Raw genomic sequence first — 111,432 nt, forward strand, 5'->3', positions numbered from 1 at the left:
AAATGATTAATCGGACATATCAACCTAAAAGAAATCAGCCACGTCCGCATATATATCGGACAGTATAAACTTTTTAAAACTGAAACTTTCAAATATGTGCATGATTGTACATTTAAACCGTGTAGAGTAAGTTCCAGTTCAGATCAAAACTGAGGTTGGGGTCAATTCTCAACAGGATCAATTTTCAACGTGTCGAGGTCATCAGAGTTTAGCAAAATCTTTCTCATACCGTTGAAAAATGACCCCGGGTATAAATTTCACGATTTTGGTCTCAATTTTCAACTTTGAAAAATGACCCCGCGTCAATATTTAACGTTGAAAAATGACCCCCGGGTCAATTTTCAACCCGGGTCAATATTCTTCGTTACACCGGAAAGGCCCGAGAAGATACGATTGCTACAAAACAGTACCAATGTTTCTTGAAAATTTTCACCTCGAAATTGAAATTACAGTAGTTAAGGCACAGTCAATGAGCTATGCCATGCCTCTAGCTTCACAGTTCTAAATTGAGACCCCACTCCAGCACAATTCCAGTACACCACTGTGCCTTCCTATTTAATTAATCGATTCAGAAATATAAACCAATGTTTTAGAAATCTGCTTCTGTGTTTTATGATGGCTACAGCGCTAGCTCACCAATCTTTTTGAAAGATACTGTTGAATCATTTAAATTCGTCGGGGTCAATTTGCGTGGATTGTGGGATTTTTGCTTATTCGTGGGGATGTCATTTCGGATTTGTCGGTTTTTAGTATCAGTAAGATAACAAACTCTTTCAAAATTTGTTTTTCGTCGATGATGTAAATTCGCGGGGGGGGGGGGGGGGGGGTACCCACGAATACCACGAAAATTGAGCCACCACGAATTTTAATGATTCAACATGCAGTAAGCTTGTCTCCGACAACGACATGTTTTAACAAACACTTAGCGCCAATGACGGTGAAACAATTTGAATTATTATACTTTCATGTTAAATACTGAAATATGATTGGTTTAGACGCATTTGATAATTCGTTGTATTACCCTCAGTTACAAACACACTTGGCACCGGGTAGCACAACGCGTCGAACACACGTCATTTCTATATAAAAGCAGTACATTTTTTTCGAAAATTAAGACATTCAGTATAATAAAAAAAAATAGTGCCCGTTTCGGAAGGTAACAGCTGAAATTGACACCCCTCGAAAATCATTGTCAATTTCAACTGTTAACCTCCCAAACAGGCATTATTTATATAATCATATGTGGTGACAGTAAGCGCATCACTTGACCATCCATTTTCCAAGACTTGCTCTCTTTTACGTACAGTGTACATGTAAAAAATATCAAATTCTTTTTTATGGCTTGTAGATAATAGGTAGATATATGAAGTATTGCAGAAAAGGATAAATTCCGCGTCGATGTAAATTTTCTGCAGTGATGTCTACTTTCATGTTTATTTACATGTTTGGGAGTTTCTCCCTTATTTCATAAGAAACCAAACTGCAAGCAATTAACGGAAACATACAGATTGAAACAAACATTGCCTGATGTTGGATGTTTGTTAGTGTGGTGTGACAGTCGTATTATAGCATTGTCATATAATTTGAAATGGACAATTTAAAAGAATCAAGGTGCATGTATATGGTTAGTTTAGGGTCAAGGGCAGTGTGTCAATGAGATCAAAGGTCAGTTTTTATATATAACTTTTAAATATTGTCTTTTTCTTAAAAAGGAAGTTCAGTGATGAATAAAAGTGTCAAATGATCGGCATCTCAAATCCATTTACTACAAAATAGGGATGTCTGCAATGACTTGCAAATATTATTTTCAATCGCCGTATGAGCTTATTTACCGAATATTCTTTTCTATAATACTTCTCACGCATACATGCAGAGCTCTTTATTCAAGTTGCACTGGCTTTAACAATGGTACAAGTTAATTCAAACAAAGTGAAACTGAAAAGTCCAAACAATTTTAATGTTCTTAATATAAAAAAAATAAAAACTATATCCCCTCCTGAGTCGATTTAGTTTTTGGTTCATTCGTGTGATAATTGCTGTTAAGGTGGGATTAAGGTACATAATAATTAAAATACTTTAACCGCTTTAGAAGTTTCAAATTTTACAATATTCAACCATAAAATAAGTTTCAACAATTTTTGGAAAGGTAAAAAATTTAAAATCCCCATCGGGATTCGAACTCATGTCTTTCAGTTTTCTAGTTAAACCTCTTGCACACTGCTCTACGCTGTTCGATGACAATGGAAGTGTCTCATAATTAAAAGTCTTACTCAGCTTATTTGGTAAAGACTGATTGGTCTGTATAAAACAACCTAATCTTGAACAGGCAAAGCAGTACAGGTGCAAGTCTGGCCTGCAAATAACCAAACCCGCTGATCTCGGTAATAATGCAAGAAAGCACTGTTATTCTTCAGTATTGCACTCAATCAGATTAAGAATATTGCCTCAGTTTTACGGAATAAATAAAATTCAATTGTTTTCGCTAAAGTTCATATTAGATCTCCAATAATTCGTGATGGGATGAAATAAGATCTATTATTGCAAGTATTATCCTTTTTTGGGTTGGGGAATGAAGACACGGGGTCAGATAAAAAACAAACCCTCTCATCACATATAGCGTATCTATACTTTATTTACATAATACAGCTTTCATCTTGTAGCGGTTATTCTGGTGGTTGCACGGTGCATTACATGGACGATATCGACTGGATATCGAATACACATACAACACATGTTAACTTGTTTTTACAGCATGATTGAAAGTTTCTTTCGATTTCAAATAGACTTCATGTTAAGGGCAAATAAATTGACTGTCAAATATTCTCTGCATTTATAAACTATGTACATGTATATCTATTTTACGATGTTGGAAAAAGAGGGAGATAACTAGAATTTTACTGAATTCATTCTCATTCAAACTTGCACAGTCATAGCCTTTCAGCTTTACATGTAAACCAACAAACATGACTATCTTGCTTTTACAACCACAAAAAATACATCATAGAACAGCATCATGTAAATTAAAACATTTACATCTTCTATGCATATAATAACTTCATTAATCATCAATTCATAAAATTATAACAAAATGTTACAACTTAGGCAACAAAATTGGTGTTTAGTGTTACAGACACCATCACATCAGGTCAAATGCTGGCTCTCATATTCATTAATTTTTTTTTTTTTTTACAAAAAAATGAGGATAAGTGTTTATGAAAATGAAAAATGAATTGTTCTCCTTTTTAATTCAAAATGCCAGCCTGCCACATTTTATTTCGAAACTTTTGGCCTGAAAAACTTAGGCAATTGTTTTGGACTAATCAAAAACTAAAATATTGAATCATGATTAATTGATGTATGAATTACTGGTATGCATCTTCCAGCCGGCATCAACTGTCATAATATTATATAAATAGTGCCTGTTTGGGAGGATAACAGTTGAAATTGACACCCCAAGAAAACCATTGTCAACCGACGCGAAGCGGAGGTTGACAATGGTTTTCGAGGGGTGTCAATTTCAACTGTTATCCTCCCAAACAGGCACTATTTATTTTGTTATACTGAATGTCTATTTTAAAATTTTAAAGAAAATTTTACTGCTTTTATATAGGAATAACGTGAATTCTACAGCGAACCGTACGCGCATAATTTTCGCGCATGTAACATTTTTTAATGTTACCCGTTGCCAAGTGCGTTGCTAACGCTGAGGGTAATAGTAAATATTATTAACTGCGTCTTAACCAATCAGATTTCAGTATTTAACATGAAAGTATAACAAAATTATATAATACATGATTATATGTACATGTATAAAATCAAAATGATTAGATCAGCTAGTTACAAAAAATATTCACTCCATCATAAACAAATACTAAGTTCAATCACACGTATACTGGGTGTATCAAATTATCGATACTAAAGATAGAATAACACAAACCAATCTCATAAAGCATTTGGTGTACAGTTTTGCAATTTTAAGGATTGCACAGAATTGATATAAGAGAAGTAAAACTGCATGAAATAAATAAGATACCATTACTTGATTAAACTATTGTAATGCAGTTGAACTGATGATAAAAATGAATTCATCTATCCAACAAGAATTTAACAGTACACCGATTCAAAAATTGCACAAGATTGAAATGAAAGGACACAAACAACACACTTCTTCACACAAACTTAGCACTGTTTGTCACTCTTTGGATTAAAAATCACAATAATGTTCATGAATACTGCACTTAAAATGTAATTCTGTTTTTAAAAATTAACAAACTGGATATTTCTATCTTTAAAATACACTAACAAAACATTTAAATCCCATGCATCACAGTTGTTTGTATGAATGCTTGTTTGTATCATTAACTGAATGATCTCCCCTTGATTTCCTGTATGTGTTGCCTGAGATATTTAGAGTAATCCATCAACACACCGGTCAGGCCCTGGTCTATAACAGCCTGGGGTATCCAGCCCTGTACATAGGACACACAGATACATGATCAGACTGAGCTTTATAAATCACACAAAAACACATTTTTTTTACACCTGTAAATTCTATCCTTTGTAAACTAAATTAAAAGCAATTAAAAATTGTTTTTGCAACTCATATAACTTTCAACATTATCAAACAATAACATGGCTGAATAAAGTTATTATTTAAGATCAATGGATAATTGTGGTTATTAGTCTCACCTTTAAATTAGTATTAAGGAACCACTGTAGTTTACATCTGTTAGGCTGTCCAGTGACCCGATTAAACACCAGTCCACAGGGACCACTTTCACCCCTAAACATAAGGGAAATATTTTAGCATGGTAAATAAAATTCCAAAATCTTTACCTGGAATCTTATGTTTTGTTTTTAATTTGTTTTCTTAAACTGAAAATTGCTAGACATGTATTTTAAATGTTCACAATCCATACCTGACATATTTTTTCTGTGGAGGCATGTCAGGAAATGTGGCCTTGTTCACAGCAATAAAAAAGGTCTGGTCCCGCTCCCCCCAGTGACGAAGGTTTATGAAGTCTCTGGCGGACACCAGGCCCCCTGCTGCCTCTGCAGCTATATTGTATGAAATATCTGTCTTCTCATCAACAACCAGTAAAGTCTGCATTGACATAAAACAAAAATAATGTGTTAGTAAATAAACTAACATCTAAGCATTTAGCTAGAATTTGCATTTTCCCTGTTTTAATATAAGGCACAGAATAATTATGAAAATCCTTTCAATTTAACTACAAATTTTCCTAGAAGAATTATTTTGAGTGTGTTAACTTGTTTGAAAATTCAAAAGTCAGGTTGAGGGATGTTTTATTCTGTCTACTGAATACAAGAGCTGTATGCCCAGTAAATGTCAATTCTAGATTTGAGAGATGACTGTGAACATTTGTGTGCTTGGTTCAGATCCATACTTTTGACTCCAGCAGGGTTGGATTCCAGCTGGGCGAGTCGTTCACATTATCAATGGTGTCCTTCCAAAGCTCATGTGGACTTATATCCAATGTACACTGTGAAAAAAAATCAAATGATTGATACATCTCTTCTTTTTTTAATTAATGGACTTAATGTGTATTTGTCATACTTCTACTGTCATCTTAAAGGCATTCTTTTTCAAGAAGAGTTACCTCCAGTTTAAAAATCTTCCTCTTGAGTTTTTTGATGTATGCGCTTTGGACCATGTCTCCTTGACTCTCCCTCTCCGTGATCCAGCCCCCCTCCCGGACCAGTTCAAACAGCATATCCATCGTCTCATTGGCTATCTTCAGGTACTCATGGTCCTAAAATAGCATGACAACAGAATGAAAATATCTCATTTTAAGCATTTAACATTTTGTTAAAAATACATTTGATATTGGACAAAAATTACATTTCTCTGTATTTCCCATTGAATAAAATACAATTATATCAGAGAAGAATAATATTCCCCTGCATTGCCCTATTCTGTTCTTAAAATTATACAAATTGTTGTACTTAATATTTTACTCTGTTCAGGAAGCAAAGGAGCTCAACAAATTACCATTACATGTAAATACAACATTAAATTGTTGTAATGATCCTTCTAATCATATTAAGCATTGTTTATAAAAGACGGCCCCTATAAATTAATATTTAATTTGACTTTTTTTTGTCTGTATGCAAAACTCCTCTTTTCCAGCAGTTAAATAAAATCTAAAAATAGTCATGACCATCAGGCCCTTTTAATTCAATAATAGACAAGTTCAGAATGTGCTTTAATGATGATGTATATTTTTGTACTTGTACCTGGTATGTTTAAATCTGGGTGCATTAAAAGTCTCATTTCGCTCAGTCAAATATGACCAATACACATTCGATACAAACATTTTCTAACACTAGTCCACAATCAATCCATTCTGATGAATAAAGTAACAGCTGTTGCTAATGTGTATTTTGCTGAGTCAGCGTATCTCTCTGAACGAGTAATGGGGTCAAATCAGAACCAAAATATGATGTAAATCAATTCTGAAATGTATGTCTTACTGGGATCTTCATTTCTGATGACAATGCAATAAAATTGAGTGACTGGCTTCAGACTTAGTAATTCAGATTCAAAAGAAACATTGCTTTATGGTATGAGCGGGGGAAGTGCTGAGGTGTTATAAACAGTTAATGACCACTGAAGTAGTTCAGGAGCAGTGACAGGCTGACTGTGCTGTACAGTTCCATGTGCAGTTTGGGTCGATTGTTTACAAACTGATGCAGGGAATAAGTTGCTGGGTGGCTTGGAGGGTGGGGCTGGTAGAGAACCATTGAGCTATCTACCTGACTGCCCAGCAAACTGTTTACGGAGGATTGACTTGCCTTTCGGCTGTGAGATCGACTGGGCGGGAGACTGCGATAACGATCCTCACCCTCATCATCGGAACCTGCAAAATATTACCTTTAACATTGAATTACATGTATTTGTCATGTTTTTAAAAGCAATTATTGTTTTTTATTCCTTTTTGCTGAATAGATTAATGTCATCCCTAAATAAATAAAGTTAGAGCAAAGTAATCTAAATTAGTTTCTTTTGAATCAGAAAGTAATTTTAATGTTCAAAATTCAAACATCAGATCCAGTAAACAAAGTCTGGATTCTTATTCAAATCAAAAATTGAAGAAAGTTTCTAAAAGTCTTAACCAAATAAATCAAAGCAGTGATTTATATAACTGATTGTACAAATAATCTATACAGCACAGAATAGGGCTATTGGTTTCAAATGAAAATATTTGGACATTTTGTCATTACTAGCTGAATTAACAAGGTCATGTTACACTCTGAAATTCAGGCTGTGCTTTAGTAATTCATAGAAATCCTTCACCACACTATGCATGTAACACCATCATGGATAGGACTGCAGCTATGATTGTACTTGTATGTATCAATAATTCATATATATTGTCTTTCTCTGCCAGTAATTAAGTATATTGGTTGGCAATGTGAAGAAACCTCAAACATTTGGGTCACTATAAAAAGACCATAAATATGAAATAATCCGGGGGGGGGGGGGGGGTAAGGAGTTTAACAGTGTTACACAAGCAAAGTTGTATAGATATCTTTAGATGCAATCTTCACAAAATCAAATGTGTTAAATGTCTAGAAGATATTTAATTTGCAAATGTATACTGTTTTCCAGTTAATGAAAATAATAAGCAATGCTTGGCAACCTCGTTCAAATCTAAACAAGTCATTTGATTCGTAAACTTGATCTAGAATAAACAAAACCTTAATAGGAGAGCAAAATAAACATTATACTGAAGGCTATTACTTCAGTAAAAATCTTGACACTTTGCGAATTCTTTAAAGTTTCCTAATCAGATATTATAACTAAATTCATATTAGTACAAAGGCAACTTTGATTTTTCACTTTCAAATCATAATTTTATACGTCAGATCAAACGATGAACTCCGCGGATGGTTCTTATTTTACCTGCATGCTCTAACCATGATAGCCTCTGTTTGATCCGACCGACAAAGGACAGATGAGCGACTTTACTCCGGGCACTTTTCGCCGACATTCCTGATAAACTTTTTAACTTTTTATAATAATATTCGGAACGTAAACTATTCACTCAAAACTCAGTGTCTGCGCTGTCGTGGGTAAAGTTGATGAGATTCCGTCACTCGATCGAACACACACCACGTCGTACGATATCGTTTTCAGTCATTTAAACCTCGACATCCCAAATTCACGGTCTACGACCATCGTGAGCGAAAGATTATTAAAAGAAAACTCAAAACCCGTGAACGGAGGCGGCTATTGATTATCGATCTCCAGTCACGCTTCACTGACGTTACTGATTACAAAATAGAGAATTGTCAACAATACAACTAAATGCGACAATCTTATTTTTTATTTATACTGTATAGATTATAAATCTTTCTGCTATTATTCGGAGTATAAAACCCGTAAAGTCGTGTAATTTAACGTGTGTTCATTTTGCGCAATACAAGTCCATTTTCGTATTCTGGAATAATTTGTTTTATTTGTAAACGTTCAACGGAAATCCGATCAAAAACAGATGCACGGCAAAATTATAGAAGATCTGCCCGGTTTGACATTGCTGGTTTTAATTCAAGGACTAGTATCAGTTTTCAACCTGCCTCAGCCTTTTATAATGTAAAACGCACCACACATACCCATATCAAATAAAGGAATGGAATATCAAATATAATCATACAAGATTGTGGAATATAATTCTTGCATATCAAATAAAAGAAAAGTTGCATTTGTGAGGTTAAAAAAAAAAGAACTGCAGATATGTGTATCAATGTTATCTATTTAGAATTTGACTCAACATGATGGATATACTTGTCCTTCGTAATCTGGTTTACGTCAAGAAATATTGTATAACGGATTATTACACATTCTTTACACATGTATATGGAACACATACACACACGAACACTCTGTCTTGTTTAACACGGAAACTGTATCTAGACTTAAAAGTAAAACTAAACCAATGGGATTTATTTGTTATTGACTTTTTAATATTTTGGTTCTCTAAAAGCAATATTTGTAATGGAATTGTGAAATTTTAAATGGAGGCATTATAACTTTATAAATTCGAACTACGTCGCAATAAACCACCCATAAATTATGAATATTAAAGGATATTCGGCAATTTAATCGAAATATATAATTAGATGTACAACTACTTGTACATGAATGTAAAGCTATTGCAAAACTTTCTCTCTTGCAGTTTTCTTTCCGGTTAACTTCACTCATTTGAAAGTATCTTTCGATTCGCTTTGATCATTTGTTGATTTCCTATATTCAGGTCAGATCGAATTAATGTTTGTTCAATCAAAACAAAAAACTTAACCCACTCGGAGAAAAACAGACGATAGTCTCCATAGGTACCAGTGAATGGCCCCTGTTTTGAAACACTAATGTACATTGTATATCTACTATCGTTGTACTGAGTATGCTGGTAGAATTCATAACCGTGTTTCTGTACGTATTTGTAAGTCTACACGGATCCATCCTAGCTATTGACCCCTATACCTCTGACACAGCTATTTAATTATAGAATAGAATTGTCTGGTAATGGACATGTTACAGTCTGAAGACAGGTAAATACGAGGGAATTCTCCTTACAAGATATAACACAACACACACCCCCCCCCCCCCCCCCCCCCACCACTCATGATCCTGCTGCATGATACATGTAAATTGGTTCAATAAGAGTTTGTTCAAAATCATATCCCAGACTGATTTCCGTATTTTGACTAGACTAATACAGAAAGGTTATACATGTAATAAACATATTTATTATTATTTATTAAATATTTTTAATTAAGTGCCTAGTTTATTAATATTAAGATAAGCTTGCTCTTAAATCGTATAAAATACATAATACTTCTAAAGAATCGCGTTCGTCCGTTCCTGTTAATGCTTTGCGTGCAAGTCCCTAGAATCTCTACTATAAGTATCTCCATACAGTGAACAAGTATGGACACATATCCAAGATAAATCCGGCAGTGCAGACATTGAAGACATTGATTGTATATTACAATGTAATACATAATAACTCTCCATAAAACAGTTTAAGTACCCCTAATCCATTAAACAGTTTCTAATGACGTAACAGGTTTACCAAGAAGACGAGTTACATCATTCCTTTTACAGTGACCAGACGAATTAATTAATTTAATGGCTCTTTGAAATAAGTACCCATGTTCTTCCTTGATTACATTCAGTTTTTACCATGTTTACATTATAAAATAACATCGAATAAACAATTCGGCTGACGCCACTCCTTCATTCATTCACGTCGATCTATCACTGAACAACACTTTTTCATCTTGTCTCTAAATCTTGTCCCTCTTCCTGCTTTTAATTTGATTTTTTAAATGATCAAACGATTTAGTGTTTTGACCTGTGACAATTTCTGACTTTTTATACAGGTATGTTCATCAACATAAATACTCGGATGTGAACAGGCAGAAGTCAAAAATAATGTCTCCAGGCACTTTCTTAAGAAGTGTTGATGTTTATAAGCATGTATAATTATATACTCTATTTTGAAGGAATTTCCAAACATGTGAAAATTGTGTCTAATGTAGTAAATAATAAATTTTTTAAAACAATTCTCTTAATGTCAGTTTTCTAAATATAGTAATATGCAGTGTAAAGATGTGCACACATCTTTGATATGGAATAAAGTGTAGAAGAAAATACTGGACCCAGGTGATGTTTATAAAGTTGGTGTAACTGAAAGAAAAATTTCCTGAAATGTACAAAGACTGTGGGAATGCACAGTACTACTACTGTTATAAGGAGGCTGTTAAGGGCACTACAAACCTGCAGGCGAGTAGTATCGGTCTTTGTCGTCGTCATGGACGACACGATTCCCTCCTTCCTCAGCACGTCCCAATAAGCCTGACCTCTCATTAGCTTCACCGTGTGTACCTATAAAGAAAAACCAGCTGTATTGTGAAAAGGTCAGAGTCCAAAGAAAAATTATAAAGCTCTTTTGAATATTTTCCAAAAGCAAAGCACTTTAATTCATATCACTGTAAATAGCAATACTTATCTCAAAATTTATATATAACTACATGTATGTAAGTACTTGTAATAATGAAATTGACAATCATGGTCATGTGAGCACAATTATCATTTTGACATTGATCTCTGTTGTTACACTTGTTAAACTAACAACAACATCAAAGAGAGTACTATGTATTTCATCAAATCACAAGTTTTTGTGTACCTAGTACATGTACACAGAACTTATAATGTATTCAAAACCACAGATTGGTCACAGTATGTTACTTATTGAGTTTTGTCCACAGACACATGTATACATACTAGTATATTAGTAAATAAGTAAGACTTAAATTAGTTTTTCTTGCTGACTGTGTACTTTTAGCTTGATTAAGTTTTGCTCACTAGTCTCTATTTAAGAGTAGGAAGATAGATTTATATTCAGTATGAATGCAGTTTGTCGATTTGTCAAGGTACCCTAATAAATCTGTATTGCAAAGAAAGTAAAAGAAATTTATTTCCAGTATAATTATATAAAAGTAAATACATGTGTCAGTCCATTAGGTTTTTCCTCACAGTTGTTTCCATAGTTGTGTATACTACTAAACAATGAGATGTTTACACAAGTTAGTGCCTATATAGTTATCTATTTGGCTGTGTACCTTTAAGTGAATGAATTAATATTCAGAACACTCATCAGTGCAGATATAGTTGATATAAGTAACTTGTGTGTGTACCTCTAAGTAAAATCTTTTTCTCTGTTGGCAGGACCTTGAAGTCCAGAAACCAGGTCTCTATCCAGGTCAGGATAAACGAGGTCAGCAACAGAATGTAACTGAGCGGATTCTCCGCCTTCCCGTCATGGCTGAACTGTAACACAGTGACTCTATTATTCAGCAGGAAGCTCTCCAAGATTTTTTTCTCTACATAATGTTTATGACTTAAAAATTGTTGGGGAATATGTCTTTTTCTTTGAAATTTCTTTGTTTCTATTTTTTCTTCCTTAATCACAAACGCATGTAATAAAATGATTCACATTAACATTTACCAGTAATTATATGAAGTTTAAAATTTACAAGTCTTTTCAAATGATGTCCTGGTACTCCATTCATTGCCCCAACTGAATAACCTTTAATATGGAGGTTGTTTTAAAAGAATTTATTTTTTACTTCCTCCTTCTTGGAACAATAGCTCATTTAATACAAGGAATTTGCTTCTCAATGAAAGGGTGTATTTCAAACTTATAATGCACTATGAAACATGGCACATCAAACAAAATCTAATGATGCAATTCATCTTGCAATGCCGGTATTAACTTACCTCAAATAAAAATACTTTTGTAATCAAGAATATACAAGTTAAAGATGTGGATATCTGTAAATAGAAATATTTGAACAATTATTAGGCATGACCCTCACATTACAGTGATAACATATGATTCAAAAGATAAGTAATGAAATATAGGTCAGGAATTATCAATGACCTGATAAGTAAATATGCTAGATAGTTTAAGCCTTCATCTCATTTACACAGTAAATCTTACATTTTCAATGTCATTGAGTACTACTCAGAGTACTCAGAATTGAGGGCGAAAGGTACTGAGAGATAGAGGTTGAGAGCAAGAATAAGTGGATTTTACCATAATTGAAATGATGGGTGACAGAGAGGCAATATTCTAGTTTTACATACTTTTATTCATTATATATGTATAAGTATGAGGGACAGTCCTCACACACACAAACACACAATAGTCTGGGATGATATTTACATGTAACACTTACAGCAATTAGCCACCAGTGATTGAGGCGGAACAAAGCATAGCCCAGCTCTATCAGGATAAATCGAAGTGCTGCCACCATCTACAATTCAGTAAACCGTCCAATCAAAAAGCATGCAACAAAACATTGGTTTGTAGTCTAGATGAGATACACATGTATTTTTATGCTTCTCTAAATGTGGTGAAAAGGTAATAACTATAGAACATGTTATAGTATTATATATTAATATCACATATTTTCATTTAAAAGTATGCTTCCTTATATGAACTTATCAAAGAGCGAAAATGTTCAATTCTGTGTGAACTTTTTAAATGATGTCACAATGATTATCGCTGAGCTTATTGCTTGACGGTTGTTTATTTTTACAATTCTGAACAGTTTGACTCTTTCAATCGTAAATTTAAATAATAAGCAGCAATATTAAAAAGTTCACCGAGATATGAACTTGATTGGTACATGACCAAATCTTCTGAGAAGCCCTTCAGGCTTCACAGGATTTGATCATGTGACCAACTAAGTTCATATCCCGATGAACTGTTGAACTTGCTGATTATTTCTTAATTGAAAATTATGAGATTTTATTTATGAGGAAGTTTACATTGAAGAGATACAATAATAAATACAATGTATGCATGGATCTAACCAAATTAATGATTTACAGAGTGTATCATGCATGTAATACAATACACAAATAAAAATAAATGTATAGTATTTGCACTATTTATCTTCATATAATTTAATCACCATAATCTAATCTACATGTATGATTATATTTGACTTTTAGACAGCTGCTGTAATAACTTACCACTGTATCAAACAAAGAGGTTTGAAATTGATAATTTGCAACTTGTTGTTCAAAGGCCTCCCAAACAGTCTCTGAGCCAGTCAGCTGAAACAAACATAAACAACAAACATTTTCATTAAAATTCATGTTTTTTCATTTCATCCCCAAAACTTCTTTATCCATTTAAAGTTATTAAGTAAAATATAAAGAACAGTGCACTTACTGATAAGTATAATTTGACCTTCACCTGCTTATAACCTTGACTCTCACCTGAGTATAAATAACCCACAGTATAAAACAGAAACAAAGATCAAACAATGCTATCAGACAAAACGTCCTGCGAACAGATGAAACGGTGGAGCATGGTGAGTAACGATGAGTTGAGATTCTTTCTGGTCCGTAGACATATGTATAACTTTCATTTTCCATTCTGAAAAAACCAACATGATCATTAATGGTCAAATTTATCAGATTTGACAAGTGATTATACATTAACATTATACACTTTTCAACAACTGTACCGGTATATAAAGTTTTCTAGTACATGTGTAACATATTTTGAGTTTTATAAGCTCTGGAGGGAAAAATATTCCCTGAATAACATTTTTTATGATTAATTTCATGTCAATGATCATTGATGATTCCATATCATTATCAAATAAAATTTGAAACTGCTATCAAATGACTTAAGAATATTTAAGGTCATATTATAGCATTAAGTACATGTGATGGGCACTCTACAGTAAACACACGTGTATTACATTTGGCTATGTATTCTACATAGCAATAGTCTGAATAGAATGTAGCTTTCACTAAATCAAGTACCAGTATTATATATCACCTTATGTGTCATGCACATATATGGTGTGTATGAATACATAGATTCTTCAATGTTCTACATCAAATCCGCATTTTCAGTATGAAACCCTATGTAAACTTCTGATTTTTCTTATAAACTAACTTTTAAATTGACCACCCTTGTAAATAAGAGTGTTTAAAATTCAGATCCTATTTCCAAACCTTTTGAAGGAAGAAGGTAATGGAACTAATGTATTTTCTTGCCTCATCACTTAAACCTTGGTATAAATTGCATATCAGATAAAATACAATGTAGCTTTTAAAGTTTTTACACACCGTTTATCATAATTATTAAATGAATATGTACATCCATGTATTACAATTTACAAGTAAGTTGTGATAAAATACATGGAAATGGAAAGTAACAATAAGTAATTTTCATACCTGAATTCACAAAAGAATAGCTATACGGAGAAAATAAGGGTATCTGGTTTGCATACCTAGGCTACTAAGGATAGATACAATGGTTTCACTGATATTCATGGGCATCATTTTTGTAGATTTAGTGAAAATATAACTTTCAAGGATGCATAATTGCTAGCTAAAACTCCTATTAATACAATAATATAACAAACTGCACTTTAATGACAAATAAATTTTGTAGACGAATTCAACAACAAAATCCATGAAAAACTGGAATTCAACATATACCCTGTAATTATGAAGCCATGATATATGGAGAATAGGTGTAACTTATTCTCGTACCTGGGCTCGACAGCTTGGTTGTGGATGCTGCCGTACAGAGCAGTCCCGGCCTGCCTGGCTTTGTCCTGTCTTGAGCTACTCACATCTCTCATGTCACTGGTACTCTGTGTATTGATGTCAGAATCAAAAATTCACGTACATGTATATATCCTTGCAATAAATATTATAAAAAACTTTAGAATTCATGATAGATTTTTTAGAGGGATGGAAGATAGACATGGCAAACACAATACATTACGATTCAAACCAATCTATGTCCTGGCTGGCTGACAATGCACATGGTACATAGAAGGGAATAGAATCCCAACAAGGTCTCAACCATTTATTATAATACAGATCTAGTGTACTGCACTGTGGTTAGAACTTAAATTTACCTACTCTACTTAGAAAGCTATCTGAAGCTGGCGACGGAATTGATCTGACCATCAGACCCCCCCCCCCCCCCCCCATCCCCAACCTTTTAAATGATCTACACCAAGATCACCATCCTTTGTTCTTTCTCCTGGCAGGAGACATTTTTCAAAATATTACTTACACTGGCTTTGTTAATGTAATAGTCGACTACATATCAAAATACCGAATCTAAGGTCTATTGAAAACTTTTTCTTCTGTGTCCTTATCTTTTTTCAAACAATTTAATTTTTCCTTGCCTTTCATAACATTTTTAACATACTTTAAAAGCTTAAGCATACTTCCTTTTAACGCTAACAGAACTTTGCATTTGCTGGTTTTCGTTTTCTCATCATCTCTCTTTTATATTGTGATGAAACATGTTTTTCTTCTTACCTTTTAACTTTATAAAGTTGTGTAACATTGCACATTGACGACTTGAGTCACCTACCGCATTTATTGACATGATTGGCATGATCTCTGGGCTCAGATGTCAGTCCAAAGATTATGTTTACATCGCGCCATCTTGGACAAAAAATATCATGTGATTTTGTCGGAATTAGTCAACCGTACTTCAGACATTTCGTAGTCAAAACAATGTCTCTTTTTCAAATTATTTCTCAACAAAAAAATATAGGTCAACATGCAGCATAACCATGATATCCTACCTTTTTTTATTTATTAAACAATGAACTATACCCATGATAATCTATGCATATCAGAACGCTTTCATAATATAAATACCACAAATCAGAGGATAATATATTCCCTAAAATTAAATAATCTAAAGCACATTCTTTTCATACATTCTTTTTTAGCTTTGCAGCAAATTAGCATACGAGCATGTAATAATTAAGGTAATACAAAACAGATAGGTCAAGCTTTTCCTACCTATAGTTCATTTTTTTTCTGAAATTTTCAGTTATATTTTGTTCTTTGGCATATGATACCTGTTTTTATTTAAAATATGAAAGAAATCTGACCTCACAATTCTCCCCCACCCCCTCAAACCTATTTTTTCAATCTTCATGTATACGTGTACCGTACTTTCAGTTGAGTGTAAAATGAAATGGTCATTGTTATATAAACTTCACTGGCGTCGGAAGCAAATTGAAAGTGGGGGGGGGGGGGGCTAGACTGATCCTCAGAAATATTGAGGAAAAAGTAATTCCCGAAATCTTGAAAATCCTAATCCGTGGGGGGGGGGGGGGGGGGGGGATACCTATACTTTTTTTCCAAAATCACGAAATTCCTAAGCCCCCCCCCCCCCCCTAGCACCCCCGGTTCCGTCGCCTATGAACTTTGCACTGCCAATAACTATCTTTTTTATATATGTACATGTACATGTACTACACTACAAACGTTTGTGCTTCTATTTACACAAACGACCCTTAAAAATACACAAAACTATAGCCTACAACGTATTTAAATTGTTAACTTAAAGTAAATTCTGAATTGATACTATGTATGGTGGCATACTTTTTGAATAAAATTGAAAATACGATTGTCATGACTCAGTTGTTGAAATATATCAAAATAACGAAAATTTGACCGTGGGATTTAGATTAATTAAATAAGTTGCATGTCGAAATAAATTAAATAATTGGCATTTAGTACGCAAAGGCGTTATTATATATTTTTTGAAATTTTTTAATAATTCTTTTTGATTACAATTTTCTTGCATATCAACATATATAGTAAAATTATTTACTGGTGCATTGTGAATACCAATATCACACATGTAAAACAATAACACGAGCTTTGTTTACATAAAGAATCACTCTGTATCTTGCTTGTTTGTAACATACAGAATTTCAAACTCTGTATCTTGCTTGTAATTCAATATTTGTCTTACACGTTTATGAGGAAAATATATCATTAAAGTGTTTGCAATTTACAAAAAAAAAACAAAAAAACAGTCGATAATACAAATTAGTCCTGTGCATTTATATACATTTTCATTACTATTGTTGTAATTTTTTTTCTTGTAACCATTTAATTAAATTTAATTAGCACGTTACATTTCACGTTTCAATTATAATACTCACATGTTCACGCTTGTTTAAATATGTATATAGATTCTTGTAAGTGTTTTTAATTATTTCATATTTGTTGTATAATTAATTACGTGTTTGATTTTGTTCCATATACTCTCTGAAAAGAGAAATGAAATCAGTATTGAATAATGCATGTTAACGTTTACATGATTTGTAGGAAAAAAAACTTTAAATGTTGTAATACTGTGCATATCTAGAATAAGAATTAAGCTAGCGCTGAATAAGAAAATTATGTAAATACAATTAAGTATTCTATACTTAAATCTTCCGCAATTCTGTATGTATTCGTGAATAATTCAAAATGATTATCACTCTGATCTGTTTTCACTTTATATTTCATTAATTGAAAACTTACATAACTTCATTTTCAAATGTTTTTGTAAGATTTCGAAGAAATATATAACTTTGGTTCAACTGAGAGATTGTAAAAATTGTCCACATGCAGTTTAGAAAATATTAAACGAACCAAATTTTAACGAACAGAAATAATACTCATAGCCATATATACAATGAGTATGTATCACATTGTTTTGGTCTTCAAATTTCTTGTCGAACGTGAAATAAAAGTTTTAAAGAACATAGGGGGCCTAATGTTTTTAAAGAAAATACCTTATAAACCTAAAAAAATAGAATAAAATAAAATCTGTACTCGTGACAGAAACACATGATTTGGTTGGCTGTACTAGCTTGTCATACTTTCATTATTTAAACCAATCCCGATTTTCCTAAATTATTTTGCATTGGTATAGAAATCACGCAACATTCATGAGGTTTACAGAACCCGTATACTGTAAACTAACTTTCATTCGCGTACACTGAGGACATTTTCGCGAGGTTCGCAAGGGCATCGTCGTCGCGAATATTTCACGCCGCTAACCAATCGTTGTCGTATGGTTGTTATAACAAAACGGCTCTTGATAACGCTTTGACGCGAACATTATTCGTCGCGAACCTGCATGTTTATCGGAAGTAAATCGTGAAATAAAGTCATCGCGAATAGAAGCTGTTTACAGTATTCTTTACTGACTCAAACAACCATGTGGCTTATAGGTACTCGTGCACTAGATGCAAGGTGCAAGCAAATATCGGGAGTTTTATAAGTTGAATTATAATATATTTAAAATTATTATCTTTCAAATTGTGTCATATCTTATAAACTAAGTCACCGAAAAAGTGAGGACAGCATAAATAGCATTAAATTTCCCCTACATGACTATATTCTATCTTTGCATAAATATGATACAGATTATAGCAGTAAAGTTATAATCTTATCTTGACAAATTTTCCGGTTTGCACATTTTTTTCTTTAGGTATCAGATTTTCAAATGTGTGCAAAAAGGCAACAAACCGTTTTGAAACTGACAAAGAAATAAGGGTATTAAAAGCTAGGCAATATAAGGAAATAAGCTCAATTAATATGACTTTTGATATAGAATAATTTTATCTAAAGCAATTTACTCATAATAAATGATATTATATCCTTCGAGTAGGCCATGCAGCTTATTATCTGATAAGGTCTTATACCGAATTCATGATTTTATGCATGTAGATACAAAGGCACTTTACATGAATTCCTCACTCCACCCAACTGTAAAATGGGTACCTGGCTATAGACAGTGAAAGATATTGTTAGAATGTGAGTGTTTGAGCGCTTTAACGGCTGCCGCACTGAGAAGGCTCTGGAATGCTATAAGGTCTGCTGGGGTAATAATTGTAAAAGAGCGCTTTGAGAATGCTTCAGCATTATAAAAGCGCTATATAAAAATCGCAATTTTTTATTTTTTTATTAAATATGTTTAATCACATATCTGATTATAATCATCCCTCATCGGGGTCCTAACGAGTGTAAGAGAAGTGAAGAGGTTTTAATCAAACTGGATTTCTGTATAATATGGGTATATATTTAATTTAAAATTCCGGACATTGACTTGTTAACCGGATTTTGGTTTGGTTTTAAAATTGTAAGGAATTGTTGTTATCCGGTTTGCGTTTTTCAAATGGAAAGTATGGTGACTTGAGACCTGTGTAAAGAATTTAGTCATACTTTTGGTAAATAATTTCATTTATGTATACATATTTGTGTCTTCTTGAATTAATTTTGTTTACTTTAATTGGGTTCTTGTAATATTTTTTTAAAATTACTTTGTTTCAGTCTGTGGACGATGATGCCGCAATGCCTAAACGTCTTTATTTTGCTAGTACTGATCAAGGCTAGTGTATGTTTAAAAAACTGCACATCAGAACAATATTGGAACAAATCAGCCGAAGAATGCCAGGCCTGCTCGCATTGTCAGCTTCCACAAATCACCAGAATACCTTGTAACCGAGAATCAGATGTAGTCTGTATGCAGTTGAAGAAACTTAATTTTGTAAGTAGATGTACTATCTTCTAAGCTACTTAAAACAAAATTATCATAAGAGATACACTGTGTTCAATGATGTGACATGTTTAGGGCAAAGCCACATTTTCACTGTCAGTTTGCAATAGATTAATTTGAAACGTGCACAGTTGGATCCGCCTATCTATGTATTCGTAACGCTAAATGTTGCACGCTCAATATACATTATTGCGTCATATTAGCAGACACCACCCAACAATTTCCATAAAAGTAGCGAACATCTGAAAATGTAGAAATTAAGTAAAAAAATCGACCAGTTGCCGAAGAATTACATATTTTATCAATTTTTTAAAACAAATAGAACCATTTTAACAAGGGCTTGGACTTTGGTAGCTGTGTCAACAGCAATATGATGTAGGCCTGTCTATTTCACTGCTGGCCACTCAGCCATGGCTCTTTGAAATCAACAAGATTTGTCTGGCTGTTGAGATAAGACTATGAAATTGGTACATATTTCGCTTGGAACCACGTCACTTTTAATTTGTTTTGATGCAAGGGATGATAGGAACAATGACAGATTTGAATTTTGGTCTCTTCAACAGTCTGTCATTTTGTCTATCTGTAAGGCTGTAACACTTTACAATGTAGTTCCTTGATGAAATTTCTAATTTCCATAAGCTATAAATGAAATTTTTCTCAAGGACTTTAAACAACTCCCATGGAACCCCTATGGAATAAAGTTCTAAGTCCTTAGTAAAGACAAATGAAAAATGTAAGAAATATTAAAAGAAGGAGAAAGATGAACCTTTTAAAAATGAGACGGTTTGGCTTAGTTTAGATAATTACAGTATATATAATTAGATTATTACATGTATCTACCAGTGTTCTACTTAACATGTCTAATTTTTCCAAATTCAATAGCAAAACTTAAAGTCCCAAGCTTCAAAAACAGTGCGAGAGCCCTGATAATCACTGGTATAATGAAATGTGGTTGAATGAAAGCATTTTTATAAAGAATAAGTTTCCTTTTCTTGCATTTTATTTTCCTTATTTATTTAATTGACTAAGATTTTCATTATAGTGTTATATACTGATAATATACAGATAAAATATTGCTTTTTGCAGAGCTTTTTAGTGGATTCATCTCCAGTTGTGACACCTCGACAGCCGTTTCACAAGAGAGATTATTTGTCAGTAGAAGCTTCCAATGACACGTGGCGATTGCTGGCCTATGCCCTGATTGGTGTACTCTGTGTCCTGGTGGTGACTGTGGTGGTCAGTCTCCTTGTGTCTTGGCATTGCATCAGGAAGAGAAAGGCAGCTATGAACAGATACTATGGTATGGTCAAAGTTTAAACCTATATAAGCAAGGGTGGGTTTCTTTTCAAGTCATTAGGACAGTAAAACTTGTTGAATTCAGCTGTTGTTTATTCCAGCATGTTGTTCAATCCAACAAAATTATTCAGTTTTTCTAGCATTATTTTTATTGTGGTTTTCAAGCATTATTTTCATTTTTAACACCAGTGTGCAAACAAAGTAATGATACATGTATATTAACATGACCAAGACCCAACTGTATAATGTTTATACCTCTAATGTCTGATGATGTGTGCTTATCTTTAATTTCAGTGGAGGGAGAGGGAGAGTATGTGGTAATTAGTCGCCTCCCAGATCTCATCAACCACCCCCCACTCACAGAAAATCTCCCAGGATCCCCTCCCCACAGTCCTCAAAGGCGCTCTTCTAGACGCTCTCGTTTTTATCGCAGTCGACGGATTTATCGCCCGCAGCGACGTCTCATGAACGAATATGTGGATGATGTGTTTGAATCTGAGGACTCAGGAGGATCGCGTTCTCTAAGAATCCCCCTCCATACAATTCCAGAAGATAGCTGAAAGTATAGTTCTTTTGTCAAGAGTTTTTTTTTAGAAATCTGTTTTATAAATACTTTATTAAATCAAGTAAGAAAGGTTATTTCCCTTTCATCACTTTTTCACCTCAGTAAACAGATTTGGTAAAAATTTAGCATCGCTTACAATTCATGATTTTCATTTTTAAAGTTAGATTTATGACTTTAAAAAACACTGAAAAACACTAAGGTTTTATGTTGACTTGTCTTTGCAAATGTTAAATAAGACGCCAAAACATGAGTGCTAATGTAACAACTTCTGACGATATGATATACTAATACCAGGTACTGTTTAATAGTATCAATAATCTTTTTAAAGTGTACTTTGCTATATCCATGATCTCAAATGATTTAAACCTGTAAAATTAGAGTTGTATGACCTGTTAGAATTATGCATAAAAATGTGAAAAGGTAAAATTATGGTACATGTATATGTTCATGTACATATCCATGTTATATATGGTGAAATTATTTTTGTACAGTGCTTTATATTGCTAAAATTCCAGGAAGTGAAAAATGATTACCCAGTAATCAATTATGGTGAGAACATGTACATGTACTTATGTACATGATGTGCAAGTCTAATGATTTCAAATCCAAATAGTGCTGGGTTTTTTTTCAACCAAGTAATGTTACACTACTGTCATTTCAAGAGGTATTTGACATGTAATTTAATTACATACTGTTGTTGTGGTGTTGGATTTCCCCTCCAAAATAATTATCTATGGAAAACTGGCGATAGAGATAAATTGGCTCAAGAGTTGAAGAGCCCCCTGGTAAAATTATGCAAGAGTAAGAGTTAAAAAACGACAACTAATTTTTAAAGAAAATAAATGTTTAAAATTTCCATTGGAGGAAAATATCACACCAAACTAATTAAACTAATCCTTTTGCAATTTTTTAAAAAATATTTTTGATGCTGATAGACCCATAAAGAAGTAAGCTTTGATCAAATCAAATGACTTCATACCAAGTTGACTTTCATCCAAAAGAGTTCCAGCATAACTGATAATGACCCCAATTTTTACAGCTTTTTTTTTTAGGCTAAATGAAGAAGATAGCTAGCAATTTAATTAAGTCTCATTTGCCCTTGATATTGAGTCTTAAAGGGAAAACGGATTATGGAAAAATCCTACTCTACAACACAAGTAGTTGATTATTACTGCTAGTATAAGCTGTCAATTTGTTCACTGTGAACCTGTATGTCAAACATGATTGTCAAAGAAACTACAATCATTTTAAAAAAAACACCTTTTATGATAATTTTTATGACATGGTGCATACTTAAGTCATGCAGTCAATACCCACTACTACATTGTATGTGCTGGTTAATCTAGTCAGTGACTTAAGCAAATGTCTGCTGAAATCATTATTGTTGTACCAAAGTGTGTTCATATTCTATAACTTTTATGTTGCAATATTTTGTTATGGCAGTGTCTTGAACTTGTGTGTTCTGCATAATGGAGCAAGCTTAACCTTATGCGTTTATGTGCTTTAGCTTTAATTTGGACTTTAAATGATCTCCGAGATAACCTAGATTTTAGTTTGGCTTTGCTTTTTGTTGGTGCCTTGTACCGATGTTATGCATGTATTATATACATTTCATTTTCCTCGTTATTATGGTCTTAAAACCTTTAGCTTGTTGTTTTGGTTTTTTTTAGTTTCATTTGTACATCTGATGGTTGTTTTACAAGAACTGGTTTTATTCAGATATTGCGGTTGTGTATTCATTATTACTTTTCTTCAAGCAAATATGGCATAATTTTCTGTATTTACCTTTTCCAATGCTCGTTCATGTATCTGAATTATATAAAAGTTTTCACTTTAAATTGTTTCCTTCCAAAATGGTTTGCATTTACTGTGTCAAATTTTTTTTCTCGGTTGAAAGCTTTGTTTAAATCTTCTGTCATGTTGTAAATTTTGTATTTACTGCCACCCGGTAAATTCAAAATTTACAACATGACACTTCAAAGGAGTTTCTATTTGTTCTCTCTGGCTAGACGATATCAGGTTTTATTAATTTTTTTTTATACTGCATTCAAGTAGCAATGCAGTGAACAACCATTTGTAGTGGTGAATATTTGCATACGTCGCGCTATTTTTTACATTCATTTTAAAATTTTGTGTTGTTTCTAGCTGTTGAATTTTATTGTTCAATAAAAAGTTTAAAATACTGTCTTATGCGAGTACATGTATCCAGTCTATTTTTTCAGTTGTTATCAGCTAACTTCTATGTGTGTTTATGCAATTTACCTTTTCTACCGATAAAACCATTTAGATGGAGCTATAGGTCATTGTTATAGAATATGTACGTGTAAGCTGTGGACATCTCGTCCTTCACAAAGTCTGTAGGTGTACACTGTAGACGCCTCAGTAACATCTGAAGGTTGGTGGGGGTTATAGGAAAAGGGATAATCTGACATTGTCAAGTAATTTTGCATTGAAATGATCGAACATTTTTACTGAAACCAGGATACTTGTTTGGCCAACCAGTGCACTCCCACCAGATCCGTTCTTGCTGACTTGTTTACCCTTACGAATTTTGTCGTATTTCGTACGGATGTTCATGCCGAAGAACGGCGTACGTTTTCCCTACCTAAATATAAGGAAAAGCGTTCTTCCCCATTTCAGCATTCAAGGGATTACAGTTTGTTCATGACTTTATTGAATGGATGACTGGTATACAACGTGACCATATATAGCATTTCTATAGGTTAAATAGTGTTCGAATGACACGTTGAAAAGAAAATAATCTTGAAAGAAATTGTTCTGCGAATAAATACTTAATTTTACGGTCTTGTTAGAAAAAATTCTCGCGAAGTGTAAAATAAGTCAGGTACTCGGCCCGGGACAGGTAGAATTGGAAAAAATATTTGGGTAATATTGAAATTTTAAAGCTATATATTGAATACATTTAAACATATTCCGATGTCAAATCAAAGCATCCCGGACAGACGAAAAGATTGCTAAACTGCCGAATGAGAAACCGGTATATTTTTAAATAATTGGGTACGGATTCAAACCTTGGTATGATCTGATATGATTTTTTTTTTTTTGTTCATAGTGGTACTAAAGAGATACAAAAAATCTGTGAATATCAAGCACTCATCTAAGCAATGTGCACGTGAGACTTCGCATGATGTTTCTGTAATGAATTGAGTTAGATATCAACCGTGCTGAAAACCGCCTCTATACAGCAGGCACATAGCATTGTTTTTGAAAGTTTTCGGGGGTGTGGGATGAGGCATCCAAAAAATCTTGACAAGCAAAAATAAAATTCCCAAAAATCCTAATTCTAATCTGTGGGGATGGGGGAGAGATGCGTAGTATTCCTTTAGCTTCAATTTAACTGTTGATTTCCTTATTTTCACTTTTTTATAACATGCGGCCCTGCATCCCCCTTCACTACGTGCCTGTACAGTACAGCGAGTTGTTATTCTGCAATCTTGGGGTGATGAGAGAGCTCGCTTTAAAAATTTACCCACGTTCTCGATGTACGCGGGGGAAAATGCAGCATTTCCATGAAATTCCTTTTCAATTTTGATGCATTAAACCAACAAAAATTAAAGGGATCATCTGTAAAGCCTATTTGAGACTGCCATATTGTAAAAGAATCTATTGAATGGATGTTAAAACAACAATGACAAGTTCTGATTGCAGATGAAAATGGGTTAACTTTAAAAAAATCTAATTAGTAGATGCCACTCAAAAGAATACTTCATTTAACACTTGATTTTTTTTATTTTATATAATTGCACTTTAGTTGTTTGTTTACATTAGGCATGAGAAGGCATGATTTCCTTTATTTTGATGTGATCTTCTTCAAGCACCGTGCCTCGATGTCTCCTTAACTTACAACCAGCGCATCTCCTACCATTGAAATACATCTACTTTCATGTCCTCTAGCCTTGCATTATCAAGATGACATATGGAGTGGTACGTTTGATAGGATGATGCTCTCCAGACAGTTTACAACTGCTGAGACGTCAGTGTCATTATAGGACCGCGCATTAATACCAATATTCCCCTCTATTGCAGTTCGTTGACAAATGAAAATATAATAATATCGTATTGCGATAGCTTTCTTGGAACGTGGAACTTCAGTCAAAATGTTTAAGCGCGTGATTTTTAAATTAAAATATAAATTTAACACGTATAAGGATTGCAATAGTGCTAACGAGTATTGTATTGTTTATGAGTCAACAACTTGACAGCTCATAGACATACAAGACAATTGATACATATTAATATTAACAGGTCAGTTGAAAAGAAAGCAAGATTACACATGAGGTTTTCTGTTGACAAAAGCATTCTTAACTATTCTACCTAAATTACACTATTCTGTTACATTCGGTGATGACAATAATTGAATTTATTTGTAGATGCTAAAATAGGTCAACCAGTAACAATCCTTGCAGCACATAATTGAACTTTTTCCAATCTCTCCATATCAAACATATTACAACCGTCCCATATTACAGAAGCATATTCAAGAACTAATCTAATAAATGTGATATATATTTTTGATAAATTATTTCTACCTAGAGTAAACGTTGGGTTTTTTTTTAAGTCCTTATTGTTTGTATGCACTGTTTACAACATTATTGATATATATTAGACCAACTAAAATCATAAGAAAAAGTAAACCATGCAAGATGTCTATGGGTTGAAACATAGTCCAGTTGATATCCGTGAAAAAATAACCTTGGAAATTCTTCTACATGTTTCTTTGCAAAAAAAAAAAAAACCAACCCCCCCTCCCCAAAAAAACCCAAAAAACAACAGCTTTTAGACTGATTTAACTTCAAAAACACTTGTCAGACCAGTCGCTGAGAATTTTCATATCATGGTTCAAGACAATTTCAATGTTTTAGTGTATAAACCATGTTCTATATATGTGTATTTGATCCATATGAATGTAATTTAATTAAAAAACCTTTTCAAAGTTATTATTTACATTGTGCATTCCTAAAATAAGATCATTTTAATTTCTACTGAAAATGTTGCGATAATATTTATTTGCATGTGATTACAATTTAAAAGATCGCAGTGTATCACATTACGGAAGCATCTAAAAACAGCCTGTTATCTTTTGTGGAAAAGCAAAATAATGAAAATATCAAAATAATTAAATATATTCTAGCTATATCATTTTCAATGGCATATTATTACTTATTAGGTTTGTTACTGACTGTTTAAAGAAATTTGTGGGGTCGGTAAAGTCCATAGAAGGCGAGGCGGAGCCGAGCCTTCTATGGACTTTACCGACCCCACAAATTTCTTTAAACAGTCAGTAACATGCGCGGATCCAGAAAATTTTTCCAGGGGGGGTCCGAAGGATAATTGTGTTTGCGAGGCATATTTTCGCGATAATTTTACTATGTAAATTTAATAAATTTTCATTTTCCAGGGGGGGTCGGGACCCCCCCCCCCGACCCCCCCTCTAGATCCGCGCATGAGTAACAAACCTAATAAGTGTTTTGTTTTGTCGAGGACCTAAAGTTTGATATGTAAACAAACATTTGTGTAGAAAATCAGTTCAAATAACGTTACGTCCGCCATGTTGCGCTATAAATTTTGACGCTTGCCTTTTAAAGAAATTTGTAAGGCAGCCACGTGACGCGTTTCATCCAATGACGTCGCGACATTCTAGTCCGAGGCAAAACAAATAGCATTTTTGGTGCAAGGAAGAGAATTCAAATTATTTGTTTCTCTTCCTCACTAGTTACCAGTAATATCATTTTGAATTGATTCGTGTACATGCCAGCGTGGTTTTTATTATCAATATATATTTATTATTAATCATGCTTCTTGAATTTTACATGTAAGTCACATTTTTATTCTTTATTTATTTAAATTCACTAGAAGAACAAAGTCAATGCTGGACAATCTTCTTTCTCGTTTATTTATTTGTCGATACATCTTTCAGGACAAATATTGTTTTTCTCAGCTTGATGCGTGCACGGACGATAGATGCATGCATGTATGTCTAACGGTCATCGGAGGTGTTCTCTACAGAAACAGACAGGTATAGTTACCCACTTCTCTAAGTTGAATGAGAGGTGAGCCGAGGTCATCAGCTTTCTTCCCTTTGCTCCCTTTACGAAAATTGCCGGGGGAGGGGTATTGGACCACCCCATCACCCGTACAACAGTGGCGTCGGAAGCAAATTGAAAGTGTGAGGGGGGGAGGAGGGGTAGACTAATCCTCAGAAATCTTGACAAGCAAAAAAAACCCTTATTTCCCAAAAACATGAAAATCCTAATCCGTTGGGGGGGGGGGGGGGGCTATATATGCCTAATGGTTAGGTCTAACTTTGCAAAAAAAAGTGGGGGGTGGGGGACTGGGGGTTAACCCCCTCTAGCCCCCCCCCCCCCCCCCCCCCCCCCGGTTCGGATCGACGCCTATGACCAATACTTTAAATTGCCTCCGTAGCCACAGAAATGCATATTCATAAATGTCACGTGTGTACAATTAAGAGCCACTTAAATTATCACTTATTACAATTATCTAATTACATTTACACATGAGGAAAAGCTCTCTTGTCAGCTTTAGACACTACCATAGAACTTACAGTTTCCGAATCTCTATAACGCTCTGTATAACATAACAAAATGCTGACACATCTATTACCCGGAGCCCCAATCGGCAATTTTATCGATATCTTCCACAAAGCGCTCAGAAAGTGCCCGCTTCATAGTCGTCTAAATGCTGCATTCCAAATCCCGCGCGACTTCCGGCGTTTCTTATTTTAACATCCGCATACGATGTCGTTTCCTGATGACTGTAAGGCCGTACAAACATGGAAAGAAAGCGACTGAAACTGTGGGACTACGTCGCGCTTGCTGTTGTTGTTTTTGCCTTTAGTCTACAAGTGTTGGGCTATTTCTTGCCCACGTGGTGGTCCTATAATGACCCCGCGGCCAGGCATACGGTGGTGGTGTCGATGCTGGGTTCGTCGGAGAACGAAAATGGAGCTGAAAATATCAAAACAGTGATTGAGATTGAAGGCGGAAGGGGTGAGTTATCCGGTTTATGATGGGCTAAACAATATGTCGTACAGTGGTGGTGTTAATTATTCTTTATTTTGATCATATCATAGCATGGTGCTGGCAACTGTTTTTATTTTTCATATCAAAGCTTTCCATCCTGATATTGATCTCTGTTATTTTCGGGCGTGTATCTCCGTTGACCCTTATCGAAAAAGGGTAGTTTCCTCATTATCGAACACTGAATGAGTCAGTGTCAATATGTCAGTCACACTTGGGAGCCTGACTCAGTCTATGCGTCTGAGGATCTATGAAACAAGGGGTGGAGGTATCAATCATTCACGTTTTACTTTCAACAATATGTAATGTACCGTTATAACCCCCCTTGTTGATTTGAAATAACATGATCACTAATGACTTTCTTCCTTGTATATATTTGCGACTGGTTGATAATAATCGAGACTTAAAGGCAATCCTATTAAATACGATAGTATACAACCTACAATTGTTCTTAAGCGAGACAAGGAAATTTTTGTACTACAGGTAATCAAACACTTAGTAAAACTTCAGCACGAAGAGAGACCAAAGTATTCAATTACATACACGCATAAACAGGCGCGTGCATACATATCATTGTCATCTTACATGTACATACTTGCCATAGTTTTTTTTATGATGTACTGTTCATGTACAGTGTATATGCTAAATATTCACGCGAATCATTGGGTTTATGAAGTTTATCTTTTACATATATGAATATACTGCTACTTGTATACTTAAAACACGTTGCATCATAAACATACTTATATTATGTGTCTATCACGTTCAAGTAATTTTTTCGATTCATATGTATCTGTTTACGGAGGTTAATTTGCAGTCTCTGTTTTCCGATGGTGTACTAGTATGTAAGTTAAAAAACACTACATGTATATACCAACTCAAAATCAGTATATTTACACTTTTCCTGTGTTTTTGCCTGTGATAACACTAAAAGCCAAATTGAGGCGCCAGAGGGGTTTGCTTATTTATATATAATTTTCATTTCAATAGAAGTATGATTACATTACAAAAACAGCAAAATTTCCTTTACCACTCCAATTTTTAAGACATGAATATTGGTTTTAGAACCATTTTAACAAGACCTTGGACTTTCAGTAGGATCTAACGATCTATTTCTTGCGTCAAAACAATTTAAGGTTTCAAGCGAAATATACACCAATTGCGTAGTCTTCGCTCAAAACCCAGACAAATCGTGTTGATTTCAAAGAGTCATGGCTGAGTGGCCTACAGTGAAATAGACAAGCCTACATCACATTGCCGTTTGACTCAACTACCAAAAGTCCAAACTCTTGTTAAAATGGTTCTATATGGTCATGACATGAACAAGCTATTAAACGATCTTGTGAAAAACTGGCACAAGTGTTTTGTGATTTGATAGTCCTCTTACAAACTGATACACTATTAGTTCTCAACGAAAACTGTTTGTGGAACTATATCGTTATTGGTTGTTTCAAATCTGCCTATACAACATTCACTTTATATCATCATATAATTGTTAGTGACAATTAATGCTATCCTCTACTTTGAACGACTGTTGCGTTCTGACTAATTTATAAGTGCAATGTATGCAAGTAATGCCGGAAATTGTGGCCTGTTAGTTTTGCAGCATTTCATGTAACAGGGTTATCGTGACGCCACACAATTTTACATGGTAAAAAAAAAGTTGTCCTTGAAAAGTCTCCAATCCCATCAAATTAATCATATTTATAAGTACATGTATTTGATTTCTTTTACATACGTTTCGTAATGGAATGAAAATTGGAAATACTAATATGATATATTTCATGCATGTGTAGATCCTTTATTAGATATCATAATATGGTGTATCAAATACACCTTACTGCATGTATTTGATACACAATATCTTGTATTTATATTTTGAGTATGTAAAAAAAAAAATCAATGTGTATTAGTTAAGATGTTGTTTGGTTGTTTATCATGTTTATAAATACTTGTTTTAAAAGAGTCGCAGTATAGAGTTTTATGGAAGGGAAGGGGTGTTGTTATCTTTAGATACGTCATGGCAGAGATAAGAAAACTGCTTCATTGTTCTTTGTGCCCGCAATGTACATGTATTGGCTCAGAAATGTTGAGAAGGATCAAGATACCAGAAAGATAACTCAAAAATCGAGATCAGTAAGATATTTTTTTAGAAAGGCGGCAACTTTTTGTTATAACGCGCTATACAGAAAAGCTTTTATATACTGCAGAACGTATGTTTCAGACATCAACATGCATACTTCTTTTATAGTGATGATGAAGAAATATGCTGTGTATGTGTATATACAATCCGAGTACCGTACTTTGAGGACATATTATATCGCGTGATGTCAGTGTAATGTCGAGTGCCCTGTCTCACTTTTCATTAATTACACTGAATATATTTTGCTTTACCCTATTTACAGTTAATTTTGAGAAGGAATTTCAAAAATCTTTATGATGTTTGTTAACGCTCCAAACTGTCGGCTTCTACACATAAAAACACATGCAGAAACCCCCGTAATACTGTAATACAGCGAGCTGAATCTAGGAAATCTGGCTAATCAAATGCTTCAATCTCTCTAGCTCTTCATATATTTTTTTAAACGATCTCAAACTTATCTTGCTTCGGTAAACACATTTATTTTGTGTTCAATTTTATTAAAAAAAATACATCTTTGTGAAAGTAAACTTACATTAAGCATACAGCATCTTAAAAATTATTAGGGAATAAAAATTTTGTGAACTCCTATTTGTAATTATAAAATTAATACATATATATAATTACATAAAAATATTTAATTGTAATACCGGTAGAATGTCATTACAATTTAATATGGACGAGTTGTTCACAACTCTTGTGCATGGAATGCATGTATTTTAATTTCGACGTACGTCTTATAGCAGAGTTATTAATTTACATGTACATGTATGTAATACAGATGACAAGAATACAAAATGGAAAAAAAATATAGACAAAAATGGACGGTCAGTCCTCACAAATCTACATTAACCACATAACTATATACCCATGTTAACATATTAGATTCTACATTTAGCGGAAAATGACATAAACATTATTGAAAAATGATAATATTCATTAAAAAAACGTACATGTATTGACACAACATTATATGTTTATGTCTTGAATGAGACGGTTACTATTTTAAGAATGGGGGGAAGTATTATTTCGAGGGACCAGGCGATAATTATATATCAATGACAATGACAAATTATACATACATGTATAATACAATGCATGCGTTCAAGAGTGATCAATTTTGCACAGGTTAATCAACAATTTTTATTAGTATTATTAAATAGATGTTTAAAATTGTAAACATTATATTGTGTAGAAATATGAAGGTATTATAAACTCCTTTATCTTTAATTGTTATATCTGTTCAATAATAATGAAATAAATAATGAGAATCATCTCCTGTCAGAAAGACACAACTGAAGATAATAATTATGTCACTGTTTTACAATACCAATGTAAAATATAGAGTACAAATAAAAATATAATACAAATAAAAAATTATAGAATACAAATGAAAAATATATAATACAAATAGAAAAGTATACAATACAAATGTAAAATATAGAATACAAATCAAAAAAAAATATACACCCTGTAATACAAATAGAACATTATACAATACGAGTAAAAAAATTCAAATGAAAATTATATGATACAAATACATGTAATATTTTATACAAAATTTATGTGATAGATCATACATTTATTTCTTTCAAACTGTATCAAACATCATCATTTAAAGATTTCTTTAACTGTAGCTGATTGAGGTAGCCTTAAACACTTCGATATTTCCAAACATTGTTGTCAATTTGAACTGATGATTGACTCTCTACAATATATTGTTTGCAGAGTGGCTGTTTATATCCCGTGCCTTTGGAGCGTTCGGAATTTTGCTGAATTTCCTTTCCCTAATTTTCCACCTTCTGTACATGTGCATACGATATGACTGCAACAGATCAGCATCGATTTACCTTCTGGGAGCCTCAAGTAAGTAATGGAGTAGTGTACCTTTGATTCAGATACTGTGAAAAACAGACGGCAGCTATAAATATTTCTTCAAATGACAAACTAATATATAAAAATAATGAAATAATATTCAGTATTCAAACTTTTACTATTTATTGAGTATAAAGGTACAGTATCAAAGAGGGTTTGAGTTTGCTTTCTGTTTCTTTACGCTCTGTTAGTCTAATCAAGATTCACTGCATTCAGTCACCACCGCCCAGGTCATGGTTAAACTGTCATGAATGCCTCGCAATACGATTTAATTTCACGAAGATGTATATATCTGACTCTGGTATCATACCATAGGTGAACGAAGTTTATCGAGATCTCCGTTCAGACAGTTTTACCAGACACATAAATAACACTCTATTTATGTTATTAATGTCTCTGGTTTTACACACAACTTTAAAATATATTCAATGTTTTTATTTATAGGTCTGTTTATTCTCGGTGGATCCATAGTCTTTGTTGCACTTCATAAAGAATTGGCCACCAATCTAAAACCAGATTTGCAGAGTTTGGGATTTCCTTGGATAATTTGTATTTTTGCGGGAATCGTCACGATAGCAGCGTCCATAGTAACAGCGGTAGCAACTATTAAAAAAGCCAATCAATGGGACTTTGAGGATGACGATGATATTGACTTTTCTGATGTTCAAATGAGAAGGAGATAGATATACTAAAACATCAGCGTTTTATTCTCGATAACTTTGATGGTTACAAATCCTGTGTGCAATACTTTAAAAACTATCTGGTCAACGATCTGTGTTTCTTTCTATATATGCCTACTAATGCACCAATCCAAAAAAGACAAAAGAAATGGTTCATATGAACGTAAATTTTGAATTGTGATTAATGAATAGATTGACTGGAGTGCATCAAACAAATCAGGGAAATACTCAGAAAGTGCTGAAATTTTGAAATTTACGATGATGTACTTCCCCTAACTAATTTTGTTTTTCAATGATTCATTGAGAGAGAGAGAGAGAGAGAGAGAGAGAGAGAGAGAGAGAGAGAGAGAGAAATTATCACCGGCGAGATTAATATATGCACACAAATATGTGCGTACTGACAGAAGATGGGTACAGATTGGTACTGTACCTCACCTGACAGAACATGCAAAGGATGCATTGCTTTATCTGTTTACATGTAACATACTATTTGCTTTGTTTCAGGCTGCATAACTGCAAATATTTCTTAATGTTAAGTGTATTGCTCTTTTGTACTTTGCTTTTACATGTATATGTTTATATCATATATTAGGTAGTTTTACACACATATTTTTTATTGGAATGATTAAAACCAAGGCTTAGTTTGTTAATTTGAGTATTTTCTACCTAAAAAAAACTAAAACTTAATACCAGATACCGAAACATTGGTGTATGTTTACCATGCAGATGTAATAACTTAAACGAATAAACCAATACTTATACAGGTACATGTATATTATTCTTGTACACATAAACAGTTTTATTTGTACAGACACGCCGCCATTTTACCAGAACAGGTGTATTATATTTTTTTACAGGATACATGTACATCATTTCTTGTGAAGGTATTGAATGTACAGATACAGCATTATTTGTACAATTACAGCATTAATTGTACAGCAGATCTTGACGTGTAGAGATATGTCCATTGTTCAGATTCAACGTTTTATGCTTGCATACAGATAATTATATAGTCTACTAGTAATTACGAAAAAAAAACCAAAATCATATGTAGAGATACATCACAATTTCATTTTGTTTGTAGCGAGATAAATCTAAAAAGGACGAAAAACAATTGTCAGGCCGTTGTACACGTGGCGCCAGTGTGTCCTGTTGTGTTTTATATTTAGACGATTTTAATTTTTAACCAATTTCCGCATACATTTGTTGCTTTTTAGGCTAAAAGTTATTCTTAAAAATATTCGAAAACACCCACCAAACACAATTTCCATGATGTGTTTAATGTTTCCATTTGACATATCCTTATTACACGGAAAATTAAAAATATAGGTTAGCTTTGCATAATGATTCAAATAGTGCACAGCTTTTTAATGACTTGCCCGTTCACCATTACATGTAAAGGTATCAAGGTATTGCCCTTATTCATAGACCAATCAATCAATGACGTTATTCCTATAAATAGATTGATTATAAATCCGACTGAATTTCTGACAAATTAAAATCCATTTTCAAAAATGTCCATTACATACAGAATTTTGGAATTTCAATTCAATGTAACTGTATCTTTCTTTCGTACAAGTGTACGTTTGTCACAAAAACAATTACTTTCAAAATATATTGGGGTTAATGAAATTCTAGTATTATTTATTCATTAAAAATAACAAATTCCCTATTTACAGGTTTTTAAGATATGTAATGTATAACGACCACATTTTGCACCTAACAATTGAAAGGTCCGATATTCTTGAACAGGATATCATTTTGATGATGTTATCAAATAAAAATTCTCAACCGAAGGAATTTTCAAAATTTTGATTGATGTCCCATTAATTGCATATTGAATTTCGCATTGAAGTCTACATAAAAATTTTCATCTTTTCAAAATGGAAATCTAATTTTAAATTTATTATTCAGAAAACTGCACACAACTGATAAATTATATACTGTATGATAATATTAATACACCCATATATGGCCAGAAATTAATCCTGACTTTTATCCCACTCCATTTGTAACCAGTAACATTGGTTACAATGCTAAATGTTAAAGCTTCTATTGGCATTTCTGACAGCAGTTACTGATGACAACAGTGACAATGTTTATTCTTTTATGATTGAATTAAGGAATAAGGAATCATTCTTTGATTATTATGAGGTGATAATTTCGTTCGGGGCGGGGTCAAATCCAATAAAGCCGGAAGGGCTTTATGATATATTTGACCACGCTCCGACCAAAATTATCAACTCATAATATTCAAAAAATGATTTCTGATTACTTATTTATATATATTATTTCCAATTTGTACACTTTAAAACAATGTTATTTTTAAACCACTAATTTTTTTATGTAGCACATGCTATGTATTACTACGCGGCGCAGCCAATGCCGCTTTTCGGTTATGCTATAAGACACGCCAATTTTGTGTCGCTCATGTTTGAAGTTATTGGGGTTTAGGGTTCAAAATTGATTTGAATGTTATCACAGACAAAGACAGCTGAAAATGTAAATGTTACAAATCAATGCATCTGTGACTGGTTACATTGGTTACGGTAGCTACTGGTAACATTGATGCCTGTAAAAAATGAATGTGGGAATGAGAAAGGAGGCCTGTGCCAAAATTATGAAATTTGAGACTCTTGGTCATGAATTCTCGCAGTGTAAGTGCGGTAAGTGCGGAATTAAACTTACATATATCTGTGAAATGCACTATTCTTTAAAATTAATGCTCTCAATTTTTTACACATGCACATACATGTATATAATACATGTTCAAAATACAAAAGCCAAAATGGACGCATGGATAGGATAAGGGAACTTTTTTCCTCTGTAGATTGTACACAGATCAACGGTTTTGATGCTTGGGTCTGGAGGGGGCTCCATTAATTAAATGGACATGGTCACAATTTTGGTCAAAAATTACTTTTCCGATTTTAATGGTTACAACGCTTTGGTAAGGCAGTTCTAATAGACAACCAAAACTTGACTGTCACTCGTTGAGTTATAAGCAAGTTACAGAGCTTACAATTCTCTGCCCTATAAAGAAAGCTTTTGTTTACATTTTGAATGTTGAAGTAAAAAATTTCAGTTTTAGACCTAAAATGAATGTGTTGAACTTTATGAATTGCTTATTTTTGCTTTAGATGAATAAGAAGATTTACAGCTAGTTTTGAAAAGATTATATTGAACCTATGTAAACAAAAACAGGGCACGAGCCTTGTTTACATGACAAAGAATTGCGAGCCTTGTATCCCGCTTACTACCCCACGATTGACTCTCAAACTTTGGTTGATCACCAGAAATGCATTCCTAATGCATTGCAGATAATAAACAGAAAATAGAATTTGACCAAAATCGTGACCATGCCCCGTTAAGTAGCCAAATGCCTTTATACTTTAAATAAAAAAATCACTTTTTCCAATATACCTAATTGTATTGATTGGTGTACAGCCTCGCTATGCCATCTACCTATATGTACCCTTTCCCCCGAAAACGTCTTGAATGAATCGTCACTCCACGGCCGGGCGATATTAAAAGTTCGATGTCCGGCAAAAGACTCTCAACTGTTGTTATTGATTAAAACTTTTAAATTAATGTGGTGAGTGTTAATTTACATTGTAGTTTGAGTACAAGGTACATGATATCTATTACAATACCGGTATATATATTAACAGTATATATTTCGTTTATTTATTTATAGTTAGAATCATTTCCATTTGCAAGTGTGAAAAACGCACGTTTTATTTGTTTGTTTTCGTTTGTACAGCTTAATGTCATGTACGTGCCTATGATCACAATATGAATCAAGTATATGCTATAGTGTTTGATGAATTGATCGAACTATGTATATCAGTTCAAAAATACGTAATCATGTGAAAAAAATTGGAATTGTCTATTTTGTGGGGTTCTGTAATTTGGCAAAGATTAACAGTTCAGCCACGTAGCAAGGGGGGGGGGGGGGGGGGCAGGCCACTTTGTCTCAATTGAATTATCATGCATGGAGTTGCCCCCCACCCCCCACTTTTTGGGGTAGTATGTAAAAAAATTGGTATGAAAATAAGGAAATTATAGGAGTGAAATTGAAGTTATAGATATACTACGCCAGTTCCCCCCCCCCCCCCACCACGGATTAGGATTTTAAAGAAAAATCAAAATTCCCTTTCTTTTTTTATTTATTTATTTATTTATTTATTTGCTTTGGTTGTCTTTTTTTGTTTCAGATCGAGTAGAAATGGCAGTCTTAGAGTGGTAGAAGATTTAGTTGTTGGTATAAAATGATTACCTAACCATAGATTATTTTTGATTGTGCATGTTCTCTGTATATTTGTTTTGAACAGTTTTCGATGACGGTTGTGTAATATTGCATTTATTTTAATTTTATGGAGAACTCGTATATTGTTCAAACTTGTTTATGATTCTTTCGTATATGTTTTATACAAAAAGATGTGTTCAATAAAGTGGTATGGTTACTGTGATTTCAATTTTATGGAGGAAACATCATAATCATTGTTTTAAAATTATGAAACTTTGTCCAATATAGATATTAAAAATATGATATTCCCAATCGGTTTCCAACTCATCATTTAAAGATAAAAAATCTACAGTGTAAACATTTTTAAGGTGGTGTAAAACACCTCCGTATTGTGACGTACTCCATATCAAAATGAAATAAATTATAATTGTATCTTGTTACTTAACAGCGTATAGCGCAATCGGGTTTAAGGGTAACTGTAAATCTGTTATATAGCCTAGTCATGAGTTAGACTCAAGTTGGTCTCAATATATTAATAATATAGTAAACAGTGCGAAAACAAAAAATTAGGACTTTTGAAAAAACTAAAGTTTACTCTAGGCAGAACTAATTTATTAAAAATATATATCACGTTTGTTAGACCAGTTCTCGAATATGCTTCTGCAGTATGGGACGGTTGTAATATGTTTGACATGGAGAGATTAGGAAAAGTTCAATAAGTGCTGCAAGGATTGTTACTGGTTTACCCAGTTTAGCATCTACAGAATCTCTCTACACAGAAACTGTAATAAGGCTAAATTAATAACCATGTTTGAAATTCATACAAATCAGGTACCTGAGTACCTGAGCATCATCATTCCTCCTGTAACAAAAAATGTCTCAATATATTACAGAAGAAATAGCGAAAATTATAGCGTTCCAATCCGCAGATTAGAACTTTACAAACAATCTTTTGTACCTGACACCATTCGGAAATGGAAATCTCTCAAATTAGAAGCTAGGGAGGCAACGTCTCTCAACATATTCAAGTAAAACATTACTGAAAGTATTCCTCAACCTCCAAAATATTTTTCAGTTGGTAAACGCTCTATTAATATTTTACATACAAAGTTGAGACACAACTGTATTTTGAATTATGATCTGTATAGAAAAAAACATTTATTTATTGAATCACCCAATTGTATTTGTGGTCAAAAGTAGGATGTTTATCACTTTTTCTTTGTATGCAAGAATTATGTAAATGCAAGAAACTATTTAATCTTTTTGAATTACTTTTTTAATAGGCTTGAAGAAACAATTTTAATTAACTCACATTTGCTTCTTTGGGGTAGTGACAATTTGTCTTACAATACAAACTGCTTTATTTTTTCAGCAGTTCAAAAGTTCATGTCTGGAAGATTTAATAATTTTCAGTTTCTTTTTGCTATTGCTTTTTACACTGTATATTAACGTTATCTACTATATATTCGCCATTACTTTGTAAATGCATGTCTATGCATTTAATCATTATAAAGTCAATAACTATAAGTTACATGTAATACAATGACAACTGTATATATTATATACAATATCATTAGGAGAGGAAGTTGTAAGTTGTAAGAATTTTCTGTAATTTACACAATAATTAAAATATGTTGAAATCAAATCAAGAGTTAGAATTCCGCTGGGGCTGTCATAATTTTTACCTCTTGAGAAATTTTTAAAACATATTTTGGTTAAATATTGTAAATATTTTATAAAACGGTGAAAGTATTTTGATGATTATTTACTTTTATCAAAACTGATAAATTTCGACAGTTGTCCATACACCTAAACACATACATGAAAAAAAATTCCACGCATCCCCCCTCTCTCATCTGGATATTCCTGGATCCGCCCTTCGTTGTAAAATACATTTTATTTCATATTTTGGCGTGCGGGTGAGAGTCAGGGCGGAGGTCATATAAAAAGAGGGGAAATAGAGAATGACGGAAACATGGTAAAAGCGAGAAGCACTCCGAGTGTGCTGAAAAACGAAACTACCGGATGTTTACGTCGAAAACATAATGAAAGAAAAGCCATGGCGCAAAGAGAAGCCCTGCGAAAACGCATCGTGGAGCATTTACGGCATTCTAACGACGGAACAAGTAGCTTAAAGGAAATAGTTCAGAATCTTGGAGCAGATAAAAAATGCATTAACCAAATTCTTTATGCACTTAAAAGAGCAAACGCCGTGTCACAAGTTTCTTATGTTCCTCCTGTTTGGAAGTTGAGGGATTATGGATTGGCAATAAGAGCGCCAGTATGGTCGCAAAACAGCAAGTTAAAATACCGTCCCACATCTCCAAAAAAGAATATTTCAAGGAATAAGGTAATATTTTGCATCTACATTTATTTATAGATCTTGTTCAATTGATTATTGGTGATTTTGGAAAATCCTACTTTCACTTTCTCAGTCATAATATAAAAGCGTAAGAGTCAGCAATTGAAATCAAACTTGACCATTGCAGGTGAGAGTTAATTGAACATTGTAATATGTTAACTCAGAAAAATATAAATGTTGTAGATAAGATGCATATCTAGTAACTTTGTTGCCCCCAAAAATGGCTATTGGCAGGGCCTGGGGCAGATTGTACAGGGGAAAAGGCACATTTACATTTACAAGACTAGTATAAAAAGAGTTTGCTAAACCAGAATATCAATTCATTCTAAAAATTATACAGTATTCGATATTGAAGATATACTTATTGATAATTTATTATTTCTACACAGACTGTTGATCAACGTCATGTACAATCAATTTTGGAGTATCTCAAATCTAAGAGGATGCCTGTGAAAACAATAGACATTGCCAAAGGACTGGGATTTAAATCTTCTTCAGAAATCAATCCTGTACTTTACAGAATGGAGAAGAATGGGATTGTGAGAAGGTGTGAAGGAGAGAAGGTGATGTGGACCCTAAATTCTGATGGGGAATCACAGCAGGCAGCGTTATTAAATGATCCTGGAATTGTTGGATTTGGGACAAGAATTAAGAGTGAACCGCAGCAAACTATGGGAGGGTTTTCAGTGCAAGAAGTAGATTTTGTGCAGCCAATGAGTTTACACTCTGGAAACGTTAAATGCGAAAGTAATGATGTCAGTGATGATGACCCTTTCATGGGAAATGTGAGTTGTTCACAGTTGTCTGAGGTAGGATACGAGTCTTCACAATCAGAACCTAGTCTGGGTTTTGATCAAATAAATGATGCCAGAAGGGTCCTGAGGAACCAAGGCTTCACAAGTGTTGATGATGGAAGTGACTGGCCAAGTACAGAGAATGAGATGGATGTGAACACAGGGACTATGTCACCTCTCTGTCAGTCCACACCTATTCTTCCGAGTCCGAACGACGACTCAGCTACTCAGTATGAGGATGAAACTTGTGCTGCATCCACAAACTCTTGTGATATGGAAGATTCTTCTACACAGAAGATTGACAGTGTTTTAAAAGGATTATCTCTGTGCAACCAAAATGGAGGGGTGTCCTTTATTATTTCTAGAAAAGCTCAGATGGATAAATCAGATACTGAGGAATGTCTTCAGAAATGTCAGGAACTAAACTATGTATCTGCAACTAAATCGGGATCAGATGTCGTTTATTCTCTGACAGAAGCAGGTGAAAAGTATATCAAAAGCAAAGTGACCAAAAGTAAACCAAAGATGGAACAGACAGTTCCACAGATACGTGCTCCCCAAAGAGTCACGAACACAGAATTCAGAGGCCCTCCCCCTGCACCAGCTAGTCTAGTCCAAAACCCAGAGAGTCAGTTTTATAACCAACATTCTTCAAGATTACCCAGTAACCAGACCTCTGAAACAGGAAGGATGAGTGAAGAACCCATGGACCCTTCTGCACCCCAACCATTAATGAGTATACTGACTGGTCCAAGTATAGTAAATTCCCAATCTCTGGGAGGCTTTTCATCAAATCCTTCATCATACTCCAGTACAACTCCGTTTCAAAATGCTGGCAACTCAAATTCCTTTTTTCAACCCCGTCTTTCTTTCTTTGGAAGAGGTTTTAGTAGTGCAGGAAACTTAAAGAATTTCAGTACAATCCCATTTCCTGGATTCAATACAAGACCACTAGCACCTGTAGAAATAATAAGTAAACAGTTAAACAAGACAGAGATATCTTCAACAACGAAACCAGAGCTTATTTCAACAAGTCATGTCAGCAAGGGACTCCAGAAACTATTATCACTATCTGCAACAACCACAAATCCACTGCAGCAATTCAACCAGTCTACTAGTTCCTCTTATGTCAGTTCTAGTGGTGATTTGAACAGTGGACCACATTCACTTGGAATGTCAGCAAGAACCTGTGGTTATTCAGAGGCAATGGATAGACAGCCAAAGTCTTTGCCAATGATGAGATCTACAAACCCTTTCTTACCTAGTTCCTTGGACTTGAACTCGGAGAGTTTCGCTGCATTGAACAAAAATCCTGTTAGTGCACTCATGGAGTATGCTCAATCTCGACACCAAGAAGCAGAAATCAGGGTGATTTCACAAAGTGGACCCTCACATAAGCCAAAGTATGATAATTTAACACAAAAACATTTTTTCTACAAATTTTTATTGTTTAGTGAAAATTGACCGCAAAATGTTTGTAATTTATTCTTTGATGTTGTGTAATGCTAAAATGAATGGCATGATGTTTTACCCTTTATCACAAGCTGTTGTTTTGGTTGTTTGATAGATTTGTGATGGGAGTGTTCATTGGAGGTAAACAGATTGCAGAGGTGACCTGCTCCAACAAAAAAGATGGCAGAAAGGAAGCAGCAGACAAGGCATTGAGGGCTCTAATTGCATCAGGGGACTACAAGGGCTCAAACAGTGCAACTGTAAGTAACAGGCATCAGTTAAAAGTTTCAGCTCAGCTTCTGAACTAAATTTGATAAATCAAATATAAAACATCAAATCTTGTAAACATATGATGTGTTGTGTTTATTTGTTCTGTGTGTTACTTTTTCAGATTTTTGTCCATTTATAAATCATTAGTGATTCACTGTTTAAGATTCATTTGATTTTTGCTGTGTATCTAATACATAACTGTGCTCTCCAAATTTTGCTTTTTAGTATGTATTACAAGTACCGGTACTTAATATCAGATTGTGACCAAATTTATTTCTGCATTTAGGCATCAAAGCCCCAGGTTCCCCTTGACAAGATGACACACTTTGACAAGGTCGCCGCCCTGGTACACAGGTCTTTCAATGAGTTGTCGGCCAGTATCAGCGAGAACTTCTCCGGAAGGAAGGTGATAGCAGGGCTTGTGATGAAAATGGCTGAGCATGATATTGGAACTGTTATCTCCATTGGAACAGGTAATATTAACTCAATACATGTTCTTGTCACTGTTTTAACTTTTTTGACAGAATTACCTGAAAGGTTGAAGGTGTTATTAATATATAAAATCAATTATTATATAAATTTTTTTTTATATCTGACAAACAAATATAATATTATATTGTAATGTAGAATTGTTAGTTTGATGGTAAGTATTTTATGTACCGTACTGTATACAGGGAAATATTCGCCCCCGTTTTATTTTTGCCCATTTCGCCCTCATTGCCAGTGGGTGACTGGACAAATTTTAATGTCCCAAATTATCTCTTTTTAACACAACTTTGTTTGGGCGAATTTAAGGTGGGGTAAACCGTTTTTAAGTACGGAAGGGTGAAAATAACACTGGATGAAAATAACCCAGTATACAGTATATGTATTGAAAATGAAATAACAATCGTATTTCATGTAATTTTGTTATAAGATTGTTATTTTGATTGTAGGAAATAGATGTATTACTGGGCCCCAACTCAGTTTGGAGGGAAACACAGTGAATGATTCCCATGCTGAAATCATCACTAGGCGGGGCTTCATAAGGTACTAGTGTCCAAAGTTATTAAATAATTTTTATAAGTATCCTAACTGTGGTTTCATCAATATTCATAGCCATCAGTTTCCATGGATTTAATGAATATTGGTGAAACCAAAGTAATTTACTAATTCATACCTGTCACATTAATAACTTTTATTTATACATGATATAGTAATATGCTGAATTTAATAGTTATTGTATTCCAAAATGTCAGTGTATATGACTATATGTTGAAATTCCCCTTGTCAATGCAGACCCAGAAAAATTTAGTATAGAATATAATATGAATTACCGGTACATGAAATTATTTTTATAAGCAACTTGATTTGAGTTTGGTTCAGGGAGCCTTTCTATCAGTCCAGGGTGTTTTATGATATATTTATACTGTATTGTAGGTTTATGTACAAGCAGTTGCAGGCCTATAGGCCCGGTGCACCTCATCGACTCTTTGAACCATCTCCATCAGGAAAACTTCGCCTGAAAGATAACATTACATTTCATCTGTACATTTCCACTGCCCCATGTGGGGATGGGGCCTTATTTTCTCCAAGGTAAAGTTTGCAATCAGTCATTATTTTAAAGGGGCATGGTCACGATTTTGGTCAAAAATTATTTTCCCGATCTTAATGTTTATAATGCTTCACTAAGGCATTTTTAATAGTCATTTAAAATTTGAGTGCTATTCGATGAGTTATAAGTGAGTTACTGAGCTTGCATTTCTTTTCTATGTATACAAAGATTTTGTTTCCATTTTGAATGTTGAAGTGAAAATTCTAGTTTTAGACCTAAAATGAATGTGTTATTAACGTTAGGAACTAGTACTGTTTATTTATGCTTAAAATGGATAAGTAGACTGACAAATTAACTTAAAAAGGATTTTTACTGATATATTGATCCTATGTAAAACAAAAACAGGACACGAGCCTTGTTTACATGACAAGGAATTGTGAACCCTGAATCTTGCTTATAACTCTACAACTGGCTCTCAAGTTTCACTTGATAACTAGAAATGCATTCCTATTATTGAAAAAGTATTGAAATATATGTGTTCTCCATGCAAACGTATACATGTATGCTAACAGTATTTTGTATTGTTCAATTCAATAAAATTATAACAATTTCAGGGATGAAGCGTCTAATAATGCTGCTCTAAACAGCATAGATGATAGAACTCACAATCCCACCTTCACCAGTGCTGCTCAGGGTCTCGTCAGAACCAAAATGGAAGGAGGTATGATCTACTGACGCACAGTAAAGCTCATATGACCTTTTAGCTTTACCCTTTTACATATCAGTAAATATGATCTTACAAATGTATGTTTATATGTGCTTAAAAAGGCAACAAATTCTATTGTTCCAGTAAGATAGCATATTAAGTTGTACAATAGATGAAATTTATATGTATTTATTTTTCATCTTTACTGTTGCATTAAAAGGTGAGGGAACAATTCCTGTGGAGGAGGACTTCACTGTCCAGACTTTCGACGGAATACAGCGCGGAGAGAGACTGCGAACCATGTCCTGTACGGACAAACTCTGTCGCTGGAATGTGGTAGGGATGCAGGGGGCCCTTCTCAGTCACCTAATGGACCCTGTGTATCTGGATTCATTGACCTTAGGTACATCAGAGTAAACAAATTATATTTTGAACAGGCATGATCGCTGTAAAAACTCAAGATGTTTTTATTACAAACTTTCTACATAATATAGTAAAACATGCATGTACGAAAGTGCCAGGATGAACAAGTTATTATTATATAAATAGTGCCTGTTTGGGAGGGTAACAGTTGAAATTGACACCCTAAGGAAACCATTGTCAACCGACGCGAAGCGGAGGTTGACATTGGTTTTCAAGGGGTGTCAATTTCAGCTGTTATCCTCACAAACAGGCACTATTTATTTTATTATACTGAATGTCTTTATGTTAATTTTAGAGAATTTTTATATTACTTTTATATAGAAATGACTTGAATTCTACGGCGAACCGTACGCGCATAATTTACGCGCATGTAACAATTCGTTGTGTTACCCGTTGCTAAGTGTGTTGCCAAAGCTGAGGGTAATAGAACGGATTATCAACTGCGTCTAAACCAATCAGATTTCAGTATTTAACATGAAAGTATAATAAAAGTGTATAGTATATTTTTACAAGATTAAGAGGAATAAAACTGACTTCATTGTAAAGCAGGAATTCATGATAAATGTCTTTGCTTTAATCCTGTTTAACGTATGTTGGTGAATTTTTTTATAGAACTGTAAAATATACATTGCATGTGGAGATATTTTCTTGATTTGCCAATTTTCATTAGGATTGTTGTATGATCATGGCCACCTAGCCCGAGCCATGTGTTGCCGACTAGCTCGTGGTGACCCTGATATTAACAGCCTGCTCTCCAAACCCTTCTATCTGAACCATCCGTGGCTTGGAAGGGTTACAGTTTGTGATGTCCCCAGGGAAACACAGAAAACGAAGGCCCTCAGTGTCAATTGGTGCTTTGGAGATGCAGAACCTGAGGTCACAGATGGAACCCTTGGACTGTGTTGTACAAGGTACAGAATGATTTTCGACCAGAGGCTTGTCCAGCAGAGCGGGTGCTTTTGATTTCTTGCCAAAATTTCTTATCCATCCGAATCAATTGATCAAAACTTGCAAGCCCCCATTCTGCTGAATAGACGTCTCTTCTTTAGTTGCTCTTTTTCATTTTTTGTCAGTTAACTTTTACTCAGAATTGCTTCTACATTAAATTTTCTACCTGTTTTGAAACAGGACAATTTCTCTCATTTCTTAATGCAAATTATCCACTTAAAGCTGCTTGGTCCGATTTTATATCAAATTTTGTGCACGTTTTTAAACGATTGTTATGCTAAGTATATATATAATGATAGACATTGCAGTAGTTTTTCCACTCAAATAAACCAAATTTCAATGAAAAAAAATTATGTTTAACAAAACAAACGACATAAAAGGGTATTGCGTTAATTTGCCTCATGTTAAAATCCACCCCTGACGTCAAGACGGGTATGGTTGTATTACGACTTTGACATCGCTATAGATAAAGTTTATAATGTTCGTGCAAATTACAAATAAACCTGTGTAGTGTGTACGTTTTGTTTGCTTATATTTCTGAGGTTTGCTTTGTTTACAATTGATGCATAGCATGCGGGTTGTATAACTCCAATCATTTGGGGGACGAAACCAAACGGTTCCCTTTTCTAAACATCCCATGATGCATTTCGGTTTGTTTTTTCGTTTGCCCAAAAAGAAATTATTTTTATTTACTTTGAATATTTGTAACTTTGAAAGGAGACTGATTCTGCTGGTGTAAATAGGAGAAAGTTTATAAACTTTCTAAGACAAATGGTTTGTATGGAATATTATTTGATACTAAAATAACAAAAAACCAGACCAAGCAGCTTTAAAAGCACACCAATTAACTTAGCAAAAACAAATTTATAACAGTTATCACTTTTCTTTACAGCATTGAGAAGACCTTATTTTCTAGATGTTCCAAGAGAAATCTGTATGACAACTTCAAGCAGGTGTGTGCAGATTTAGGAAAACAGGATTTGTTGAACTTCCCAACATATGGAAAGGCCAAAACGGCTGCAGCAGATTTTCAAACTGCTAAAAAAGCACTTATAAAGAAATTCAAAGACAATGGTTATGGTATCTGGGTCTCTAAGCCTCCAGAGGAGGAGATGTTCTCGTGAGGCTTGTGAAGGGTTTGGCAATTCATGGTGCTTGTACAACTATAGGGGCATTACAGTAGATGTTTAGAAATGTAGTCATCATGTGTTCAATGCATACTGAGTATGTGCCATCTTATTTTGGTCACCATGTGAAAATAACAAAGAACTTGTACTTGGAGAGTATGATGGGATTAGGGACAAAGGTTTGGTCCTAAACTTGCAGTGGAATTGTTGCACTGGAATGATGTAATGTTTTTTGGTGACCTATTTTTGAAAAGAACTTTTTTATGTTCAATCAATGTTTATAGATTTTTATACTCAACATGTTGTTTTGCCATTTTTTTGTTTCATTTCCAGAGAACAGAAAGTATCTGAAAGTTATTTGTTGTGTAAATGATATAGATTGTTGCAGAATTTTAATGATTGAACTTTAAGCTTTTTTGATTTAAGAACATGGATATTAAATACTGAACACTGTACATGTTTTGTTATGTGTTACGTGGTGTATTGATTGTGAAGTCATCTTCTGAATCATGATTCTAAGGACACGATTTCAAATGGATGGTTTTAAACTCTCGCTATAAAATAAAGATATTCTAATACCTGGAATGTAAAACCCTGTTCTTGGTTTTTGAGTCTGGCCTGTGGAATTTACAAAATTTTATTTTGACAAGTGTGTGTCAAGAAGGAGACATACTGAATCAAGATTTAGTAGACTGGTATTCATAGCTTAATTAATAAAACTCTAATTGTTGCCTTTAAGCTTTTTTCCCGCAAGGAAGTTGCGATTGGGAACATGTCCCTTTTTAATGCTTAAAATACGAACTAGTCAAAAACTTGACCAACTCTATCCTCGTTATAATATGACCCTTTTACTGACGTTTAAGCCTATTTAACCTTAGTCCATCGAAATATCTACACGATATGAGATAGAAAGAAGATGGGTGGATAAGGCGTGTAAAATGCCCATACACGGTCGGACAAGCTACTGAAAAATTAAAATATCAATAAATCTGATATTTTTTTTTTAAATAATTTAAAACAATATACATTTTACATATTGATTTTTAACCTATAAACTATTTCAATACTTGGAATATGTTGACTCAGACAGGCGTATACGTATCAAAACCTGCAAATACTGTCATGTTTTAGAACTTCAAGGCATTTTCTTTTATGGAGTGGGTCTAAGCTCCATATTTTTCTCATAGTCTAAATAAAGTCTATAGGAAAACAAACCGATTTCAATAAACAAAAACGTGGAGAGATGACCCACGATACATTAAAAATATCATTTTGTTAAACAGCCTACTTTGTTGTGTCTGAAATGACTCAGTGGATAGAGTACCTGACTTGAGCTAACTTTAATTATCTAGGGTTTTAATGTGATGGGTTCGATACCGCAAAAATTTCTGGCAATATTTTTTTCTTATCTTTTGTTAAATATATATTAAAAACTGAATATAGTTAGAAATTGTGATTTTGCAAACTTGTATAATAATATATTTGAATAGATGTAATGGGGGAAAAAATAAATTCAAAATTGTATTTCACTACTAAACCGAATGGGCATTTGCGCCATCTTATTCCCCCATCTTCAAATTTTATGTAATTTTTTTTTTGTCTGTTTAAAATGGTTTACTTATGCATTTTGAATGATTAAAACAGAGTTTGAATATTAGAAATCAAGTTACAAGAGAGATACAGAGAGTTAAATGCCTGTACATGTCAGGAAACTCGAGTCTTGTATTTGTTTACAAATACAAATGTAAAGTAAAGAAATTACAATTTCTTTGTCAAAATTACTTGTGGCAAAGAAGATATTTGAATCATTTTGTTCATAAATAATATTTAAAAAGGCAACATTTCATACCTTATAATCAAACTTATACCAATAGTCCAAACTAAACAAAAACAAGACGAGCCTAGTTTACAAAACAAAGAATTCTTGCTTGTAACTCAATATTTGACTTTCAAATTTTGACGAAGCATTAAAAATACCAATATTTCCCATTCTAGATATTAAAAATGGAAAAATAAAATTGGAAATTTTTTAGCTGTAATCGTGTGTAGATCCTTTTAATTGATTTGTTCGTAACCCATCTTTTTCAAATACGCATATATCTATTTTCGCACTGTCGGATCATACATGTACTTGTACATTGTGTTTTTAAATGAGGAATGTGACGTATTTTCGTTCAAAATTAATAATCTTCAAGTTCAACTGTTTTCAAAAGTACAAATCTTCAATTTAGAAGAGTTGTTCCTCTTGTAAAATCCAAATTTCATCACCAGAAAGTCGATCAGGGGTCCTGTGTCCACGGGACGAATCAGTTGACCCCTGACGTTGTGAAGATGACACAGTTTAGATATTAAAAAAGTACACAAACCTCATTTCTATTGTCAACTGCTGTTTTCTGATAAATAAATGAAAATTTGTAGAAAATTGGGATCTCAAAATATTGCTCAGATACATTTGGTCTATAAACTGACCTAACCAATTACTATAATCAATTAATATCGGGAAAATTATATTCTGATAAGTATGAACATACATGTATAAGTATATGTATCACGGTCAAATTTATGCAGTTCATATATACATATAAGACACGTAAAAAGGAATTGAGTACAGCGAATCATTTTTAATGGTACAATATTTTTTAAAAATGGTAGAATTCTTCAAATTACATGTATCTTATTGCATCTTTAGAATCAACGTTTATGGTTTATGATCAACATATCAAAATGTCTAGGAATTAGTAGAATTTATTCAAAATAATTTCGATTTACACCGGCAATCGATTTTTCATTTTCAGTTATTGATTGTTCGTGCACTTTTTCAATTACAAAAGATTGATTTTAGTTCCACAGACGACATTAATTATTATTGTGTGCAGTGCATTTTCCCGGCTCCAAGCAAGTAGTGTCATTTTGCATCTTTCGATGACTCACAGATTTTTGACTAAGCGGAGTGAATTGTTGAGCCGGTCTGGGAGCGCTTCCGCTGAGATGCAGACATTTAGCATCGATTTTTTCCGCAGCAATCAGAAGACGGGGCCCCGAAACAGCATAGGAGAGAATGATGAGTAGAAAAACACACATGAACTCCATGTTTTGACTAGCTGTAAGATTCAAAGCCTCATTCAAATCGCACGTTGTTAGCTGATTGATTTTACCTGAGCAGGTAAGAATGTTTGTAAAACCTTTATTGCATGTTATGTACAGGTAGAAATGAAGGTGACATCTGAGGTGAAGTAAGCTGGTGATGGATGGCTGTTATCGGTCACCCATCAGCATCTATCCGTCTTGCCCCATCAATTCTCATTGCTGACCAGTCTAGGTCCATCAAATCAATCAACAAGCATCTAACGAGCAGCGGGTACGTGCATATATTTACCCTTGAGCATGGATCACCTTGTGCAACTGATCATGTATTTGAGTGTACTGTTATGAGTGAATAATGTTAATTGCATCGCTAAGTTTTGGGTAAACACAGATGTTCTTTTCTTTAAACGTTACGGCTGTCTTCGACATGCCGGCAAGAACGTGTTTACAACAAATCTGTAATAATCATAATGCACAACATTTTTTACGTGTCTATTTGATGCTAATCTGTCTCGGCGGTTTTAAATTATGTAATTATAAATGATGTAAGAAATAAGCAGTGCATTGCATTTTGTCTCAATCTTACTTTATCTTGTTAAAATTTGAAGTTGGTGATCAAATCAGGCTGATATTGTGGATGTATATAGATATGCACGCAATGAAATCTTTCAATTAATTTATTACACGATTACATCTTAATTACCTAGCTATAGTAACCAGTATCATATGCAAAGATGTGTGTATCAAATAGATATACTTCAACTTGTTATAAAGCTATATATAGTATCTCTTAATTCTATAGACCAATAGTAAACTAATACATATGTAACTATATTATCCATGTACTCATTACTCAAGCCAATCGGTGCCGACAAATTAATACTACAATTGTATACATCTTTATATTCTTCCTTTTTTTAAATCTTTTTTCCTCTGTGTGAAGGTTGATGTTACAACCAACTATTACTTGCTTCAACCAACAGAAAAAGATGAAGTATATGTTTAATAAGTGTACATCAAGGGCCCGCTGGCTACACAGGGCAATACTAGCCTGTATATAAAGGACAAGGGCACAAAAGATTGCTTCATCAATGTCCGGACATGTTAATTATAAAAAAAAATGCACATTTCTTTCAAACAATGTGCAAGATTTTCTTTTTGTAGCAACCGGCAACCATATTATGGTACTATTATATAATATAAGATGGACGCCAGCTAGGTTCCTTTGCAATATTTCGTTGTTCATAATGAGCCTTATCTTTCCCCTTCTATAGTTAATGACGTTTGCAATGTTAACAAGCAAAGCATGTGTGTAGAAGTGCATTTGAATTTTATTGTTTTGGCCCTGCAGAAGCCACAAAAAGGAATTCTGGCTATCCCAACAATTGGTGTTGTCTTCTGCAACCGGTTGACGCTATCTGAGACATCTTTACAACCGTAATAAATGTTCAGAACTGCACGAATCATTTAACGAGAGAACGAATTCACATTTGATACAGATTTCATACCTCGTTTCAAGGTGTTTTAATAAAAATGTATATTCCAGTTTGGTTTAAGTTTTGGTTGAGCAACAGAACGGCGACTATTGCTTGATTGCACGACATTTATATCAAATATTAATATACTAGTATTACTGAATTTTAGCTGCAAAAGTAAAGCCAGTTATATATCTTTCTATTCTTTCCACTGTTTGTTTAAATTAATAGATCATTAGAAACAAAGGCCCTCACTTTTATTAGAAATCATCTGACTCCCAAGTCAAGATTGATTTTACTGATTTTAGTTTGGTTATCGCGTGTTCATGTTTGGCGACAAAGGTGTGGTTTTTACCCCTAATCTTTATTCCATTTGCCATTTGTGAGAACCTTTTTTGTTCTCAAGAAAGCCACATTTCTAATAACAAGGGGCGATCTAATCTTATGTAAACTATGATAACCCGTAAGTTCATTTTAGGCTATTATTAATGCGGGGAAAGGCCTTTTGTGTACGTATTCTTTGCTATACGTTTATTGTATTATGTTAACATGTATTTTGCCTTAGCTTAAACTAAAAAGAGTGTTGTTTGGACATCATCTTGATGTTCTTTCGTCAGCAATGTCCAATAAGTGTGAATTATTTGCGTCATCCAGATCAGATTTAATCCCATGTTCTAATTTCTCTGCTAGAAGTGATGATTTGTAAAATTCTATTAGTCTAAAATTAAGATATAGTTCTCATTAAGAAACCTAATTGTACCTACAATGCATCTTTATAATGCATAAATGATTTTCTATCCTCAGTCCGCTAAATTTCATGCATGGATGTTTCACTAGAATCATCTTTATGTAATTTGTTCTACCCACAGGCACTTAAGGTATTGATACCACCCCCCCCCCCATCTTTTTCTGTTGAAAAGTAAAAAAAAAAACCCGAAGCCAACTTTTAACACATGTTTTGTTTGTGTTTTATATGCATAATTCTTTAACGATAATGCAACTTATTCGACTTTAATTTTTAAAATGGCGTTTTTCGACCGACACCTCTATTTTTATACATTTTTTATATCTTAATACTAGTAGCTTATATAGTCGAAATGGTTTCATTTTCTATGAAATAATATGCAAATTAGAATGTTTTCATAGAGGGAAAGTGATTTTTATTATTTAAAATAGAAACGGCGGAGGGGGAGGGGGTGTTCCATACCTTAGGTACCTGTCTTTCGTGTGTTGCATGTGTTTGGAAACTAAAAGCAAATTTATGATGGTGTCTAATTGTTTCACGTTAGAATTTTATATGCAATTTTGGTTTGAATACATGTGCACTCGCGCACCAAAAGTATGTCATTTTCCCCCCATATGTTTAATTGGAAACAAGACTTATTTTTTAAAGGTTTTCTACTGAAATTTTTGACATACGTTTAAATATTTTTTGACAACTCATTTCTAAAATTTGATATTTCAAACACAATAAAGATATTCTTTGAGAGCTCTACTGTATATCTTTTGCAATATACGAGCGCCGAAAAATCTTACTTTGGATTGTTGGTATCAAACCTCAGGAACAGAACGTTGGAAAAATATTTGAATATGACGCAAAAAAGCTAGAGAAATTATGAATTTATCAATCAAGTTTTTTTGGTTTTTGAAGGGGTTACTTTTAACAATTTTTTAAAAATGTTGGTTTTCAATGAATTATATAGTGAAAAGAAAAAAAATTGATATACTTTTGGCACCTGAGTGTATTTCAACCTTAGAAAACCCATACATTTCAGATGCCTTTTTGTAAATGCTTTCTGTGTTACATGCATGAGGCATAGTTGGGTACGTCTTTGGATTTTCTCAACAATGACACTGATCATGAAATATGCATGATTTTTGGCTGTTCCACAGCACGTGATAAATGATATCTATTAGATTAAAAACTTTGTGAATGACTAAGAATCTCAGGTCTCCCAAAATCGTAATATAACGTTTAGTTCACATTTTGGCGAAAGAGATTGTGCTCTGTAAATAAACTAAAATCAGTGCATAGAAAAGATTGTGATAAGTAAAAACAACACGAAAAACGTGTGGTGAAACAATGTATTTAGTTACATGATAAGGTGTGCTTCTGTTGGGTTCAAATGCAGAAAAGCTCGTACATTCTTTAAGCAAGTATGTGTGGATGTCTTCTGATGTATTCAAGTTTCTTCCAATTCAAACCTTTGAACTTTGTTGAAGAATTATGAAAAAACCGACATATTAAATTAATTGACAATGGTACATTATTTTATTTTTTAAGTTTCAGCAGTGAGTTTTTTTACAGTTCACAAACATCCTTGGTAAATGAAATCCATGCTGCAAATAGAATGCAAAGATTCTTTTATTGTCTTTCAGTCTACAACAATTGCTGCGTAGACAATTCTTGTTGTGAAACTGAGAGGTGGGCATCATGGCAGACAAAAAGAAAGACAAAAAAGAAAAATCCCCGGAAGATGATTACGATTTCTTCGCCCCTCACCCCCACCCAACCAAAGTCCGTGTCAGACAGTCGTTCTTTGACCACGTCCCTGATGCTTACGATGGGAAGTCCATAGCTTTCAATGAAAGCCCGAAACGGGGTCAAAAGAAAACCGCGGAAGAGTCCAAACCGGAATCTCCAAAACCGGAAGAGGAAACACCAGCGGAATCCCCGGACAAGACGCCGGTACAGGAAACTATAGCTAACCCAATTACAATGGACATCGTGGCAGCAGATCCATGGGACACGAAAAACTCTGTAAGTTTATAATTGTTACGTTTATTTCATTTTTAGCAATTGTCCTTAAACTGTTATAAATAAAACAATTAAGTTGCAAACAAATAGAGCCTTAAATCACGAACGATTTCTGGATTATCTTTAATAATAATTCTGGTTTTCGTAAGCTATTTTCATCTCATATCATTCGTACCGAATTATTTAGAGTTAACTGGGGTAAAACTTTTTAAAGAAAGGTCAACTAATGTATGTTTTTTATGCCGATTAAGAGTCTATTTAGAGATCAAGTTAAAATCTTTAAATAAATTGGATTTGAAATTTGTCTAGATTTGTTGATATTAATAATACTTGTCCGGTCTCTTGTGTATAAGATTTGATAACTGGAATGTAAAGTGGGGTTTTTCGGCTCACATACGGCAATAATATATATAGCAGAGCTCTAAAATATTATAATATTGAGTTTGAAATAGGCTACTTAATTTTACCAGTCTGATTAAAACCATCCCCTTCTCCTTACACTCGTCAAGGTCCCTGACAAATGTAAGGAGAAAAGGGGTGGTTTTAATCAGACTGCAAATTTTACGAATGGCTTGTTAAAAACCATTCGTATGGTTGTCAATAAGTGCAAATTGAAGCTTTACTAAATCACAGTTTATAATATATCTTAAAAATTTTATGGTAGATTTGTTGGATAACTCAGTGACCATAAAAACTCTCTAAAATATGTCTTGTTTTCAATGAAATATATAGGGAAAAAAGAATAGACATGCGCAAATAATAGTAGCGGGAAACAAACCAACTTGCTTATGAAAGTTTTTCTTTCTTTCTTTTTTTATCAAATAACCGTCCCTCACCCCCCCCCCCCTCCACTTTTGGGTTTATGTAAGGAGGTGTTCCTCCTACCCCTCATACAGGAAAATATTATATTTATGTAGAGCTACAGTATTTACAAATAATGGTAAATCAAATAGTAGAAATGTTTCAGGATCACTTTCAGTGATCAACATGGCGATGTCTTGACTTTGTCATGTTGTTTGTCTTCGGATAAAATATAGTCTATAGTACATGTAACGGTAAATTAAGTCGTCGCATTCTTCCTTTGCATGTCGGACACGTCTCCTATCGGGAGAAGGTAGAGATGTAGCATTGGGGGGGGGGGGGGCAGGGGCCCCCTTCTTTATTTTGCAGTGCTCAAACATTTTTTTTAAATTTACATATAGAAAATTATAGAGACATATAAGAAATTGAAGCGAAAATAATGAAATTAACATTGAAATTGAACGTTTGGGTACATGAGTCGCTCCCCCTTCAATTTCAAAAGCGACGCTACGTGCCTGATGGGAATGCCAAATGGGGACCGATATAATTATTGAATTTAACTACAGGAAAACTTTTATTTCTTTGGAAATAAAACTAAGGAATTAAATGAGGAGTTATCTCCCTTTTGTCGACATTTACTTCCCCTGCATGCGTAGTAATTTGGTGTTCCCAAAAAAAGGATAAACTAAATCAACAGGAAAAATAGATAAATAAAATGCGCTCTTAATACCATCTACTGACACTTTACATCCTTTATATAAATTGTTAATTACGAACTATAGCGTTATGCAATTTTTTTTTTTACACTTTTCTGAGTTCTAACGGGTTAAGCGTAGACTTTTCCGCCTTTTTACTACTTGTAATGCAATGGTGGTCCAAAGGTAAAAAGAAAAGTTGTTATACAACGAAACATAACCCTTGCAGCTAAGAAACAGATTGTGCGCTCTAAAATGCCGGTAAGGTTATAACGACTCTTAATTAAAGACAATGATTCTTTTTTAACGAAAAGAACGAAACTGCTTTAAAAAAATATTGCTCTGAAGCTAAAGCACTGGAGAGAGTTTTATCACTTTCAATCAAATCATTTAACTACACAAGAAACTTCTTCTAAAATTGATAATTATATGGTATAATTATATGGTAATACTATTAGTTTAGATTTTTCAAATTTTAGTCTCCACTTGGTTGCATAATAGAATATTGGTCTAATGGAAAACTATAGTAGGCCTACTGCTGTATGCCTCTACTATCGACGTTAGCCTGATTGGTGTCTGTTATTTTTATCGAGCGCGTTTTCCGGATTTATTTTATCTGTGCCGTCTCCGGGCCTAACATGACGAATTTTATCGACCGAGCATCCATTATTTTCTTATGGATAGTGCCGGCAATAGTTTGAAGAGGCAGTAACGTCATTAATATATTAAGATTTTTAATTAACGAATTCAGTGTGGCTGTGCGTGCACGACTGCTACTTGTGTCATCCTCTAACGCGCGAATCTACCTCACTCACTCTTGCACTCACCGCCAAGGCTTTACTCGTTTAGCTACGGGCAGTAGTTTGCAGCTTCTGGATTATTTAATATAGGTTTTAGTGTGCTCTTTCATGACTTTGGTTTATTTGCAAATCGTTAAAGATGAGTAGTCGTACACCAGTTAAAAAAGTCCCCATTCATCTTCAGGTAAGGTTGCATCAACATTTTCATGTTAAAGGTATCTATCTATAGCATATGTCGATTATGGTGTGATGAATATGATCTATAAATTATAATGCATTATGATCATGAAGGCTCTGGCGATCTGAAATTGAGACTTTTTTAAAATTTCATACACTGATAACAGTGTTCTTTTAGTTTTAACAGGCATTATTGATAATAATACTGAAATTCTCTCCCTTCTCTGAAACTCTTTTTCAGCTGCAGTGAAACTTTTCAGAATTCTGTTTATGTAATATATGGTCTCCACCCAAAACCTGTCATGTGTATTGCAATGCACTCACTTGTGTGATGTGAAGTGCTGCAGGTTTATCTCCAAGTATCTTTTCATTCTCTTTGCTTGTGACATCTGGTATCATGCAACAGATGGATGTATTAGAAAATGTAAATCTTTCTTAATTACAAAATGCCAGAACTGAGAAAAAGTGCTGCAGTATGAAAGCGATGAACCAAGATAGAAACAGGCTGCCTGCAAATGTCAGGATATAAACAAGAGATGCTTGAATGCAGTGTGTCATCGGGATGATGAAGTCGAGAATTTTCCTAACAGGATCTTTAGGATACTTTTGTTCACATTTCACATTGTGCATGCAGCTACAAGAATGGCAGTCACAGTGTCTGAGTCAGAGAAAGAATTAAACAAACAGATAAAACAAATAAGAAACCTGTAGCAAGTTATGCATACCAACACATGCATATTGTGATTGTGCCACATACAATGAAGCAAGTGGCTGGTGAGGGCTTGCATGTTGGCAGTGGTTATCAGATTAGGTACTGTACCCAATTATTCGCACATTTTTACGACCAGTGTAAATAGTATTGATTCGGAAAACATGTCAGTCATTTACTTGATCTGACCTACTGGTTTAGAGCTAACCTAACTATTGTAATGTACCCTGTCGCCACAAAATCAATAGCAACTTCAAATGATTTTAGCAATATATCATGCTGATGTAAATATACCAACATGAATGGTTTTATAATGAGAGTAACAGTTGTAATTTATTTCTAAATGGATCAAACAAGCACACTAATTCAAAATACATGTAGATAAAAAAGTAAAGAAAAGAATCTGCAATGCATGCCCCCACCCTTTAAGTAAATGAATCATGCTTGCTTCTAATTGTTATTATGACAATGTCGTGTTTATTAGATAAGATTTCTGTAAAATGTAGCAATGTATAATCATAATCTGTAATCTATATAAGGATTTAAGACAACTTCTGTGAAGCTGATTCAAAATATATATTTTAACAGGTGTTCAAGCTACGGTAGCTTCAGCATGCAGACTGTTGCCAGCATTTGGTTTAAAACTTGTCTAAAGTTATGTCACCTGTTTAAAAGACTTGTAAACAAGTTTAGAGTATTAAATAGCATATCCTTTTCTAATTTCCTCCTTTATTTAAATATATGAAACGCGGACAGGTTCATAAACACCTGTTGCCTTTTCTTTATCTTCTGGTTGCTTCCTTCTAATCATCTACATTCCAGAAGTTCAACGGCAGATTTAAAATAACTTTTTTTCAACATACTTTGTTCCTAAAATATATATATCCATTCTGACAGAAAGCCAGATCTCTCTCTCTCTCTCTCTCTCTCTCTCTCTCTCTCTCTCTCTCTCCTCCTCCTCCCCTCCCCCCCCCCCCCCCCAAAAAAAAAAGGAGAAGAAAATTTACCAACAGAAATTATATTTACATTTATGTAAATGCCACAAAGAACTGGTTTGCCAGCAAAGATCTGGCATCTCTCTCACAGCGGGATATTCACATACATGACCCCCTTTTCCTTGTGCCAATTTCTCTAACCCCTGTGGTCAGGGGCAAATATGTTGTCTTCTGTAGTTTTAGCTGAGAAGTTTTAAAGAAGCCATGGTTTTGGTAAGAAGGTAATTCATTGATTTTGCTCTGCCTCCCTTTTGCTTACTGCTGCAAAATTATTGTATTGATTGGTTGTCTGGTCAGGTTTAATGGCCCTCTAGGTTACTGTAAGATTTTGTGGTGAATGATCATATACCGGTATTTGTACATTTGATGCACAATCTGCTTATCAAGCTTTTGACCAGCAATCTTGTGCAAGACAAAAATTCTGTAGAAGGGGTTGAATTAATATAGATAATTTTTCCAATTTGTAGACTACCTAGTAGTAATAAAAGTAAAAAAGTTACTTTGGAAGCTCAAAATATGCAGTTGACTCTGTGCTACATTTTTGTAACTTACTAATTGATTTGAATATATATCTTTCTGTTTGCAATGACTTTACTTAGTTGTGCATTCATATATATCTGTAGGTTCATCATAGACAATCCTAGAGGTGTATGATTCAAGCTGTGATAAATTCTTAATCATTTAAGGTTTTGAGGTGAATTCTTTTGCAGGTGATTGCACTCAGAAACCATCTTTTGTTTCCTTCCAATCAGAATTATACTTTGATAAATTTGGTTCTTGAAACATGCTGTAGATTATTTTTTTAAACTAATAATTCTGCCTAGATTTGTGTAGATGTCTGTGTACTATACAGGTCTAGATCAGATTATGTTGTTTATTTAAATGAAGATATTGTTGAGCATGTCCTTCTTTATGAAGGCTTACATGATGGTCTTATATTTTCTCCATAAGTGCTCAGACCTTTTTACTAGAAAGAAATTTTGCAGAGAAATACATAAAAGCCTGTTCTTGCAGAAGAATAATACACATCAAGTTATCAATGCATGTTTTAAATGATAAATCATTAAATCAATGTCTTGCATACACCATTAAACCAAATCTTACCTAAAGTACATTACAAGTCTAAAGCAATCCATCACATCCATCTTGCTCAGTTAATGGGAAAATGTTAGTCACAACATTAAGTAAAATCAGGATTAAATTACCCCAATAATGCATTCATTATGATTTTAATCTGGTTAACATGACAAATTGAAGCATGATCAATACGGCTAATCTAGTTTACAAGGCGTACACAAATGCCTGCATTTTGAAAAGATTATGCATTGATGTCGGAGGTTCATGAAAGCTAAAATCGTTAAGTCAGCTAGCCTTTAATCAGATTGCGGTTGATGCAGTTAATAAGTAATAGCAGTAATATAGTATATATCCCAAGGGAAAATTTCTCTGATGGGTAAGGAAGGGGTAATTTAATTTTTGTAAGCAACAGCATGAAAGCATTTCAAAAGGAATCATATTTCATGGCAGTGAATTGGAGAGTTGTTTTCTATTCATGCAGTTTCATTGTCATATTGTTTGAATAACTTGCATGGGTTATGAATATCTGGAGCAAGTACACCTATTGTTTGCTCATGCAGATTTTATAATATATGTAACTGCATTTTCTTTGCAAAATTGTTTTGGGTTTCATTCATTGGATAATTGATATATTGTGCTTTATTAAACTCAGTCATAATTGTTTGAGGTGTGACACTGTCTGGTAATACTGGTATCAGGTTTTACATCTTTAACAGCAAAATTGGGTGATTTAAATAGACATTTAATTCATTCACCTCTGCTGGGCCCCACTGTATATGGAATAGAAACCCAAGAACTTTAAAAACCGTCCTTATCAAAAGTTTGCAATGATTTGTACCTTTTGTGGCCCAAATCATCAAAGCGTGGTTGTTGATTAAGATTCCGGGATCAGTATCTAGCAGTGTGACCTGGCACAAAGGGTTAGTTCACAGGTGAAACATGGAGAGTGCTGCAGAAAAACAGGTAAGGGAGAATGATTAGTACCGGTAGTTTATAGGTGTAACTAACATGGAGAATTCTATACACAAACATGTGGAGGAAAAGGTATGGAGAGCTTTACAGATAGTTTTAGGTATTGATAGGCCCTGTACATACAAAATAAATAGATTTCCTTGGGAAAAGCACTGCTAGGTAAATGAGTGTGGCCTGGGGGATTTGGTTATGTAGCTATCTTTGGCCGTGTTTTGTTGGCTTGTTAGAGGTGTTGTGTCGTTTTTATGGGGTAATGGCTGGTGTCAATATTGAAAGCTCTCATAAATGTTTTTGTAAACGTTCATGTCTGGCTGGTGGAATTATCAAAACAGAGGGCTTTATTAAAAGGACAGCCACCCAAAGTCACTGATTATTCTCACTGATTAAAGAGTCTGTAGTGTATTTATTTAGAAAATAAACACTTGTTCTACCGTTAAGGAATCTCAGAACTGTATGCATACTCATATAGAGGAGATCTTGATTTTCATTGCATGCACCTATGACTCAGTTGAGTAGTTTTGCACTAGACAGCAACTGTGAAGAAATAAGTTGGCAATGAATGAGCTGATGTGAGTGAGCAGTGAGGTGAAGCATGGAGTAAGAGGTGCATGACATTGACAGCTTTATAAACAGGTCTTGGCTACAGAGTGAGCCATCAAGGGCCGAGCTAAGTAACAGGATAACCCTGTGGAGAAATGTTTGATTGACAAGGTTAACCAGGATTAGAGGGTTAGATCAGTGTAGTAGCAAGGACTGTCATTTCTGACTGTGGTGGTACAACAGTGTTGCATGGTCACACACTGTGTCAAGATGTCGGAATGTGTATAATGTGTGTAAACACATTTCCATCATTAATGAACTAAGATTGGGTTTCGTGATATGAAATTTCTTTTAGGTTGATGTGTTTCCCCTGTTTTTATGTAAAGCTATGTTCTGTTATGACTGGGGCAATTTAGGGTCATTATCCCTGTTAGCTGCACATCACAGCTGGAAATGTTTTTATTCCTGTGAATAATATTTAACAGTTGATGGATAACTCAAAGTTTTACAACTTCCAGTTTATGGAGGAAAGTATACACCACACAACACAAAGTAAACTACTTTAATTCTCTTAAGAACACGAGATTTACATTTCCTGGATTTGCATTAGACATGTTTTGAGGGTTTCCAAAAAGCTTTCACAACAGATGGCTCATGTCAGAGCTGACTATAGAAAAGAAAGAAGGAGTTTATTGATTTTGTCTGCAGCGGGAGACACTTAATCATAATAAACATGGCGACTAGTCTGCAGGGAGAATTATGGTTACACACAGAATAGGGAGAGATCTGCAGTGATGCATTTTACTAGTACCCAGTCTGAATAATAATATCTGCTTATTGATGAACTAATGTATAAATAGCTCTGTAGTTTAGTATTGATGCATCAGTCAATGACATTATTGACTTAACCATAATAAAGAATTTGAACAAAGGGAGAAAACTCATAGAAATTGATGCAATTTTGGTGCATGTATTTTGATATATTTACATCTACCAAGTATTATTCCCTCTATTTCTTTCGATAACTTATTGTTAATTCATAGCTCTATAGAAACAGCCAGACTGAAATCTACATGCCCCGTTTATCGATTGGCTGAAATCTACAGTGGCTGAAACTGACAGGACAGATATCGACACGCCCTGTTTATCGATTGATCCAAACCTAGAGTGACCTCTAGGAAAAATCACGGACTGCACGAAATAATCATAACGTTGTCAGACTTAAAGTCTCACAGGAGACGATTTGGCTGTTACTTTTAGCTAACGTACTTAAGTACATTAACAGTAATTTAGTGAATTTTACTTACTTTTCATAATCAATTCATTACTTAGCTAAAAGAAAGATGTTAATACATGTATAAACAATAAAATGCTTTCTTTGATGATTCATTCGGGTTATGAAGGTAGCAATCATTGCTGAAAAAAATTACATAACCCACTAACGTGTGTTATGTATTTGTTCTGCAATGTCGCTACCTTCATATCCCGAATGAATCACCAAAGAAAGCATTTTATTGTTTAAATAAATTTGCATAAAAAAAGTAGGCTTTCATAATATCAAAAGGTAGAATTTCTCAGATAGTATCAGAAAAAATGTATTGATTTTCTGTGTTGGGAGAAAATCTGTCGCTTTGCTGCAGTACCAGTGCAGATCTGCAGATATTGATTTTAACTGAATCATACTGAATTATAGCAATTCTCTGCTTGTAAGAGAAAAGACTACTTTTGTAGAACAGATCCTTGTCTTACTAGAGGCAAACAATAGCTTGGCCATTCAGAGATTTATAAGGATGGAATAACTTAATGTGCTACATTTTAATGAGTCAGATCCTTTGCAGGAAGTTCTCTGTAGTGTAAAACCACCATAACCTGATTCTGTATATGTGGTAACAGTTGTTTAAAGGAGTTATGTGCTCTTTGCCACATGTATTCAGGAAAATCCTGAATAACTTCCCTGATTCGAAATCGGATGATCGTTGCGAGGGGGATGGTCAAGAAATGGCAAGATCCCAGGTGGAGGATCACAATTGTGACGGGTGGATATGTGGTTGTGAACAGCATAGAGTAAGGAGGTGTTCTGTGTAAACGTATGGTGACCTCAGATACACCGACAAAGGCTATTGTCTGATATGTTTTATACGCTTTTGATATGAATGCATTCTGTACAGGGTATTTGAATTTTCAACAGATTTTGTACTTGTCTGCTGTTGAAGATATGATCATGCATTTATTTATCAAACGATACATGACTATTTATTTAATATCACCAACTGATGACAGTTTGCATGTAAATTCATAATTGGTTTGTTTTTACATGTACCAGACTGTCCTCATTTTAATGCAAGTGTATATTCTGTGTATGATATATTGGTGTTTTATTTTCAGAGTGCTCAGTCCCGTCTGTTGATCAAGGGAGGTAAAATTGTGAATGATGACCAGTCCTTTGATGCAGACATATACATAGAAGATGGAATTATCAAGTAAGTCATTATTATTATGCTTTGATGTTTTAAAGCATGCTACTTATCTATTTATAGATTAAAAATTGGAGCATCATCAAATTTGATTTAAAAAAAAACCTTAATGCATGAAAGAATTTGCGATACATGTCTTTGCCACCTGTTTGCTGCTAATCATAAAGAATATATGTGTTTACTTCTGATTTGTAGACAGGTGGGAACTAACCTGGTTATACCAGGTGGTGCTAGGACAATTGAAGCCAGGGGTAAACTTGTCATGCCGGGTAAGCAAGCAAAGCCTAGAAAATCAAGTTACTGTAATTTTCTTGTGTGCAAATCAATGCAATTACAAATGTAATACAGAAAACAACCCTGTATTTCCATCAGCTATCATTTTCTGTTTAACTTTAAAGAAAAGAATACTTTCTTCATGTGTATTTAGGACAAATCATCTCCATGATATTGCATTATGGATGAGAATGAAAATGAAAGTGTATGTAACGGTATGTACATGTTCCAATTTCAGGTGGCATTGACACCCACACTCACATGCAGTTACCCTTTATGGGCACCTATGCAGTGGATGACTTCTACAGTGGTACAAAAGCTGCTCTTGCAGGAGGAACCACCATGATCAGTAAGGCTTGGGGAAACTATGTGTTTAAGAGACATAAAGCTCCATGAATTGATATTCTTTCTGATAATCTTTCCTATGTGATATACTAGCTTCTTGCCTGATCTACATGTATAAGAAACTTAGAACTCCATGAGCTGAGAATCTTTCGTATGTGATGCACTAGCTTACTTGTCTGATGTAATGTTGTTAACAGTTACTTGAAAATCAACTTGTTTATCAGTACAATGTATATGTATCCAAAAGCTGTCTAATGTAGAATTGTGTTATGTAAATGGGGTACTTCTGGTTACAGTTGACTTTGTGCTGGACCAGAAGGGTGTGTCCCTGCTGGAGGCCTATGACAAATGGAGGGGGTGGGCAGACCCCAAGGTGTGCTGCGACTATGGGCTCCATGTAGGGGTCACCTGGTGGAGTGATCAGGTAGCCAAGGAGATGGAGACACTGTGTGCTGAGAAAGGTAGGATCATAGTGGCCAGAAAGTAAACCTGAGTTCATGTAGAAGTTAAGCTAGTAATGAAGATATGGAAAAGAGGTATAATGCTTTTATTTCATCTTTGTTTTTAGGTATCAACTCCTTCAAAATGTTTCTTGCCTACAAAGATGTATTTATGTTGAATGATGATGAACTGTACGAGTCATTTAAACGCATTAAGGAGTTGGGAGCGCTTGGAATGGTGCATGCAGAAAATGGACATCTGATTGCAGAGGTGAGATCCTTTTGAGTGCCGGTGGGAGAGAAGACGATCATTATAAACCGATGTTGACTTGTGTGTAATTTTAAATCTTTGATGTTACTTAATTACAGAAATCAAAAGAAATGTTGAAAATGGGAATCAGTGGACCAGAGGGCCATGAGATGTGTCGACCTGAAGAGGTAAGCTGTAGTCTCAAGTTGTGCAAGACATATGATTATATACATATAAATACTATAACCTATAATTAATTTCTTATGAAATTACTTACAATTTTGTACAAGTTGATGGATGGGATTTGATGTCTCCCTGAATATTTGCCTATGTACATACACTGGTATTGATGGTGTATTTTCTAGGTTGAGGCAGAAGCTACTCAGCGAGCCATCACCATTGCTAACCAGGCCAACTGCCCTCTGTATATTGTCCATGTCATGAGTAAATCCTCAGCGGACGTTGTGTCTAAGGCCCGCAGAGAAGGTATAACATCATATACTTTAAACCAAAAACATTTCTTTTTTCTTAACTGCTGAATGTGAAAGCTGCAAGACCCCATACTGTGGAATCATTAGATTTCGTGATGGCTCAATTTTCGTGGAATTGTGGGTACCTCTCATCCATGAAATAACATCCTTTACGAATTGATAAATTAGTGTAATAAAGTCATATTTCCTTTTGTAGATATATAAGAATTTCCTTTTGTAGATATATAAGAATACACGAAATTACGTCCACACAAACCTGTAAAATTTAAGCCATCCACAAAATTTGGCCCCAACGAAATTTAATGATTCCACAGTAGTTACAATGATGTTATCATAAATACAAAGGAATTGGTGAAGGTAAAATGGGACAGAAAAGTACTAGTTACATTCCAGTTTAATTTCAGTGTTTAGTTATCATAAACTATTGAATTGTAGGTGTTGATATGCACACTCCATTCCAAACCATATCATCTGTATGATGCATCCAAAACTAGAACTTGTTATTTCATTTGAAACATTGAGTCACTCTTCCTGGATAACAGGGCTAGGTCGATACTGTACTTAGCCGAATCGGTACATATCATGATGCCTAAGATGCAATACAGTACATATCACATACATTGCAATTAAAAAAACCCATTGGTTTCCTTTTATAGTCACCCTTCCTGAGAATGGCGTATAGATATTAGTAGCCACACTGTGTAGTGTATGTAAGATTACAGTCAATGTAGTATGATGTTGATTGAATTGCAGGTAAAGTAGTATTTGGTGAGCCGATAGCTGCCAGCCTGGGTACAGATGGTACCCACTACTGGAACAAGTGCTGGAGACACGCGGCGGGCCACGTTATGGGGCCACCACTGAGGCCTGATTCCAGCACCCCAGGATATCTGATGGATCTGCTAGCCAAGTAGGTGATATCTTAAAATTGACGAATTCCTTGGAAAAAAACAAAATTCCTTGGAAATGTTTATCACAAAATTTTGATAGTGATGATTCATTGTTATAATTGAGACTCAGAGTATTTATTTTGTAGAAAAACAAATGTAAAGATTTAAAAAATGAAATATTTTTAACATTTTAGAACATATCATGTGTATTAATGTGTAAGTTACTGGTAGTACAATTTGATACTCATGCATGTATCTGTTTACCTATCATCAGCTTGAATGAAGTTCACACAATTGTTCCTGAGAATTAGATAATTATACTCTGACAAAGTTGCAGTGTGACTAGATCATTCTCTACATCTATAATACAATGTTTTGTTCTGTCTTTTTCAGTAATGATTTACAAGTGACAGGGACAGATAACTGTACGTTCAGTGCAGACCAGAAAGCGCTAGGCAAAGACGACTTCAGGAAAATCCCTAATGGAGTAAACGGAGTGGAGGACAGAATGTCCGTCATATGGGAGAAAGGGGTGGTAAGGAAGTACCATCATTCTGTTTTGATAATTAAGTCTCCTAACATTGATCTTTTTTTTTTCATATATTCTTATTTTATATCAAACTTTTATTTTAGACTTCAGCAAAGTATAGAATATTTATGAATTAGATATTTGTCATAATGTGCAAAATTTTATTAGAATGTGATATATACATGTATTATGAACAAATGCATGTACATTTAGATGGGAAACAGCACAAAATGAAATTTTTCAACATGAAAAATCTGAAAATCTTAAACATCTTATATATATAAGGAGTTAATACTTGTGTTGTTTTTATTAAAAATCTCTCAAAACAAACACCAATACATTTCTCAAGTTTTGTTTTAGGCAATGTTTTTCTACTTGTTTGACTAAAAAGTATGTACAAACTTTATTCTTTTTTTCAGCATTCTGGAAAAATGGATCCATGTAGATTTGTAGCTGTAACTAGTACTAATGCTGCCAAAATATTCAATATTTACCCACAAAAGGTAAAATGGATTCATTTGTTAACTTGTAATTTAAACATAATATTTGGTAAAATAGCTCCCTTTTATTTTCATTTTTAGCAGTTGCCACATTTTGTCATCTAAAAAATTAATTAAGTTGTGAAGGACATTTAATGATTATAATGAATTTGTAATGTAGACAAGATTCATCATGTATCTACATTTGAACAGGGCCGTATAGCTGTAGGATCTGATGCTGACATTGTAATCTGGGATCCCAAAGAGACGAGGACTATCTCAGCTAAGACTCATCACCAAGCTGTAGACTTCAACATATTCGAAGGCATGGTTTGCCATGGTGTCCCAGTCTATGTCATTACAAATGGTCATGTAGTCTTGGACGAGGGGCAGGTAACTTCGAGACTTTGTTCTTTTTCCTCTTCTTTGCACTGCTAGAGTTGCCTCTCTTGGCATATGTTTAATCAGTGAAGGTTTCAGTGGTTTTTATGTTCGTTGTAGTTGAAAGTAACCCAGGGAATGGGCAGATTTATTCCAACCCCATGCAATGCTGAAATGGTCTATGGAAGAGTTGCGAAGCGAGAATTGGTAAGAAAACTAGTTCAAAATCAGAACAGGTAAATTAAAAAAAAAAGTTTGAATATTTCATAAAATTTACAAATGCCAATGAATTTACAGGCCAGAATGCCACAGAAAGTGGAGAGAGATCCTTACACTGGTCCCGTGGTCAAGATAGAGAACCAGGATGAGGTCCCCGGAGTGAAGAGAGATGAGAACCCAATCGTGGGGGACACTGCTTCCTTCCAACACAGCAGACCCCCAACAAGAGGTGGTGGCAGAAACTTACAAGATTCCTCTTTTGCTCTTAGTGGTAAGCATACTAACTCACAGTGGAAATTTTGGTGTCCTTTTGAGAATTACGTTGGTTTTTTGTTAAATTTTTCTTACCCTTGCCACTAGTGTGTAGAACAGAATTCAAGCATTCATTTGTCATGTTCTCTTTGTTTTCATTTAAAAAAGAAAGTAATAGAACACACCAAAATTTTACTGTCGCTTTTAATAATGCATGCATTATATAATGTAATCTTTTCCCAAAAAATTTCAATCTTTGACAATTAAAGCTCTGGGGTTTTATAAGGTTGTCATTCAAAACTTGTTTTAATGCTCTCAAAGTTCTTAAGTAATTTAGATGATCTAAGCATTTCAAAGTAAGTGTCCTCATCTTCTTTCATTAACTCAATCTGGTGTGGGTCTTTGTGGCATGTACTCAAAGGAAACTCGACGGCATGTGAAATATTTAACGAGCTTTACAACTTAATAACAAAAGTATTAATGTTGGAATCGTTGGTGGAAGTTCAGAAGTCACCTGTGTAAGCATGTCACAAAACTTTAAAATAATAAAACCTTAGTTGTTTGAAAATCCAGCTGTGAAAACTGCACGAGTCTGTTTGTTTTCTGTATTTAATGATTTACTCATATCTACCATATAATGTAACCTATATATAAATCATATAAATGTACATCTTTGTATTTAGTTACGTATAGATCTAATCATTACTACAAAATGTAAAGCTATGTAAATTGTTTTTGTTGACTAAGTATTTGTAGATCTTGTTTACACTTTTCTGATTTTTGGAAACATTTTGTCGTCGCATTCCTACCTATTTGGAATATGTATGCACAGCTTATAGGAGTGTGCCTGAAAAATGGCACGGCATCTTAAATTATAATGACAGAGCCTTTTGTTTGTATTTTGTGTCTGTGTAATGTAACTGTTATTGTGTCAACATGTAGGGTCATCTGCCTAGTGACTGGTTGTATTTATTAAAGGAACATTACATGTATGTGTCAAATTAACTCCTCTTCAACAGTGATGAGTAAATCTTCGCTGGACTCTAGCAGTTGATGTATGTATAGTTGATTTAGACAATTCACGTATATATCTATAACTTTTATTTTACTTGACTACAGGTGAACAGTTTGATGACAAGGCCCCACGCCGGGCACAGATCCGGACATCCAACCCCCCGGGAGGGAAATCTTCGGGCCTCTGGTGAGCACAGCAAGAACTGATGGTTCATGGGGCCACTCACAAAATCTACATAGGGAAGCTTTTTTATTGTCGCTTTGTGAAGATACTTATTCAACTGCTGAGAGAGGGGAATTTCTTTGGAGTTAGTGTTGTGTTCAGGACATGAAACCATCTATCAACAAGGCATCACAGAATCCATCTGAGAAGAGGAAGGGAGTGCCTTCAATTAACAGTCTAAATTTTGTCAAATCAAGTTCTATTTGATATAACCAGTGTATTTTCTCTCAAGTTTTTAAAGTATTCAAGTTTATATTGTGTCTGTCAGTACTTGTGATAAAGCCCAAATGGACACTGTATAAATGTTCATAAATATGCATGTTGAAAAGATTATTATATATTTCTTGTGTAACAAATCAGAAATTTTACCAAAAACCCTTTTTTATAAATTTTCAATGTGATTCTGATGTTGTCTGCTATTGCTATCGGTTGTGTCTATTTTTTGGCGAAAGTCCATTATTTTGTCTCTGAATATACAAAATCACATCTAAAGGGGATCCAAATAGATGGTGCACTCATTGAAGTTCTGATTGTGGAGCAGAGTCGGAGGTGATGTACTAAGGCTGGTTTTGCATTTTATTCCAATCAGTTCAGTTAAAGGCAGCCATTATGTAACTTGTTTTGCGTCCATCTTGTTGTAGATCTACTTGTTATAAATTCCACTGAATAGGTAAACAACTAGTATTATTATTTTCATTAGGACTAGTTATTAGTCCATGTTAAGCTATTCTAAGAAGATGACAACATTAATGATTTCTTAAATTGTTCAATGTTAAATTTTTTAATGCTAGTCAGAATGAAGTTGAAACCATGACTTCGCGTTGGAGTGTTAAATATGATTTTAATCTAGGAGCTGAATGGTTACATTGAATGAAAAACCAAGAGACTGTCTTATCAGTATTTATCCAGTTATCAGGGCTTTTTACTACATGTATTTATTTCCTAATCTATGTGTCTGCAAGTCAATTACTATATACAATAGTTGTAGCACTGCCTCTAGTAAGACTTGAATGTAGAATGTATTCTGAATCTAGCATGTATGAATTAATAAACAGTTAAAACTACTCTTTTGTCATAGTTTACTATCTGTATGAGAAAGAGAGGCCATGCATTTGAAGTTTGTCTGAATGAAGAGATGCAGGTGCTTGTCTTGTAACAGTAACTACATATACTTCAAAATATCTGTGGTATTTGATGTACATGTGTATGTGTTGGGGGGAAAAACCCTTAATTTCAAGTATGTCTTAAGGTATTCAATGTATAATGAAGGGATATTGAACAATTTTAAATAATATTTAGTTAGATGTGTATTGCTAGATAACAAAGTGAAATGTATCACATTCACATGACTGATACTGTAGTAACGTATAAGAAGCTGGCAATTTTGCACCTTAAACCGTTTTTAAGAGTTATTTGCCCTTGATGAGAAGAATAAAATTTTAATTTTGTCAAACTATTTGCGGTATTATTTCATGTGCATATTCTCCAAGGGATTTGTATGAAGTTCATGTTACTTATTACAATATCTTCAATAATAAAACATGTGTTGCCCATATACTTCAGCGTAGAATTTCAGGTGCAATTCATTGGACAATAAGCAAAATTTTGATAATTCTTTTGGTAGAGTTTATGTTTTTGATAACTCTATTAAACTTATATCTTGACTAAGAATATAATACAATGCATTTATTAGGTACAAAATGTGGTCGTTATAGATTGAATACTATAATCCGCGACAATTCAAAATCAAGGACGCTGACTCCTTCATTCCAATCACATTTTGAAATATTTCTAGTAAGCAAATAGCAATACAGAGTGCATTGTGTATTTCAAATACTACCCTTTAATTTCAGGCCTATGTATTGTCTTATTTTTTTAAAATATAAAATACATAGAACAATATTGAAATAACTGCAATAGATAAATCAACGTAAGACTGAAATTTGTTTGCATGCAATGCTTTAATTTGTATGCATGTACAAATATTCGAATACGTAAAATCAATGTAGAAACCAAACATTTTAATATCCCCTGTGCTCTCATAAACCAACGGTCATTCCACGAATACAGTACGGCAGCATTTGCTTATATCAACACCATTAGTCTCCAACAAAATAGGTCCATTATGTCTCGAGTAGGTTGATTATTGGACTCGGTTCACGGACTCTCCGTGTAAAAGTCAATTGGTCACTGACGCGGACACCCTGCATTAGGAGGCCTGATAGGAGAAGGTGGGGTCGGTGAGGCGGGGGTCTTCCACCCTACGGTACACGGCCAGGTGCTTGTCTCCCTTGTTCCTGGTCACCTTCTGCCCCTCCTCTGTGCTCTCATATAGCTTGGCGACCACTGGGTCATTATCCTGAAAACATTCTTCTTCTTTTTTTACATTGCCAAAACGACAAGTATATTGAGCTTATTAATCCAAATAGAAAAACTAATTGCAAATTGTGAAATAAATCTATAATCAAAATTTCGAAATAACCATTCGGGTATTAATAATTTTCTGATTGAGGTCAGCAGGATTAATTGGGAAAGTATTTAATATCCATTACAATCATTATGGTCGAGATCCTTTTAAATAATCAGCGTAAAAATCGTACCAATTCACTACCAGAAATCCTCTCAAACAAAGGGAATTGGTCGAAATGAGAAACCATCCACTCGTGAAGATCGCGCACGTCCGTGATTGTGTAAACGACCCCCTGAAAGCAAACAGTTCAAATACACATAATTGGAATGCATTAAATTTAGACCAGTCAATTAACAGGGTGGATAATTTTTCACAAATAATCGATAGTAAATTTGCATTCACATGAGCGCTACTGATATTATCGTTAACAAAAATAGAAACTGCTAGAGTTGTATACTGCAAATCACACAGTCAACATATCATATGTCTTGCTCAGGGTTGAGTATTAACACAAAGATATTTACCCCAGTTCTTGAAACATGTACGCGATACATACTCAGATTCTTGATGCTTACTCCAAAGATTGTTTCATGTATCTGTTAACTCTTTAATACATCCTGTGGCTCTTGATACAAATCATAACTCTTGATATACTCAAACTCTTGACAATGCCTTGATTCTTGATATAAATATAATCTTCAATTGATATATACCTTTCCCCGATTCTAAACACTTGTACTCGACATTTGACATATACATCAACATTAAATTCACGAACTACACATAAAATCACCACTTCATAAAAATCGGGACACTAGAAACATTTCCGACACTTGGTACATACCCCGACACTAGACAAATACTTGACACTGTCTTTGAACATAACCCGACACTAGGCAAATACTTGACACTGTTTTTGAATTAACATACCCCGACACTAGACAAATAATTTACACTGTCTTTGAACATACCCCGACACTAGACAAATACATGACAATGTATTGATACATACCCTGATACTAGACAAATACTTGACGCTGTATTGATACATACCCCGACACTAGACAAATACTTGACACTGTCTTGATACACTCCCCGACACTAGAAAAATACCTGGTACTTTCTTAGTACATACCTCGACACTAGACAAATTCTGGACACTGTCTTGGTATATACCTCGACACTAGACAAATAATTGGCACTGTCTTGGTACATACCTCGACACTATAGACAAATACTTGACACTGTATTGATACATACCCCGACACTAGACAAATACTTGACACTGTCTTGATACATACCCCGAAACTAGAAAAATACCTGGTACTTTCTTAGTACATACCTCGACACTAGACAAATTCTGGACACTGTCTTGGTATATACCTCGACACAAGACAAATAATTGGCACTGTCTTGGTACATACCTCGACACTAAAGACAAATACTTGACACTGTCTTGATACATACCCCGACACTAGACAAATTCTTGACACTGTCTTGATACATACCCCGACACTACAAAAATACCTTGTACTTTCTTAGTACATACCTCGACACTAGACAAATTCTGGACACTGTCTTGGTATATAACTTGACACTAGACAAATACTTGGCACTGTCTTGGTACATACCTCGACACTAGACAAATACTTTACACTTGTCTTGGTACATACCCCGACACTATACAAATACTTGACACTGTCTTGATACATACTCCGACACTAGACAAATTCTTGACAATGTATTGATACATACCTCGACACTAGACAAATACTTTACACTGTCTTGGTACATACCTCGACACTAGACAAATACTTGGTACTGTCTTGGTATATACCTCGACACTAGACAAATATTTGACACTGTTTAGGAACATACCCCGACATTAGACAAATACTTGACACAGTTTTGATACACAACCCGACATGTGCACTAGGTAAAGACCCAACACTTGATATATATATATCCCAACAATTGACATATACATGTACAGGCATCGACACTACACTTGATAAATACCACGACACAAAACACAATGCCCAACACTTGATAAAAACCGGGACACATGACATATTCCCGACACTTCATTCATACCCCGACTATAGACACATACATATTCCGAATCTATAAACACACATCGCACTCTTGATACATTATCCTGTACTTAATACATACCTGGCGCCAACACTACACACATGTACTTGACACTAACTCTATACCCTGACACTAGACAAATACTCGTTATTTGATAAATACATGTACCTCAACACTAAACAATTACCTATCATTTGATACCCTACACTAGACACATACCCGACACGACACTTATACCCTTATACTGAACACATAAATGTACCCGGCGCTATTTTTTCTTTTACATCAACCTGGCACTAGATATATGTACCTACTCCAATACTAGACACATAACCGACATTTGATAATGCCACAAGTTTTGACTTTACAGTTACATGTGCCACTACTCTTGAGAATTTTGACTTGATACATACCCCAATAGTTGAAACATAAGCCAGATTTGACACAAATCCGACTCCTGATACGCACCCTTACGTTTGATACATACCTTAACGTACATACACTGGCTTTTGATACATACCTCGACTCTTGATATTAAAATTACATACACTGGCTTTTGATATATACCCCCCCCCCCCCAACTCTTGATGTTAAACGTAAATACACTGGCTTTTGATATAAACCCCAAACTCTTATGTTAAACGTACATAGTACACTGGTTTGAATACATACCCCGACTCTTAAAACATAGGCGTACTCCGCCAGCAGGCTCTGACTGATAATCCGCCACTTGTGCTTAGTTTTTTTGAAGTGTGGGTCGGGGAATAGAAAAAACATTTTCGACAACTAAAATCAAAATGCTACATGAATGTCAACAATATAAGGTTAGATATATTTGTTATTTTTTGCAAGGTTTCAAATGTAGATCTGTAAATTGCATTAATATTTGGTTCTTAAGAACGGATACAAATAGGCACAGTAATAAATAAACAGAATTCATCAAGAAATTGGGTCCTTTTTTATGGGACGACGGTAATGAATTTTAAGGAAGGCGACTAATTAAGAAACAAATCCAATTGAAGATGTTTTTTACAGTTATTTATTCTACTTTATGCTGGATTAAATTGAAACCTAAAAAAGACATTGTCACAAATACAAAACGTCTCTAGAGAAAGATAATGTTTTGTACCCAATAGATGACCGAATAAAAATGGATAAATAAATAAAATAGTAATAATTCAATGGTAAAACATTATATTTCAAATAACCAGCGCTTGGATGTTGAGAAATGTAAATATAGAAATACCTGTCCTTTTTGAAAGAAATTCGGGAGGTATTTCATGGCATTGGACCGAATGCATGAGATGTTGGTATACTGTCCAGGATTCTGAGCTATAAGGGCGTTGATTCTGTCTTTTACATAGTCAAGTACCTTCACCCGAATTTCAATGCCAAGCATAAGGGATTCGGAAAACATTGGTGACAAAGACACTGAAAATGAATGGGTACATTATGGTAAAGGCGTATTATTTGTTTCTAAAGGAAATCTGAATATTAAGAATAGATAAAGATACATGTTTAAGTATTATGGGTGCTGTGTGATGTATATCATGGTTTGGGGTCACGACCCCGGGTTTAACCTCATTAAAGCTGACATGAATTCATAAAAGCATTCGGTCGCCATATTAGTTTTGATCATTCCTCAACTGCCACTGGGGTATATATACCGGTGGAGAAAGTTACGGTCCGTTGCTTTCCGATCGTGCCATTCAGGTTGCACGGACTTCTAAATACATGAACTACACATTGTAGTAAAATGTTTGTTAAAAAAGAATAAAGGAAACTACAATCAATAAAACATAGATATATTTATTCTTTGAAAGAATTTTCAAGGTATCCGGATGATTTTGCAGAAATAGGGCTGTTTCACTTCGCATGCACATCGAACACGTGTGTCGTTCATACAGAATGCATAAGGTCTGCTTTTTTTTTTAAAACCCCGCGGCACTACATCCAACACAGTGGATAAATGATAATAAATCCAAAAAAGTAACAACGTAACATCGTTTCCATCAGTGTTTATAAAAACACTCCGTTTCTTGAATCCATGCGGTCATTGTCATTGCTCGATCTGCCACAGTGTGTGGATTGCGCAGGTGTGATGTTGTCACACACACAGGAAAATGTTCCGCAATTATCGAAGATTTTTGAAAGATGTGTGCCTGGATTTCAGTCTGTCTTGTTTCGTTGTTCATTGGATATTCCTTACCAGTGTAGTGGTTGTATTATTTTTGTTCAAAACGCTTTTTTACAAGTTTTTTTCGTCCAATGTAACGAAATACCTGAATGCGGTGAAGCATGAATAGTACTATCAGCCTTATAAAGGGGGTGTGTAGCGATGAGCAGAACAATAGAAAACTACAACTAATATGGCGGTAGAAGGAGATAAAAGGGAAATAATGTGTATTTATGAATTCATGTCAGCTTTAAACAGAAACCAGTTTAACTATATATGGCAATTTGTTTAAACCTATAATATAGATGTTCTTTTGTTTCTCTGATGCCTTATTATCTTAACTTTACATTGCTTAATATTTAGCTTAACGCGCAATAAAAATACTCAATTGAGGTCCCAATGTCGGCACAACCTTTCTTGTATCATCATCAGAAAATGTGCAATTTCAGTTTGTCACGTGATGGACAAGCTGTAATTCATTCATCACTGTCAACATGGTCAAAAAGACAAGATTGGAACTTTTATCCTAAAAAAGATGTCATTATAATGGACATTGTGCCTTAAACATCTACAGATAGCGGAGAAAATATAGACTAGGTTGAGCACGAGACAATATGGTTTCCGGGCTTCGGATCTTTACTGATTCCTTGCATATTTACTCCGGAACGAACCTGCAATATATATACACACACACACACACGAAACCAAGCCGACGACGGGTTATTAAAATCGATTCATATATAGGACACAATTTTACCAAACACGAAGAAAAGTACGTACGACACAGGCTATCAAAGGAAGGATTTTTGCATTAAAATGTGTAAACATTAAATGCTGTTTTTATATTTTTATTTTTACGAACTGCAGTTATTCCATATGGAATAAATGCAATAAATAGAAGTATTCCATATGGAATAAATGCAATAAATAGAAGTGCAGATATTCCATATGGAATATAATTTAATGCAAATATTCCATATGGAATAAATGCAATAAATAGAAGGGAAGTTATTTCATATGGAATAAAATTTAATGCAAATATTCCATATGGAATAAATGCAATAAATAGAAGTGCAGATATTCCATATGGAATAAAATTTAATGCAAATATTCCATATGATATAAATGCAATAAATAGAATCGCAGTTATTTCATATAGAATAAATGCAATAAACAGAGGTTTTACTGATTTATCCACAAGTGCCTTTACCATAGGGCCAATGGAAGCATCTGACAACCCGACTTCAAGTTTTCTGAAAAGTGAATAATCACGGTACATTGATAAAGCCTGTTTGATTAATCGAAAACATTAAGTTTAAGATTGTTCTTTTAGAAGCAGCTTAGTAATACAGGGAAGTTATAAGGATATCATCTGATCTGAATCTCTGTAGAGTTTGAGGGCATCGAAACTCTATTTCAGATATATATACTTATCCATTATGCAATATTAGAGTATCATATCTTCATTAATTCATTAAAATAAATAAATTAAACAAAACAATCTCCATTGTTTTAATATTTTCTACATTTTGATAAGTCAATATATGGCATTCATACATGCAAAGCAGTTCTCCTTTTCCGGTACAGAAAACGTCATTTCATCATTAGAATGATTTAATACATGTAAACTAATTTTATATGGATAGGACAATTAAAAGCATGATCCATTGGAAAAAGACAATAAAAAAGAAATAGTACATCAAGACTCGGTCGTATTGCTCCGCTACTCCCTTCCACGTATCTTCCTCTACCGGCTCAACTGTAACTGGCTCGACTTTCCCGTCCTTTACATTTTGTACAAATCCATCATCTAATTTGGAAGCAACTCGAACCTGCGATTTCCTTTTATCCATGTTACATGGAATACAAAGAAATTTGAGTTGCAAAATCTTCAGAACAGTTGCAGCTGTTTTCGACACTTTTAAGTTAGAGTCTCTATAGTGGAATCGCATGGTGACAATTGTGAGGATGCATATCAACGTACTCATAGTCATTGTCACAACCAAAAAATAGGACAATATAGACATTGGCTCTGAGGTCTTTGGCATATTTTCGCTGATTAGAGTCAAGAAAACGGCGAATGACAAAAATATTGTGATGGCATATGACACACGCTCACCGCTATCAACAGGTAAGGCAAAAACTAGAGGGTTGAGTATGGACAGGAGAAGGATGGGCGCCAACATATTGATGACAAAGTAGAGAGCTCTTCTCTTCAGATTGATCCGGAGTTCAATTATACTTTCAGTTGTAACTATATCGGAGTATTTCATCTCAGTGCTTTCTAGTTTCCATAGAGCATTGGGAGAATAATAAGTTGTATCGATAGTAGATATGTTTTTTCCAGGCATCAAAACAGCTTCAGATGGCAAAAAACCCCAGAGAGCAAAAGTAAAGAAACAAGACTGTGTATCAAACGGAAATTTGTACATGTTTACATTACATAAACTTTTGAACAAACCCCCAGGTGTCCACTGCACTGCGCCACTATAATGTACTCTTCCTAAATAATCATCATTCCCTAACGCTTCCATCTTATTCGCAGGATTAATCAAAAACACGCTTGGAACCCAAAGCTTTTTCTTAGGAATGGGTAGCATCTCAATGTCACCATAATTACTTGGCGTCCAGGTCAGACGAAAGTCATGCCAATCGAGTATGATTCCAAACACAATAGATATAACCCCTGAAACTTCGTCAAAATCGTTCAAAGAAAAAATAAGTGGGTGCATAGAAACCTTTGTTGCTTCCGACAGATTTTGATTTGGTCTAATGTCCGTTGAGTAATTCTGGAATAAATCCCCAAGAAGTCGCTCAGCGTCACTATAACTTGCACACTGAACATTCATAAACGACAATCCAGCAGTGAGTAAAAGAAAATAACAGGAACTACACATGCATTTCATCGTTGGAATAAGATTTTCTTTATTTTTAAATTTCACAAGGCTAAATATATTTGTGACAGGTTTTCATGTGTATTTAACTTTTCCAATTCTATTTCCAATCTGAAATACTCTTGCCCTGAGACCTACAAAAATGTGTGAAGGTTTAAATGTTTCGCATTAAATTCAACCAATTTACTAGTAATCCCCCAAAAGAGATCAAATGGAAAATCGTCAAATACATTAATCGCGACACATTCACGTCATTTGCTTTATACAATCATTAGTGTGCCAACTTTACTATTTTTACATAAGATAAATAATGGTCACCGAAAATCAACGGAGGATGAATTATTGAAAACGTTTAGGATGCAGCAACCTTTTAACTTCAGCAACCCATAACCCAATTGAGTATGATATAATGATATTTTAAAAATGGATTTGGAAAAAAAGCGTTGTTTTTTAATTGGAATAGAATGAAATCAATGCTTAAGAACTTGTCACAAATGAATACATCTCGTTGTATTGAAAGTGAGTGAATTTCCGGATACAACACTTAACCGCTGATCCAATTATTATGTGATGTTCTGTTTCAAACAACAATTAAAAACAACTAGGAATGAGTCAATCCTGGAATACAATATAATTGAAAGTCAAACAACAATTTTAGTTACGTAAAAGAAACATAGCAGATGAAAAGAATACTAGTATTACCGACGAGTGAAAGAGAATATCAAACTCCTTCTTAAAATTAAATCTGATTATAAGCTTAAGAAAGTGCATGTAGCTCAATTGTAAGACCACAAAGTCACGATGGTTGTTACACTTAAACATGGATTGAAGTTAAGGTGGTATGGGACATCTGTCGATATCAATGTGAATTAAATTACATTACACATGTACTTAAAATACTTTCATCGGATTAAAATTTTCAAATTTTTAAAATCCCCAGCGGGATTCGAACTCAGGACTTGCATGTACATAAAAGTAGTGAGCCTTCTAACCCATTGTGCTCGCTGTTTCCTGATGACTTTAAAAAAAATTACATGTGTTTATAAAATTGTACTCAATTTATTCTTTATTTCGATGAATGGTACGCCACAACATCGAAGTGTACTGCACCAGCTTAAGGTTCGCCATCATCAAGAAATTACGAAGATATTCAAATTTGACACTAAATCTGAACATTTTATTAAAACAATACACACAAAAAGCATGTCTTTGTTGTTTACAGAAAAATGATGACGCTCAAACTACTTTACCAAGTACAATGTATTACTTTTTCATATTTTATATCTCATATGAATATTAACTTTTGAAAATGTACCGTGCTCTATAGTTAATAAACCCGGTCAAATGGGGGGAGGGGGTGAAATATGATAGTGGCCTAACAAAAAATACTGAGTGTCCTCCATAGCTCGTCACACAAGCAGTAGACTGTACACTGTACATACTGTAGCAGCACAATATCATGACAAAGCGACCTCTCAGTCAAACCAATGTCTTCGTGAACAAATATCATCTGTTATCTATTAAGATTTCTTTAAAACTGCGTAATTAAATCTTCATTAAATTATTTCAAATTCCAACCCTATTCCCGCTGTATGTAAGCTGTTAGTTTACTTAGAATGTGTGAAACCTACCATATATTTTAATTTTTAATGGACGGTCTAACTTTCATTGTCGAAATCGAAAAGTACATATATACTCGGTCGCATTGAAATACTTTTGCAGCCACTATATATATATATATATATATATATATATATATATATATATATATATATATATATATATATATATATATATATATATATATATATATATATATATATATATAGACATATATATAAATATAGATATATTTAAAAAAAAAATAAGAATACATGTAATTTCAATATAATATTTTAAACTAATTTTCGACAATAAACTATCATCATGATCTACATATCAATAATTTTTATCGAAAATATCTAGAGGTAGGCAAAATTGTTATCCATTCTTTCACAGGAGATATTTGTTACTCGTACTTACAGTCTGTCCAAGATACTTATGGAGCACGTTTGAAAGATTTTTTTGAAAGAATAAAAATTCACATATCTGTGAAAGAAATGCAATTAAAATTGATGAAAGGAAAAGTATCGGAGATATATCTTCATGGACAAATTATCGTTTTTCACTGGAAAAAATTCCCAGTGACGAAAATAGATTTCCTTCTAAAAAAAATTTAATGGGAAATGTAAACACCTTTTCTCCATTTGGAGGTCGCTCGGAATACCTCGCTCATTTTTTCAATGTTATCATCTGGGTACTTTCATCTCGCTTGCAATGCAAAATTCCCGTTCGTTTTATTTTTAACGTGTATTCAAACCCGGCAAGCTAAAGTGGGCGTTTCAAAGGAGAAATGTTGGAAAGAAAGAACATCGTTTGCACCATGAGGTATTTAATTTAACAAATATTTTATTAAGCAATTAGGTATATGCAAATAGGTACATAATAGGATTGCACATCAAGCTGTGTCTATTTTAGTCCTCTCCCAAAGGTTCAAGATTACAATTGATATTTCAATTATATTTGAATTATATAAGTTCAACAGGTATAAAATACAATAAGTTCATAATATAATATAAAACATGTTATTGCAGCATTAAAGGAGTTGAAATTCTCGTAGGGTTAAGAAGAGAGAAAGAACAAGTGAAAAGCTGTCAATGTGACAGCAAACCGGGTTTTCTTTTATGTGAACTGTATCCATAATTCAAGTCAACCCATATCCAGTGAAATGGTGTACCCTATGTGCAATATTTTGCCAAAAAATGACTAAGTTCAAAAGGTGGTATTTTTTTCATAAATTATTGGAAATCAAAATCCTAGCAATATGCACACCTCTGATATATGTACAACTGATCTGCAAAAGAACAACTTCCTATCTTGAGAACTGTAGGAGGAGTTATCCGTACAATAAGGGTACCCTATACGCAATATATTGCCAAAAAATGACTAAGTTCAAAAGCTGGTATTTTTTTCATAAATTATTGGAAATCAAAATTCTAGCAATATGCACACCTCTGATATATGTACAATTGATCTGCAAAAAAACAACTTCCTATCTTGAAAACTGTAGGAGGAGTTATCCGTACAATGAGGGTACCCTATATGCAATATTTTGCCAAAAAATGACTAAGTTCAAAAGGTGGTATTTTTTTCATAAATTATCAGAAATCAAAATCCTAGCAATATGCACACCTCTGATATAAGTACAATTGATCTGCAAAAGAACAACTTCCTATCTTGAGAACTGTAGGAGGAGTTATCCGTACAATGAGGGTACCCTATATGCAATATTTTGCCAAAAAATGACTAAGTTCAAAAGCTGGTATTTTTTTCATAAATTATCGGAAATCAAAATCCTAGCAATATGCACACCTCTGATATATGTATAATTGATCTGCAAAAGAACAATTTCCTATCTTGAAAACTGTAGGAGTAGTTATCCGTACAATGAGGGTACCCTTTTGGCAGCCGCCCGCCCGCCGCCATTTTCACAATTTTAATAACCGGATTTTTCCTTCGGAAAACCCGGTTAAAATGAGAAACAAATAAAATTAATGGAAATAAATAATAACCAAAATAAAGGTATTTATGAATATTGAATAAATAAAGAAAATGTGCGTAATAAATATCTTTGGACAGACTATAGATATCATTGATAAATCTCATCAACGTCTAGATGTTAATTATCATTACCATAAATTTCTAGACATATATCAAAATTGCCACCACAACCTATAAATAACTAGATATAAGAGATTATCGTCATCTATACAGTATACAACACTATCAGCGGTAATTGCCAATCGCTCAAAGATATCAGTAGTAAAATATCAACAACACCTATATTTATTAATACTAGTACTTTTCATACTTTTCCATTTATCTATGATTATTGTTATCTACAGTACCAACCCCCCCCCCCCCCCCCCATACAAAGATTTTCCACTCTCTAATATGTAGATACTAAGAGACCAACCAGAGCAAAGAATCATCATTAGAAGTAGAATGTACATTAAAGATGACGTTTACTCAGAATAAAAAAAATTCCACTGATGATAATGAAAAACCAACTATTGTGTGTTATAGACCTAACATTGTAGTGTTATTCATCACTTTCAAAAAAGTAGGTCAATGATCTACTTTTTGAGTTAATGACCATTGAATATTTTTGGAAAATTTAAGAAAAATCCATCAAAAATTTACACTATGATTGAGATTTTCTTAATTGTGAAAATAATACAAGTTGCTTAACTCTTCAGCAAAAGAGATACAGTTAAGAATGGTAGTGACGTTAAATAGATACAAAACATTAAGATTTCATTCACAATTTTTATAGATATTCTAGTCCGAATTTCCTCTATCAGTTTTCATATTACTCCTTCTTTTATTCAATATAACAAAAAACTGAATGATGATAATGCTAAAACATTTATAGTATTAAAGTAAGTATATTGACCTTTCTCTGCTGGCATAAAATTTATATGAGGTCAATGATCAAAATTTTGAGACACGGTGTCTTTTATCGTTTTTAAGCATTTTTCAATATTTTTGTAGTGTGTGCCATGCGATTATCTGAACGAAAAAGCAAGATAAAACCAACAGAAAATATGCAAAATTGTGTTCACTAACAAATAAAATCTTAATTTTAAATATTATAGTACTACCAAAAATATTTCAGTGGAAAACAAAATCTGAAAAATTTAGTCCGAATTTCCTCTGTTTTGCTATAAGTCAAGCTTTGTCAGAGGCTTATTCCATAATTAAGTAAAAATATCGATTGTTATGTCAATAATAATTCATTTCATAAATACTTTTTGTATTTAAAACAAATTTTACTCCTGAAATTGAAATTGTTAACAATCCGGATTTGAGAACTCAAACCCTGAGTAAACAACGTCCTTAAAGCAACTGCTCTACAATTTTGGTATTAGAATTCCAAGATAAGGATTTGACAAAAGCAAACCAATGTTAAAAAAACACACACTAATAAAGCATAATACATTTATTTCACAACCACACAAAGACTAATTCTACAAAATGTATACGATTTTCAATCCATTTTCTTAATTATGCAAATGCAAACCTAAACAATGATGCAACAATACGTAAAAGGGAGATTTTTATACTAATATAAAATTTTAAAGTAGTCTTAAAAGAGACTTTAATTAAAGGATACTTTAAATTAAACTAACACAACTTTTAAGAAACATGGGGTTTGTATTCAATGTTGATTACGTAAATAAAAATAAAACGAATATTGTCAAAATTTAACGATGAATAAGAATATGAAAATCACGTATACATATAGAATACAAAAAATTCAACCTTATAAGTATAAACCTTAAGTAGTATTTGCACACGCGGTATAACGGCGCCCAGAGGCATATTTTTCATATAAAATCAAGAATATTAAGTGGTTACCGTTGACTCTCATGGACTACATGGAAATTTGAGTTTTGAATTATTTCAGAATAGATACAGCTGTTACAAACACTTTAAAGCTAGAATATTTAAACCGAAACAGCATGGTAACAACCGTAATCGTCCATATCAACGTGCTCATTCTCATTGTCACAATCTAAAAAAAGACAAACAAGTGATTGGTTCTTAGGACAATTTCAGATGGATATGACAATTAAAAGCATGATCCATTGGAGAAAGACGATCACAAAGAAATAGTACATCAAGACCTGGTCGTATTGAGACGCTACTATCTTCCACGTATCTTCCACTACCTGTTCGACAGTAAGCGGCTTGACTTTACCGTCCTTTACATTTTGTACAAATCTATCATCTAATTTGGAAGCTACTCGAATCTGTGATTTCCTTTTACACATGTTACATGGAATACGAAAAAAATTGAGTTGCAAAATCTTCAGAACAGTTGCAGCTGTTTTCGACACTTTTAAGCTAGAGTCTCTATAGTGGAATCGCATGGTGACAACAGTAAGAATGCATATCAACGTACTCATAGTCATTGTCACAATCAAAAAGTAGGACAGTAAAGACATTGGCTCTGAGGTCTTTGGCATATTTTCGCTGATTAGAGTCAAGAAAACGGCGAACGACAAAAATATTGTGATGGCATATGACACACGCTCACCGCTTTCAACAGGTAAGGCAAAAACCAGAGGGTTAAGAATGGACAGGAGAAGGATAGGCGCCAACATATTGATGACAAAGTAAAGAGCCCTTCTCTTCAAATTGATCCGGAGTTCAATTATATTTTTAGTTTTAACGATTTTAGAGTATTTCATCTCGGTGTTTTCTAGTTCCCATAAAGTATTGGAAGAATAATAAGATGTATCGATAGTAGACATGTTACTTCCAGGCATCAAAATAGCTTCAGATGGCAAAAAACCCCAGAGAGCAAATGTAAAGAAACAAGACTGTGTATCAAAGGGGAAATTGTACATGTTTACATTACATAGAGATTTTAACAATCCTACAGGTGACCACTGCACTATGCCACTATAAGATACTCTTCCTATATAATCATCATCCCCTATCGCTTCCATCTTATTCGCAGGATTAATCAAAAACACGCTTGGAACCCAAAGCTTTTTCTTAGGAATGGGTAGCATCTCAATGTCACCATAATTACTTGGCGTCCAGTTCAGACGAAAGTCATGCCATTTGAGAGACAATCCACCAACAATAGATATAACCCCTAAAACTTCGTTGAAATCGTTCAAAGAAAAAATAAATGGGTGAACAGAAACTTTTGTTGCTTCCGACAGATTTTGATTTGGTCTAATGTCCGTTGAGTAGTTTTGGAATAAATCTCCAAGAAGTCGTTCACCGTCATAAAAACTTGCACAATGAACAGTCAAAAAAGACAATCCAGCGATAAATAACAGAGAGGTCCTGGAATTCCACATATTTTTCATCGTAAAATTTAATTCATTCACTCCAAAACCCACAAGGCGACTGAAGGCTAAGAATATTTTATATAACACTTGTTTATATTCTTTTCAAACGTTTTCCACCTAGCTATTAATCTGAACGTTGAATTTCTGTGCAGAAATGATCAGGTAAATAAATGTCAAATTGCAAATTGCCAGGAACCTACAAGAACATATGAAGGTCGAAATGTTATGGATCAAGTTCAATTAACTTACTAGCAATCAACCACAAGAGGCTCAGGGGCCACATCGCTTACCTGAGCAACAACAGCCATAAATCTTATCAAATGAGCATAATCAGTATCAATTTCAAAATAAATTGACAATTAAGTACAGTCGATTGAACACAAAAAGCTAAAAAATCTGCCGATTTTAACCCACATAATACCAAATCCCTTTTGTTGTTTTAGACTTTCCTTTGTTCCTATTTAAAAATCTCCCCTTTGTGCCACCACTTTTCTCCAGGGAATCATGATCAAACTTCGATCTGCACAATCTGTACTTCCACACAAGTTTCAACTTTATTTTGGCTTCATGCTTTTCAAGAAGAATTTTTCTCTATATCTTACCATGTAAAAAAATCCAATAAAGTAGCCCCATTATACTCCAGTGATCCTGATTTAAACAAACGTAAATCTACTCCACCCGAGGACGCTTCCATAAACATTTTAGCTTTTCTGGACAAATTGTTTTTGAGAAAAAAAGATTTTAAAAGTTTTTCTCTATATATTCTCAATCAAAACTTGACCTTCCCATCGGGGCCCCACCCTACATCCAGGGACCATGATTTGAACAAACTTGGACGACGGACCCAATTCAAGTTTTCGCACCTCTGCGCAGAAATCCGCGCATATTCAATGAATATGAATGTCTTAATAACGTATATCAGAATAAGAGAAAACTAGAGGTCCGCAAGCTCACAATTGATACCCCCCCCCCCCCCGCTAAGAAAAAATCATAACTCATGTATTTTTTCTATTATAGAAAATATTGGATGAATCTATTTCACCGTCCATTTTCTATAAATAACAACTGCTCTGTTTTTTAAAACTGTTAATGCTTATATGAGTACACAAACCAATTCCTATTCCTTATATTCCAGTTTAGTTTAAGTTAACTGTTAATGCATGTGGACATTTGCATCCTTACGTTAACAAACATGACTCGAATCAAACAAAATTCCACATTTCAAGCAGCCATCTAATATAAACATGTTGAATTATTGGTATATTGAGCCCATTTTTTTTAAACAATGACCTTGAACTTCCTCAATTGACCCTGGGTCAAGGTCATGACACACCCTCAGCCTCAGGTTATAAGCAATCTTGATGTGAATTAAGAACTTCCAATATTTGTCCATTAGAAAGATATGGACTGGACATGAATTTTGCACTTATCTGCCAGTGACCTTGGCCATGCCCAAATGACCTTGGGTCAAGGTTATGACACACTCTTAGGTCATAAGCAATCTTTGTGTGAACTGAGAACTTCAAATGTTTCTCCGTAAGAAAGATATGGACCGGAATTTTGAATGAATTTTGTACTTTTTCTGCCAGTGACCTTGACCTTGCCCGAATGACCTTGGTTCAAGGTCATGACACACCCTTAGGTCATATGCAAACTTTGTGTCAAGTAAGAATTTCCAATGTTTCTCCATAAGAAAGATATGGACCGAACACGAATTTTGGGCCAAGGTTATGACACACTCTTAGGTAATAAGCAATCTTTGTGAAAACTGAGAACTTCAAATGTTTCTCCGTAAGAAAGATATGGACCGGAATTTTGAATGAATTTTGCACTTTTTCTGCCAGTGACCTTGACCTTGCCCGAATGACCTTGGTTCAAGGTCATGACACGCTTAATTTTCACTCGCCATTACCTAATTATACAATATAATAATATATAATGTATATTGTATTGTAATAATATATATAATTTGAATAAAAAATATATTGTGGTAATTGGGTCTGCCGTCCTTAAATCTACACTATCTGAGGATACTTCTACACAATTTGAGCTTTTCTGGAAAATATGTTTTTGAGAAGATTTTAAAAAAATACCAAAATATTTTCAATAATTTTTAACAATCTCCCCTTTCAAGAAGACATGGCCCTTCATTTTAACAAATTTAAATTCTAATTATCGACTGATGCTTTGTTTAGTTGAAATCGGCCCAGAGATTCTGGAGAAGATAAAATGTGAAAAGTTTACAACGACAACAGACAGCGGACAAATCTTGATCAGAAAAGCTCACTTGAGACTTCGGCACTGGTGAGCTAAAGACGCGTATTTGGAAAATTGCTGAAAACATCACCAGCAAATCATTTGATGAATATTGCTAAATAAAATCCTAAGTTCGACAACAATCATTAGTGACTCACCTTTTATTTTTACAGAAAATGCGTCTGCATCTCAAAATCAATGCAAGAACAATTAATTATCTACGACAATCAATAACTCTATTAAGTTATAAACCTGTGACCGTGTACACATGGATCTTGAAAAACCTTTGTTTTTTTATCAAAAATTGAATGAAATAGTAGAAATGACATTGATCCAAAAAACCTTACCACCGCATCACAGTGTAGTTCTAGTTCAGTGTATTCATTAATTTAAAGATACCGAGTTGCTGGCCGGGTGATTACATGGCGCTCTGTTTCAAACAACAATTACCAATGACAAAATATATATCGATTATCAATTAAATGAATTTGAAGTAAAATATCTTTAGAATTAAAATGGAATTGATAAAAAGAATATTGCTGACGAAAGAGGCTGGATAGTCAACAGACTATCGATCATATTAAGCTTAAATTTTAGGATATAGTTTGTAAATCTAAAACTATTACTTATTAAAGAAAAAATTCATATATTTTACCTTATTAAAGAGGGCGTTACAAAAAAGCGAGATTATTACCAAATAAAAAGGACCTTTAAATATCCGTTTCACTTGAAGAGTCATATCTAAATATAGACACATTATGTAGACGACTACATATTAACATAGCGGTTATATATGTTCCATATGTAGGCAAAATACACAGACATTTTACTCGCATTTCAATCGAACACAACCACCATTTGATTTCCATAAATACAGTTAAGAATATGACCTTATATTCTGAATTTTAATGTTAACATGATAATTTGATTTCTACTTTCCAGCGTGTTTAAAATATCATTCGTTGGAGCAAATAAATAAATCTAATTCTGGCTTTTCAAAACCGCCAGAGTTGTAATTATAATCATCGTATGCTGTTATAGTATCTATATAAACGAATACTTAGAAGTGGATATTAAAGAAAAGTGTAACAAATTTATCCTTACACATTTCATTTACCTATTGATTCATCACCGACTCATACTTTGCCTAACATGTTTGTTTGTTTTGTTTTTTTTTTTCAACAACCTGTTCATATATCTTTGAATATGGCATACCCGGTTATTTCATAAAAGGGTAAACCTTTATACATTGATGAGTACATTGTTTGGTACAAAAGAAAATGCTCATAATCCAAGTAAAAACGGGGACACAGTTATGATGAAAAATATACATAACCTTTCATGCGGTTAAAAAAAATATGTATAAAAAATCAAACTGTTTCGCGATTTGAACCCAATCACATAATTCGGACAGGGTTACAAACTATTCTAACTGCGTAACAACTCAATTAATGCAGACATCATGAAGAATTGTTTCGAGGAAATTAAACACAGCATTACTTGGATTTCCAAAAGTTATATTGTTTAAAAACATGCCCTTTTAAACAACAATCGGAAATAGCAGTTTATCAGATATTGTGATTATCTATATTTATATATCAGTTATTCTTATCATCCTTACCTGTGCATTACTTATAATGATAGATAGATAGATAGATAGATAGATAGATAGATAGATAGATAGATAGATAGATAGATAGATAGATAGATAGATAGATAGATAGATCTGCAATAATTGTGATATATTCCTATGTGTCAGTTATAACTGTCACCAATACCTAGATATTAGATATTGCTGTCATTTATATACAGATATCAGTTATTATTGTAGTAAATACTTGGATACCAAAGATGATTGTCATCTATAACTAATCATCAGTGTTAATAGGCATTTGATCCTATATCTAGTAAATATTATAATAGATACTTAGATAAATCATATAATTACATTGGATAACGACATATCAGAGATAGTCAATCATACAAAAAACATCACTTACTTCGGTAGTAATGATTATCCACACCTGGATATCATTGATAATTGTCGTACATTCCAGGATATCCATGATAATCGTCATCTATACCTAATTGACGGTGTTAAATTATCAACAATATCTATAAATCATATTTTATTGTCATTCATGCCACAACTGTATTTTGTACATTATTTACCATAAAATAAGTCCATGAATTAGATATAACCTTGCATTGGTACATTTCTATTCATTTAACCTAATCTAGGAATTAAACTACACTACTAAATATTTCATACATAATTATTCTTTCATCATCAAAAGCTATATGGTGCAGAAACAAGGTAAAGACGTGTTGTTATGCGCAGGATGATATAGCATCCTGTGTAGATGACAAAAATCCAAGAAAGGACTCACAATACATGTATGTAGAATATAAATCAGATATAGTGGTTATAAAATAAATTGTCATTCTGCTGCAGTTCGAAGAATATATTTGGTACCGAAAATCGAAAGATGAATACAACAAACGCATATGAATGAAAAATAAAGTACATATCTAATACAATACAATTACTATTTCTACCAATAAGATCTTTAAATAAGAGAACGATATAGATGTCTATATTTAAATCAGTTATTACATGAAAATTGCAATACATTTCTACATGTATATAATAAAAAAAATCTTTAATAATTTTATACTAGTAATTTTTGTGAAGAATACTCCTCTACACCATTGTGAAAAAGTTAAAAACATTTTAAGTCTCTGTTTGTATTCAAACTCGGGAAATGCAGGCAACTATACTGAAATAAAACAAATATCTACAGAGATATACACCCAATCTGTAAGTTACTAACAGTTCACAATCCAATAAATCGCCAAAGCATGGTTATGATATTGACCAGCAAAATTTCTTATATATTAAATTCATAAATATGTATAGATTCTCCAACGGGGAATATAGTATTTGATGTCACTCCCATCTACGTATCACCCAGCTCGACCTTAAGCATCTCTTCTTTACCCTCCATTATATTTTCTTTAAAATCCATCATCTAAATTAGAAGTATCTCGAAATTGTTAATTATTTTCCCGCTTGATTTATAGAATACATACTATATAATTTGACATTTGAGTTTAAAACACTTTAGGATAGCGGCAGCTGTTTAAACACTTATCAGCTGGAGCCTTTAAAGCGGAACAGTAAGAATGCATTAATGTTCCTGGTACAATAAAAAAATAGAGAGAAAAAACATTGGATATGAAGACAATTTCAGATAGACATGACAATTAAAAGCATCATCCATTGGAGAAAGACAATCAAAAAGAAATAGTACATCAAGACTCGGTCGTATTGCTCTGCTACTCCCTTCCATGTATCTTCCTCTACCGGTTCGACTTTAAGCGGCTCAACTTTACCCTCCCTTATATTTCTTGCAAACCCGTCATCTAAATTAGAATTATCCTGAATCTGTGATTTCTTTTTATACTTCTTACATGGAATGCATAAATATTTGAGTTGCAAAATTTGCAGAATAGTGGCAGCTGTTTTTGACACCTTTGAGTTTTTAAAGTGGAGGCGCATCGTCACAACAGTAAGAATACATATCAACGTACTCATAGTCATTGTCACAATCAAAAAGTAGGACAATAAAGACATTGGCTCTGAGGACTTTGGCATATTTTCGCTGATTAGAGTCAAGAATACGGCAAATGACAAAAATATTGTGATGGCATATGACACACGCTCACCGCTTTCAACAGGTAAGGCAAAAACCAGAGGGTTAAGAATGGACAGGAGAAGGATAGGCGCCAACATATTGATGACAAAATAAAGCGATTTTCTCTTCAGATTGATCCGGAGTTCAATTACGTTTTCGGTTGTAATGAGATATGAGTTTTTCATCACAGTTCTTTCTAGTTTCCATAAAGGATTTGAAGAATAATACAATGTATCAATGTAGGACATATTACTGCTCGGAATTAAAAGAGCTTCCATGGGAAAATAATCCCAAAGAGCTAAGTAAAAGGAGCATGACTGGGTGTCAAAAGGAAATTTGTACATGTTTACATTACATAAACTTTTGAACAAACCACCAGGTGCCCACTGCACTATGCCACTATGAGATATCCTTCCTAAAAAATCATCATTCCCTATCGCTTCCATCTTATTCGCAGGATTGATCAAAAAAACATTTGGAACCCAAAGCTTTTTCTTTGGAATAAGTAGCTTCATAATGTCACCATAGTTACTTGGCGTCCAAGTCAACCGAAAGTCATGCCATTCGAGTGAGATTCCACCAACAATAGTAATAACTCCAGATACTTCGTCAAAATTGTTTAAAGAAAATATAAATGGGTACAAAGAAATTATAGTTGGTTCAGACAGATTCTGAATTGGCCTAATGTCTGTTGAGTAATTCTGGAATAAATCCACAAGAAGTCGTTCACCATTATTATAATTAGCCCCTCGAACATTAATAAACAACGAAACACTATTTACGAACAGGAAACTATAGAAACTCTTTATCATCATCATCATCATCATCATCATCATCATCAAATATTACAAACAATGTCACGAGATGATTGCGCAATTTCTAATTAGGAATCGTCTTCCACTTCGTTTCGAATCTGTAAGGTGCAATTATTTTATGTAGAAATGCTGTCCCTCCAGTTCGTTTTCAAAGTCAATTGTTGATGACTACAGACACATATGAAGGTTGATAATATATTGCAATTAACCTAAAGAACTTACTGTAAATCCCATAAATAAATTGCATATGGAAAATCACCGAATACACCACTTGCAGGTCATTTAATTGTCTCGTTTTGCTCAATATATCACAAGTTTGGTGACTAGCATTGGTATGACCAATTTTTTTTGTAGAAAATACGTCATCGTCTTCAAATCAATACAGGGCTAATTAATGAATTATTTAAAACCTCAACAATTCTTAATCAATATCAATCTATAACTCAATTAGGTTTAAAATAATCTTTTGAAATAAATTATTTGAGGAAGAATTAATTAAATATAATCAAAAGTTGTATTGATTAAAAAGACCCAATATTCTACAATTAAAGGAGCATGGTAACGAATTGAGCACTTAATGAAAAAAATTATTTTTCCATTTTTGATTTTAAGAATGTTTCGTACACATTTATCTCAGTATTATTCAAATAATGTGTTTGGGGCCAACATGTTCAAATCATTATGAAGACGCAATTAGCCGAAATATTGCTTAAACGACGTGACACAACATACAGGATCGATGTACAACTTTAAGGAATGAAAGTTTTAGGAGGCAAAGTAGGAGCTTTACAATTAGTAAACTAAGAGTTATATAGTGTTATTATAAAATTAAATTCTGCTGTGATTTATGAAACAAATTTTATATCAAATTTCTCTTATTAGAATATAGCAAATCTAAATGAATCTACAATGAAGGTGTGTAATAGCCGTGCATCAATATATACAAATATACTGCACATTAACACAATTGGTATTTTTACAATACTAGTATGCACACTTTTGCCAATCAAAAATTTACTATTAGAATACAGAAACAAAAAAATATATAGATTGTCTTTTTATAAATATGCACCAAAATAGTAAAGTTATTCTCAGTCATAACTAATACTTGAATGTCAATATATCTCAGTTACATAATACAGTTTGTGAAATATCTGGTTACCATATTGACAAGCAAAACTATATTTTCTAATTTCTTATACAATACATCTATCAAAAAAAGAATATAGGAATTTTAGGTCGAACTTTAGGATAGTGGCAGCTGTTTTAACGTTTTAAAGCAGGCGATTTTATGGCGAAGTAGTAAGAATGCATTAATGTTCTTGGTACAATAAAAAAATAGAAGAGATATGACATAAGGTCTGAGGACAAGTTCAGATAGACATGACAATTAAAAGCATCATCCATTGGAGAAAGACAATCAAAAAGAAATAGTACATCAAGACTTGGTCGTATTGCTCCGCTACTCCCTTCCATGTATCTTCCTCTACCGGTTCGACTTTAAGCGGCTCGACTTTACCCTCCCTTATATTTCTTGCAAATCCATCATCTAAATTAGTATTATCCTGAATCTGCGATTTCTTTTTATACTTCTTACATGGAATGCATATAAATTTGAGTTGCAAAATCTTCAGAATAGTTGAAGCTGTTTTCGACACTTTTGAGTTTTTAAAGTGGAGGCGCATAGTGACAACAGTGAGAATGCATATCAACGTACTCATAGTCATTGTCACAATCAAAAAGTAGGACAATAAAGACATTGGCTCTGAGGACTTTGGCATATTTTCGCTGATTAGAGTCAAGAAAACGGCAAATGACAAGAATATTGTGATGGCATATGACACACGCTCACCGCTTTCAACAGGTAGGGCAAAAACCAGAGGGTTAAGTATGGACAGAAGAAGGATGGGCGCCAACATATTGATGACAAAGTATAGCGATTTTCTCTTCAGGTTGATCCGGAGTTCAATTATATTCTCGGTCGTAACAAGATCGGAATATTTCATCACTGTGCTTTCTAGTTTCCATAGAGCATTGGAAGAATAATAAGTTGTATCGATAGTAGACATGTTATTGTTCGGTATCATAACTGCTTCCTCGGGCATATAACCCCACAACGCTATTGTAAAGAAACAAGACTGCGTGTCGAATGGAAACTTGTACATGTTCACATCACATAGGGTCTGAAAAAGTCCTCCGGGTGTCCAATTCACGTTACCATTATGGAATATTCTTCCTAAAAAGTCATCACTCCCTAACGCTTCCATCTTATTTGCAGGGTTAATCAAAAACACACTTGGAACCCAAAGTTTCTTTCTTGGAATGGGTAGCATCTGAATGTTACCGTAGTTTGTTGGTGTCCAGGCGAGACGAAAGTCATGCCAATCAAGAGCAAATCCACCCACGATAGAAATGACACCGGAAACTTCGTCAAAATCATTCACAGAGAAAAGGAACGGGTATAAAGATACTTTGATTGTTTCAGACAGATTTTGACTTGGTCTAATGTCTGTTGAATAATTCCGGAATAATTCCCCTAGGAGATTCTCTGCGTCACTATACTCCGCAGCAAAAGCATTACGATAAACAAGTCCAGCAATCAGGAACACAAAACAACTGTGTAAAAATGTCATTGTCCTCCTTAAAAGAAAGATACGAGAAGAGCCAATACGTTTGAAAATATTAAGCTCCCTAAATTGTTCGTTTAAATTCTGTACGCACTAGTATTCATTTATATCGTAATGTTTTTTAAAACTGAAATCAAGACAGAAACGTTTGAATAAATACCCTGACGCGGCTCAATAGACAAGAACCTAATCTTCTTTGACACTCAACAAACGCCAAACAAAACAAAAACGCAAAAGCAATGACAAGTTGGTTCCACTGAATAATTTTTAATGCATTGACCATATTTACAAAAAGGTTCAATTAATAAATGCATTCAATGACACAAGTTCATCAGAAGACCCATGGTACATCAGGTAAATAGATTAGATTAGTTATCGGTATTTGATAATGAATTTGCTTATGTGTATTCAGAGATAGGATTATATAAATGGTGATAGAATCAGTTAAGGTAATGAATTCAATGGATTGACCTCTACACAGAACAGATTTTGATCTAATTTGTTAAAACGCGCTGATCCAATGATTAGGTAATGCTAATGATAAAGAACTAATCAACCTATTACTTGATCAAAAAGTGGATGTTTACAGGTAATAAAGCATCTGCTGGATTTGTACACAAAGCACTGTTTGCATGTTTCATTAAAACTTTCCTCTGCTTATGCTTTTACAGGAATTTCGGATAAATTTACACTTTTTTAAAATACAAATGTAACTTGCAAAAAGGGATACATAAAGATAAATATAAAATAGACATATATTCCATCAAACAAATGTTAGACCAAATCATCTAAAAGCTTGATTGTATATTTTGTTTGTATAAATGCCAGCGTTTGCATTAAAAAAAACTTTTTTAAATAAATGTGTATATACAAAGATTTAAAGATTAGACCGATAATAACAAAACCAAAATAATCCACACAAAAAATATCAGGACATAGTAGTAGTACATCAATATTCTATCGTACTCATTAGCTAGAGATTTCCAATTCATTTTGACCACATCAGTCTTTTCTCTTTCAATTTGTTCCAGATTACTATTATCTGTCCTGTTTTCTGAGCACTTGTTATTCTCTTTGCTGGAGACTGTGATCCGAGTGCCTTTCATCCTGTATCTTTTAAACAGCCAGCTTAGTTTCAAATACCTCAGAAGCAGTACCAATTTCTTATTAACTTCTTTCTCTTCTTCTTTGAAGTGTAAATATAAATTTAAAATAGTAAATACAATTATAAGTGTGCTCATACACATTATTACAATTAAAAAATAGGAAATTGCTGCCATGGGCTCAGATGACTTTGGCATGTTATCATTGATGAGAGTTAGGAACACAGCAAATGAAAGGAAAATGGTAACAGCAAAAGACACACGCTCACCACTATCCACGGGAAGAATAAACACAAGGGGATTCAGAACTGAGAGAAGGAGTATTGGAGCTAGCATGTTAATAACAAAGTATAAGGCCCTTCTACGCAATGTCAGTTGAACTTGCAACAATGAGCTTCGTGATCCGTTATCCAAAGGAATCAGGATAGCCTTTTTCATTTCCCACTGGCCATTCTCTGTGTAGAATAATGAATCTACGCTAGTAATGTTATCAAGAGGCTCCAAAATAGCTTCCGCTGATAAATACCCCCAAAGTGTGAATGTTATGGTACAGACCTGGGTGTCAAATGGGAAAGAATACATGTTTACATTGCAAAGTGACTGCACCAATCCTCCAGGTGACCAAATCACAGATCCATCAAAGAGTATTCTCCCAATTACTTTCCCATCACCAATAGCCTTCATCTCATTGGCAGGATCTATCAAATAAATGTTTGGTGTCCATATTTTGTCCTTTGGAACTGTTAGAGTATTCACTCCACCATAGCTGCTAGGTGTCCACCCAAGGCGGAAGTCTTTCAACTGCATTGAAATTCCAACCACAGCAGAAAGAATGCCAGAAATCTCATCAAAGTTGTTGATGGAGAATAAATATAACTTAATACCAATTTTTATTGGTTGTGATAGATCTGCTTGTGGTCGTAGATCTGATGAATAGTTTGTGAAAAGATCCTGATACAGAGATGAGGTGTCTGAAAATACTGCACCTTTCACTTGAATCTCACAAGTTGTCCAAATAAGAAACAGAACAACAAAAACTAGCTTGGTCTTCATTATTTCTTGAACTAATGTTCAAAACTTCACGGTACAAATTCTATTGTCAAGAAATCCAATTTGATAGCCAATCATAGGTACATTTATCAATAAGAAATAACTATTCCAAAGAGGCAGGTCAATGCCTTGGGTCTTAATATTTAAAAAATATACAAGAGATCAAAGACTAATCCATTGGTTATGAAGAAAAGGGATTATGGTCAATCCTTTGACAAAAGAAATCATTACAAGTGTTACCTTTTTGTTCTGAACAGTAAGAATTTAATTTACAATGGAAACACCACTGACCAAATGTGGGATAGAAAAGCTCAACCCATTTTAACAGATGAATTGTGATATTTTGGAGCTTATGATTAACTTTCAAATCAATTGGAAAATGATTTAGTTATTGGCTTAAAAGGCATTTATGAGCATCTAGTTGACCCAACTTCAATGACTCAATGTTAAGATAGCTTGCAGGTTTACTGCATGCGAGAAAACATACCCTGAAAAGTTGTCCACTTGATCATTTTGTTTCAAAGTTTCATCTCTAAAATTTATTTAAAATTTGTCTATGTACTTATGATGTTATCATGTTTTAAAGACAGCAATTCTTATCAAATCAAATGAAATATAATTATAGTATCATGCACATTTTAGTCAATAAACACATCTCAAAACTATCCTCATATATCTTAAACAAATCAGACATATCATTTAATTTTACTCAACACAGTAACAGGGGAAGCAAATTTAAATGAATTCATAACAAATTATCACTATGTGTATGAGACCAAATTTTTGCTAATTAACTTTAAAGATTAAGACTTCACAAAAATTTTAATTTTCATTATGACTTTGATAGCATGATGTCATCATTTACTTGCGTCTGAGAACCAAAAAAAAAGGAAGAAAATTTATTGATTTACTAGCTACAAATATAAGAACATATAAATAACGATTTTGGATTAAACACTTCTAACTGACATTCATGCTTTAAAGAACAAAATGTGACCTTAAATGTCACATCTTAAGGTTTCTATCACTTAATAATCAAGTACATGTATTTGTATAAATACTGAGTCTGCATTTAACATTTTGAAATACTTCATTCTATGTGCTAAAGAACATTTGTAATTTTTACAAATTGTCTGATTTTGCTAATACGGCTAACTTTCTATGTTGATTATTATAGTGACATCACCAAACTGTGAACTACCTTAAGGTATTGTAAGCTTGGAAACAATTTACTGTATAGATCAACCCAGTCTTCTGGGCTGCAATATTAATGACGATTTTTTTTAAATGTAAATTACTGAAACATTTCATAAAAATATAGTATCAAAAATCATTAAATCTATGTGCATATTGTTCACTATGATTCCTGGTAAAGTATTTGAAGCCCATGTATTTACCAGTAGTATCCAAAAGTACAATTAAGTTGCATTTTCCTTAGCATATGTTAAATCTTCATGATACAAAGTTCATGCAGATTATTTGTATCAAAACTCACTATTTTAAACTTTTTGTATAAAGAAAGTTTTAATTTTTGTGCTGTATTTCGCTTCCAGATTTGATTGGGATGGGAATATACATGTGTTCACTTACCCAATAAACCCCCGTAACCACAACCAATGTCTGCAAACTCCACTCTGTGAGGGCAGTCTGTGATCTTCTGTCCAGTTTGGTAAAAGTCTGGGTAATGTTCACTCCAGTCCATGTCTTCTGGCTTCACTGGCCTGCAAGACACAAGAAATCAGCTGTTAATGACAACCACATAGTTAAGGTTAAACAGTAAAACTTGGATACAGGCAAATCCAAGAAACCAGTGGAATTATTTTGCAATATCCATAGTTCATAATATCTGTATAACAGAATTGAAATATTTAGGTATAGGGTGCTATTTTCTTCAAGCATAAAAAAACATGCTATGGAGAGAATTTAATAAAAATCCTACATATTAAAACCCAATATATTATCAAATTGTGAATTGACGAATTTTCGAAGATCTTGATATATACTTTTTAAAATTAAAATCAATTAAATATTTTTAACTTTAAAGACTATAAAACAATTTGTTATGTGATATGAAAATTTTGATATTTTTCAGGACACAAATTCAACTTATTGTATATTAATAAATTATTTGAGTCCAAGATAACCATATACAATCTTACTAGGAAATGTGAAGAGTTTAACCAGTTATTTCACAAAACCTTGCTTTATCTGTGTTTTCTTCCAGTTATTACTTCTGTTCATTCTAATATAATAATATTCAATAAAATTCAAAATGTTAATTGAACAAGATTATATTAACAAAATATTTTTTTAAAAATGATATGATGTAACAAAACTATTTCATTTCATAATGGGCATAATTTACAAACACTCATAATTCATTTTACACATAATATTTGAAAATTTAATAATTACTATTTTAATGTATAATATTTATTAATGACATAACCATGAAGCCAACACACCTTTTTTATAGAATGGTCTAAACTGTCTTTTGTCTCTAACCACTTTACCGGATATGATACTGGCAAACACAACTATTTATGAGAATATATTTATTTCAGTAATGTACAACTTTTCATCAAAGGGAAATGCTGTATTTACCATTTTTGAAATGCAATGGAAAACATTCCCTTACAAAATGATTTTAAAACATTGCTAGAGGAGGGATGTAATAAAACAAAATAGCACCAACTATCATGACTAGTAGTTTTGATAAGGTGATGTAGATGTATATTCTTTCCTATTTAAAGTGCTAGTCTTCCATATTCTTTGACCATACAAGTGTTCTCTATCATTCTACTTATTGGTATCAGAAATATATCATTTTGGGTATTTACACGTATATATATTAAAACATTTGCTACTGTAGTAACATCTGGCTCAACATAAATGTCAATGCAAGGTGATGAATATTTAATCTATGTATTATAGGTTTTAGATAATCTAGCAGATGAAAGAAAGTTAGAAGATTTTTTATTGATTTCTCCATAGAAATCCAACATAAAAAATAAACAAAACTGGTTAGTACATGTAAGTACACCAACAAATGCCACTAAATGTCACCAATTTGTGGCTAATGAATCAAGAACAAACTATCTGTATGATGGAATAATGGGAATCAATAAGGAGTTGTTGTCTTATATACACAGTTATATCATGCTGCCAATTATCTTATTGTCCAGTGCCAGCTGCAGCTAATTTGAGTAGGTTTCATATGCTGTGCAATTCCCTAGAACTCAGGGTGATACTATATCACTTATAATTTATATTTTAATCACATAGTGTATTCGAATGTCTAATAAATGCGCAAGGGTATATTGTAGCATTGACCAAGTACAGCTTTAGTTTATTGGGTTACCTTTATTTGGTCAGACAATGTAAGGAGCAGCACCCCAATTCCAATCGCAGGATAAAATGAAACAATTGGCACTTGTAACAAGGTGTATTGGTTGTTAAAACATACTCAATGAGTAATTTCTATCAGTATATTGTTAAGTGTTGGATAGAGTGGGGAGCAGTGTGTTTTAGAATGGAGTCGATGACAGGGTGTCAAGTTGACAAAAAGTGGGAACGAGTTGGCAATTGAGCGAGTTCTTTAATTCATTGTTTTATCAAGTGTCAGACATTTGATAGAAAAAAGGACAGACAGGGTAAACATTTTTAAACTGATGCATTCAGAAATGGGAATGCCATCATATTATAACCTCTTCAAACCAAATTTTAGTTGTAAGTAGCTCAGATTAATTTATAATGAACAGCTGTTAAAACAACTATATATACAGCTGATATATACGTTCCAATTTTATATACCGGGTATATCTACATGTACGTACACATCGAAATTGTGGTCTGTCATTGGATTTGAGTGGGCTCTCTGTCTGTAAAATTTCTTCTGTGGTAAACGTACTGGTTCCATTTTTAAAGTATTAAACAGGACAATTGCAAAACAACGTGCTTCTTTGGTATTCTTTTACTTTCACTTTCATATGAAGACCAAACCCGATTATTAAAATGAGCTCTGTACTTTGTGGATAACAAGTGCGATTAATTTTCTCGTAAAGATCATTTAAATTATCTTTTAAAATAAGACCACGACTACTTTCATTTTTAATATGGCATATTTTATTTGATAAAATTTAAATACTTTTATAATCGGGATCGATATTTTATCTGGCCAAATCATCAAAACAAAACAGGAGGTGGCCTTCTCGATATTTTGAAGAATATATGTGGTAAAGATATCTTGTAAATATAAACATGATAATTTTATTTGAAACGTAATCAGTTTTTCAGATTATAACAAAACGTACTTTTGATATCTTGTTCATTTGTTTGGGAAGTGATTACATAGTGAATGCAACGTAAACATGTTATCATGGTAATAGAGATGGACACGCAAGGTTCATAACTCTTAAACAGGTTGGGTCAAATCGCCTAGATGGATAATAAGTCCGTGTGGGACTTTATAAATATCAAAAAACGGGATGTGAAATATATGTTCATGTACGGTTATTTTTTTTTGGTACTTTTGGTACAGTGTGTTATGAGATTAATCTCCAAATAGTCAAAGACCTACCGAGGGGTAATTCTTCAAACAAATGGGATGCAGATAAAAGATGCTTACCAAAACTTGTTACATTTTATGTAAAATATCACAACCGACCAGATTAGCCAATTTTAGTAGTTGCCCAAACCTTGTTTAAAGTTTGAGGTTAATAATGAGTGTCTTTTTTCCAATGGTAGTTGTCTTTAAAAAGATATTTGGAATAAATTTGCTTTTTAACAAAAAGTGTTTAGTACCATTTGCTTCTATGATAAACCTACAAATTCAATCCACAGAAGAGTGTACATACAAAAATCAAAAATGTACCCTACTAAACTCTTCAAGGTACTATTATCATACTATATGGTATAGTTTATTGCAGAAACAAGTGCCTGTGTGTTTGTACATTAAAAATCCTTGAAATACCATTAACACAGGTTCCATGACAACCTTTGCTCTATTAAAAATTGTCCCCGTGCTGCAGAAAACAGATTCTCTTAGAGATCTTAATCTGTACCATGTTGTAAGTTTATTTTCCAAAGAGATCTTGTACCTGCCTGTATCTTTTTGCATTGGTCATGATATGTACATAATGTGACAGGTTATTTTTTAAGAGTTCTGGGGAATATTCTTACATAAAAGAATATAATTAGTTTATTATAAATTTATGATACACAGATATATTATATGTAGTAATAAAAGTTCTGCTTAGTCATACATTGTATTCGATATGTTTCAGTGTGTATAGCACATTTTATAGTAACTGTTATCACAAGTTTTGTCTAACTTATTTTTAAAAAGTTGGGGTGTATTTTCATTTTGATCAAGTGAGAAGTATTCCACTATACCTGTAATAACAAGAAAAGTCCAATTCAAAACCATGCAAATGTAAAAAGAACAAGTTTTAAAGCAGGAGGAAAAATTCCTTAACTGGAAACATACAATTGCCATGTCAAACCCAGTATAAATGAATACTTTCTTAGTGATATCACACTTTTTGTGTTGGGTTGAAGGGATTAGTTTCATAAAGACAAAAAAAGATTTGTGAAGAATTACCTGCAAATCCAATAACCTGGTTATTTTCTTTGTATATTGTAGATGATGTATTGGTAGCAGTCTAGCATCATGATTGGACCAATCGTGTACTTCACCCTTATACTCCTCACCGTTGTTTGTGCTGCATTTCAGTATGTGGCTCACAGACTACGTAGAGATGCTTCAATTGGGAACAACCCTATGTTTGTCCGGTTTCAGCGTGGCTATTTTGCTGCCTATCTGATGGCCATGTTTGCTGACTGGCTACAAGGTCCCTACCTCTATAAACTCTATCACCATTATGGTTTCCAGGAGGAGCAGATCGCCATCCTGTATGTGTTTGGGTTTGCCTCCACTGTCCTCCTGGGAACCTGGACACCTATTGCTGCCGACCAGTTTGGCCGAAAGAAGTTGTGTATGTCCTTCACAGTCTTGTACTCCGTGTCCTGTATATTGAAGCTATCAACAAGTTACGGTGTCCTCTTAATTGGTCGGATCTTGGGTGGTATTGCAACATCTGTGTTGTTTTCTGCATTTGAAGCCTGGTATGTCCATGAGCATGTTGAGACCCATGATTTTCCAAAAGAGTGGATTGCAGTAACATTTGCCAAAGCATCATTCTGGAATGGCTTAATGGCTATTTTAGCAGGATTCACGACAAATGTACTCTGCGATTGGATGGGCTTTGGACCTGTTGCTCCATATATCCTGGCTATTCCATTTTTAGTTGCTGCTGGTGTTATAGTTATGTATACATGGAATGAAAATTACAGTGGACATACCATTAAGTTTAGGAAGTTATGTGGAGAAGGCTTTAAAAGCATTGTAACAGAGGAGAAGATATTCATGCTAGGAGCTATAGAATCTCTATTTGAAAGTGTTATATATATCATTATTTTCTTATGGACACCAATTCTAGAACCTGCCAAGCCTATGTTAGGTGTTGTATTTTCAACATTCATGATTAGCATACTGACAGGTCAAGCGTTCTTCCAAGTGCTGAATTTGCGCAAAAAATTATCAACCACTGTTTTACTCATAATATCTATTGCAATTGCTCTGTTTGCTAATTTATTATTGGTGTATTCAACTCACCCTGGTGCCCATGACTATGCCCTCTCCTTTTCTGCTTTCGTAGTTTTCGAAATTGCAGTCGGTATTTATTTTCCCGCCATGGGATTTCTCCGGTCTAGAATCATTCCCGATACGCATCGCTGGAGCATCATGAACTGGTTCCGGGTTCCCATAAACCTGATCGCGTGCGCCGTTCTCTTACTGCTCCACGAGGACGTGTTCAGACACGGGAATCAGATGATCTTTGTGATTTGTGTGGTCTTGCTGTTCTTGGCCATTCTCAGTGGTGTTCGGTTTAAAACTCTGACAAACGATGATGAGAGTTTGAAACAAGAGGCTGGATGGCAGGAAAGTGACCATATTCATAACATCTTTTAATAAAACAACGTATCGATGTAAAATTATCACTTTTATTGTATCCTGGCACAAGTTTTTGAATTTTTTTTTTTAGGTTTTGAAATTTTGTAAAGCGTATCATATTTATTCTATGTTGAAAGTACACTTGTACAAAGTAATACTAATATACTCTTTTCACCCAGTCTAACTAAATTCATTTAGAGGATATGAGGAAAAAGAGTCGGATTTTAATCCTGTCATACTATTGTTTAACAAAAAATTTGAAACTTGGTTGCCCTTTTAGATCCATTTTAAGGTATTTATGTGGTGCAAAATATGTGATCTGTACTTTGTTTTCAAATAGACGTGTAAACAACATACAAAATGTTTATCGTGTACATTCATAAATATAGTGATGTTATTTAGATGCTCATATAAAATTGTGTTTAAAATCTAGTTGACTTTATGAATTCCTTTTAAAAACAACTATAGTATACGGAAGCTTATTCAGGCCACGTTAGTATTTAAATTAATTTATATTGCATTAAACCGCAATAGTTATTGCGTTTTAATGCAATGTTTTGCGTTTATTCGCAATGTATTTTGGCAAAAAAATATCGCGATTAAACGCAAAATGGATTCCGTTTAAACGCAAACTTTTGCGTTTTAACGCAGAGTATTGCGTTTAATCGCAAAAATATTGCGTTTCAACGCAAAAAACATTCGAGTAGCGATCATCACCTCGAAATGTTACATGACATTTCATCAATAGAAAACAATGTCCCAGAAAAGAGGGAATCGTGGATAAAAATGTATAAGGAAATTTGCATTCTATATTGTCAACCCGAGTTATTAAGAACTGAAAATTGTTCAAAACAAATTGATCACCATGTTCTTCTATCTGCATGAGTTCTGAAACTTCCGATGGAAACATCGCCTAGCTGAGTCTGTAGAAGACGCCTATGATTTTATGTACATGTAACTGCGTCATGTAGCAAACCACAAAATGCTATACTGTATACGCATACATAAATGTACCATATAATGGCACTATTCAATTTGTTTAAGTGTGGAAACAATTACACCATGCCAACTCTTTATTTTTGGTATTGCATCTTTTAAGTGAAATCAAAAACTGCAATACTTGTATGATAATGACATTATTGAATTTGACGCTGTACGTCATTTGCATACGTATTAGATATCAGTTTCCAAGATAGGACCGTACAGCCTATCGCACGCAATATTTTTTGTCGCCTTTGTTTATTAATGACAATGTGCGTAAATATTTCGAGTTGTTATTAACCTAAAAAATTAGGAAAATAGTGAAAAACCGAGAGTTTGAAGGACGTTTTGACATTTAAGATTGAAAATTGTAACAAAGTATTAAAGCAATATGAGCTGTATTTTTTAGAATTTTATTTTGCTGCAAAAACCCGCTTGTATGATAAGTCTGCATGTAACTTAATTTTTTATGATATTCAAAATTTTAAAAAAAAACTATTAATTTCTGTCAGAAGAAAGATTACTCTTCTAAGGAATATAAAGCAGATCAGTACGACATTAATTCAATTTTGCTTTGATTAAGGCTTCATAAAAGGTTTTTCCCATAAAAACATGGCTAACAGAAATTTAAAAACCATGATATTTTTATTATTTTAGTGGTATATATAACATTTTCGTAAAAAATAAATTCAGCATGAAAATGCAGCTCATATTGCTTTAAACGTGATCGCCAGACAATGATGACAAATCTATAGGCTTTGAAAAAATAAAGTTTCATTATAATATTATAGGTACAATGTACATGTAATTGAACTATGAGGTGCCTTTTTTAGTATTTATTGTTTCCAAGATATTACCAAATTTAAAATGAATAGGTGATATCACCTTTTCAAACAGTAAAATCGTATTTCAATAGCTAATTTCATCTATTCAAACTCAAAGACTGATATCGATACATGTAATAGTTATTGCGTTTAAACGCAATTTTTTTTAATTTTTCTGCTAAGCTGGCCTCTATGAGCTTCCGTACAACTAGATCCTTGATATATATGATATGACTTTGTCTCTAAAAGGTAATTCATATGTCAGTTACCTCAAGATCAATTGTACATTAAGAATATATAAAAACAACAAAATTCTGTCACACCCATGCGCTAATATCATTACTAGTTTCCGATTATGTACTTGTTTGCTTATTGGAATCTTGGATAACTTGCTTTATGAATGAATTCATCGATTTAAAATTTGCTTTTATAAAATTTCAATTTTAGCTAAGATAGATAGATAGATAGATAGATAGATAGATAGATAGATATATATATATATATATATATATATATATATATATATATATATATATATATATATATATATATATATATATATATATATATATATATATATATATATATATATATATATATATATATATAACCTGTGCCTTGTATTATACATGTATGTTGTAAAACATGGTATTTTAGAGTTAATTCTGAACTTTTAAAACTGAACTAAACGCCCGTTCAGGAAATCTTAACATTAAAAAACCTTAACTTGAGAGGAATTTTATGTAAAATGTATAAGTAAAGGAACGCACTGCCTTCTATATGTTTTAATTTTGGTATAAGAATTTACCAACGCAGATTAAAGTCAGCTTTATTGACCACGACAGCTAGTACAGGCAATATTATCAGGAGAGCAGATCCATCTATGACTTTATAAGGATAATCTAGGATAAGTATGTACTAGCATTCGTGGCCATAAAAATGAAACTATTTAACTGACTGTGTTGTTAAACTCTTATTCCAAATCACATGAAAGGCAGTATACAATAAAAAGACCGTGATCGGCCACCGTCTCTCTGGGTAAATCAAAGTACTGAGAGTACTGAAAGGCGGGGTCTTGAAAGTTTGAATTTGTAATAGTTCACGTTTTCCTCCATTATGTTCCAAAAATTAGGAGTTTGAATTAGTTGTTTCAATCTACATGTAGTATGCTAAAGTTCGGATTTTTGCAATTGCCTGATACTTTGTCATAATTTTGCTAAATCCCGACCGGGACTGTTCTTCATAATTGTAGAAAATTGACACAACGGTATATTATGTAAAATAAGACCCCAAGAAATTTTTTTAAAAACTACAACTAACCGGGAAAATCAAAACAACTATATTTAGGTACATTGTATATAATTTAAATCGTTATATCTATTTAGTTTGTGATCAAAGGGAAAATCTTTAAGTCGGACGGTATCTGTTATACAAGGTTTATGGAAACTCCGAAAACTCTCCAACTGTTGAATTACCGAACAAAGTTAACATTTGTATACCGATAACAAACACAGGCATCTAACGTTAGAAATATTTCTTTTTTACAATAAGATTATTCCAAGTATATGGTGGCATATCTCTGCCCCCTGTGTGCAAGTTATTTTTCTCTTAATTATGTTGACATGCAAGATAAAAATGGTGACATGCAAGATAGTTATGTCAACATGCAACATAACTATGTTGACATGCAAGAAGTCTGCAATCAAATAAGAGTTATAAAAGATCTCAAATATCGCCAACATGTGACATCCAAGATGCTAGATACGCTACCTATTGATGTCAACATGCAACTTATTTATGTTAAAATGCAACTTCTTTATGTCGACATGCAATATATTTATGTCAACATGCAATTTAGTTATGTTAACATGCAAGATAAATATGTTGACATGCAACATATTTATGTCAACATGCAACATAGTTATGTTGACATGCAACTTATGTTTCATGTCAACATATTTATCTCGCATGTAAACATTACTTTGTTGCATGTTGACATATTCATCTCGCATGTCGACATAAATAACATGCATATCGACATAAATAAGTTGCACGTTGAAATAAATAAGTTGCATGTCAGCATATTTATCTTGCATGTTAATATAAATAAGTTGCATGTCGACATAAAAAGATAGCATCTAGCATCTTGGATGTCACAGGTGGGCGATTTTTTGAGATTTTGTATAATTCATATCAGATTGCAATTTCTTGCATGTCAACATAGTTATGTTGCATGTTGACATAACTATCTTGCATGTCACCATATTTATCTTGCATGTCAACATAATTAAGAGAAAAAAACTTGCACACAGGGGGCAGAGATATGCCACCATATACTTGGAATATTCTTATTGTAAAAAAGAAATATTTCAAACGTTAGATGCCTGTGTTTGTTATCGGTATACAAATGTTAACTTTGTTCGGTAATTCAACAGTTTGAGAGTTTTCGGAGTTTCCATAAACCTTGTATAACAGATACCGTCCGACTTAAGGTGGCTCTATACACCCACAGTTTATTCCAATTTTCAATAGAAGACCACAAAACATATACTTATCAAATATTAAGATGATGATAGGGATACTATAGGTATTTTTAAAGAATTTTTAAATGTTTTTTTCCGTTTTTGTAAAATAATTTTTAAAAAGTTACCTATTAACAAATTAAGAGATTTTTTTTTGTCATATGATGGATATTTCCTTCGGACACCTAAAAGAAAATATAACACTTCTTAACATTCAAAAATGTTATTATTGCAATTTTTTTTAGTATTTCCCCAAAACGTAATTTTTCATATTGTCTTAATCTGTTGACAAATCATCTGAAAAGGCTGCTTGATGTTATAAGAAAATGTATTTTAATAAATGTCACATCAAAAAATTGAATGAAAATCAATGCAAATAAACACAAAAAATATTTTTAATTTTATTTGGTATGAAAGTTCCTCAGGTAAGAGTTATCGTTCCTAAGTCCCAAGGCCCAAACACCTTGGGGACTTTTCATTTCTGAGAAGAAGAAAATTTCCTAAACATCATGTTGGAATGATAAATACATACATATTTCATAATAGGCCTATATAAGTAGGTATATTTGCTTTAATGCAAAACTAAGTCAAATAAATAAAGGGGAAAATTAACTAATAGGATTTATGTATCCCAACCTGAGAGAAATTCAAAGCCACCCTCCCATCCCCCTTAAGGTGATAAGGAACACCTGTCGATATTAATGTGGATTAAAGTATATTATAATTGATATACTTTCACCGGTTTAGAATTTTCTTTCACAAAATTCAACCGAAAAATACGTTTTAGAAAATTTTGAAAAGTTAAAATATTTATTGTCCTCAACGGGATTCGAACTTATGACCTACAGGTTAGTAGTGAACCCACTTAACCCACTGCGCCACGCTGTTAGATGAATATGATGGGAAAGAAAGTACATGTATTCAAAAAATTATACTTGATTTTATTGTTTATTTCGATAAATAATACGACACAACGTGAAGGTGTCACATACCGCATTATTGTAAGTAATGAATTTTCCAATTATCAAGTTAAATCTATTCAGATAACAATTTTTTCAAAAGAGCGGTCCCCACACTATTCGCCTCAGTTTAAATTAGCTAGTACCGGAAATGCATGCTTCCAGATTAACTTTTTTGCGTACTGCGTCATCAAAAAGTGGTGTATAGAGCCACCTTAAAGATTTTCCCTTTGACCACAAACTAAATAGAAATAACGATTTAAATTACATACCTAAATATAGTTGTTTTGATTTTCCCGGTTAGTTGTAGTTTTTAAAAAATTTTCTTGGGGTCTTATTTTACATAATATACCGTTGTGTCAATTTTCTACAATTATGAAGAACTGTCCCGGTCGGGATTAAGCAAAATTATGACAAAGTATCAGGCAATTGCAAAAATCCGAACTTTAGCATACTACATGTAGATTGAAACAACTAATTCAAACTTCTAATTTTTGGAACATAATGGAGGAAAACGTGAACAATTACAAATTCAAACTTTCAAGACCCCGCCTTTCAGTACTCTCAGTACTTTGATTTACCCAGAGAGACTGTGGCCGATCACGGTCTTTTTATTGTATACTGCCTTTCATGTGATTTGGAATAAGAGTTTAACAACACAGTCAGTTAAATAGTTTCATTTTTATGGCCACGAATGCTAGTACATACTTATCCTAGTTTATCCTTATAACTGAAGTCATAGATGGATCTGCTCTCCTGATAATATTGCCTGTACTAGCTGTCGTGGTCAATAAAGCTGACTTTAATCTGCGTTGGTAAATTCTTATACCAAAATTAAAACATATAGAAGGCAGTGCTTTCCTTTACTTATACATTTTATATAAAATTCCTCTCAAGTTAAGGTTTTTTAATGTTAAGATTTCCTGCATGGGTGTTTAGTTCAGTTTTAAAAGTTCAGAATTAACTCTAAAATACCATGTTTTACAACAGACATGTATAATACAAGGCACAAAGTAATATAAAATTAATTCTAGATTCTAACAACAAAGTCTTCTATACATTCAATTCAACAAGTTTTTCAAAATCCTAAGCTTTGCAATTGATATTTAATGTCAAGTTTCAGAAATAATTAATAAAACTAATAAATTAGAGTGTATCCACAACTCCCTAAAAAGCTCCCATTAAAACATGCGCGCGCATCAGGTAGCCACGTTTTATCTGGCGGCCGCCAAATAATTATGTGGCGGCCGCCAAATAATTATGTGGCGGCCGCCAGATTATTATCTGGCGGCCGCCAGATTAAATATTTTTTCTACGTGGCACCAACGGGCTTCCGTA

The 111,432-nt window shown here is 33.6% G+C and overlaps 12 protein-coding genes across 23 annotated transcripts; 5 read left to right on the forward strand and 7 right to left on the reverse strand.

Moving 5' to 3' along the window:
* Nucleotides 1-2,607: 2,607 nt before the first annotated feature.
* Nucleotides 2,608-16,058, reverse strand: LOC128190355 (steroidogenic acute regulatory protein-like). 3 transcript variants are annotated; one of them, XM_052862397.1, is made up of 14 exons: nt 15,954-16,058; nt 15,113-15,216; nt 13,820-13,979; nt 13,571-13,654; nt 12,769-12,846; nt 12,308-12,361; nt 11,725-11,857; nt 10,805-10,912; nt 6,817-6,881; nt 5,622-5,774; nt 5,409-5,504; nt 4,920-5,104; nt 4,690-4,783; nt 2,608-4,469 (listed from the first exon to the last, which is right to left on the reverse strand). In XM_052862397.1, the coding sequence occupies exons 1-14, from the start codon at nt 15,975-15,977 to the stop codon at nt 4,359-4,361; spliced, it is 1,449 nt and encodes a 482-aa protein (XP_052718357.1). In that variant the 5' UTR covers nt 15,978-16,058; the 3' UTR covers nt 2,608-4,358. The 3 variants fall into 3 exon arrangements, with proteins under 3 accessions (XP_052718357.1, XP_052718341.1, XP_052718348.1); XM_052862381.1 differs by having other exon boundaries at nt 6,778-6,881; XM_052862388.1 differs by having other exon boundaries at nt 6,778-6,881; nt 15,899-16,039.
* A 3,466-nt stretch (nt 16,059-19,524) lies between these two features.
* Nucleotides 19,525-23,985, forward strand: LOC128164679 (uncharacterized). The gene is made up of 4 exons (XM_052828658.1): nt 19,525-19,608; nt 19,712-19,928; nt 21,024-21,237; nt 21,528-23,985. Exons 2-4 carry the CDS (start codon nt 19,722-19,724, stop codon nt 21,791-21,793), a joined length of 687 nt encoding a protein of 228 aa, XP_052684618.1. The 5' UTR covers nt 19,525-19,608; nt 19,712-19,721; the 3' UTR covers nt 21,794-23,985.
* Nucleotides 23,986-28,532: 4,547 nt separating this feature from the next.
* Nucleotides 28,533-34,318, forward strand: LOC128162155 (uncharacterized). The gene is made up of 3 exons (XM_052825348.1): nt 28,533-28,826; nt 32,725-32,862; nt 33,316-34,318. Exons 1-3 carry the CDS (start codon nt 28,610-28,612, stop codon nt 33,552-33,554), a joined length of 594 nt encoding a protein of 197 aa, XP_052681308.1. The 5' UTR covers nt 28,533-28,609; the 3' UTR covers nt 33,555-34,318.
* A 5,438-nt stretch (nt 34,319-39,756) lies between these two features.
* LOC128159872 (uncharacterized) lies at nt 39,757-47,869 on the forward strand. Of its 2 annotated transcripts, none has more exons than XM_052823084.1 (10): nt 39,757-40,150; nt 40,552-42,359; nt 42,524-42,668; nt 42,965-43,151; nt 43,614-43,707; nt 44,098-44,253; nt 44,827-44,933; nt 45,139-45,321; nt 46,012-46,252; nt 47,182-47,869. In XM_052823084.1, the coding sequence occupies exons 1-10, from the start codon at nt 39,776-39,778 to the stop codon at nt 47,411-47,413; spliced, it is 3,528 nt and encodes a 1,175-aa protein (XP_052679044.1). In that variant the 5' UTR covers nt 39,757-39,775; the 3' UTR covers nt 47,414-47,869. The 2 variants fall into 2 exon arrangements, with proteins under 2 accessions (XP_052679044.1, XP_052679053.1); XM_052823093.1 differs by lacking the exon at nt 39,757-40,150 and adding an exon at nt 40,220-40,289.
* Nucleotides 47,870-50,388: 2,519 nt separating this feature from the next.
* On the forward strand, nt 50,389-70,823 carry LOC128161948 (dihydropyrimidinase-like). Of its 7 annotated transcripts, none has more exons than XM_052825230.1 (16): nt 50,389-50,579; nt 54,355-54,736; nt 63,885-63,979; nt 64,169-64,242; nt 64,485-64,595; nt 64,888-65,052; nt 65,160-65,302; nt 65,401-65,469; nt 65,647-65,767; nt 66,526-66,682; nt 67,056-67,197; nt 67,611-67,694; nt 67,884-68,063; nt 68,172-68,258; nt 68,349-68,499; nt 69,642-70,823. In XM_052825230.1, exons 2-16 carry the CDS (start codon nt 54,410-54,412, stop codon nt 69,725-69,727), a joined length of 1,992 nt encoding a protein of 663 aa, XP_052681190.1. In that variant the 5' UTR covers nt 50,389-50,579; nt 54,355-54,409; the 3' UTR covers nt 69,728-70,823. The 7 variants fall into 7 exon arrangements, with proteins under 7 accessions (XP_052681190.1, XP_052681189.1, XP_052681196.1 ...); XM_052825229.1 differs by having other exon boundaries at nt 50,411-50,579; nt 68,349-68,541; XM_052825236.1 differs by lacking the exons at nt 50,389-50,579; nt 54,355-54,736 and adding an exon at nt 56,470-56,490 and having other exon boundaries at nt 68,349-68,541.
* Nucleotides 70,535-101,788, reverse strand: LOC128162099 (tRNA (guanine-N(7)-)-methyltransferase-like). The gene is made up of 6 exons (XM_052825300.1): nt 101,630-101,788; nt 99,384-99,514; nt 75,510-75,694; nt 74,936-75,049; nt 72,360-72,461; nt 70,535-72,118 (listed from the first exon to the last, which is right to left on the reverse strand). Exons 1-6 carry the CDS (start codon nt 101,710-101,712, stop codon nt 71,969-71,971), a joined length of 765 nt encoding a protein of 254 aa, XP_052681260.1. The 5' UTR covers nt 101,713-101,788; the 3' UTR covers nt 70,535-71,968.
* On the reverse strand, nt 77,632-80,984 carry LOC128162073 (acetylcholine receptor subunit alpha-1-B-like). Its single transcript, XM_052825266.1, has one exon. It carries the CDS (start codon nt 79,343-79,345, stop codon nt 78,074-78,076), a length of 1,272 nt encoding a protein of 423 aa, XP_052681226.1. The 5' UTR covers nt 79,346-80,984; the 3' UTR covers nt 77,632-78,073.
* LOC128162081 (neuronal acetylcholine receptor subunit alpha-6-like) lies at nt 84,959-86,802 on the reverse strand. The gene has a single exon (XM_052825279.1). It carries the CDS (start codon nt 86,260-86,262, stop codon nt 84,991-84,993), a length of 1,272 nt encoding a protein of 423 aa, XP_052681239.1. The 5' UTR covers nt 86,263-86,802; the 3' UTR covers nt 84,959-84,990.
* Nucleotides 91,539-93,044, reverse strand: LOC128162057 (acetylcholine receptor subunit beta-type unc-29-like). The gene has a single exon (XM_052825248.1). It carries the CDS (start codon nt 93,035-93,037, stop codon nt 91,751-91,753), a length of 1,287 nt encoding a protein of 428 aa, XP_052681208.1. The 5' UTR covers nt 93,038-93,044; the 3' UTR covers nt 91,539-91,750.
* LOC128162091 (acetylcholine receptor subunit beta-like 1) lies at nt 93,065-95,821 on the reverse strand. Its single transcript, XM_052825288.1, has one exon. The coding sequence runs from the start codon at nt 95,644-95,646 to the stop codon at nt 94,387-94,389; it is 1,260 nt and encodes a 419-aa protein (XP_052681248.1). The 5' UTR covers nt 95,647-95,821; the 3' UTR covers nt 93,065-94,386.
* Nucleotides 95,877-105,240, forward strand: LOC128162024 (molybdate-anion transporter-like). Of its 3 annotated transcripts, none has more exons than XM_052825239.1 (2): nt 95,877-95,994; nt 103,438-105,240. In XM_052825239.1, the coding sequence occupies exon 2, from the start codon at nt 103,465-103,467 to the stop codon at nt 104,824-104,826; it is 1,362 nt and encodes a 453-aa protein (XP_052681199.1). In that variant the 5' UTR covers nt 95,877-95,994; nt 103,438-103,464; the 3' UTR covers nt 104,827-105,240. The 3 variants fall into 3 exon arrangements, with proteins under 3 accessions (XP_052681199.1, XP_052681197.1, XP_052681198.1); XM_052825237.1 differs by lacking the exon at nt 95,877-95,994 and adding an exon at nt 101,956-102,028; XM_052825238.1 differs by lacking the exon at nt 95,877-95,994 and adding an exon at nt 101,985-102,041.
* LOC128162065 (neuronal acetylcholine receptor subunit alpha-6-like) lies at nt 95,883-98,265 on the reverse strand. Its single transcript, XM_052825255.1, has one exon. It carries the CDS (start codon nt 97,794-97,796, stop codon nt 96,525-96,527), a length of 1,272 nt encoding a protein of 423 aa, XP_052681215.1. The 5' UTR covers nt 97,797-98,265; the 3' UTR covers nt 95,883-96,524.
* Nucleotides 105,241-111,432: the final 6,192 nt, after the last annotated feature.

The sequence above is a fragment of the Crassostrea angulata genome, chromosome 1 (assembly GCF_025612915.1).
Source record: "Crassostrea angulata isolate pt1a10 chromosome 1, ASM2561291v2, whole genome shotgun sequence".
In the NCBI taxonomy this organism is placed as follows: Eukaryota; Metazoa; Mollusca; class Bivalvia; order Ostreida; family Ostreidae; genus Magallana; species Magallana angulata.

Bases quoted from the DNA above. Each gene is read 5' to 3' on its own strand.
- LOC128164679 (XM_052828658.1), top strand. From the start codon at position 19,722: ATGATGCCGCAATGCCTAAACGTCTTTATTTTGCTAGTACTGATCAAG. The intron at 19,929-21,023 runs GTAAGTAGATGT...TGCTTTTTGCAG, and splicing joins AGTTGAAGAAACTTAATTTT to AGCTTTTTAGTGGATTCATC. The intron at 21,238-21,527 runs GTATGGTCAAAG...CTTTAATTTCAG, and splicing joins AGCTATGAACAGATACTATG to TGGAGGGAGAGGGAGAGTAT.
- LOC128162099 (XM_052825300.1), bottom strand. From the start codon at position 101,712: ATGGAACCAGTACGTTTACCACAGAAGAAATTTTACAGACAGAGAGCC. The intron at 99,515-101,629 runs GTACGTACATGT...TGTGTCTTGCAG, and splicing joins ACAGACCACAATTTCGATGT to GCCAGTGAAGCCAGAAGACA. The intron at 72,119-72,359 runs GTACGATTTTTA...GAATGTTTTCAG, and splicing joins GGATTTCTGGTAGTGAATTG to GATAATGACCCAGTGGTCGC.
- LOC128162057 (XM_052825248.1), bottom strand. From the start codon at position 93,037: ATGATGATGATGATGATGATGATGATGATGATAAAGAGTTTCTATAGT.
- LOC128190355 (XM_052862381.1), bottom strand. From the start codon at position 15,977: ATGCCAATCATGTCAATAAATGCG. The intron at 15,217-15,953 runs GTAGGTGACTCA...ATCAATACACAG, and splicing joins CAATCATGTCAATAAATGCG to AGTACCAGTGACATGAGAGA. The intron at 13,655-13,819 runs GTGAGAGTCAAG...TGTTTGTTTCAG, and splicing joins TGTGGGTTATTTATACTCAG to CTGACTGGCTCAGAGACTGT.
- LOC128162091 (XM_052825288.1), bottom strand. From the start codon at position 95,646: ATGACATTTTTACACAGTTGTTTTGTGTTCCTGATTGCTGGACTTGTT.
- LOC128162155 (XM_052825348.1), top strand. From the start codon at position 28,610: ATGGAAAGAAAGCGACTGAAACTGTGGGACTACGTCGCGCTTGCTGTT. The intron at 28,827-32,724 runs GTGAGTTATCCG...TATTGTTTGCAG, and splicing joins TGAGATTGAAGGCGGAAGGG to AGTGGCTGTTTATATCCCGT. The intron at 32,863-33,315 runs GTAAGTAATGGA...TTTTATTTATAG, and splicing joins TTACCTTCTGGGAGCCTCAA to GTCTGTTTATTCTCGGTGGA.
- LOC128162081 (XM_052825279.1), bottom strand. From the start codon at position 86,262: ATGAAAAATATGTGGAATTCCAGGACCTCTCTGTTATTTATCGCTGGA.
- LOC128162065 (XM_052825255.1), bottom strand. From the start codon at position 97,796: ATGAAGACCAAGCTAGTTTTTGTTGTTCTGTTTCTTATTTGGACAACT.
- LOC128162024 (XM_052825239.1), top strand. From the start codon at position 103,465: ATGATTGGACCAATCGTGTACTTCACCCTTATACTCCTCACCGTTGTT.
- LOC128161948 (XM_052825229.1), top strand. From the start codon at position 54,410: ATGGCAGACAAAAAGAAAGACAAAAAAGAAAAATCCCCGGAAGATGAT. The intron at 67,695-67,883 runs GTAAAATGGATT...ACATTTGAACAG, and splicing joins TCAATATTTACCCACAAAAG to GGCCGTATAGCTGTAGGATC. The intron at 68,064-68,171 runs GTAACTTCGAGA...TGTTCGTTGTAG, and splicing joins TAGTCTTGGACGAGGGGCAG to TTGAAAGTAACCCAGGGAAT.
- LOC128159872 (XM_052823084.1), top strand. From the start codon at position 39,776: ATGGTAAAAGCGAGAAGCACTCCGAGTGTGCTGAAAAACGAAACTACC. The intron at 42,669-42,964 runs GTAAGTAACAGG...TTCTGCATTTAG, and splicing joins AGGGCTCAAACAGTGCAACT to GCATCAAAGCCCCAGGTTCC. The intron at 43,152-43,613 runs GTAATATTAACT...TTTTGATTGTAG, and splicing joins TGTTATCTCCATTGGAACAG to GAAATAGATGTATTACTGGG.
- LOC128162073 (XM_052825266.1), bottom strand. From the start codon at position 79,345: ATGAAATGCATGTGTAGTTCCTGTTATTTTCTTTTACTCACTGCTGGA.